A 144,179-nucleotide genomic window follows, 5' to 3' on the forward strand; every position below is an offset into this window, starting at 1 on the left:
AGAGAGTCCAGTGCTGCTGAAGGGGCAAGTGTACTGAAGATTGAAAACTTTCCGTGGGATTTATGGCCAGGAGGAATTTTGTAGTTTGACCAGCATGCTTAAGGAAGAGAGGGGACTGGAGCCAGATCACTCTAGGTTGAGGGATGAGTGGGACAGGAGGGTGGTAGGGAGCTAGAGCTGTACCTGGATGGGCTGTGGTGTTGAGTGGCTTTTTAACATGGTCCAGTTGAAAGTTCCAGGGAGGAATCCAGCAGAGAGAGGCTGTCAGTACAATGGAAGAAAGGTGGGAGTTATCTCCTGGAAGGAGTAACTTGGGACAACCATAGTGGAAATGGAAATGGGAAAGGACTGCTAGGGAATGGTGAGGCTAGGCTAAAGCCAGTGGCAAAAAGTGCTCAGCGAGCTGTCTACACTGCTGTCCACACTAGCTCAACCTTGAGGTGACATCATGGTTGTGGTGGGAAGTGAACCCTCTTGGGTATGGAAGCTGGAACCAACCTAGTGGGCCAAGCTCAGCTTTTATTTTGGGGCTCTGAGGACCAGCAGAGCTGAGTGGGGACAATGGTGACCACGAATCCCTCTGGCAGGCTGAGGAAACCCCACTTGGAGAGCTGGGCTGGGGGATCTACAGATCATGGCTTCAGTACCCCAAATGACTGGCTGTAAGCAACAGTCACTGGGTAGTTGGATCTAACACAGAGCCAAGGAAGGGCACCTGGCCCAATGTCTGCTTCTCCCGAGCTCACTGGAGAGAGGGGACAGGAGAGGTGGGCCCAAGTACCTCAGTGTGGGGAAGCCAGGGCCTGCCTATTACCTGGCACCACTGAGGTACTTGAGGCACAGTGCAGATGGCTCTTGGGAACATCAAGAGGCAGGGGGAACAGAAGTAGAGACCATGACAGGGAGTGGTGACAGAAGCTGAGGGGCAGTCATAGGACACTTGCATTACCCAGACTTACAAAGAACGCTCTGCAGGAAGCAGGAGGGGCCTGTGTTAAGTGGTGGGCTGAAAGTCAGGGCTTTGGAGCAATGACTGTTTCCATGATCCCTCTGGCCCACGGGCTGGGGAGGCCTGCTTCCACCCCTGTTGATCTTTGCCCTCAGTCAGTCATTGAGTGGTGGGTGCAGGCATCTTCCTAGAGCATTTTAGGCTCTGCTGGACAGAACAGGCCTGTCTCAGTCCATGGGCCTTGCCAAGCATGCCATTATGTTGGAACATTTTGTACCTTGAGGATGAGGTATAAAAATCCTCCCAGCCAATTAGGGGAATAAATGGGATGTACTCCTTTGTTACTCCATCTGATCTCAACTGGTGCTTCAGCTGTGTTTTTATAGCACATGGGGAAGTAGTGTCCCAACTAGCTTCTTTGCTACCTTTGGGGAGACGTGAGACATCTTACAACCCATCACCAGCACCTCAGCTCGTGACCACTCCTGGCAGAGGTCCCAGCCATCTTATTAGGGTCCCTGGAAATGAGGCCCAACCATCAGCCAAATTCAGATGAAGCTCTGTGAAAGCCACTTCCTTGCTATTAAGGGGTAGCCCTAGTGTAGGGTGACAGGAGTCCCTGTTGTTTTTGTGTAGTTTAAATAGGAAGCAACCAGCAGCCAATCAACTTGCTGCAAATGTTGGGGGATGTGAGGGGTAGGGCTAAAGGGGACTGGGTGGATCTTGGCAAGTTTTAGACAGTCAGGCAAATTAGAGCAGACTGCCCTTCTGCTGTGGTCCTGGACATGAAGATAAGCCATGGGGAATCCCTGGCATTCCTGAGGCATCCACACCCCAGACTGCTGAGCTCTTTCCGCTTCAGCATTCAGGATGATCAAGGCTTTGGGGAATGGGAGATGGGACATCCTTCCTTACCCCCCGCCCACCCCACACACAGGGTGCTCAGCTGCCCAGTGGCTTCATCAGGGCCTTGTTGGTTGTCTTTGTGAAGTAAAAGAACTTCACTCTCCCACACAGCAGATATGTCACTTGCTTCAAGGTACAGCCTCCATCTCTAGCCGCTCTATATGGGTGTCTCTTACATGGGAGGAGTTGACATTTTATTAAGGTCTGTCACCCTGTCGGCTGAAAGAGGATTGTGGTGCAGAGTTTAGATTCTCAGTGCAACTCTCCCCTGACCCCCAAGTGGAGAGTTACCTTAGTGGCTTCCCGTCCTGTTTCCTCCTCTATAAAACAAGGGCCTGAGACCCCAAATGACAAGCTTCTATGCTATGATGTGAAACAATTGCTGCTTGCCTACATAACTTTTCACTCCTCGCCCCTCCCTGCAGCATCTTTTCCAATTTGCAGGACACAAGTAGGCTCTGAAAGAACCAAAAGCACTGGCTGGTTTCACTGACATGGGTTTGCAGGTACTGAATGCTCCCTTAAAAAAAATGAAAACGAAGGCACTTTTCTCCTGGCTGTTTATTATAGAAGAAAGGAAAAAAACAAACAGGTTTTGTCTTGAAAGAGATGACAATTTTCAAACGAAGAGGCGAAGTACGAGGTGGCAATTAAAATGTGATTACATAGAGTCTGAACACTGAGAAAAGTTTACAGGACAGTGGGCGTTGGTTTTCTGTAACAGACACTGAAATATACATGACGATAATTGCAGATAGAAACCATCAATGACAAACCAAAATCAAGTATTAATGTTTACAGACTCCCCACCTCCCCAACCACAAAGCCTTACATCAAAACAAGTACTGAAAGGCTTTAAACCAGGAACCCCTCACCTTCACCCTACGAGGGTGTCTCTGGAGAGGTGCAAAGCTGAGGTTCTCTCGACTGAATGATAAAGAGAGGACACTATAGATCCTCTAGGTTGACAGCTCAGAGAGTGTTCAACTCACATTCTCTCTCTTTACCTTTCCCAAATCTACATAACACTCTCAGCCTCCTTGCAAACTTCCTCTGTAGGGCACTTACTATAAAAGCAGCTTCTGCTGTAATGTGCTTATCAGGAAAGAGCTAGCAGAGACTGGCAGGTTTGCAAAAAAGAGATCAAGAATTACATCAGGAGATGACATTTTCTGTGAAAATGGCAATAAATGGCCAAGTGGTTTTCTATGTGGCATTTGTTAGCTTGTACAACACCTCTTGGTCACATCCACATCATCTGTTGCATCAAAACCATAAGCGACTCAGACACCTGGCTTATTAGAGATCATTGGAGCGAACAACACAGTCTGCATATTTGCAACAATGTATAATAAACACAAACAATGCATAATCAACACAATTGTACTGAAACAAAAGCCGTCACTTTATTTACAAAGTCACAAAAGGAAGTATAAATACTTCTGTCATTAATGTTTAGGAAAACCATTTACAAAATTTTCAAATATGTACAGGTATTTTGAAAAATCACCAGCTTTCCATTTTGTTATAGGTAGAGAGATGTATGGGCATGGGTTGATGCCACTCAGATTGTAATGAGGAAACACTTGTGTGGCTGTCTGGGGCCAGTTGTGAATTTGCTATGGATTCACACCACTCCCTAAAGTGATGTCAACTTTGGGGATGCCATCCTGGCTATTCTGGGTGACTTGGCCAGCATTTTGGGCTGCGGCATTTTGGGCAGCAGCATGCTGCTCTTCCAAAATGTCATCGATCAGCCTCAGGTTACACACCCAGTCTTCATCTGGGCTCGTGCTGGGGCCTTTCAAGAGAGCTTCAATGAAATCCACCTCATTGCAGTCAGGTGGTGAAATCAGATCATTTAATGGGGGTTGGGGCTGGGGCAAAAAGTCATAGGGTGGCAGCTCAGTAAGGGGACCCATTCTATTGAATGGACCTGGAGACTGGCTAGCAGTGATGGTGGAGGCAGCAGCGGCAGCAGCAGCAGCAGCCACATAGCTTGGTGGTGGCTCGATGGCCTGTATGGGACTCATGGGACCAAAGCTGTCTATGCCCTGCTGGAGGGACTTGGTGTTCAGCACAGGCACAGGACACCGCTGTGGGCTCTGTCTGAGGCTGAGGCTGGAGTTGGCCAGGGAAGCATTGACCTTCTGGCCAGGCCTGTTTCCTGGGGTCCCCTGATTGGGAGGCACAACTGCCTGCTGCGATGGACAGGCTGGGGCTATCGGGGAGAATCTCACAGGTGTCTTTGCGAAGATAGAGTTGCTATTAAATTGCTGCTGGGCGCTATTATCTACTTGGCTGGGGAGTGGTTCCCTTGAGACCTCTGGATTTGCAGTTGCTGCTGCCACCCATGTGGCATTGTTGAACAAGGTGGACATTCTTGGCACACTTGGCTGTCTGAGCTGGTGGGGACTCAGAGGCTGGCTGCCCAGGGGGCTGGGACAGAACCTGGGCAGGAGCACACCTGAGGGGGAGGCCTTGGGCATCTGTGTATATTGGCAGACAGAGCCAAGGCTGCCCAGGGGGTTCTGGCCTGAGCATGAGGATATGGGAAACAGGGGGCTGGAGTTAAAAATTCCTTGCTTTTTGCCTGGGGTTGGTAAGATCATGCCTCCATGGCTCTGGTGCCGGCTGGGTGGGATCATTCCTGGACTCAGGTTGTTCTGAAGGAGCTCAGCTCTGGGTAGCATCATGTGCTGGCTGGAAGGGGGGCTTGCCTTGGTCCGGCTACACTTGGAGGTGACTTGTTCTTGGACGGCTACAGAAAGAGAAAAGGGGGGGGTCAATTCCAAAGTCATCCTCAATTTTGCTGCAGTTGCTGGTGGGGAATACCAGCCTAGCACTGATTTCTCACCTTCCACCCTTGGCTCCTGCTGAGCATCCTCTGTCCTCAACTCTTCTCCCCTTTGGTCCTCCACCCTCAGTCTGTACTGCAGTTCTTCTAGGGAGCCCTCTTAGATTCCTGGGTCTGTGTTCACACACCCCTACCTACCCCCAACAAGTACAGATAATGTTGGATGAAAAATGCCAGCTTATCTGTCTGTCTTTTTAAGTAGATTATAAGCTCTATGAGGTCAGGGTCTTGGTCTGCTTTCATACTCAGTACTCTGTACGCAGGCCTGGCCTTACCCACCCCTTGACAGATGAAATGGCCTTCCTGGAACTTGTTTTCCCTGTCCCTACAGCTGAAGTGTGCTTGACCTTGGCAGGTACAATATTCAGCTGGTGTTTAGGCCCAAAGAACAGGGTTTTCTGCATGAGAATGGAGGAGCAGTGGCATGATGGTGGCATTGGCTAAAATGAAGATGCTGACCACTTGTTGGAGGGCAAACAGCCTTCACTGAGCCCCAGGTGAGAGTGCCCTTGGTCTTGTTCAATGTCACTATCGGCTGGTAAGGATTGCTTACATGTCTCCCTGACTAGTCTGGAAGCTCTGAGAAGTAGGGACAATGCCTGTTTTTTCCCCCTTTCAAACAGCTGTATCTCTGACCAATAAAATTTGATTGCATTAACAGCTGCCATGATAAGGTGGGGACCCTGCTGTCTGTGGAGGCTCTAGCAGCCCCCCACCACAGACTCTTTGAGGCACAACTTCAACCTCTTTTCCATTGCCCACACCTGGGAGATGGTCCAGGATTCTATTAGAATAGAAGGTCACTGGGGTGGGAGCAAGAAGGGCAGGGTCAGAACCCTGGGGTTGTGGCAGCCTCAGTTGATTCTGATAAAACCCTAGGGGGTATGCCCTTCTCCCATTGAGAATAACTGCTTTAAGGTACCTGACTTAGTTTAATCAAACTCTTGAATTACACAGTGATGGCAGAGTCATTAAGACCTGACCTTTAATTGGGATCCTACTCAAGTTCCAGTGTGATAGGTCCCACCTGAACTGACTCCCAGACCTCCACTCTTTCCCAAAATGCTTTCAGAAACACCCACAGTAACTGCTTACTCTGGGGTGAATTCTCATCCCACACTACACCCCCTAGCCCAGCCATGGGCAAACTACGGCCCGCAGGCCAGATCCGGCCCGTTTGAAATGAATAAAACTATTGAAAAAAAAAAGACCGTATCCTTTTATGTAATGATGTTTACTTTAAATTTATATTAGTTCACACAAACACTCCATCCATGCTTTTGTTCCAGCCCTCCGGTCCAGTTTAAGAACCCATTGTGGCCCTCGAGTCAAAAAGTTTGCCCACCCCTGCCCTAGCCTGTCCCTTTGGGAAGATTGATCTTAACTGCTTACCTTGAAATTGATTCATCTGTTGGGCGGTATACGCACTCTGCTGTTCAGGGGTCATTGCCATAAGACCTGATCTCTGTTTCTCTTGCTAAACAGAAGATGAAAAGACGTGTTAGAATAAGCCTATCAAGAAATATTTGCCTTGGGATCACTGTGTGGGGACCCAGGACTTGGCTTTGGTGTAGCAGAAAGCATGAGTGAACACACCAACACACACTTGCATGCATGCCCCACCCTCCCAAGCAAAATTCCACAGGTATAAATAAAGGTAGGATTCTGCAACCTGGGTTAAAAAGCCAACTGCGACAGCATAGGATGGGGCAGGAGACACAGAGCTTAATAGCAAGAGCACGTAGAAAAAGATTTAGGCATTTTGGAGGTCCTTCTGCTCAGGATGGGTCAGCAATGAGATGCAGTCACCAAAAGAGCAAATGTAACATTAAGTCGCATTAATAGAAGCAGAGTATGTAGAAGGAGGGAGGTGACAGTCCTACACTACTCTGTCTTGGCCAGACCATGTCTATAGTGCTGACAAGAGTCTGGGCATGCCAGTATCAGGGAGACCCATACAAACTGGCTGGATTCAGAGGACAGTAAGTGATTGGGGTAGGGCTCAAACTCCAAATCGCACAGACTAGAAATGGTTGAGCAAACCAGGGATGCCGAGGCTGGGGCAGAGCCGACTCTGGGCTATGTCGTGGTGGGTACCCAGATTCTGCTGGGTTGTCATGGGGAAAAGGCAGAGGATTGTTCTGGGTGGTCCAGGCAGGAAGAGCAGGATGATCACATGGTCAGAAGATGCACTGTCTGACACCCAGAGTAGTCACTCACTGTCAACTTCCCTTCTTTCTCCTGACTGGCTGCAGCATGGATAATTGGGATGAGTTTCCTGTCTCCATTTCCAAGGGGAGGAGCCAAGCCTGAGGGCTGTAGTCCCAACACAGAGTGTGGGAGCAGCTCAGGAACAGTCCAGAGAGAACCAGATGAGAGCACGTGGAAGGCATGACTTGCCCCTTGCACAGAGACTCTCAACCATTTGGAGCCAGCTTGTGACTGCGATCCAGTTCTGACTCCCAGTCCAGTGCTTATCCACTGCCATCTCTTCCCCCTTTTCAAGAAGCCTGCTCACAAGTGTGCCAATAACCAAGGCAGCTCCACCAGGGAGCACACCCCTGAGTCCACTTTCTGAGCTGCATCCTCTTGGATGCCAGAAAACTTGACCCTACAACATGGGATGGCTTGCTTTTCTGCACTTAGAGAGCTGACTTTGGGGCGTGGGATGGGGGCAGGCAGAGAACCAGCACTTGGGAAAGTTCCCGGCTCCCAGGCCTGGCGGCAGTTCCTGGCCTCAGTTCCTGCCAAGGCAGAGAGGACAAACACATGGCACCGGGCAGACTACACTAGAAGCGATTTCACCATCCTGGCCTTAGACTGCTTCCTGTCTGCGCTCTTGCCTCCCCTCCCCTGTGGCTGCTGGGATGTGGGTGGTGGGGTTTCTGTTTCTCAGCCAAACCATGGAGCTGTCCTCTTACTGCTAAAGTATGGAGGTGGCATAACTGCCTTACTGCGTGCTTACTGTACTTAACACTTTGCACCCATTATTTCACATTGTGTTGCAACAATCCTTTAAAGTAGGCATGTTATTATCCCAGAGATACTGATTTGGATACTGAGGAGTACAGGGACCATATGACCTCCTAAGGCCATGCCATCAGGAAGGGAGTGGGGGGCTAGGATCTGCTTGAGATGCTCAGGATAGGCAAGCATTTCTAAGGCAGCCCTTTTACTTGTGTTCTTCCCTTTTACCCTTACACCAGCCTTAGGAGATAAGGGCAGAAGATCTATGGACAGCAGCTTACTCACATGACATCTAAGGCTCAGACAGAAAGCTTACATGACTTGCCCAAAGCAACATGGCTAGGCAGTGCTATGTCTGTTAACTGTAGGCCCTGGGTTGCTCTGCCTGTCCAACCCCGCTGCTTCTGGGGACTGGCTTCTGTGGCTGGCTAGGTCTACACTGACCCTAACCTCTTCTCCACTGGCTGCCCCATAGGTTTCATCAAATAACATAGTTGTACAGGGGTAGGGGTTGGGAGCAGGTGGAGGCTACAGAGTGTAACCAAAGAAAAATCAGGGGAAGGGCAGAAGAGCTCAAAAGGAAAGAGGCAGAGAAGAAAGATACCACAAAGGTATGGGAGACCAAAGTCAGAGAGTGGAGGAACTGGGTAGTGTCTGCCAGATAAAAGAGATTGCTTCTAAATAGTCCAAGGTTGCAGGGAGAAGGAGGAGTGTTGTCTAGTGTTCACCCAAGGAAGCACAAAACCCACAGCATCCAGAGTTGACAGGAAAACCTGGCTAGTGGCATGGTTACACATATTCCCAAGTCCAAAGGGTACACTTGACATCCAGCCTGTGGGTCAGGCCCTCTAGGGTCCTGGGGCACTGCTGTCAAGTGGGTCTCTTCATACTACTGGGGCTGCCCAGGGCACTCCCAGTCCTGTGCTCTGGGCCTGGGCCTGTTGTCCCTGGCCCAGCAGCCAGAGCACTCTCCAGGCCTCCCTAGGAGGCTGCTTCCTTTGTTTTGCAGATGGAGGCCCCCATCCTTTGTTCTGAATCAATGTGCTCCAAAGATAAGCCCCAAGAAAATAGTTGTTGCCTTTTGACACTGACAATCAGAATCTTTGGAAAATGGAGAAAACAGGAAATGACAAATGTTTTCAGTGACCAGGAGGAAGGGGTGGCTGAAAATTGCTGCAACCTGTGGAGTTTCATAAGCATGCTTATTGGAGGAGGTCATCAAATGACTCATTTTTCAAAGGCTGTGATTGTCATGGTACTGGATCCTATTGTACCAGGTGACACTGATAGGGCAGTGTTGGTGGGTCCTTTTCAAGCCTAGGTGTGCTTCCCCATGCTGGTCACAGGGATGAGACTGGGCTGGTGCCAGCAGGAAGTCTTCCAGAGAACTAGGGCCCTGGATCTTCTGTCACAGCTCCTCCCAGTCCTGCTGGGCCAAGGGGCCACATTTCCACCAAAATGGTGACCTGGAAAGTCGTAGAGCTGCTTTTTTGGAAGCTTCTTTCTGATGCTCAGGAAGCTGCAAAGCCCTGGTCCATGTATGGGCACTTTGGTAGGGCTAGTGCTTTATCTGTGTGCTAGACAGGAGAGATTTCAAAAGACTGGCCCAAACCCTACTGCTACTCCCTGGAGTAGTTGAGTCCAACACAGCTCCAGCTCTCCTCCCCCCACCCCTCTACCCCCAGCCCCATGCTCCCACAGACCAGGACAGGTACTGTGTTAACTTTGCTTTTCAGTCATCACAGGTGAATGGCTCCTGAAAGTTCCATGGAATCGCCATGGATGCTTCTTAACATCACTGCCAGGGATGTTCTCAGTACTGACTCAACCACTTAATCCAGCAAAGGGGGATGGGGGATGGGGGATGGGATGGGGTAGCTGATAAACAGGACACCCGCACGGATGCCTAAAAAATGTTCCTGTATTTCAGCTGGAATTAGACTGGTTACTGGCCTAGTGATTTCCAGGAGCATTCTGACTGGGAATGAGATTACAATGGGATATCTTCTGGGGGACCTCAGAGAACAGATCCAAAGCCTTATTGTGTAAAGCACATTGATGCAGGAAAGAAGAGAGGGAGGAGGCAAGGGAAAATGAGGGTAGGGAGGGAAGAAAAGGAAGAAAGAGGGAGAGAGGAAGATAATAAGGATAAGCAGAAGGAAGAGGAGAGGAAAGAGGAAGACAAAGGAGATATTTTTTTCTACCACTAGGAAACCCCAGCCTCCGTTCCCAGCAAATGTAGCTCATGAGCACTCCCATGCTGAGCTACCTTGCCCTGCAGCAGAAGACACTCAACTATGTGTTATAAGTTCAAAGGTTAATGAGCTCTTGTGTCTGGGTTTGTTTATTTATTACTCCACTAGGAAAACACCTTTTGCAGTTTTTTTAAAATAGTATTTGGAGACACCTCGCTCTACTGAATTTTCCTTTAAAATGACAGGACGACAGTATTCTGCATGGAGATTATGAAATCAAGACCTAAGCTCTGGGGGCTCCCATACTCAGATGGATGGGGACCCCTCAGACTTGCCATGGCCCATGGATGAAGGTGATGTGGACACTTGCATCAGAAGCCCTGCTTGAGGGGGTGTGGAGGCTTTTAGGCAAAAATTCTCCGTAGATATTCCCCAGAAACTACAGAGACTTTCTATAGTGAATGGCAGGTGAAGTTCTTTTCCTAGTAGTCCCTTTCAACTCTCAGAGACTGTGACTCATTTTTCTCCAGAATGTCTCTAGAGGAGGCCACACCATTGGGAGTGATGTGTGTGTGCCATCAGGCCGCTTCTCCCTGTGAACCTGAGGCCTAGATCTTGTGTGTGTGTGTGTGTGTGTGGGGGGGGGGGGTGTCTTGCTGAGCACCTGCCCTTTTGTGTTGCCTTTGATCAACGACCTTCTCTGCCCAAATGCAGCCTGCAAGGTGTAGGACTCATTGATTCTGGTCCCCCGGAATGAACCTTCCCAAATATCTAATGGGAAGAGAGGGTTTCATTGGAATCCAGCATGTCTGCCTGTCAGTCAGATGGTTTACTTTAGGCCAGGCTCTTTCCCAGGCATGGGGGACAGCCCTGTGCTTCTCTACTTTTATGGAGTTTACACTGGAGGGGAGGCTATAAGTCAACCAAAGGTTATTTCAGATGGTTATATATCCTCTAAAGAAAATATGATGTATGAAGGGATCAGGAGTGGGTGTGGGTGTTGGGGTGGAGGGGTCATACCAGAAATATCAGGTCAGGGCTTGGGGCCCTGAAGGTAAATCAGAACCTGCCACAAAGTTCTCTAAGCTAGGCAAGATTGGGGTCAGCACTGGGGGTCTTTCTTTGCTCCTCTGGGCTCCTGGCACAGGAGCCAGGGACCTTTTCCATGGTTATGGTGCTGCCTTTGGGTTTGAACCAGTCTGAAGCTGTCAACGGGGCCTTGATAAAATTAATGGCATCAAAAGCAAATGGCAGAGCTGTAGGTCAGCTTTTTTACTCTACATTTTCTGTCTTTCCACTTGACCTCCAACAGCATGAACTCTATTCTAACGCCTCTCTGGTCTCCTTGGTTGTTTCAGGACTGCCTAGTCCCGCAAGGGCTTGGTCTAAATGCTGGGACTATCCCAGGGCAGAGGACACAAATGTCTTTTGCAGCTTGCTTTTCTTCTTCTTCTGTGGTGCTTGCCTCCTCTGTATCACACTGAGTCTGGCTTTCCTGAGTCACAGGCTGAGCTGGCAAGCTACTATCCCTCAAAGCACCCCCAGGTGGGCCTAACTACCAAAGCTTCATAAAGAAGATTAGGGTGCCAAACATCTGTCCCACCCTTCACTGCTCGATAGAAGGCATTGACTTGCATAGATATAAATGGGGGTGAGGATAAGAATTCATGAGGCAAGCTAGCTGGGATCCTCTTGTTTTTGACTTCCAAGTACAGAAAAGGGCAGTGACATTCTGAGTGGATGATGTCCCCATCCGTTTTTTCCAATTCTGTTTCCCTGGCAGCTTTGTGCTGGACAAGATTTCTCAGGTTTCAGCTGAAGAGCACTGTGACTCCAAGAGTGCACAGAAAAAAGGGGGGAAAAAGAGTAAGAAAAAAATCAATACCCCTTGAACGAAAAGCACTGCTTGTTCTTCCCAGCCAGGGCAGGCAGATAAAGAGAACAAGGCTGTATGCAACAAAGCAGAATTTCCATTAAAGGCCAGAATCCCAGAGGCCCTTTCAGCCTGATGACCATCTTCTGATCGCTATCACTTAGCAATGCTCATTTCTCCAGTATTCTCTGAAGTTAGGGAAGACATCCTGTGCACATTGATATTTCATGCACCAGAACAACAACTCCACGATCCAAATGAAATACCCTGCCAAGGCCCATTCTGGCTGGCGTCCTCCATCTTGCTTTCATGACCACTAATGTGACTCTTTAGCGCAAGTCAAGCCATTCCTTCTAGACTCTGCAGGATGATCCAAACTCATAGCCATGTTGGACAGGCATGGCTTGGATTCCTTCTGCCTGCCCTTCCCAGGCTGCCAGTACTCCAGTGGGGATATCCAACTTCTCACTTTTAGGGTGTGCAAATCCTGGGTGGGGTTGAGGAGCACCTCTGGGTGCAGAGTCCACAGCAGTTCACTGTCAGGAGAGGCAGTTTCTGAGCATCAACTAGGTATGGAGTAGGCGGGCACTGAGGCCATTCAAGGTGCAGAAGTGCAGCCCCTGTCCCCCTCGGGCTCACAGTCTGGCTGCAGGAACAGACAGGCAGGGAAGGAACTGGGATGCTGGAAGGTGAACAGCAGGGAGGGAGTAACTGTACCAGGGGCAAGCCCCACTTATTTCCCTGGAGGTGATGCTGAGGCACCTGGAGCACTCGGCTTGCTTGGGTGTTCTCTCTGCCAAAGACTGGCCGGGACACAGTAGAGAAAGCATTAGAAATCCCTCCTAGGTGTACAGAGCTTTATGGGCTGTCACCTCCTGTGTTCCTCCCAACAACCCTGTGAGGCAGGCGGGCAGGCTGAGCAGGGAACTGCGCCCCAGTTGACAGATGAGGAAAGCGAGGCTCAGGGGAAGTGACTTACCTACAGCGTCGCAGCTAGGCAGTAGTGGAGCAGGCACCTGCCTCCAGGCCTTCGGATCCCAGCCGCCCCAGGGCGCTGCCTCTGAGGTGCTGTACGAGGAGGTGACTCGGGCCAGCTCATGAGCAAAGGAGCTGCTGGGCAGGAAGGACTCACTCCCCAGGGCCTGGCAGGATGGGGGCTGATGCCCGAGGCTGACCTGGGGGGGCCTGGCTTCCCCAAGCTTGCAGGCTTTTTCTACATGACTCTACAACAACCGATTGAACAATTCATCAGCTGCTTGGCCACAAAATGGTTCTGACCGATCTTGTCACTTCCCTGACCGGCTAGCGGGGTCATTTGGGTGTTGTTATACACACCAACTGGTCTGGGGCAACAAAACCAAACAGCTTTGCAGTTTTAATGGCCTTGGATCACAGACTCCTTTGAGAATCAGTAAAAGCTATAGTTTCTTTCCACAGAAAAAGTACTTACAGTGGTGTCTCCCCATTCCAACCCACCAACATTTTACATATAATTTCAAGGGTTTTCCGGACCACTTAATATCCATCCGTGGATCTCAGTTAAGGATCCTCTGCCTTGACCGGTCACTGTCATGTTGGAAATGGGAGTAAAGCTAGGTCAGTTAAGCTGGTTTATTGGCAATGACCTTCACCAATCCCGATCCCTCCTTACCCACCCTGGCCCCAACAACAGAGAACACAGTTCTAAATTGGTTTGTAGGTATGTGTGTAGACATGTTGAGGAATCTGCAAAACCAAATGGTGAGTGCAAAACCAAACAGTCAAGTGGAAATCTCACAATAGTCCTCACTGCACTTCACCTTGCCAGGGCCCCAAAGTTTCGGGACTTGTGTATGGGTGGGACCTTCCCTTTCCATCATGTTTTAGAAGAAAGGAATTTAATCAGAATTGAACATATGACCTAATTCTTATAGCTAAAGGCAATTAAAAACATGCTTGATATCCATGTCAGAGAAAGCTTCAAGACTCGAATGAGCTACTGATATAGCCCTGACATCCTGATGAACAAACCAAGCACTTGGCAACAGTGGTGTCCAAAAAAAACCAAGAGGAAGCCTGCATTGATGAGTTCTTCTTTCTATGTGAGACAGCCTCTTCACACTTATGCTTTTAACACCCAAGCTGGAACTGATCATCTGCGTCTCTACCAAATATCCCAGTAGAAAGGGCAATATTTATCCCCCAAATCAAAGCTAAACAGTTGGAATCAATTTGATTCACTGCAATAAGCACTAAGCATCATCTAGTGTGCTCAAGTCTCTACAGTGATAATAGACCAGTAGATAGTTGGATGCATTATTTGATCAACAATAAAAATTGCCACCATAAAATTTACTGAGCATTTGCTATGAAACCAAATGCTTTCAGTATTCAGACTCACTCAATCTGTACATGAGGCAGGAACTATTGTTATCTTTATTTTACAGATGAGGACAATGAGGCCCAGAGAAGTTAACTGAGTTACACAAAGTCACACAGGTAGTTAGTAGCAGAGTAGGATGCAAAACCAGGTTTACCTAGTTCCAAAGCCCACATGAAGTTTGCCATGGTGTGTGTGTGTGTTTAATCATTAACTTGCCATATGAAAACAAGTTTTGAGATGTAAACTGTTAAAATATGCCATTGAGAAAATTATAGGCAATGTTTTACAAGGGGGGGGGCACCAAAATGTTTTATTAAAAAACACATTATAACTGCTCAAAGATGGGACTAGAAAGACAATCCCAGTAGAAAGGGAAATATTTGTCCTCCAAACAATACAAAACCAAAAAGCAACAAGCATTATTCTTAGCAATTAAACTCAATGCACTTGGGAAAGAAAACTTCTTTGCATTTGATGGTGTACCAACTGTGCCTTTTCCCATGGGGTGGGGTTCAGTACAGAGCTGAGCTCACTGGCCATCTCCAGCTCCACTGCATCAAGCTCCCATTTGTCCTTGTATCATGGTCATCTGGGACATAAGCAGAAACATTGCTTTCTACAATTAACAACTCTAGGTCTGCTTACCTAGCTCCCTGAACATCTTAAACACGATTTTATAGCCATCTTGACATTTTTACAATCCTAAAATGCAAATATCACTAGAGTTTTGATTATTTGCCCATTCCCTGATGACACATTTTAAAAGCAATGAATGGGGCTTATTTGTAAACTTTTGATCAGGAATCCCTGGTAGCTTCATGTGACTTATAGGATATTAGCGATGGATCAAGGAACAGGACTCTCCCATAAGCATTAACATATGCGTGCAGTGCCTCAGTAGTTCACTAGGTAGAAATAACTGCAGATTGCACATGGGAATTACCAGCAGCAAAAGATGCCCCCACAGTGTGGGCAACTCCATTCAGCAGCCATTGGGAATGGGCCTGGAGCCACTCATTCAGGTAGAGCAGAATGGGAAGAGGCCATTCAAAGACCAGTCCAATCCCAGTTAAAAAGAAACATGAAATAAAATAGATAAGATTCTATCTTGACTCTGACTGACTAAGAGCGTTATAGCTAATGCTCGTGCATATTCTCCATTTAACTTAATTTGGGAAAAAACCTGCTTATCAAACTCCCTTTAAATGCGAAGCCCAAGTTTCAAAGAAAGGGCTAGTAGGGACATTTCTACTCCTACAGATTTTCAAATATAAGATACACCCATCTTTCTCCTTGAAAATCTAAAACAAAAACAAAAACAAAAGAGAACAAGTCCATTGGTAATTGGTGGCCAGGATTTATAGCTCTTGGACTGACTGGTTCCATATGATTCCAAATTTCATAGAATTCAGATCATGGAATGGGTAGTGTTTGACAGTGGTGACCAATTTAAAAAACCTCACACCCACTCAGCACCCTGGCCCCTAGGTTTCCCATGATTACTAAAGAGCTTGAAGAACCTAAGTTGGTCCACAGCATCTCCCTCCTAAAAGTCCTCCAATGGCTTGCAGCTGTCTAGAGCAGGGGTGGGCAAACTTTTTGACTCGAGGGCCACAATGGGTTCTTAAACTGGACCGGAGGGCCGGAACAAAAGCGTGGATGGAGTGTTTGTGTGAACTAATATAAATTCAAAGTAAATATCATTACATAAAAGGGTACGGTCTTTTTTTTTTTTTAGTTTTATTCATTTCAAACAGGCCGGATCCGGCCCGCGGGCCGTAGTTTGCCCACGGCTGGTCTAGAGACACAAGCACATCCTGTTAAGCTCTGCCCCTTGACTTCTCGCCCTTTTGGCAGCCAGGTTTCATGTTCCATAGTGTCATGTTCTCTATCCTCCAGTCATACCAATTTCTTTGGAGCTTTCCAGATAGGCTGCCATGTGTGTTCAGCCCTCTGTGGTTATGCGTCTTGATTCACCCAGCCTGGAATGCCCTTTCTCCAAGTTTCCACTCTGAGAATTTTGCATGTCCTTCAAGATCCAGCTCCTCTACTCTGGGAATTCTGCTCTTTTTGGTCTAGCTCCTGTGGCTGAACACCTCCAGCTGACTGAACACCCTTGCTGGGTCGTCTTAATCATCTTGAAATCTCTCTGATGCCCAGACAATACCTGGCACAGGCGATGGGCTTAGCAAATACAGGTGTGGGGAAAAGTAGGTTTACAGTTGTGAGTACTCAAAACACAGAGTTTATTCTTGTATTATTATTTATTAGCTATTGTATTATTTGTATTACAACTATAAACCTACTTTTGTCCACTCCTGTACTTGGAAAATTCAATCAACTTTACTGTTATGAGTTTAGCATAATGTCCCAGGAACTTGGAATATGATAATCTGGTGAACACTGCATTGGCCTCTTTTTGGGTTGGATGTTAATGATAAACTGAGCCTTGATCCTCATTTAAGCACGTCTACTCATCCCTTTTCAATGTGGTGTTAATAAAACCCAACGATAGAACAGAGAATGAAAATAACATCAGCTAAATATTTTTGAGCACTCACTGTGTGTTGGGTACTGAACTTTGTGCACATATGCATTTGAGACTGTCTCTAGTTTATAAGACAAGTGGAGGTAGGCTTACCCAGGACACGCAGTGGCAAGGTGGGGTACAGACCTAGATCTCATTTATAGAGTGACTAAAACCCAAGCAACTCCTGGATTTGGAAGTGCAAAGGCTCCTTCTCTGCACATGGAGAGGAATGGTGAGGTGTCTTCCTTCAATCACACAGGAGTAGCTCCAACTTGTTGGCTATTCTATGGCATCATCATAGTCAAATGGGCTCTGGTGCAAGAAGCTAAGATTTTGACTAACCCCAATAGATAGTCAGCTACTTTGCAAGAAGTGGATAAAAACTGCTCATATTTTATAAATTATTGACTAGCTTAGATAGTGGCCCAATATTCTCCACCATGGAGATTCAGAAGGAGGTAGATGTGCATTGGCAAGGCTATAGTAATAAACTATGATTCCACTGGCTTCTGGGAGCTTGTAGATTTCTAGACTTAGCATCCAATAGTTCAGACAATGAATCCTGTACTGCTCTCTTTCCTTTCTCTGGTCTTTACTAAATGTGTAATAGAGGTGAGCAGAGAAAACCCAAGAAAGGAAACTGGAGACTTGGCGTGTATGCCAGAGACTATCAGAACCTAAGGTTCTTCAAGGCTGGTCTGACTTCAGAATCCAGTCCCAGCCGTTCAAGTCACTAGTGAGATAAACATGTTAGGTTATTAAAATGTTATCAAGATAGCCCAAAAAGGTCAAGACAGAGCTGTGGAAGAAGCTGGATCTTTGTGCAAGTTGGTAAATGTCCCTACCTGTCAAACAGAGGTAATAGGAGACAATTTTGTAAATCTGAAGTAATGCCTTGGGAAAGCAGAAAAATTTAATGTGAATCAGACTTCTTGGCCTCTTGCTTACCATTACCCTACTTGGGCAAGTGAAAATGGGATTTCAATATATGACAACCATGTGTCTATTAACAACAACACGAGAAAGCTATACAACTCAAGTCTGAGATTTTGTAAGGAACAGAATCCCAGAAATGCTATAAGCAATACTGTCCAACAGAACTTTCTGAGATGATGTTGAATCATCCTACCAGAAAGAACAGAATGTTCTATACCTGCATTGTCCAATATGGTAGTCACTGCCCATATGTGGCAGTTGAGCACTTGAAATGTGGCTATTGCAAATGAAGAACCAAATTCTTACTTTTATTTACTTTAAGTTAATTTAAATGTAAATATCTACATGTGATGGGAGGAGGAGTGAGGGGCTGGGTAAAAAAGGTGAAGGGAGTAAGCAGTACAATTTATAGTTATAAAAGTCACAGGGATATAAAGTATAGACTATGGAATATAGTCAATAATATTGTAATAATTACAGGTAGATCATTATCAGGTGGATACTTGACTTATGGGGGAGATCACTCTGTAAAGTAAATAAATGTTAATCACTATGTTATGCACCTGAAACTAATATAAAATAATATTAAATGTCCACTGTAATTGAAAAAATGCTGTTATATTCTAAAAGTTAAATAAATAAATAAATACATGTGTCTGCTGGCTACATTATTGGAGAGCACAACTCTTTGGGATAATGGCAGGCTCTGAAAAAAAGAAGGCCTGGGTTTGAACCCTGGATTTGCCATTTATTAGCTATGTAATTCTGGGGAAGTTACTTAAACTTTCTATGCCTTAATTTCCTCACCTGTAAAAGGGAGGTAATGGTTGTATCTTATTCATAGAGTGGATATAAGCATTAATTGAATTAACACATATGCAGTGCCTGCATGTTGTATGCTCTCTCAGAAGACCAGTTGGTTGTAGTCTTAATTAATAATACCTCTGCCATATATTGTGCACTTTTACAATGCTCCAGGCACTATCTTATAAATTTTATATGGGTTAACTTGAATTGGACATGTTGCTCTAGGCATGGTCTGGCCAACACAGTTCATCGGGGCTATCACCTCTTTTATCTTTTGGAAAAATAGACTAATAAAAATTATAAATGATCATTTTGATAAAATTAGAAACCTTTATTGAGAAGTACTTAATGCAAGGCACTAACTAGGCTCAGTCCTTTCTTAGGGTCGTTTCAATCAATTAATTCTCAAAACAATCCTATGGGGTAGGTATTTTTATGATCCCATTGTAAAGATAAGGAAACTGAAGCACAAAGAGGTTAAGCAATTTGCCCAAGTCACTCATTAGTGAGTGCCAAAACTTGAACTAAAATCCATATATTGCCCTGTGTTTTGCTTGCTCAAATTGCCCAACAGAAACCTTTGTTATTATTATAAGCAGATCAGCTGCAAGATGATTCTGGAGGGCTGCTGGGGTTCCACAGTTGTGCAATGGCTTCTGGGCTGGCTACGGTGTGACCTGGTTTTCTTTTGTTTTTACAACTATATCCTAAAATGAGAAGAACTCTAAATTGGGAGAGTTCTGTTATGATACATGTGTTACCCGAGGTGGGAGGGAGATAAGGTAGCATCAATCCTACCCATTTCCTGGATTTCTTCTATAGATTTGCATTTTGTTAGTTTCCTTAGAGAAAGGTATTCTCTATGTAAGAACTGGAAGAGTTTGAGTTTTTCTGGATTTTCCTCTATAAATGTACATAATTTAACCTTAATATATCAAAGTTTAAATGTCTAAGGCTGACTACAATTGATGGGGTTCCAAATCAAGTTCACTTAGTCAATCAAGTTCTCAGACATGGAATTTAATTACAGGGTTAAATTGAACTGGTAAGTTGCTATTTTGCCTAGAGAAAAAAATAACCCAAGAATACAAAAAGGTAAAATCAATAATGTATAAATCAATTAAGGAGTGAAGGAATAAATATATTTTTCTGCACCTTTAATTTCAATGAATTATCAAGTATCTTGTTAACTCCTTGGGGTAGAGAATGTGGATACCCTCTATAGCACTGGGCACAGAGCATGTCTGCAGTTCAATCTGTCCTTTAGCCTGGCCATTTTCTGTGGGGGCAATTTGGCAGAGTGGCCAATGCTACACTTGCCATCAGTAATGCAGGGTCATTAGGTAGGAAGACTGTGTGGTTGTTCAGGCTAGGTGGGCCACTGGGAATCTCCTTTGGAGACTTCCAGATTTAGACAGCATATTTAATGCATACAATCTAACTCCAGTCCCTCCCATGATTCCACTAAAAGTACAGTAAGCGTCTGACTTTGTTTGTAAAGACAGGGCCATGCAATAAGGAGAATGTGTCAAGCTCAAAAGTAGCTAGACAAGGGTCAACATAGCCCCAGGGAAGCTAAATCACAAGATGGTAGAGGGGAAAGTGGAAAAGCAGCTTGGTCTGCATGAAAGAATCTTCACAGGCTCAGGACCAGCAGCCCCAGGTTGACTCTGGAACTGGGAAGTGAAGTGGATGGGGTGGCCAACATAATGGGGTAGACCCCTGGATTGCCTCCCTAACTTCATGTCCCTGGGGGACCACCTCTCTCCCAACCTGGAAGGGATCTCACTTGACCATTTGTTCCTGAATTTTCTGCTCTACCATCCAGATCTTGCTGCCTAGATCAGCTGTGGATGCTCACTTTAGCCCACAGAGGTGTTTTTGCCTTGACCTACATCTGGAATCTGGAGTTCCTGGAGGCAGACTGGGAAACTGAAAGCAAACAGAGCAGCCCAATTCCTCTGACCATATCTGTGTATTCAGTGCCATGGCCATAATGGTGGTGGGCTCCATATAGTCCCTTTATGGGAACATGCCTATAGCTGCCGACTCCCTAAGAGGGGAGCTAGGGCAGCTTCTCTTTTTCTGGAAATCTTCAACTAATAGTGGCACTGTGACTGCTGCTTATGGACGCATCTAGGTTATGCTCACCACTTGGTTCTTAAAAGTGAAGTAAATGCTTGTTTAAGAGTTCATTAATAAGTGGTGAAACTATTGAAACTATATAGAAATGCAAGAGAATGACTGTCAGAATCAAGATAGTGGTCACCTCTGAGGGGAGGGAGAGAAGATCTACTCGGGGGGTTGACAATGTTCTACTTCTCAACCTAATTGGTGACACTGCACTTCTTTAAACTGTACATAAAGGTCTTGCACACTACTCTATATCTATTTTATATCTATCTATCTAAAAAAATAGAGAAATATGCTAATTAACTGGGATGCCATAATGGGTCGACCAGACAGGAGGAGGTTGTGCGTGCAGTGTCGGGGGCAGGGCCTCTGCGCACCTGCGCTGGGGGAGGGCCTGATCAGCAGCAGCACCGCACAATTTCGAATCGTGCACTGGGCTCCTAGTTTCATAATAAAAAGGAAAAAGCTATATATACAACTTGAAGTCAATAATGTGAAATATACTCTCTGCCTAGAAAAAATAATAAAATACCATATGTTAACATGTTAATGGTGGTTATCCCTGACATTTATATATTATATACTTGTGTTTTCTGCATTTCCAAGTTTGCTACATACTATTCTTATAATGAGAAATTCTTATAAAAAGTACATACTATTCTTATAATGAGAACATCATAAAACATATTGGAAAAAGACAAGGTGCCCATATAAGATTGAAACTAATGGGGATCAACACAAGATAGATGGAACAAGTAATCTGTTGAAACCTATCAGAAGATAACTACTAAAGAGATAACATTTAACTAGGATGAGCTCAAAGGTCACCAACAAACATAGGGTATATGCCTAGAGCAGGGGTGGGCAAACATTTTGACTCAAGGGCCACAATGGGTTCTTAAACTGGACCGGAGGGCCGGAACAGAAGCATGGATGGAGTGTTTGTGTGAACTAATATAAATTCAAAGTAAACATCATTACATAAAAGGGTACGGTCTTTTTTTTTTAGTTTTATTTGCCCACGGCTGGCCTAGAGTCAGCTCTTGGAAAAAAAAAGGATAGTTACCTCTGGGAAAAGGGAGGGTTTCTAAGATATTTTGAAAGTTCTACCTCTTAATCTGATTTATGGGTACATACATGTTGGTTTTATTGTTACATGTTTTATTCACTCTTCGATGTGTATCATATGAATTTAAAAAAAAACGTGATTAGAAAAAAAGAGGAATCATGTAAGTAGAAAGTATTGTGCTATGTCAAAGAACAACTCAAGTTCATGTAATGTCATCATCATTTAGGTTAAAAAAATCACTTTGGAATTTCTTTTTTTTCTTCCATTCCCAGCTCTTTTTGGAGGTGCTCCAGTCACAGATTAGGGTTGAGATGGGATTTAGGGTTGGACTGATGTTAGTTCTCATCAGGAATGCCAACACTTCCAGAGCTCAGGATTTTGTGCCTCCTTCCCCCAGATTTTGTCCACAGAGATGCACAAGCAAGTATTCTTGTATTCCAACTACAAAAGAAACTATGCTTTTCTGCCACTTCTCTCTCTCATGGCTACATATCTCGTCTCCTTCCTTCCCTACCTATATGGGAGGGGGCATCGTTCTCCACTTTCTTTTCATTGAAAACCTCAGCTTCTGTCTTCTGACCCATTCTGTCTCTCCCTTTCCCAGAGCTGCACTGTAGTTCGAGACCCTTATTACCCAATACTCCTGTGTCTCCCATGGGCCAGACCATCTGCATTATGGTCTGAGGCTCTCCCCACCTTTTCTTGCTCCCTCTCCTTTAACTTTCACAGGCTTTCCCCCAATATGTTGACACATCTGACCCCATAGTTTTTGGTAGACCCAGACACACACAAAGGAGCACTTGGCTATTTGACTTTTCTTTCTGCCAAAAATATAGAAAACTGCTTTTTTTTTCTCACCCCTTTGGCACTCCCACACTGCCTCCATGAATGACCACAGTGAGTGGTGGCACTCTCCTGTCTCTTCCCTTAAGCACTTGGCTCACAGCTTTTAGAGTTCATTTCTCTCTGCGCTTTGTTGTAGATTTTGTAGGCTAGGTTTATTTTACTGTTATCTTCCTTCCTTACCCCAGTCATGAATTGGTTGTTTTAAAAAAGACAATGTAAGTTGTGGAGAGACCCCACAAATCTACTCTCCCAGGATTTCTGGCTAACTTGGGCTTTAATTGAGGCTTCTAAATTAAAGTCCAATCACCCTCAGACAAGACTGAACACTGTGCTCCATAGAGCAAGTTTCTGGTCTTCACCATACAGCTCTGTCTCCTTCATCAGGGCCTTGTAACACAGTAAGTAGTAGATTATGGGTCTATTTTGAAAGAAGGAGGGCCAGCTATGGAAACCAAAAAGGCAAGAATAAGCACAAACACTATGCCTGGCCAAATAGACATCCTTTCTGATGTGTGACCATCTAATGAGATCAGGATTGATCAGTTACATTAAACTTAAGCACAGTCTTCAAAGTCAAAATCTGCAGGAGATACTCTTAGTCAGTTTATGGACTTCTTAATAATCTGTCTTCTCTAAATTATTTTAAGTGTTTGGTTGGGCTTAATTTAATTATATTCTTAATAACAAATAGTTGTAGCAATGGTGATAAACTATACACAGTGCTCATATCCTATTCTTAGGTCTGAAGCTGCCTGCCTGCTTTATGATTCACAATGTGTGGACAAGCCTGGAGTCTGAGCCAGAAGTCAGGAAACTCAAGATGTTGCTCAGTGCCAGTCATTTCATAGCCTTGCTGAACACCCATAGCTCCAGTGGGAAAATGGGGGGTTCACCCATATCTACTGTATAGGCCCTGCTGGCTGGGGCATATGTGCATTGGAAAAGCCTCTATTGCCTTCACTTAGGTGCCTATATACAAACTGTATGGGTGTGGTAGAGGAGCGAGTTGGATGCTCAAGGAGTTACTGTTTGGAGAGAGGCGGCCCCGGGTGCCTGGTAGGTAGGGAGATATCCTGGACCCCTAATGTACCAGGTTCACAGAGAGGAGAGGTATGGGGCTATGAAAGAGTTGGCTGCAGTTGCCAGGGACACTGGGGTGCTCCATTAGTTTGTTTGCTTTTTCTGAGGGCTTGACTGTTTTGTTCTTTTGGAGCACTCAATTTGTACATTGTAGAATATATCATCTGGATTGTTCAATCATTCTTCACTGCAATCAAATATTGTGGCTGGAATCTGCTCACAGGTTGCCTTTGATAGCAGTCACACAACACATATTTAATGAGTATCTATCATGATCCAGGCCCTGTGCTGTGATAACATTGTTGGACAAGGTGGATACTGTCCTTGTCCTTTTAGGGCTGGCACACTTATATAATGGAGACACACTTAAACAAGGATTTATAATACAGGTTGATAAGTGATATATAAGAACATTGCAGAGTGCTAAAGAAAAATAACAGGAGAACCCAACCAAGGCTGGGGAGGGTGGATGGTTAGAAGAAGTTGCTTGTGGGAACTAAGCTTCAGGCTGTGACCTAAAGGATGAATAGATGTTGTCTAGGTGAGGGGTAGTGGGCACAAAATTGCCTAAGTTTCCAAATCACTGTTATATACATCACAGTTTCACCCAGTGCCACTCCTATTCTAAGACCTGATGGATATGCAGATTGTATAGAGAGATTGTTTGCAAAATGAAGCCTAAGTATCTGGGTTCTCTCTGGAAAAAGGCTGCTTTCTGGAGTCATGTAGAGTCATCCCAAAGAGTGCCATGCTATAGTGGATGGGGGCTGGGAGGATGAATGAATAATCTTCACATTTCTGTTCCTAACCTATTAAATTCAAGAAAGTTTTTCTTGAAGCTCTATGACATCTTTCACTTTCAGCTTTGCTTGTTGAAAATTAAATTACAAACCAAAGCAGGAGCTCCAAAATGTTTTTAGTTACTCACATGATAAAGTTGGATGTGTCCTATTTATAAAACAATCTGTTGTAAATAGAGAAGAAAGTGCTGAGAAAAGTCCAAGTCCTAAATGTCAGAATGAGAAGGGCCCATAGGAGTCATCTACACCAGAGGTTCTCAAAGTGGGTGTCCTTGGAGCAGCAGCACTAGCTGGAAATCTGTTAGAAATGTAAACTTCTGGGCCCCACCCAGACTTACTGAATCAGAAACTCTGGGGGTGGAACCCAGTAATCTTCACTTTAACAAGTCCTCCAGAGCATACTCAATCAAGAACTACTGATTTAATCCAAGTTTCTCATCATACAGAATAGGAGACTGAGTCTCAGAGAAGGAAGGAGCACTTGACTTGTGTCAATCAGGATATGATCTGAATGTTGGGCCAGTGACCACTGTGTGTTGCTTTCCAGATTCCTCTTTCCAAAAGGGAATTGTTCTTCCCTGTACTCCTGCTCTTTCTCTGCTGAGGTGAGCACAGTGGGCAGGCGTCCCTGGAATACGAGGAGTAATGTAGTGACCAAGCTGAGAGGATTGCATGTTACCCAGAATTTCTAGATTGGAGCTGAACCACTTTGGGGAGGGGGTATATAGGTTTCTGTGAGTCAAACATTTGGGGAGGCATATACATTAGAAAGAGGGAGCATATTGATGTGGATGGCCAAAGAGGTTCATTGTAGCAAATATAGTTGGTTGCTTAGCCAACATCTAGTCTTCTTTCTCTTGGAACCTTGCCCAGTTTTCAATCAGGGAGCCTCACTTGCCCCATGCTTTGGGGAAACCTGGCTCCACCTGGTTCTAAAGGTGAGGCACTTAGCTCAGCTCACATGCAGCAGCATAGTAGAGAAGTGATTAATTCAGGCTATTACACCAAAAGTTTCTAGGAAGTTTTGAGAAAGAAGTTTCCTTACACTTGTGACAGAGCTTCTAGAAGCAACTATCTCTCCTGCTTCCCTGGCTGAGGGTAGGAGAAAGCTTGTAGCCCCAGGAATTGCTGGCAGCTATCATCTGATCATTAAGGGGAGCCAGCCACGAATGAAGCAGATGCTAGGGAAGGCTGAAGAGAGAGCTGGAAAGAAGCAGCATCTTTGGTCACACTGTTGAGCTGTTGATTCAAACTACCCCTGAAGTCTGCCCAACTGCTGAACTTCCACTGACAGGACTCAGTAAGTTAATTTTATTGTTTAAACCAGTGTGAATTGGTTTTTCTGTTACTTGCAACTCAATGTATCTTAACTGATAAAAAAAATTTAGCCTGGTACCTCAGACCACTGAGTTCACAAGGACTGCACTATACCTTCAGCCTCACATTGAGGACCATCCTACTTCAGATGATGAAGCACAGGCCTGTTGAACCCTGCTCAGCTTTGAGTCATGTTTCTTTACCCACAAACCAGTTAATCTTTTTTAAAAAGAGGTAATAAATTCAGACAATGTCAAATGTTTTTTTTTTTTATCTTTAGAGATAGAGGAAGGGAGAGGGACAGATAGAAACATTGATGAGAGAGAGAAACATCATTGATCAGCTGTCTCCTGCACACCCCTTACTGAGCATCAAGCCCACAACCCAGGCATGTGCCCTGACTGGGAATCAAACCAGTGACCTCTTGGTTCACAGGTTGATGCTCAGCCACTGAGCCACACTGGCCGGACACAGTTCATTTAAAGAGAAATTCAACCAACCTGATCTGTCTGTACGACATGCTCCAGCAAATACATCTAGAGTGGATCAAATACCTCACTCTTAGACTTCTCATTCAGATTACAAGTGTGGTACTCAAGCTCTTAAATACTCTATTTTGCATTAGTTGAATGCAATACACATTTTAGAAGCAATAGCCTAGCTTAACAACATTAAGGATTTCTAGATCATATTCAATTCCAAGGCAAACTCGAATATGTACTTTGTGGGTTTCTGTGAAGAAAATAATTGATGATCCAAACTGGAATTCATCTATAGAAAATAGGCAGCACCAACTCCTAAAAGCAATTATTGGCACCAAGCCCCTGAATTTTTAAATCCCTTGAAAAGTCCAAGAACATACCAGAAACTTGAGATTTGATTTCAGAGGCAATAACTGTAAACAAAAAATTAAAAGCCTGTAAGAGGTGTTTCTGAGTAGCATGTTGATAGCTCTAAAAACAATCATGAGGGTTCATTCTTTTTCTCAATCCCTAGTCCAATATTATATCAAAAACTTCATCTATCAGGAGAGTTGGAAATAGACATGAATCAAGTGTAAGGTTACAGAGAAATACTTTGCTTTCAGGAACCTCTTCTGGGAGGGGAAAGTTATAAGCTGTAGTTTGCCTGGACAATGAGCTCAGGCAGGGCAGATGGGGAATGTGGCTAACACTATTGCAAGTGAGATTTAGGGGTGGGGCAGAAACAAAATGGTATTAATGGGAAGGAGAGTGAACCTCTTGCTTTCCTCTGTGCAGGGTTAATACACCTTCAGCACTTTGGTCAGAGCCTTATCCACCCAGAGGGCCTCACTCTGATATCCTATGCTTATTAGTAGTTCAGAGACAAGCAGCTGGAATTGGGGCAAAGAATTGGGCAGGGGAGGGAAGCCTCAGTTACAGTTGTCTTCAAATTTCTAAAGGGCTATGACGTCTTGTGAAACATATTAGACTAGATTGTTGATCAATATCAAGATTTTGTAGTTTGTCTAAAAAATGGGGCATGGAAAAGAATTCTAAACCCTAAACTGGATATCAATCTAGTTCTGACAAGTCACAAGCAGATATCCTGCTTGCAACAGAGACTTAGTGGAGTCCATTAAGTTCCCAAAGCCATGTCATCATTCCAAAGGCTGACTAACAGTTTTTTATCTAGGGTCTTCTGTTACAATCTTGTCTTTTGCAGTATGGGGTAATGATGCATTGATAGAGCTCAGAACATCTGTCCTGCCCACCAGCTGCTAAGGAAAGAGCCAGATAGAACAGATCTGTGTGATTCTAGATCTATATGAGTTCAGAGGGAATCAACATGGTCAAGGCCATTGCCAGAGGCTGCCCCTTTCCACCAATTCTGCTCCTTTGATCTGTATCGATGTTGAGCTATATCAGTTAATAGAACAATAAGGGAAGACAAGAGAACTTTCTAGGAGGTGGTGGGAAGGAATCGCCTTGTGATGTAACTATTCTACTAAAGAAAACACTTTCAAAGGAAAAGTTAAAAAGCAAATAAGAGAGACTAACAATATAGTTGTCAAAATGATAAAAACAAACCAATAAAAACAATACCCCTGAAAGGTCATTTCTACAAGGGATATAAAAATCTGTGCTCATGAACTAGTAAAATAAACTTCTTAATTTGAAAAAAATTAACCAATGGTGGCAGCTTATTCAAATATAACCGAATATCATTATAAGTTACATTTTAAGCCTGATAGGAGAAACATGCTGAACAACCTTCAAAACATATTCACTTAATGCTTTGTTAGTCAGAGAAGAAAAAGGAGAAGGAGAAGAATAAGAACATGAACATGAACATGAACATGAACATGAACATGAACATGAACATGAACATGAACATGAACAAGAACAAGAACAAGAACAAGAAGAATAAGAAGGAGGAAAAGAAGAAAAATAACTGTGTGAAGACCATTCACTGCTCTTAGGACTGACTGAAATAGATTGATTTATGTTAGAAATATTGGTGCTGCCCCAGAGTGGCATAAATGAATCTTAACTGAGATAAAAGCAATGCAATGAGCAGCCTGACTTTATAAGCCAGCTCTTTTATCTATTTAGCTATCTCTCTATCTATCTATCTATCTATCTATCTATCTATCTATCTATCTATCTATCTATCTATTTTCTTGCTTTTCTTCTATCATGGGCTTTCTCACTGTGGTATATGAAATGGCAACCAGATGTCTTTTTTTTTTTTTTTACTTCTAAAATGCATGAAATTACCATAACCACTACAATAGAATAACCGGTACATATTATCACTGGCGGAATACGACTGTGTATTTGTTGGAGGTTGAAGAAATCACATGTATTCAGATATCACACTTGTAGAACAGTAGGCAAAGGTTTCCCAAGCGCTATAGAAGGTCAAGAGCCAAATTGGACCAGAAAAATGGGTCACGATGAGGAGGTGGGGGCTCTATGTGCTGATGCAGAGTCCTCCCTTTGGCCCAATATGGGAATATGAGTTCATCAGCCTCCAGGACTCGAAGACGAGGAGTTCCTATCAATAATCACTTTAAACCACTCAAAAGAGTCTCAAGAGCTTAATTTTTCAAAGGCTAACAGATGCAATTTATTATCAGTTCATTCCTTTCTGCATTCATTCATTCATTCATTCATTCATTCAAAGGGTCATTCATTCAGCTCACTTTTACAGAGCTAGATAAGACATCTTTCTGTAACTGAGGAGTCTGCTATCAAGTGGGGTGCAAACAAAACACAAATAACTTTGATTAAAAAGTGGACATCACCAAGCCCTGAAGGGCAGAAACCAAAGGTCTTGGGAACTGAGGTATGAGTAGGGACACAATAACCAGGTGTGTCAACTTTCCAAAAGATATTTGGGTATTGGTCAGAGGTTCTTGTTATCTACTTTGAGTGCCAGTGCCAAGGCCTTAGGAGCTGGTTCTGATTGTTGTTCAGATCCTTAACCTTTCCAGAACTCTACACCAGGTCCTAGCAACTACTCCAGAGGGACAGTTTGCATAGAAAGCAAATCACAGACAATGAGTCCCTAACATTATTTTGTTGGCTCTTGTATTAATTAGCAAACCGTGAGTCATCCTAGTGTTTCCAGACTTGCAGATGCACCAGAGAACGAATGAAGCAAGTGGGGTTTCTTATACCATTCAGAAACAGAGATAATGTCCTTTCCTGTGTACAGTCATTTCTTTGTTCCCCCACCCACATGTTGTCATTTCCCCAAAATGCACAGAAAAGGACAGAACTTGTGTTCAATTTACCAGGAAAGTTATTTGTAAGCTTATGCCCAGGGACCCTATCCCTAGCATTTAACATGTATATATTTCACTAAGACATCCAGAAAACCCAGCTGGCTCACACAAATGATGAGTGTACTTGCAGTCAATACTGCTCCTCTCTCCAACAGAAAACAGGCAGCTCAGCTTGCTGCCGCCTTTATATCAGGCGCTAATGTTATTTGAAAATAAAACACTGCTTTTGATTAAGGAGGACTAGCAAATGTTTTAAAATGTCAGTTTTTCATTTTCATTAATTTATTGTTGTAAAATTTTCCATTTTGAGCCATTTTAATTGTACAGCTCCATGATATTAAGTACGCTCTCATTGTTGTGCAGCCATCACCAACCATCCTACATCTCCAGAACTTTTTCATCATCCCAAACTGAAACTCTATCTATTAAACACTAACTCCCCACTCCCAGGCACCCACGTTTCTGCTCTGTTCCTATGAATTTGACTACTCTAGGGACGTCCTAGAAGTAGAGTCACACAGCATTGTCCTTTTTGTGCTTGGTTTATTTTACTGAAAATAATGTCTTCAAAGTTCATCCATGTTGCAGCATGTCAGAATTTCCTTCCTTTTTAAAGCTGAATAATGTTCCATGATATGGACATACTGCATTTTGTTTATCCATTCACCCACTGATGGGAACTTGGGTTGTTTCCACCTTCAGGTTATTGTGAATAATGCTGCTATGAATATGGGTGAACTTGTTCAAATTTGTTGGGTCATATGGTAGTTCTGTGTTTAATTTTTTGAGGAACCACCATACTGTATTCCACAGTAGCTGCACAAGTTTACAATCCCACTAACAATGCACAGCATGGTTTCCAATTTCTTCATATACTTGCCAATACTTATTTTCTCTCTCTCTCTCTCTCTCTCTGTGTGTGTGTGTGTGTGTTTATATAATAGCATCTTAATGGGTGTCAAATTTTTGTATTTTGAGGACATGAAATTAGAAAGCCATATTTAAGCGCTGTGTTCATATTCTTCAGACCTCATCTTTGAAACCATTGCTTGATACAAGGAAAAGGTCAAGGCATTGACCCCACTTATGCCCATTAAGGGTGGTTAGGGTCTCCCAAATTCTAAAGCTTTGTCACATGGAAATAAACGATCATTACTCAAAATTTCAAATGAGGAATCTACCTTCATCTATTGTTCCACAGAATTGGCTGGCTTTGAAAAATTGTCTTCATGTGCCACCCAGACAGGGCCTGCAAAAAGTCCGAGTTGCCACAACTATGCTCACATCCTCTGTTCATAAATGGAGAATGGCCAAACTTGGTAGCAGGCAACAGAGGGCAGGGGAAAGTCAGGTAAGACCTGTGCATTTAGTCTCAAATCCAGAACTCCCAAAAGCAAATCAAGAGTTGGAATAGTTTCTAATGGAGCAGGGTATACATCTTTCAGACCTTCATGGGTACATGACAATTTCCTCAAGTGCCCACTTGCCATTTTCCTGTGCAACTGGCTCTAATAACTGAATCAAGATCTGTAGACTCTGGGATTCCAAGTGCACATTTTCTATTCTAACAAGAAATTTGGTTAATATGAGGAGAAGGACCAAAGTGTGGAAGAAATGGATCAATGCTGAACTTTTATTACACTCTCTGTCATAAAAACTGCAATTGCATTGGTAGTCAGGAGACAGGGCCAGGTCTGTTAGGAGTATCCATGGGCTCTCAGCATGGCCATAGACATGGCCCTGGGGAAGGGGTTTGATTCCTTTGGATCTTTAACATTACTTTTAGTTTTCAACAACCTCACTGCTTTTGATGACAAGAACTAACATGATAAGCTCTCATCTAACAACAACAGAACACAATAAAACAGACAAATTAGCACCAGTCACTGTGCACAAGTTATCAAGATCAAATAAAAAATCCAAACTTTGCCAACTCCTTAGGTAAAAGCAGAAAGTTTTTCTTTGGGGGTGAAGATGGGGTGTTTTAACTATAACCAGTGTTCTACCCTCTAATCTAATGTTCCCTTCAAGCTCACAAGTAGCCAGATCAGAGCATACATGTTTGTTTTACACAGGAGGCCCAAGGGACAGAGGAAGCTAAAAGTACAAATGTACTAAGGAGAGGTTTCCATAAATGTGATATGGGCCATTAATGGATTTGAGAGAGGGAAGTTGGGGAGGGTGCAGGAAGGAGTGGAAGAATGCAGTCGGACCCTTTTCATACGCATCCCTTGCTCGCCTGGATGGGTCATGTCTTGGACCCACATGGCCGTTCTGGTGCTATCCACTCTTGCACTCAGTGGCAATGCTGGCTGTAGGCGTTAGGGCCACAGCTAAGTGAAACAAGTCCACTATGCTATTCCATCCACCTTAGACATTTTTTATATTTTGCTAACTTTTCCCTTGTGTTCATAATCTGAAATGGGACTGCCTCTCCGTGTGCTGTTCTACATCTTGGGCTTGTAAATATTCATGCAGAGTTACAGTTTAAAGGAGCGTGACATAACGATTCATGTCTGCCCTCTTATACTTTCTGAAAATGGAAATGAGATTCCTTTCCTTGCTTTAAAGTGACAAATAAGCAGGATGTTTCAATGAATTTAGTATAAAACAATTTATACACTTTGTTTTTAAGATGTCTCATTTTGGTCACCTCAACTTCAGAAAAGTTAATTGTTTCTCTTCAGGTATGTTAAGACAAAATGAGCAAACAAAAAACTTGATAGCAGGGTTGCCTTTTCAGCTTCCATAAATCAATGACTAAGCAAATATAAAACTATATTGATTGACCTGTATTACGTAGGCATCTGTATTGGGGGGATTTTTCCATCCCAGTAAATTTTGGTGTTGACCTCACTGAGTGATGGGTACTCCAGGGCCAAAAAGTAATGTTGCTACATTGCAATACGTTATCTCACTCATTCTTTAACTACTGACAGAAAAAAGTTTGATTTTTAAAAGGTTAGCATTTGACCAGAGGCTAATTTCAAATTTCTGCTTTGTAAAAAAGGAACATAGCATTGAGGTGGAGGATCATTAATGGTTCTCAGAAAACAAAAAGAAACAACAACAATCTAATTCTTGGTAACATTAGTACCAAGTGCTAAGCCTGTATTTCCCAAATTCAACAGCCGATGGACTTTCATTTCCTGGCAATTCAATGTGATTAAAACAAAACTTGTTCAACACTGAGATATTGGTTCCTAAATTTTCAAAATATATGTTACACTGTGTCTAATTATATTTCTTCCCAAGGCAGTTAAAAAAAGTTTCCCCAAACTAAACAGTTTTTTGAGGCCCAATTTAGAAATAAAGTAAAACATAAGCTTATATGTTTAAGTACAAAATAAAGATGCTTATTCAGTAAAACATCGGCATATCTGGTAGAGAAGATGTGAGCAGGGCAAGATCCCAGTCAGACAGGATTCATGGGCTCTTTGAAACCTGACTTGTCTCTCTCCCCCGCCCCAACCCCTCCCTTTCTCAGTGCAGCACAGAGCTTTCCTCAGAGGTCTTTGCTCTTGTGTTTCAGCAGAATTAACCTTTGTAATGAAATCTGTGACACTCCTTGCCAGAATTAGTAAAAGATAAACGCAAAGAAATGTTTCTTATAACACGGGGAGCAGTATTTCTCTCCCACAACCCTTATCCTCAAAACAAGAGAAGAACTAAGGGGAGCCAGAGAAGGGACTTGCAAGTCCAAGGTCACAGGCATGTCCTTGAAAATATGTGGTGCATCTGATTCTGGGGACAGGGATGGGGAAAGGAGGGGGGGGTGGGGGAGTCAAGTATTTTGGCAAGATAATGGTCATTTACTTTTAAATGTCAGTGAAAAATTTCGAGAATAGGAGAAGGCCCACTGGCTGCCATCACTCCTAACTCTCCAGTAGTAAATGCAACTGATGTAACTTTTACAAGATTAGGGGATTGTCTTGCTCCAAGTAACCTGGTTTTATCATTTTGTTTTCAGAGATCATTGCTCAAATGTAAAGATTTTAATTTGCAGTGCTAATTGAGACAGTAGTAATTAAAGGTTCTGCTCTACTGAGAAGGTGAATCCAGCTTTGGAAATCCAAATAAAAAGGAATCCTGAGTTTCTGCAAAGGTTCTTTTTGGAGGCGCTCTGGGTGCCCTGCATGCTGTAGTATCCATCCGGGGCCCGGTTTGAGCAATGCTTCAACCACAACAACTACAACAAACTAATGCAGGCCAGAATCACCAATTCACCAATGCCAATGACCAAGCAGAATTAACATTCCTAGAGGCATCGATGCTGGGCAGCTGGCAAGGCTAGCCTGCATTTTCCTTCTCATTCATTCTCTTTGCCTACCGGTATCAGTAGAGGGCCCTCTCTCTGGATCTAAAAACCAGGGGCAGCCCTCAGCCCACTGCAAGCTGTAGGGTTAGTACTAAGTTGGCTGCAGGTAGAATTAGGCTTCCACTTACCCTCCTCTCTGCCCACCTAAAATCATCCTGGGGTGTCTATTTGTTACTCAGTATCCATGCAGGATGGGCAGCTCTCATATGACTCCTGGAAGCTCTGCTCCTTTCTGGCATCACCAACTTGTGTCTGCCAATTGGTTTTCTCTCAAGCACTTGACAAATGTTGTCCCTGACACCCCCAGGAGGCACTTTCCTGCTTCTCCTCTCCAAGTCACCACCCATCCCTGGAAGCCAAAGAGGAACCTGGACATGGAGGCAATCTAAACCCATTCCACTGGGTGACTGGTGTTCTGAGTTTCAGGAACTTTCTTGATATAGTAGCAGCTAACATTGATGAGTATTATTGCATGAGAGGCCCTATGCAAGCACTTTTACCTCCTCTCATTTAATCCTCCCAGCAACCCCATTAGATAAGTGTACTAGTATAGGGTGTCCCAAAATTCACGCAAGATTTGCAATTCAATTCAATTGCAAATCTTGTGTGAATTTTGGGACACCCTATATCTCCATTTTATAGATGGGGAGACTCAAGCTTATAAGGTAAACAGCTTGCTAAATGAGAATGAGGCAGAGCTGGAATTGGGACCCAAGTGATCCAAACCCTGGGCTCTCTTGAACCCAGCCTCAAACCAAGCCCCCAGGGCCTGTGCCCTGCCAAGGGCCAAAGACCAAAGCCTTGGTGTCCCCTGCCCTGTGCTAGCTCCCTTTGGCCCTGAGAGTGCTGCACTTTGGAGTGCTCAGTTCATCAGGGACAAGAATAGCCAGTGTGTGAGGGCAGCAAGAGGGATTCCCCAAGGCCCCACCTCAGACCAAGCTTCCCAGATGCCTATCAAAGGCCCCTTGAGGAGGGAAGATGGCAAGGTCTGTAGATTCACCCATCATCTCCACAGTTGCTGAGTTTTCACAGCTGCCTACACTAAGGAGATGGGAGGTTTACGTTAAAGGTAGGAAATAAAGGAAACCTGGGAACGGCCAAGTCCAGCCTTTTCTTGCCTCTCAAAATCTCTCCAAGCAATATCATGCGCCTCTTTGGTCTGTTTCTCTGCAGCTGCCCCTTTCCTCCTGTGCTTTGTCCTGCCTCAAGGATCAGATTTCAAGCCTTTTTTGTTCTTATTCCATCTGGCCACCCTCCCATCTCTCCTCCCCATGATGCTACACTCCCAGCTTTGCAAACGTGCCCTGAAGGCACTCTGGGCACCCAACTCTCCCAGAGCACAAGTCCCATCTCCTTGATGGACCTGTTTCAGCCTTTTGAGGTTAATTTGCCAATGGTAAATTTAGCTGATGGTACAATTGAAGTCCTAACACCCACCGCTTGTTCGACATTTCCAATACCTTAAGATATCTCTAATAGTCTTCACGGTAAAGGGGCATTAAATTAAAATTTATTTTAAATTTAAAAAAGAAAGTATTACAATAAAAAAATAAATTTAAAAAAATGCAAAAAAATAAATTAAAATTCATTTTGCTTCACTTTGGTTAAAAACAGAGAGATGTCATTGAGCCTCAGAAGCAGGGTGGGGAATATAGTGAGGAGATCTGAGGTTATGAAAATCCAATACACCAGAGCTGGGTGTCACAACTCTGAAAGGTGTTCCTCCCTTAGTAATGCCAGGTCCACATTCTGTATCTGTAATTTTATGTCCAAAAAGCTCTGAAAACTTATTTTATTTTTGTAATTTTGGTGACAAAGTTTGACCTGGAGTTAATTAAATATTCATATTTATTTGCAAAAGTAATAAAAGGCTGCCCAGATTCCATTGGAGGGTTGTCTGATTTTTGGTATATGCACTGTGTTACCTTTTTAAAGTCCCAGATGTCCTGAATTTGGATATGCATCTGAACCCATGGGTCTCAGACCCAAGACCAGGAGCTTGCAGCAGTCCTGACTGAGCACGTGTTGTGCACAGGGCAAGGGTTCTACGCAAGTTCAATTTAGTGTCTCCTTTTTCATGTAATGCCCTAAGAGATGGGGATGATTCCTTTCCCCATGTGCAGCTGAGGCTAAAGGGGATAATAGACATTGCTACCGGCACACGGCCCAGTCAGTGTTGGTGCCTGGACTTGAACCCCAGTTCTGTCTGCCTCCAGTGCTCTTTCTTATACCACCACGCTGAACTGCTGCCCAGATGTCAGATGGCACTTGCCTTTCACTTTATCATTCACTTAAATGGTAAAGTGAAATTCCCTAAGATTGGAAATATTAGTCTGCAAATAAGAATGGGCTCCTCTACATAGCTGGATTTGGCACTTCTGTTTATTCATGAGTTGGTTTCTCATCTTACATTTAGAAACTACAACTTTAAAAAATCTAACACCTGGATCAAAATGAATGCCCAGTCCTCCCATAGTGACCACCATTGTCCATGGAAGATCAATGAGCTAGTCAATGCCATGTAGTCAGCAAGGAGTGACTGCTGGGGATCAGTATGGCCATCAGTAAAATGTGACAAGTTTGCATTCTGGAAACAAGAAGCATGTCCTTCCCCACCAGTAGGGCTGCTGTCTTGTCCTTGCATGGGTGACCTAGCTATTGCCTCAAACACTTTCCTTTTCCTTTCTTTTTTTCTCACCCCTGCAAGACTGGCCAGGGCTAAGTTCTTAGGCCTTAAAGTGAATGAGGAAAGACCACAAGAAGGAACAGCAGATCTGTTCATGTGCCCAACTTGGAGGCCTGCTCAGTGCATTTTGGCTAGAAGGATGCCAAAGACAGAACAGGGTGCTATGTAGAGGGTTAGAGTGAGAGTGTGAGAGAGCTCCAGAAAGAACAAAGAGGAAATCCCAGCCAGCTGAACAAAAATGGCTCGTTCTCCTTTTCCACCTGGCCTGGAGTTGTCTAGGTGGTGCAGGGCCTAGAATAGGAAGAGCCCATAAAGCTAGTAGGCTCCACAGCTCCTGTCAATCTCCTGGTGGGCATGAAGTCTGGAGAGAGCACTCTATGTACTCTGTCATGAGACAGCACCAGTTTTGAGAGTCACATCTTAGCCACCAGAAAATAGATCTGGAAGCTCAGGGCTAGGAGTTAAGAGTCATAGTTATAGCAAAGCTTTGTTGGTAGGAACTTTGTGCTAGGCCTTGTTTGAAGTGTTTTAGATGTATTAACATATTTAATCCTCAGACAACCTATCATCATGCCCAGCCTCTGGAGGCAGTGCTCTGTGCATGGGTTTATGAGTGTGGGCTCTGTAGTGAGACTTCTTGCTCTGGTCCTGACTTGCTGTGTGACTGTGGGTAACTGGTGACTTCTTTGCGCCTAAATTTTCTCAGCTTTAAAGGGAGTGATAACAGCCCCTTTCCTCTTAGGATTAAAATTGGAAAAGGCAGGTGAAGTACTGTATTGCATGCTTCGCCTGTGTGCACTGGCTGGTGCTGGCTTGAGAAGGCAGTTTTTGGCAGCAAGAGCATTCCATTCAGTGAGTCCAGCCTTGTGCCTCTCCTGGTAGAGGAAGCCTGAGTCCTTCCTAACTTCAGGGAGGTTGGCTACTCGGTCTTTCTCCTGAACAATTTCTCCAACTCCACCTAGGTAATGGGTTGGGTGTGATTTTTATAACCCCAGTCATTAAGAATTCTCCCTCTGACCCAGCTCTGAGGCAACATAATCAGGCTACAATGTACCCCATTGAAGAAACATAAAAAAACCAAAAGGCGCACAATGTTAGATGGTGACACATCTCTAGGCTGAGGATCTTGCCTGCCAGAGTAAGAGTTCCAGTGCTGATACTGGGGCTCCACTGAGCCAGCTGCAGAAGTCCATGACAACATGACAACACATGGCCTATAACAAAATCAAACTGAAGTACTCCTGAACTGTGGACAAAGGCCCGCAGCTCATCCTGGCCACCCCCACAGGGAGCTCTGCTTGCTGTGTGCATCCACTAAAGGACCGATTCCCTGGGGTGGAGCACTCTGTTTGGTTATGATTCATGAGACCTGGACAAAAAAGACATAGTCTCTATCCTTCAGGGGCTACCAGGGTCACACACATCCAAGGTGTTCAGGAAAGAGAGCAGCCTGACAGGTGTTTCACTTGGGCCAGATCCCTGGCTAAGCACATTATTGCTATCTCTTTCTTTACAGAAGGGGGAGGTAGAGTGGGAGACAGAAGTACCAAGGCAAGTCAGGGAAAAGCTTCCTGGAGAGGTGCCTGAACCTTAGGGATTGTAAGAGTGGGATAGGAAAGGAAAGGTGGTAAGGGAAGGCCAGGTAGAGGGAATAGCGGCAGTAAAGGCCAAGAATACAGAGTGTTCCAGGAGCTGCAAGCACTTCTGGGTTATGGAAATGAAGTGCCAATCAGGGCCCAATGGAGACTGCTAAGGAAGTAGATGGAGCCAGGTTATGGGCCTCTGGAAACTTCTGAACAAGTATGAAACATGATCAGGTCTCTGTTATAGCAATGTAATGCTTAGAGCAATGAATGGATTATTGGGGGAAATTAATGTAAGAGTCAACTGTATGAGTTCAGACAAAGAATCAAGAGGGCCTGGACATAGGCAGGGATAAGAGCAATGGGAAAGAGGGACCATGGCATAGTATTCTGGCAGACATCACTGATCCCTGCCTCCTGGTATTCACACCTTCATGTAATCCCCTTCTGGTATTCACACCTTCACACTTGCATCTAATGAACAGAATATAGCAAAAGTGATGGAATGTCACTTTCAAGACCAGGTTATAAAAGCTGCAACTTCTGCCCTAGCTGGTTTGGCTCAGTGAATAGAGCATTGGCCTGTGAAATGAAGGGTCCCAGATTCAATTCCTGTCAAGGTCACATGCCTAGGTTATGGGCTCAACCCCTAGTAGGGGGCGTGCAGGAGGCAGCCAGTCAATGATTCTCTTTCATCATTGATATTTCTATCTCTCTCTCCCTTTCCCTTCTTCTCTGAAATCAATAAAAAGATATTTAAAAAACAAAACAAAACAAGCAAAAACCTGCAACTTCTGACTTCTTGGCATTCCCTCTGCCTCTCTTGTTGGCATATTTCTATTTTGCTCACATAGATGAAGCCATCTGCCATCTTGTGGCCCTCATGGCAAGGAATCATGGAAGGCCTCTGGTCAATGGTTCATGAGGACTGAGGCTTCAGTCCAGCAACCTGCAAAGATCTGCTTCCTGCCAACAACCATGGGAGTGAGCTTGGATGTAGACCCTTCCCAGCTGAGCCTTGAGATGATTACAGTCTTTAGAAGAGACTTGAAGCCAAAAGACTCAGTTAAGCAATGCTAGGATTCCCACCCATAGAAAGCATGAGGTAATGTATGCATGTTGTTTTAAATAGATGTTTTGAGGTAATTTGGTACATGGCAATAGATAACAATACAGGTAGGGATCAGAACAATGAAAATTGGGAACTGTGATCAACACCACCCAGGCAGCATCAGCTGAATTTAGTAATTGATAAGACTGTAGAAGTTGAGGGAGAGAGAAGTCATGGTAATTTGGAGAAAAGCACAGACTCTGGAGGGTGACTGCCTGGGTTCAAGTTCCTGCTCTGCCCTTTTAACTGTGTGACTCTGGGCTAGTCATTTCAACAATCTGAGCCTCTGTTTCTTTGTGTGTAAAACGGAGATGATAAAAGTAATAACTACATTACATGTATCTGTCCTTTCCATTTATGAACTCCTTCAGCATCCAGCATAGTGGTGAATAATAGCACACTGGAACTGCTCAGCAGAAGTCTGCTGTGGCATTTCTAGAAGGCTCAATGTTTAGCCTTATGCCAGCAAAGGCAAGATTTAAATGCTTCAGTGAAATTTTCTTGCATCCTACAAAGCCTCCACTGGTCCTGTGTGAGGGAACATGTTCCATTACCCAGTATAGGAGAAGGCAGTTCTGTACAATTGTGACTTGTCACTCCTCGATCTTTCCCCTGGCAGCACCTTTGGGTGCAGCTTTCCCCTTGCATAGGAACTGAAACCATAGCCTTGGCCTAATTAATTCTGTGCTTCAACCAGCCAGAGTTAGCTGGCTTCAACAGACTTTTCCAGAGTCAAGCCTAGTCTCAGAGAGGAGTAGAGCTTGGAATTGCCTCCAAAGCCAGGTATCAATAGTACAAGACATGGTTCTTACTTCCAAAACCAAGGAAACCAACCAGATATAAGACTGTCTTACCTGTCTTGGCAGAGGAGGCATGGATTCTGAAGCTGCTGATCGCTGAAAGCGCTGGGGCTGCTGTATCATCTGCTGCAGAAGGAATGAAGAACGGTCAGGCTGCTGCTGCTGCAGCTGCAAAGTGGCCGTGGTGGTGGAGGAGGCAGTGGCAGAAGAGGCCTGTGTCAGCATAGGCTGCTGCAGATAGTGGAGTAGAGAAGGCTGCCTAGAGGTGGCAGGCATGGAGGGCATCTTCTGTGGGCCCGGCTCAGAAACGAAATGTGACAAGGGCTTGGTGTTGCCAAAATTAAATGGCTCCGGGGCTCCTGGTCTGGAGCTGGCCAGCCCCTGCTGCATGATCATGCTCAGGGTCTTGGGTGAGTTGGTGGCCATGGGCTTGAAGATGGCATTTGTTTGCTGGTGCTGTTGCTGCTGGCTTAGTGGATTACTGCTGGGAGTGAGGCTCCGGATCAGGGAGCACTGTGGAGTGAAGGACTGCTGCGGCAAGCCTGGGCTGGAAAGCTTCTCTGGGTGGTAGGGTGGGGAGGGCCCTGGGTTGCTGGTGGGCAGAGCAGACATCAGGTGGCCTTGAGGGCTTTTAATGGTAGAGGACACTAGGTTGGCAAGAATGGAGCTTTGTGGGCTGAATTGTGGCTGCTGATTGAGAGATGGGCTGGGGAGCTTCTCAGGAGCATAGGACATAGTGGGCCCAAGGGCAGCATTGCTGCTGGATGCCATGCTTGAGAGTAAGGCATTAGGAGAGCCTTGGAGAGTGCTCCCAGGCAGGTTGCTGGATGACATGCAGGATACCATGAAGCTCTGTGGGCTGAAAGGTGGTGGTGGGTGTGGTGATGGCACTGGGCGGTAAGGTGGGGACAGGCCTGGAGAGGTCAGGCTAGACCAATTGGATGTGGGCCCTTGCTGCTTCGTAGCAGATCCCTGCTTGCTGGCCGCCAACACCTTCAGCTGGTGGGCATGATGCCACTGAGGCACTGGGAGTGGGGGCAAAGCCACGGGGAGCATCGCCTGGACCTGGCTCTTGGCCTGTGTTGTTGCAGAACTGGGTGTGACCATCTGTTTACTGGTGGAGGGCATAACATAGCTGATCCCTGCAGAGGAGGGCGGGATTTGAAGTGATACACCGGTGACCTGGCTGCAACCAGAAGCAAACTCCTTACTGGAACCAAGGCTCTCCAAGTGTGACATCTGAGCCGAAGGCTTGCGAGTTGTGCCCAGGGTTACCTGGGAGTGATCTAAGACTGGTGGTTCTTCTGGCTTGCTCCCCAGTATCTTCTCAAGATCTAGCGCATTTGAAGAAGGATCTTGAATTTCTGTTAGCTCCTCTAGCAGATCTTGTAGTTCCTGGTCCTGCTCCACAGCCATCATGCTATTGGTTTTGTCATAGTAAGGAACAGTGGGCCCTTTGAGTCCCATTTCTGCATTCGGTGGTACCACAAATGGTGAATCCATCATGCTGCCATTCATGGAATTATTTTCGAGTAGTAATGAATGGCCCGCTGCTCCCATAGCTGAAGAGCTAGGGTTCATTGTCAGTGGAGGAACCTGCAGCTCTGTACAGGGCATGCTGGAATGGGCACCTGGGCCCATAGAAAGGGTGACATCTTCAAGGCAAAGCCTCTTGCTTTTATTAGGGTAACCCCCATCAGCCATGCCTGGAAACTGGAAGTTGTCTTCTTCCTGTCTCCTCTTAATGGTTCCCTGTGGCTGAGAGAGAGGAGGGATGGGTAATTTTTATAAAGGCTTGGCACAATAAGTCGAATGAACAGCAAAACTTGCAAGATAAAACTTATCTCGGTTTCAAGGCTTATAATTGTTAAAATTCTACAATACAGCCTATCTTTTTGGAGCCATAATGCTTATTTCTTTGTTGCCGTGTTTCATTTTAACTGTCTTGTTACATTTTAAACAAGGCATTATGCTATCAGTAATACTAAATACCACAGAAAGTCACTCAGAAAGTCAAGTGATATTCTTTGTCCACTTAAAGGAGAGCAGCAAAACTATTCAGAAGTCACTAAATAAACTGTGCTGTCAAAGGCAGGCATTTGAGAGCAAACTAGAAGTAGCCAAGATATTTTCAATTTGCACCTATCTACAGATACCCAGATTTTTTAAAAAGGAAAAGCATAACATAGACATTGAACTTTTAGGTTGCTTCCTTGTCTTGGTTAAATACATCAGGTTGCAGTGATAAAATGGAACATAACAGAACCTTTCAAGAAATGAAGGAGCTCCTTCACTTTTTAGAGGAAAATACAAGTTGCAGAACAGTCACTGTAGCATGGTTCCATTTATTTTTACACACACACACACACACACACACACACACACACACACACACGCACTAACACATTGGTATGAGCATATAAAAATAAGTTGGGAAAACATATATGCAATCATTTGTTATAATGACCTCTTGGGGAGGACTGGCAATTCCCTTTCTATTCTCCATTTTGTATTGCTTGTTTGTTTTTAATGAGAATGACTTGTAGTGCAAAAAAGTATAAAGCTATCTAAATAAGAAATTCCTCTTGCAGATGCATCCTCAGGTTGTAGAGATATGAAACAACAGGAAAAAAACCCCACTCTGGGATATGCACCTTGGGGGAGCTGCTTACCATTTATAAAAGCATATCTTTGGTAAAAAAGCAATTAGTAATGCAGTATTTCCTACTCTTTCAAGATTTATATAGTCACCTGTAGTTGTCATGTTAATGGCTATGGCCTGCAAGAAAAGGGGAAAGGGAGTGGATTGAAGGAATATGAGTGGGTAGAGAGAGGTTTGAAAATCACCTAAATACCAACAGTCTAACAGATACATTTATCTTCAAGCATTTTTCATGTAAGAAACCCCCTTTTAGCTTTGGCAATCTCACTGAGACATCCAGTACTGTCTCCTTGTATTTGGCTCACAGGGGAGTCAACAGCTGTGTGAGGCCACCTGCTAGTACAACAGTGATCATGACTCTCATGGCAGACTGAATATCATGAGCGATCCCCCAGGTCTGCATTTCTACACCTTGCTGCACATCAGAGACACCCAGATTCCCAGGCTCTCCCACCATAAATGAATTACTTCAATCTCATCTGGGGTGGGTTCCAGGCTTCTGAAATTTTTCAAAGCTCTCTGGCTGATTTTAAGTGGACAGTCAAATTGAGAACCATTGGCCCAGAGCATAGTGGAGCCAATGTGGCATAGAGCCCTTGTCCCGAGGCAGAAACACCTAAGTCTTTGCCTTTGCACTTAATATCTCTGAGCCCCAGTTTCTTCATTTGTAAAATGAGCATAATTTTGGTTCTCATTCATGATGCTGCTCTGACTCTTATGTGGAATGGGACAGATTCTGGGGCACCTAGATCTAGAAGGACCCTGGGAGTCCAACCTTGTCCTATTAAAGACAGGGACCCTGAGACTCAGGGAGGGGGCAGGACTTGCTCAGAGTTGCTCAATTGGAGGGAAGATGCAGGGCCCCTCCATAACCATTCAGCTGCCTCCAGACCCATTGCCTTAATCCACCAAAGGAGCAGGACACTTACTACCTCGTCCTTACAGAAGAGGCTCCACCACTCTGACTGAGGGGACTTGCTTATTTCTTTGCCTTTTCTTTTGAAATGACCAGGCCACATGTTTTCCTGTCCATTCATTCAATCAGCATGGAGCATCCCACAAACAAGTCACTGGGTCCCAAACTGAAATTTGGTCTCTTTTACATTCTGCCAAAAAAAGGTCAAAGAAATCCAATATATTGAATAGAAATATATGAAATGGATCAATGAGGAATGACAGTGTGGGTTTTAGATAAGATTCCCTGTAGAGAGTCTCAGATGGCAGTGGTTGGTCCCAATGTGCTGTTTGTAATATCTTAGACTGCAAGACAGATTTAATGACAGTGAAGGCTATGTAGAGTCACGCAGGGGAGGGATGGGAAGGAAGAGAGGGCAGGGGCTATGAGTAGCAGTATCCTGGAATCCCTGGCAGATTCTGTGTGCTCCTGGAGCTTTCATTTAATGGTAGGTATTCCATTAACTTGTTGGGACTAAGGTTGAAGGAGGTGGAGAAAGCAGGAAGTGACCCCTGGGATGCTAAAAGTAATATTAGGAACCATTTGCAAAGGACAGGGGTCTCCAAATTTCAGGCACCCATCAGTGCATCCAAGCTAATGTTCCCCCCTCAATTCCAATTCCAACCAGGTCCTCAATGACAAAGTAGACCTCAGGATGCCCCTGGGAGATGTTAATGGCAGTCCCAATGCTGGTGGATCCAATTGCTGCAGCAGGTGCCACTCTTGCTGTGCCAAGTCTGCAGCTGGACAGCTGCTCACCTCATTGAATACTTTGGGAGCATGCCTAATCAGAGGACAGGCTGGCCTTGTCCTTTGGGTGCACAGAGTTGCTAGTCGAGGCTGCAGTTTCAGCAGAGGGGCAGATGGGAGCCTCTTCTGAACTCTCCTTTTTCAGTATATGTACTGCCCAAGAGAGCACTGAGTTCTCCTTTTTTCAATGGACTTAAAGGAGACTCGACTTTGTTAGAAGCTATGCAGCTTTGCATTTGGAATTTTATAGTGAGAGTTTTCAAGAGTTGGCCTACAGCACCCTGGCTGACTGGCAAGAACTCCAGCCAAGCTTAAAAAAGGCTCAGGAAGGTGGCTGCATTTACATGGAACCACCCAACCTTGCTCTAAATGCATCTGCTTTCACCAGGCATTGGTGAAGCGTGGAAATCTATTATCCAGTTAATTTTTCCCATAGATACAGGCTTGCCTTAGTGCCTCCTCTTACACAGTTCCATGATTTGTTACTCATCTCAGTTGCAAGAAGATGGCTGGGCTGTCTCCCATGCTTAGTGCACATCTTCACTGAGTCACCTGAACCAGTGGGTAATGAGCTGAGGTCTGCCTTCTTGGGCTGGGTGTTGATTCCTGTGACCAACATTTTAGATCAAATGCAGCAGATAGCTTGCTACTCCTGAATGGCTTCCCCTATCAACTTTGCATTGGGGATGGAAGGTCCCAACCAAGCTTTCAGACCCTTCTAAACAAAACTTCTAGCTTCATGCATGTGCCATTTCCAGGCTCTGTGGACTCCATGACAGCAAGCTATTGGTCCAAGCTACCAGCCAACCCCTACTTCATTCAGGCCATGTATTGCGCATGATCCTGCCCACTCACTATGAAATTTCTAATTTCTCTTTTTACAAGAAAAGTTAATCAGAAGACACTGGCAGGATTTCTAGAGAACATATTTCAACCTCCTCTTTTTACACAAAACAGAATGGAATGCGATTTGCTTGTGGTCATACAACTAGTTAAGATATAATGACAACAGTAAACTTCAGGTTCTCAACTCCCAGCCTGAGAACTCACAAGTCCTGCCTTTGTTGTGTGTGAGGGAGGACACCGGGAGGGGAGGGATGATTCTCTGGTATTTTTAAGAAAGGAATGACTTTATCTCTATCCACAAATGCCTAAAGACTCCCATTTCATAATCAGGCAGACAAAGCCACCAATGTGATCCCCACAACTTTATAAACACTCATTAAAATGCATTTGAAAGCATGTGATGACTTCCCCACCCCCTAAATAGTGAGAAAACAAAGGCAACCCTTCTGATAGGGACCAAGTTCAGCTCTGAAGTCAATATTATTTCTGGTTCTCTGTAAACAATGACATAATGGCAAGTCTTCCTTTTTCTACACTTTTAGTTCAGAATGCCACAAAGGGCAAATATTTCTTGGAAAAGGTCTAGATTATAAAAGTAAAATCCAGACTTATCAAATGGGCATATGGAGATAAAGGATGTAATATACATAAATATATTACTCTTCAAAAAGAAGTTGGGCAGGCTGTTATAATCACTTAATTTTGGATACTCTAGAAGGAGGTTTAACATGGACACCAATGAAAGGCCCGCAAAAATATGCACAGGTCCTACTAGGTAAGAATGTAGGAGGTGGGAGATATCCAGGACAGATGAATTCAGTGAGCCTCATTATCCCTCCAGAATGCACTGAGCATGTAGGTCCTGAGCAAAATAGTCAAAAAAGGGGAAATAGTTTATTACTGTCCCCTTTCTCCTTCTCAAGTGCCTCTTCTAGTTCAGTTCAGGCCAATCTGCTTGCTGGTTTTTCATCTCTCTCTCACAAGTGCATCCATTCTCTATCAACACCCCTATGAGTTTCCTAGAAAATGATCTTCACCAACTAGATTGGATTTCAAGCACTCTGAGACAAAAGTGGTCCCCAGTATACTTGCTCAGAAGAAAGAAATAAAAATATCATGGGACATGGTGCAGTTAGTCCCAGAAGAGATAAGACAATGCTGCATCAATATTAGGTTTGCAGAAAGAGAGAGAGAACAGCAGAGAGAGAAAGAATTTGCCCAGATATATACATGGGATCAAGTTAGTATCTGTGTACATAGTATAAATGACTATATGTGGGCATATGTCACTTGCATGTTTGTTTTTCAGAAGAATGTCCCCACAAACTAAAACCGACTTTTCTGTAGAACAATGAGGATTTTCAGCATTTCCAGAATTGCAGGACATGAGGCTCTGGAGAATCCTAGGGTAGCTGGGAATGGCAGGGAACCCTGAGTTCTGATTGGCTTCAAGAGGAGTCAGTTTGTCTTAAGGACGAATCTCCACTAACGGATGGTTTGGAGCAAGATTCTTGGCCCATAGGAAGGGGATTTCTTGGTGCCTCTGGCTTGCCCTGAGCCCACAGACTGCGTGCTCAGCACCCAATGCAGAAAGAGGCCAGGTGGGATGGAGGAAAAAGCCCTGGAGTAGACACCAGAAGACTTGCATTTAAGCCTTAGCTCTTCAATTTGCTGTGTGATTGTGGGCAAGTCACTCCCACTCTCTGAGCCTCAATTTATTCTTCTGTAAAATATGTGCTCAGGCTGCCATATGTGCCTCACGGCATTGTTGAGACATGCACATTGGGAGCAGTAATTGTTACTGATGTTATTATCCAAACCTTGGGTCCCCAAGCTGCCATATTGCCCTATAGTATGGACCTCGGCTTGCTCTTTGATCAATATGGATCCATCTACTAGGATGGCACATCATGTGGGGGTGGGGGAAGGTCAGTGGCCTAGTCTTGAAGGCACTGACCTGACAATCAGCAGTGCTGCCTTTAAAATTCCACCTCCTGCTGCTCACCACCATCCACTGCTATTGGTTTCCCCACACTGTCTACAGCACTCATCCCAACCTGAGGACTTGTGACTTAGACAAGCTTCAAGGAGAGCTATCTGAGTGGTAGCCCCAACAAATGCACAAACAAGCTGGCCTGGGTGGGGGATTTTCTAGCACTGTGTTCCCTTTCTGTAATGTAAGCACACCAGTTGGAAGTATTGGCAACTCTAACAATGGCCCTAAACCTATAAATGTATATGCATTAATGAATGCATATGAATACTGTACCACCCCCTGAGAAGATTTGAAGTATCAGTCATTAAACAAGCCTTTCTTGAATGCTAACCTTCTGTTCCTGGACTATAAGAATGCCAGGCCCTTGGAGACAGGCTGGTTCCTCCCACTCATGTTAAGGCTGGTGAGGCCCAGAGCTAGGAAGACTTGTGTCCATGGGCCAGTGTTTCTGAGACCCAGTTTGACCTCTGAGAGAAAAACCCTAAATTGGTCTCCAAACACATTCCCATGTAGCATCATTCAAGGGATAAAGATGGTTACTTGAGGGAGAAGAAAAAGATAGAGTTTGTTTCAAATGGCTGAACGAACTTGGCAAGGCTGGCCTATAGATAAAGCAGGTGCTGTCTGGGGGCTGGAATAGAAGCTGAAGGTCAAAGCCAAGGACATAATTTCAGTCCAGAAAACTCTGTCTGTGCAGGACCCAGGTTAAAAAGTGTCATCTGTGTTTCACCCAAATTAAGCTGATGAGGCCAAAATCATGTAGGGAAGGGAAAATGTGGAGGCAGAGCTGAGGTTGGAGGCAGCCAGGGCCACTGGGCAGACCTGGATTTCTATATATGAAGAGGGCAGAAGGGATTGTTTGAGTTGTGTGGAAACTACATGCCATATGGAATAGCACTGGCTTTCCATCCACAAAATCTTTAAGACTTCTGCCTGTGACTGGGTGAACACAGCAGCAATATCTCTCCTTACAGCAAGGCCCCATAGGATTGCAATGGTAGGATCAGGACCAAGATGACAGTCCTGATTTTCTAGGAGGCACTGCTCCCCATCTCTAGGGCATCAACTTGAGTAGTTTAAATGTGGTAAAGAGAAAAACAGTTGCTGATTGCTTAGTACCTTCGTCCCTGTACCCAGGTGAAGATTTATGCTTTGTGGGAACTGAAGTTTATATAATTTTGGGGGGCCTCTTTTTGAAAGAAAATATAAGGTTAAATGAACAAAATTAGATACCAGGCTTGAAGGATAAGTCTCGAAGCTTGGGCACAAGTGACTGCATTTGTGTGTGCCCCAACAATGAGCTAAATAAAATGGCAAAAGGCATTTCACTTTCATGACAGCTGTGCAGGTGGTAAAAGAATCCAAAGACACATAGTTAGTCCAGGGCATTCAGATGGTCATATTTACAGAATAAGTCCATTTTAGCCCCCCAAGCACCAAATTCTGGCTCTGAAATCTAACAGTCCACAGATGAACCCACTCCAGTTACTAGATTTTTGAGCCAGGCTGTTTGAGCTCTAGAATGCCATAGAAGCAGAGGCTTGGAAAGAATATGTCATAGCCCTAACTGGTTTGGTTCATTGGATAAAGTGTCGGCCTGCAGACTGAAGGGTCCCAGGTTCGATTCCGGTCAAGGGCATGTACCTTGGTTGTGGGCACATACCCAGTTAGAGGTATGCAGGAGGCAGCTGATCGATGTTTTTCTCTCATTGATGTTTCTAACTCTCTCTATCCCTCTACCTTCCTCTCTGTAAAAAAAAATCAATAAAATATATATATTTTAAAAAAAGACTATGTCATAAAAAGCATCGGTCAGATCAGTCCAGAGAGGACCTCCCCATGGTCTAGGTCCTCTTTTTTTCACCATAAGTGAGGTATGATTGACAAAATAAAAATTGTATATATTTAGATTGTACAATGTTATTTTTTCTGAAAGTGTACAGTGTGATGATTTAACATATGCATACATTGTGAAATATGTTAGGTCCTCTTTTTTAAACTGAGGTAGAATTCACAGAGCATAAAATTAAACTTTTTTAAAGTGTACAATTCAGTGGCATTTAATACACTCAAAATGCTGTGCAACCTAAATGAGGAGAGTGAGGCCTGCATCACAAATTTGTTATAAAGATCACATGAGCTTATACATGTAAAGTGAGCACAATGCCTGGCATGGCTTACATACCAAATAAATATTCTCTATCTTCCCACTCTTGAAAATGCAAACACATTCTTGGTGATCCTAAAATAGCCTTTAACATGGTTTATTCAGCAGCATTTGCCATTCAAAGCAGATTTGCCTTTACTCATTGGCTGCACTCCTGAATAGCTGTGTGCAAGGCTAACTTTTGTAAACCAAATCATAATAAAATCCAACAAGAATTTGCCACTGAAAGGAAATCTTCAGTAAATTATTTTACAAAGTAAAAGATCTCTTAGCCAAACTTATCTTTTTTGAAATGTGTGCACTTAGTGATATTGTCCTTTCTTGTAATGAATCCTAATTTAATTTTGGCCACACATATATGCTGATGTTCCACATCCCCAAAGCACACAGCAACAGGAGCAGGTTACATATTGAAAATAATGACTGTCTAAAAATATTTCTTTCTTTCTGCGATTGCATCATGGAAGGAGTCACATAACCTGAAAAATACCCCCTACGTGTGTGTGTGTGTGTGTGTGTGTGTGTGTGTGTGTGTGTGTGTGGTGCTGGCATAGATAAAGGTGATAGTAATGGAGGTGAGGGTAGGTGTGGTAGTGATGGAGATAGGTGGTAGAGATTGTGGTGGAAGAGGTGCTGATGATGAGGGAGTGTTCCTACAGGATATGTCTTTCATTACCTCTGTAAGAAGCTCCAGTGACTGGGTCAGAGGAAGAAGACTCACTTTGAATGTGTTATTAACAGAAACCTCAAAACTGTCTCCTTGCAGTTAATCATAATTATCTTTTTCTTACCTGGAAAATTAAAGCTGAATTACTTGTAGAAACATGGGAGATTTTTATTTGTTAAAATGTTGCCAATAAAGTAATTTTATGTCAGACTTAACTACAGGAAAGGGCAAGGCACTTCTAAGTTCCTTAGCTGTCATGTGGCTTAAAAAAAAAGATGGGCAGCAGTTAGCTACTGTACACTTAGCTCTTTGAAGCCATATATTCAGAAAGCAGATGTTGGGTGTTGGTGTTTGGAGGCTGGCTTCCTGGAGGTATTTTATATCGGCCAAGTTCATTGTTCTAAACTCCAAAGGCTTGACTTGAAAAAGGAAAAGAGGCGAGAAAATGTTCAGATTTTCTGACAGTGTCACACAGGCACAGCCCTAATACTAGACAACTTCAGTTCCTAAAGCTTATTCTACAACTAGAGGCAACTAGAGAGAATGGCACTGGACTTCTGTCTACTACAGAGATGAAAGCTTCTAATTGTACAAAACAGGATTTTCTAGGAGGCCCAGAATAGAAATCCCCCCATAATGAGCATACACTAGAAAAGCAAGTGGTGAACCAGACTAAGAAGAGCTGGAACTCTAGTGGGACAAAAAGTAAGTCAACAACAAGAACAAGAACAGAGTGTGAGCAGTATTCTTCAGAGGAATGAAGAAACAGTGATGTGACAGAGTGGCCAGCAGGCTGTTCTGAAGAAGGCACATTTAAGTGGACATCTAATGCAGTCCAGGACATAGGGTGGGAGCATAACGTTCCAGGCAAGTGGGCAGAAGTAAGGAGGTCCTGGGGAGAGCTCTTGTGTGTTCCAAGAAAGGGCAAGTGGCCAGTGGGCTTGGTGCACAGTAAGCCCAGCAAGCAGCTGTGAGCTTGAAGAGGGCTTTGCTGGCCATAGGGAAGGGGGTGAATTGTAAATTGTTGGCAGTGGGAAGCCATTGGTTGATTAAGCAGAGGAATGATTGACTGTAAAATGTCTTTTTGGATGCTGATGGGAGAGGGAGAAATGGATGTTGCAAAAAGGATAAGGACCAGTTACAGAGGCAGGTGTCTGGAAAAAGGACAGGATCTAGAGTGGAGGTTGGACCACCTTTGACAGAGGAGAGGAAACAGAATACTTGGGGAGGTGTGAAGATCTGTGATATTCACTCAAGCAGCACAGAGGGGAGTACCCATTTATTAGGGAAAGCTATGTCCTTGGAAAAAAATGAACCAAAGCCCAGTGACCTAGATCAGGGGAGGTCAAATTTTTTCTGTAAAGGCCCAAATAGTAAATATCTTAGGCTTTGCAGGCCATGTGGCCTCTGGTATAACTGTAGTACACAATATGTTAACAAGTTAGTGTGACTGTGTGCTAATAAAACTTTATTTACAAAAACAGGCTGTGGGCCAGACTTAGCTCATTGGGGCAGAGTTTGCCAGCCTTAACCTAAAGCATGACCTGAGCATCTTTCCCCGGGGAAATAGTTATTTCCAAATTGCCCTACTCTCACTTCAGAGGGCCACATAGGCCTACTGTCACAAGAGAGTGGTAAGCAACATTTTTGGAATTGTAAAGCTTCAAGATTTAGACCATTATACAAGTTAGATGACCAATTCTGAGCTGGACTAGGTATGTGGTACTCCTAAGTGTCATATTTCACCTTCACTAATGACAGTTGTTATTATTGAGCATCTGATGGTGGGTGCTCAGCAAGTTCCAGTGAAAGGAGAAAACACCTTCTCCACAATGCCCATCTCTGCCTTGCTCATCCAGCCTTTCTATACTCTTGAGCAATGCTCATGTCATCCAGCAAATTAAAGTATACACACCTTCCTTAGGCCTTCATGGGTCTCTATGATAATATAGCCTCAGCTTCTACTCCTATTTTCAGCCTGTTCCGTACTCTGGCCACCCTCAAGGCTGCCATGTTATGCTTTGCATTTCCTGTCTGCACAATGCAGATCTCTTAAGGCTAGGACTGTTTCTTCATCATCTCTGTACCTCCAGAGTGCCTAGCCTCATGACAGGGCTCAGCTGGCATCTGCAGATTTGAATTAGCCATTGGAGCAAAAGGTTTCCTGCAAATTATCTTGTTCTTTTCCCATTTCCAGCACAAGGCCAAGAGACAACCACTTTTCCGAAACTGTAATGAATTTACTAACTGGCCCAATGACCCTGGACACGCCCCTTCTCCTTTGTGTGTTCTTGACCTCTTGGTTCAACAAAAGAGTGGCTGGGATGATTTCTGGCCAAGAGAAACAGCAGCCGCTGCTTATTGAGGATTTATTATGTGCCAGGTACCGAGCCATGGAAAGAAGGACGTAAGAGCAGGAGATCTCAGGGTCATGGGAGTGGCTATGCGACCTGACAGCCTTGGGAAGCAACTGAATAGAGAAGCAGCTCTGGATGAGGAGTCAGGAGAGTGACCAAGCCCCACAGCACTGGAGGGAAGCACACAAAGGCAAGTTTGTTTAGAGAAGTTGGGGGGTGGGAGGTAGTGGCAGTGGCAGGTATGCCTGATCCTTGGTCTGGGTTCCCAGCAGATATGTCCAGCAGCCTGTGGCTCCTGCCCACCTTTCTAACTTTGGTACTTTGGGGGTTGGAGATATGGTGAGAGGGGAGGCAGGAAATGAGAAGGAGAAAGGAAAGGCAGGAAGGAAGGGGAGGAGAAGGAAAGGAGGCAAAAGGGGAGGAGGGAGGCCTTGGAAAAATTATTCTATGTCGACTGTAGAAATAAAAATCTGTAACCCAGACCTGAGAAACACATGCTTTCCCTTACCCTGAGTTCTGGAACTTGGCACTCCATGGGCAGCTTACAAACTAAATATTTGTCTGCAAGCAGAGTCACATTGAGCTCTCCAGTTGGGGATTTTCAGCAAAAGCAAGAGGCCTCAGCTGTCACAGGTCAGCCCAGAGTTTGGAGAGTCCCAGACCCACATCCCAGGGATGGCTCCCGGTTTGCGCACATGCTAGAGAAAGATGGTGTCTGAGCCTCAGCTCAGCGAAGTTCTTCTGCAGCCCTGACCTAAGGTCCAACAGTATCTACTTTCCTCCCCTAGGGAGTTCAAGCTCCGGACACCTGTCACCTTGGGCCTAATGTCAAGGAAGCTGGGGGCAGGAGCCAGGCAGAAATGCAGACAAGGCCAGAATAGGCTCCTGGAATTCCAGAAATAGGTAATGCCAAGATCCCAGATGCCAGCAGAAGCCAGCTGCCAAACAGAACTCCCCCTCTCAACATCCTCTCCTTCAAACAGATTGCGATTTCCAGGTCAATGGTTTGGTGGACTGGGCTACTCAGGTAGGACCCAGATGCAGAGCCCAGTGGTGTGGTGCAAGCCGAGCAGTGCTCAGCTGTGGCAGAGGTCTGAACGCAAGACCTCTGACAGGTGGCCTTCCCTGGTTGGGTGTCTAGAGCAGGAAAGGACCCTTACTGCAGGAGGAGGAGGAGGAGGAGGGAGCAAAGGGAGCGAACAGCTGCCTGCTCCATGGGGAGGAGCCCCAAAATAGAAAGGCACATATGCACTGCAAGCCTTGACCTAGAATGCTCAGAGCTACACCATAAATCCAGCTCTCCTCAGTGCAGTGGGGCTGTTGATGAGACTAAGATATCCTCAGGAGTCATGTGTGTTTCTACCTGAGTAACAAAGACAAACATTTCCCATCGCCCTTCTGAGCCAGTGCCAACCTCTCATCATTAAAAAAAAAGTGCTAACAGAAGTTATGCCTTGTTTATACAGCATTCATATCCATATCTTGTTCATCATCATCCAGAAACCCTGAAGTGGACAGAGGGCAGATTATTAATCCTATTTTACTGGTGCAGAGACTGAAACACAGAGATTCATGCAAGATCTGTGTCAGGAACAACAGCTTCTCCCATAACCTGTCTCTGGATCACCTGGTGCCTGGAGGTGGAGCCACATCTGCAACATGCCTACAACCTCTATGGAGCAGGGGACACTGGCTTTCTCTGGGCTCCAAGAAGGCTGTTTAGATAACTCAGCCCAGGACCTAGCTGACTGTTCTGACCTCCTTGTGGGGTGTTTAATCTGCCTGGCTTGCTGTTTTCAGGCTGGGTAGTGGATGGTGGTAGCCAGAATGTTCCAGGGAGCCACTAGGATGAAATAAAGATGCTTCCACTCTTGCTCTGTTTGTTGGATGTCTGCACTGTAATAAAATCTCCAGATAATCTGGGACTCCATTTCACCCCCAAGTGGCATGCCAGTCTACAGAAGGCTTAAAACTATCTGAGCTCCTAAAATGGGAATGGAAAGCTGCAGAGGGGGAAGAGCTTTGGAGTCAAGTTGTCTGGGTTTGTGGTCTGAATTTCCCGCCTACTGACTGTGTAATACTAGAAAAGTCCCTATTGTCTCGGAGCTTCAGTCTCCTCAGTAGTGAAGTGGAAATATTAATCCCTGTCACAGGAGTAGATGAGCTAATTTGTACAAAGTACCTCACATGAGAGTCATCAACCATCTTCTCCTCACCATTGCAGAGTAGGACAAGTAGAATTACAGAACAGGACAGAGTTGTTCCCAATGGAGTCAGCCTAGAAATTGTTTGCTCATTGACTGTGAACTGCTGTCATCCAGAATCTAGCCCAGGGCTGGACACATAGGAGAGACCCTGGAAATGGGGCCTCTACAAGGAAGGGACTTGCTGAAGGTATCACAAAGCACTGGTTACATCCTTGGGATCAGATTCAAGGTCTCCTTACTGACTCTTATGCTCTGTTTAAAATGAAAAGTATGTGGCCCCAAGGACATTGGATACAGAACCTAAACCCAACCACACACTGCGGAAGGACATGAACAGACCTCTTCCGTTAGTACTAAGTTCATCAGTCTAAAAAAGAGGGCCAGTTCAAACAAGGCCAGTATTTTTGTAGCCATCTATCTCTCCACATTCCTTGTTATACTCAGGCCTCCCCTCTCCTCCTTCTTCAGCCTTATTAGAGGTAAGAAGGGGTGAGGAGTTAGTTTTGGTCATACTGTGGGTGGAAAGCAGGCTGCACTAGGGACAACCCAAATGGGGACACTTGATATAGCTCTCCACCTGTTTGATGGGCATCTTTTGGCAGGTCACTGGATTTCTCAGACTTGAGTGTCCTCATCCATCAAGACAGAGAATAGTTGGGAAGCTCAGAAGGAATACCCACTATGCCAATTCACTGTAACCTACAGAGTGAACCATTTATTGTCATTGAATGATGAGACACAGAAAATGAGCAATAAGCAGTATGTCCTTCCTTCTCCAACTGTATGTCTAATGCCCTCAGCTACCCCATTTTGTCTGGCACTGCCTTGTGAACAGAATAAATAGGTGGCTGCTCAGAGCTGGGAAAGATTTGCACTTGCAGTGAGGTATCAACTGAAAGAGAGATGATGTGTGATGTGTATACTGAGTTCCAATTCCATGGAAGCTCTGGAGCACTCCCATCAGAAGCACTAATAATTTAGAGATTCTCCTACTAGTACTCAATCAACCCACTGATCTAGGAAGGAATGGATATCTTAAATTCAAAGGGAAAGACCAAACATTCTCCTTCTGCCTCCTGTTAAAACTGCACATACTAACTAGAGATTGGATGCCTTATTAACCTTGGGTGGATGCCCAAATGTTCAGTGACTTTAGCCAAGTTGTTTAATCTCTCTGAGCCTTAGTTCCTAGAGATATCCTCTTCATCTCAGGGTTATTCTAAGAATTACAGGAGATAATACCCCCCAAATGCTTAGCAAGTTCCTGACACCTAGTCAATGCTCAATTAAAGATGGCTATTCTTTTTTAAAAATATATTTTATTGGTTTTTTACAGAGAGGAAGGGAGAGGGACAGAGAGTCAGAAACATCGATCAGCTGCCTTCTGCACACCTCCCACTGGGGATGTGCCCGCAACCAAGGTACATGCCCTTGACTAGAATTGAACCTGGGACCCTTCAGGCCGACGGTCTATCCACTGAGCCAAACCAGTTAGGGCTAAAGGTGGCTATCCTTATTCCTAGTTCACTTGACCTTTATCAAGGACAAATGATGGGCAAAGCCCCATAGGTAAGTTAGGGGCAGAAGCAAGACTAGAATCCAGGTGTTCTGAGCCCTGGTCTTAGGCCAAGAACAATCATCACATCAGATAGATGTTTTCCTGTAAGTGGTCTGTCAGTTATTCACATGGAAATCCCAGGGCTGTTTACATGAATTGTCCTTTCGGACTGAGAATAACAGACCTAGATTTGAAACAAGGTTGTTTTTGTTGTTGTTAGTTTGGTTTTTGGAAAGGACAAGAAAACCAGGTAAGCTAAGTATCTAAATCAGATTTTCATATTGAGTATGATTATAGGATGAGGGAGAGTGGTGTAAGGGATGTGCTTCTACATACACACAGTTCCCTGGATCTGGGGAGCAGGGTGTTGTCCCTGGACATTAGGGAGCATCAGAGGGAGAGCAAGAAACATAAACAGCTGATATCCAGTTCAGGTCACCCTGGAAGTGCAAGACAAGCTCCTGCAAAGGACCTCTTGCTGCTGATCACTCTGGGACCTGCAATAACTTGTTTGGGCAGCGGTTTCATGGTGAACTGACAGGCCCCTCTGCTTTTTAATCCACCCATTTATGTCCCTCAGTCAGCAAACACCTGGGCTGCTGATTTCCTCAGCACATGTAGCAGAGCTCCATGTTAGCACCAGGTGTCTTCCAGAGGTTGCAGGGATTGACCAGCCATGAACATTCAACTGCATTCAAACCAAGAGCTGCCTTGGTTGCCAGCTGAGGGTACAGCGCAGGTGTCTTCCAGAGGTTGCAGGGATTGACCAGCCACGAACATTCAACTGCGTTCAAACCAAGAGCTGCCTTGGTTGCCAGCTGAGGGTACAGCGGTGCCTGACTTGGCCAGACTCCATGTATATCTCTCAGGCCAAGCCAATAGAATGGGCACCCTCACTGCCATCCTGTCAGAGACCATATGCACCTTCCAAGAAGACAATTGTTGATTTTTTGTTTTTGTTTTTTATTGTGAAGAGGACTCATTTGAGAAAAGTGGCTTTTGTAGTGTGAGACATATTTTTGAATCCCCTCAACTGGGGCAAATCCTGGGTTTTCTAACAGCTTGGACTATAAGAAACAGGTCACTCAGAGCCAAGGGCAGAAAATAAGATATGTCACAAGAAGAGGGAGAAGGGCTGATTTCGATCAAGTACAACATGTGACTCTAAAGCAACACGGTGAATTTTGGGCAAGGCTTACAAAGGGCTCTAAAGGTTATATACAAAGAAAAGTCAAGCCCGGAAATGGCATGAGCAATGGTAACGTCTTTGGAGTGAGGGCACAGATGGCCACTACAAAGACCCATCTAAGTAAAACCCTTCTGACATGGAGGTCTAAACTGATCAAAACCAAAGAAGTTACTTACTAGTCATACTTTTTAAAAGGGTATTGGTGGGGTCCCTGAGGAGAAGGAGAAGAGGACTCCGGAAACTACAATTTATCCACCTTTCCTCCAAGGAGTGGAAACAAATGTGACACAAACTGAAAGTCATGCCGAAATCATGAGCTCTGGATGCATTACCAAGAGTTTGTTGCTTATAAAAGATAAATAACAAAACAGTAAATTGGGATGGAGGTTAGAGATTGCCTTCTAGAAAATCCCTGGCAGAAGGGCTGGCAATTTGGAGGACAGACCACTGGCCAATTAATTGCTCCATCTTTGCCATCTCCTCTGTCTACCATCTCTGGAACTCCAGCAAACATAGTTTTGTAAATGTCCATATACTCAACTTGGTACCACATTCTCAATACCTTGTTTGTGGAAGACAATGAGGAAAAAAAGAGGAGCAAAACTTCAACAATCTGCTCTCACCCCTGTGCACATATGAGAATCCTAGACTAAATAGAAAGCCAATTTACTGAAAGTAGATTGCCCTTGGGATTAGAGAAGCCAGGCCCTCTAGTTATGCGAAATGACATTATCTCAGAACTCTAAGCTCCTAGTTCTCTGAACAGGAAGGAAGCAGACCCACGGCTCTATAAGAGCCATTTCCTCTCTGCTCTATTAATTTCAGAGATTAGGTCTGGAGACCTAATACACTGAGATAACAACCATTGTGTTTGCTGCAACTCCTACTAACTGAGCCAATCTTGGTAGTTTGGCGATGATGCAGGCTTTTATTGTCAAATTCAACTAACCAATGGCTTTCATGGCCCCTTCTGTCATTCTGGATCCTAGACCTACCGCTGGAAACCCTAACCCTGATTTTCCAAAACATGGATGATGTCTGGATTCCAAGCAAGGAAAGTATAAATTTGTCAAATGAGTTTTTAAAAGGATATAAAGGCCAAAGAGTTTAATGGAAATATCTTTCTATACCCTACTTACTTGCTTCCTGTTCTCAGTGGTATTAGGAAGCTAATGCAATACATCTAGTGCCTGTCATTCCCACACTCTTGATTTCTATGAAGAGAAAAAGTAAGCATTTCTTCCCTTTCATCCTTCTTCTCTTTCCATTTCAAGGGGTTCAGTGCAGAGATCACTGGACTGGGAGTCCAGAATGGAGCCTTGGACTGTATGTCCTGTTTTTCCAGAAACTCACAAGGGGTAGGGTCAGCTCATCTCCTAGATCTCTTCTATGTCAGATTCCAGTTCTTAACATTTTAAGTTGGTTCCCTGCCATAAATTTGTAGACAGAATTTCAATAATACATCTTACATTCAAGTTTAAGATTAGAAGCATTCAATACCCCCCGCCCCCCGAATAGCCCATTGTCTGACCGATTCCTGGAGCTTTCTGGGCTCCTGACGATTTCCCACCATGGTGATATGGGGAAGCATGCTCTTGATTACAAGCCGAGTTTTCCAGTCATCCATTGTTTGACCTGCAATTTTATTCTTGACTCTCCAAGGTGCTTTCCCAAACGACCTAGACACAGGGCTTAGGAGACAAAAAGTACACTGTCTTTCAGATATGAAGATGAGACCAACGACCCCGTGAATCACAGTCTTTCACTCTAAAGGACAGGTTTGGGTAAAGTCAGCCACATTCTTTTTCCTGTTTCTCTCCTCACCCCACCAATCTCATTGAGCCCCTCCTTCTCCCACAGATGAGGGGCACTTCTATGAGACAGCTGGTTGGGATGGCCATGGGGCAGAGCAAAGTTCACTGGAGAGCTGAGGGATGGGTGGAGAAGCAGCCTGATTTAACTAAAATAATACTGGGCTTAATAGCAGGAGATGTAGGTCCTAGGTCTGGCTTTACTTTTGCATGGTATGTGGTGAGGTCTGTGGAATGGCTCTTCTGTTCTTGACACAGCTTTCTTATATGGAAACCCTGTTGGTTAAGACCAGGTGATGGTTTACAGCTGGCCCGCTTAGCTCTACTAGAGCAAGCCATATAGCCCATAGAAGTAGCAGTTCTTACTCCTGCTCATGTTAACACTCAGCTAAGTGTGTTAACAATTCAAATCCTGACAGTCAGTGGAAGGAAGTAATGGCTGTTAGAAGGGGCTCATGAAACCCCAGTGCACTGGTTTATAAAAAAAAAAAAAACCTATCTGAGCAGGCTGTGATCATGCTAGCCCAATGTATACCATCCATAACAGATGAACAGACATGTACAAACTCAGGTAAAGCTGTTTTTTGTTTTTTTTTACATTTTATTTTGTTTCACTTGTTTTTCATGATGGAGAAATGAAATAAGAGCCCTACTGAGGATTCATATATGAGAAAAATGCTTCTTCCCATTAATCTCCTTTGTAGTATAGAATAAAGCTCTAAAATTTCAATGTCTAGACTTCTGACTTTGAAAAAATAGAGATGTTCTTTTCCCATTTTCCCACTGAGTACAGCTAAAACCTCTAGACATCTATATATATATAAAAGCCTAATATGCAAATTGTCCCCTCAGGAGTTCCACTGGGAGACCAGGAGGTCAAACACTTGCTATGATGTGCACTGACCACCAGGGGGCATCGTGGAACAAAAGAAGGCCCCAGCCAGCAGCTGGAAGGCCCTGATTGGCCCTGGTCGCCAGCCAGCCTAGGAACCCTATGTGTGCATGAATTTTGTGCACCAGACCTCTAGTTATAAATAAAACAAACTTAAGAAGACACTGGAAGGTGGTGATATAAAGGTAAACTGGATAGGAAACTTGGGACCTGAGGAATGACATAGTGGTGAGCTCCCTGGGTTTTCTTTTTACCTCAAAGATCCCAGACATGGACTTGAAGAAGCCCACAACCCAAAATGCCAGTGGGCACAGACAAAAAGAGACAAAATCCTGTTCTCTTTAGACAAAGTAGCAGGAAAGGGGCAGCATGCCAAGACAGACAACTTTTATATAAGAGCAGCTCTAATTCAGCTAACCACCACAGAAAAAAGTATGGCCCCCAGATCCCATCAGCAAAAGTCAAGGGAGGCCTAGACTGCACCCCCATCTAGCAGTAATGACTCATCTCTCCCTGTCCTTACTACGTTGGTATCAGAGTAGTTGGTATCAGAGAGTCAGGTAATGAGTCCACATCTCATCCCTAACAATGTCAGTGGAAATCACATGAGTAACAGTAATGAGACAGTCCTACCCATTCCAGCCATGTTGGCATCAGTGGAAGCTTAGTGGAGAACTGGAACTGTCACCACTGCTCAGCAGTAATGAGGAGCCCAAACCTACCTGGTGTCAATGAAGACTAAGTTGGAAACACAGACTTCTATACCCACATGGCAGAAATGAGATGGTGCTCCCCTCCCTGCTGGAGCATTATCAGCTAAAATGGAAGATCTAAATAAGTGCTGATGTAACAGAACTGTCAACCCAGAATCCTATACCAAATGAAAATAGGCTTCAGGTATGGAAGGGGAACCAATACATTATCAAATGAATAAAAATAAGAGGATTTGGTAACAACAGGCCTCTCCTAAGAGAATGGCTAAATGAAGTTCTCTAAACAAAAAGGAAATGATTAAAGGAAGAATTTTGGACATCACCAAGGAGGAAAAAAACAATGGAAAAAGAAAAAATATGAGTAAATATAGACTTTTTTTCCCTCCTCTCAAGTTTTCTAAATTATATTTGATGCTTGAAGTACCAACTATAACATTTCATGTTGTGGTTCTAAATGTATGTGGAAAAATATATGTAACACAATCTATATATATAAAAGCCTAAGCAAGCATTAGGACCGAAAAACCAGAATGACCAGTCAACCAGTTGCTATGATACACACTGACCACCAGGGGCAGATGTTCAATGCAGGAGCTTCCCCCTGGTGGTCACTGTGATCCCACAGCCTCCCACAGCCAGTCAATGTCCCCCAGTCCCTCCCTGCAGCCAGCCTCCTGCAGCCCCTCCCCCCAGCTGGCCAGCCCTGATTGGCCCTGATTGCTGGCCAGGCTGAGAGACCCCACCTGTGCACGAATTCGTACACCGGGCCTCCAGTTACATTATAAAAAGAGGAGGGTGAAGGGTAGAAAGATAGGAAAGATTTCTATTCATCACTGGAACTGGTAACATGTTAACACCAGTAGACTGTCATAAAGTTATGTATAGATGTAATACCTATAGCAACGACTAAAAATGGTGTACTAAAACATTAATGAAAAAATACTATACATGAATCCTCAAATGCAATTCTAAAAAATGTTCATGTAACCCATAGGAAGTCAGGAAAAAGAAAATAGAGAAACCAAAAACAGAGAAAATAAAAATAAATGGCAGAGTTAAGCACTAACATGAATATGTACATTAAGTGAAAATCATCTATTAAAACCAATTAAAACAGAGTTTGGCAGAGTGGATAGGAGAAGATGACTCAATTATATGCTCTTTATAAGTTGCTCACCTTGAATATAATGATATAGGCAGTTTGAAAATAAAAGGATGGGAAAAAGATACATCATGAAAATGTAAATTAAAATAGCAGATAAACCTCAGAGCAAAGAAAATTACCAGGGACAGAGAGGGGCATTACATAATGATAAAAAAGATCAATACACCAGAAGGTACAGTAATCCTAAATGTGCATGCACCAACAAAAGAGCCACATGATTTATGAAAAAAGAGAAAAATTGAAATGAGAAAATATAAAAATTCACATTTTTGGTGGAGACATTAATATCCTCTCTCAACAATCAATAGAACAATTAGACAGAAAATTAGCAAATATAGAAAAACTCAACAATGCCATCATCTAATTGGATCTAATTGACTTTTATAGACCAATTTACACCAAAAAGAAACAATAAAAACTACATTGTTTTCAAGTACCCAAGGAATATATGCCGAGATAGATTTATTCAAGACTACAAACAATCCACAACATTTTTAAAGAGTTGAAATAGTATATGGTGTTTTCTCTGACTATAATGGAATCAAATTAGAAAAGAATATCAAAAAGACAACAGGAAAATCTCCAAACAATTGAAAAGTCAACACTTTTAAAAAATTCATGAATTAAAGAGATCTCAAGACAATTTTAAATAATACAATGAACTAGACTTCTTGTAGTGATCACTTCATAAGACATGTAAATGACTACTCACTATGATGTGCACCTGAAACTAACACAATATTGTGTGTCTCCATACTGTTTTCCATAATGCCTGTACAAGTTTGCATTCCCACCAACAGTGTACTAGGGCTCCATTTTTGCCACATCCTCACCAGTTCTTGTTGTCTGTTGATTTATTGGTGGTAGCAATTCTGGCAGCTGTGAGGTGATACCTCATTACAGTTTTAATTTGCATCTCTCTCAGATGATTAGTGATGTTGAGCATTTTTTCATATGTCTATTGGCCATCCATATGTCCTCTTTGGAGAAGTATCTATTCAGGTCATTTGCCCAATATTTTAATTGCTTGTCTTCCTGGTATTGAGTTGTATAAGTTCTTTATATATTTTTGAAATGATCCCTTATCAAATGTATCATTGGCGAATATGTTTTCCCATATAGTGGGTTCCTTATTCATTTTGTTGATGGCTTCTTTTGCTATGCAGAAGTTTGTGTGTTTGATGAAGTCCCATTTGTTTATTTTTTGTTTGTTTGTTTCCCTTGCCCTAGAACCACGGTCAGCAAACTGCGGCTTGCGAGCCACATGCGGCTCTTTGGCCCCTTGAGTGTGGCTCTTCTTAAGCCTTAGGAGTACCCTAATTGAGTTAATAACAATGTACCTACCTATATGGTTTAAGTTTAAAAAATTTGGCTCTCAAAAGAAAGTTCAGTTGTTGTACTGTTGATATTTGGCTCTGTTGACTAGTGAGTTTGCCGATCACTGCCCTAGAAGATGTATCAGCAAAAATACTGCTGCATGAGATGTCTGAAATCTTACTGGCTGTGTTTTCTTCTAGGATTTTTATGGTTTTTGTGACTTTATTTAAGTCTTTTATCTATTTTGAGTTTATTCTTGTGTATGGTGTAAGTTGGTGGTCTAGTTTCATTTTTTTTTCCATGTACGTGTCCAATTTTCCCAACACCATTTATTGAAGAGAGTGTATTTACTCCACTGAATGCTCTTGTCTCCTTTGTAAATATTAATTGACCATAAAGGAGTGGGTTGATTTCTGGGCTCTGTTCTGTTCCACTGATCTATTTGCCTGTTCTTGTGCCAATACCAGGCTTTTTTAATTACAATGGCTTTGTAGCATAGTTTGATATCTGGCATTGTGAGCCCTCCAACTTTATTCTTCTTTCTCAAGGTTACTGAGGCTATTCGGGTTCTTTTATGGTTTCATATACACTTTTGGAATATTTTTTCTAAATCTGTGAAATATGCTATTGGTATTTTAATAGGAATTGGATTGAATCTGTAGATTACTTTGGGTAGTATGGACATTTTAATGATGTTAATCTATGAACATGGTATATGCTTCCACTTGTTTATATCTTTCTTTAGCTCTAATAATACTTGTATGAAATCAAATATACCATCTCAAATAAATGATATTTTAAGGTATATGGAGTAACTGTAATGTGATATGAAAAATATCTGTAATTTCTTTTGGTGACAAAGTCACATACTGGTAAAACTACTATGGTTTGTTATTTACATTCATAATAAAAGGAAATGGTAATTTTAATTAGAGATTGGTCAAAATAAAGGTATACTTCACCCCAAACATGTTTGCTAACTATAGTTAAAAAAAGTTAGAAAAAAACCCAAAAATATATTAAACTAAATAAAAATACAATATATCAAAACTTGTGGGATACATGTAAAGCTATGCTGAGAGAAAAATTTATAGCACTAAATGCTTACAATAGAAATGAGGAAAGGTCTAAAATCAATCATAGAAGCTTCCAGGGAGAAAAAAAAGAACATCTAAATAAAACCAAAGCAAACAGAAGAAAATATTTTAAAAATCATATATTTTCATTAAAATGATATTGAACACAGAAAAAAATAGTGAAACCCAATTGGAAAAAAGAATTCTCTAACAAAAACAAACAAACAAAAAACACACACTGAAAAACCTTTAGCAAAACTAAGAAAGATTAAAAAAAAGGACGGTACAAATTATCAATATTTGAATGAAAAGGGCGATATTACTAATGACCCTGTAGACATGTAAAACATAATAAGGGAATACTACAAACATCTCTACACACACACATTTGTAAATTCGATGAAACGGAACAATTATTCTAAAAGCTTGAACTACCAGACCAGGGACCAAGATGGTGGCATAGGTAAACATGTTACTCGCATCCTCCCACAACCACATCAAAATTACAACTAAAATACAGAACAACCATTTTTCAGAACCAACTGAAATCTGGCTGAATGGAAGCCCTACAACTAGAGAATTAAAGAAGAAACCACATTGAGACTGGTAGGAGGGGAGGATATGCGGAACAGGCTGGTCCGACACCCATGTGTGGCGGTTTAAAATCGGGAGGGTTATTTTGGCTGAGGAGGCCTCCCAGGAGGACAAGGGTTCCCAGCCCCACACCAGAAACATCAGCACAGGGTTCCAATGTCAAGAAGATAAGCCTCTGTAACTTTGGGCTATAAGAATCAGCAGGGATTGTGGCTGAGTGACACAGAGACAGCCAGAGACCCAGGCAGTTCCTCTTAAAGGACCCACGCATGGACTTACTTGAACTCACTCCCTCTGAGCTCCAGTGCTGGGGCAGCAGCTTAAAATGATCCAGGAACATAAATTGTCAGCTTTCTCCCAGACAAAAGTGCTGGCAGAGGTCATTATTCCTCTGCTGAGACACTCCCCCCAACCCCCACCCTGCTCCAGAGATGACTGTCAGGTGCCATATCTGAGTCTCCATCAACATGGCCCACACTGTTCACCCTGCCCTGATGATTCCCTAAGATTCCACCCTACCCAATTTGCAGCCCCACACGAACTGTTTGCAGTAGCTTTTCTATATAAATGACCTGTCCTGTCTCAGGCTTCAGATTTTCCTTAAATCTCTCAAACAAGTAGCAGCTGGACTCATCATGCCCCATAACTCTCAGTAAGTGGCCCCAGGCCTGGCACTAGCAGAAGCTTACAAAGGTTCACAGTTTGGCGTTTCCTGGGCACCTCCAAGCCCAACACAAGTAGCAGCTATCTGCAGATTGTTCTTTAGCTCATGCCTGGTGGCCCTAGGCAGGGCACAGAAAGTGGCTGACTTTGCACCTCCTGGGAGGCTACAGAGCCAGTGCACCAGGTGGACAGCTTCAGACCACACCAGTTTACAACTCTACCACATCCAAGAGCAACACACTCAAGGAGCAGACTCAGCAAGCACCAAAGCCCCACTGAAGTATGTCCTGTTGTATAGGGGTACCTCCTGCACAGCAGCTCTTCCACTGTAGTTGCAGTTGGTCCTCACAGCCAATTGTCCTGGGGGTCAATTCTTCCCCATGATTCCAACAGCAATGAAGGCTCAACTACAACAGGACAGTGCACACAACCCATACAGGAGTCTACGTAGAGTGACCACCTCAGGTGACTGGGGAGGCTGAGCCACTGGACTCCACAGGACATCTACTAAACAAGGCCCTCTACCAATTCCAGGATACACAGCAGCTTTACCTAATACAGAAACAAACAGGGAAGCAGCCAAAATGCAGAGACAAAGAAACATGGCACAAAAGAAAGAACAGAAGAAATTTCCTGAAAGAGAACTAAATGAAATGGAAGCAAACTATTATATACAGAATTCAAAATAATGGTTACAAGGATGCTCAAGGATCTTAATGAGAGCCTCAAGGGACATATAATTTCAAGGATCTTAGTGAAAATTTCAAGGAAATTAGTGAGAATGTCAAAGACATGAAAAAGGACCAGTCAGAAATGAAGGATACACTAATTGAAATGAAGATTAATTTATAGGGAATCCACAGTAGAGAAGGCGGAGAATCAAATCAGTGATTTGGAATATGAGGAAGCAAAAAACACCCAATCAAAGAGCAAAAAGAAAAAAGAATCCAAAAATATGAAGATATGTAAGGAGTCTCTAGTAAAACTTCAAGCATACCAACATTGGCATCATGGGAGTGCTGGAAGGAGAAGAGAGGGAACGAGAAATTGAAAACCTATTTGAAGACACAATGATAGGAAACTTCCTCTACCTGGTGAAAGAATTAGACTTACAAGTCCAGTAAGTGCAGAGAATCCCAAACAAGAGTAGCCCAAACAGGCCCACACTAAGACACATCATAATTATAATGCCAAAGGTTAAAGACAAAGAGAGAAACTGGGTGGAGGAGGCCAATGGGAAAAAGAAAGTGGGGACATCTGTAATACTCTCAACAATATTTTAAAATATATTAAAAAATAAATATGTAAATAAAAGCTCAAACCACCAAAATTCCCCCATTATGAAACAACCTTGCAAGCCTTACTTATAATTATTAAAGCAATTACATTAATAATTTTAAAAAATCTCCAGAAAACGAAAACTCCAAGGAATGATGACTTCATTAGAGAATTATACCAATTGTTTAAAGAAGAATTATCACCAATCCTACATAATCGTTTTAGAAAATAGAAGAGGAACACTTCCCAACTCACTGTGTTACTGTCAGCAAAGACAAAGACTGTACAAAATAAGAAAATTACAGCCTAATATTTTTTATGCATATACTAGTAGACACAAAAATACTTAACATGCCGGAACCGGTTTGGCTCAGTGGATAGAGCATCGGCCTGCGGACTGAAAAGTCCCAGGTTCGATTCCGGTCAAGGGCATGTACCTGGGTTGCGGGCACATCCCCAGTAGGAGATGTGCAGGAGGCAGCTGATCGATGTTTCTAACTCTCTATCTCTCTCCCTTTCTCTCTGTAAAAAAATCAATAAAATATATTTTTTAAAAAAAACTTAAAGTTTTAGGAATTTATGAGACGTATTATACACTATGATCAAGTAGGGTTTATTATAGGGATGCAAGGTTGGTTCAGTATTCAAAAGTCACCCCACATTATCTACCATACCAACACGCAAAAGAATAACAATATGATCACATTAAAAATTTTGAAAAGGAATAACAAGTTGGAAGATTCATACTTTCCAATGTAAAAACAGTATAAAGCTACAGTAATAAAAACAATGTAGTATTGGCATAAGGACAGACATATAAGCCAATGGACTTGAGAATCCAGAAATAAACCCACAAGTCTGTGGCCAATTGACATTCAAAAAGGGTATCAAGACTATTCAGTAAATGAAAGAATAATTTGTTTAACAAATAGTGATGGGACAAATGTATAGTTACAAGCAAAAGAACGAAGTTGGACCCATTACTACATACCATATACAAAAATGGGTAAAAAACCTGAACATAAGAGCTAAAACTATAAAATGCATAGAAGAAAACAAAGTAAAATTTTCATCATATTGATTTTGGCAATGGATTCTTAGATATGACATCAAAAGCATAAGCAATAAAAAATAGATAAATTGGACTTCATTAGAATTAAAACTGTGCATCAAAGGACATTATCTAAAAGTGAAAAGACAATCTACAGAATGATGGCTGGCTGCACATAGACCAGGAGGCTAAGGCTACTGCTAATTTCAGACTTCCAGCCTAGACTGTGGGAGGCAGAGTGGGCTGCTGATAGGCAGAGAACACTGCATAAGGAATAGACCCATCAACTCTCTGCCTTCAGTCATGGCCACTTTGGGCTCTAATCACAGATCTCCTGCTCTAAAAGGTACTGGTTAACTGTTACTAATTACTATCTGCCACTTACAATCTTGGTGTTAAATTGGGCATGAATCTAGTAGAATGCCCTGGTCCAGCAGGAGCCAGACCTGAGAGAGGAAGGTAAGAACCCAGGCTGAAACAGGCAGGTCAGGGTTTAAGAAGGCTTGGCTTCTATGTATCAGAGCTTTGGAGTCCCAAGACAGTCCTGAAGCAGGAAGGCAATCTTCTCAGTTATGAGTTATGGGGCTCTGGGAAAACTGCTTAACCTTAGAAACTCAGTTTCCTCATGTGTAAAATGCAAAGTTCTATAGAGAAATGCAACAGCTGCCATTGGTTGCCCACTCTAAGCCATGCATCTGGTTTGGCAATTTACATAGAGCATTTCACTGGCTCTCTCCAACATTCCTACAAAGTACCTTTGAATAACTCCCTCTGTGTTCCCATCACCTTTGGCAGGAAGCGCTTGTCTAGCCTGTGGCTCCCCCTCTAGACTGTGAGCTCTGTGAGGGAGGGAAGCACACCTTATGTGTGTCTGCAGCTCCACAGTGTTCAGGGCACACAGTAGGGGATCAGGAACAATATACTGAGTGGAACTGCAGAGTAGTGTCAAGCTTGGGTAGAGGGCAGAACTAGAAACCTCTGAAGGAGTCCCTCAGCCTAGTGCCTTTATGATGTGGTGTATTGGAGACCATCTGTCCTTAGGAATGATTAGTGCATTGTTCAATATTTCTGTGCATTTGAAAGGACTGTTTTGGCAGTATGGAAAAGCTGCAAGGCATATAATTATAGCCTGTGCTAATAACTATATCAATATCCTAAAATACCACTTTTAGTTTTTTAAAAGTTGACTTTAAAAAGCCCAACGTAATGTGGAGAAATTGGAACCCTCATATACCGTATTGCTAGTGGGATTGTAAAATGGTACAGGCACTCTGGAAAACAATTTGATGGTTCTTGTATGATCCAGCAATTCCACTATTGGAGATATACAAATTTGAGCACTTGTCTAAACAGAAATTTATACATGAATGTTCATAGCAACACCATTTCTAATACTAGTACTAGGATATGGAAACAACCTAAATGTCCATCAACTGGTGAATCTGGTGAATGGATAAACAAATGTGGTCTTATCCATACAATGGAATATTATTCAGCCATAAAAAAGACTGAAGTGTTGCCATGCTACAACATGGATGACCCCTGAAATCATTACGCTAAGTGAAAAATGCCAGGCCAAAAAGGTCACATATTGTTAAGTTCTATTTATAAGAAATGTCCAGAATAGACAAGTCCATAGAGACAGAAAGCAGATTTGTGGTTGCCTAGGGCTGGGGGAGGGAGAGAATGTGAAGTGACTACTAATGGATACAGGGTTTCTTTTGAGGGTGACGAAAATGTTCTGGGATTAATTGTGGTGATGGATCCATATCTCTGTGAATAACTAAACACAATTAATTGTACACTTTCAAATAACAAATTGTATGATATGTGAATTATATACTAATTAAGATTTTTTAATAAAGCCCAAATTGTTAATACTCCTTAATCTGATTTGGGGTTTTAGAAAGATGTTTCTTTTAGAGAATGGATGAAGCCAAATCTTTTCAGATTTTGGAGGAAATTAAGTTTATATCCTCCTTCTGGTACCTGCCCACCTCTCAGCTTTGGACCTGAAGTCACACACCCAAGCAAGGTTCCCCTCCCTCCTTGAAATGATTTTAAAAACAATGCTGTTTCTATACTTATCATACAAGAATAATGAAATGCTGGGCTAGGGAGGAGGAAAACACTGGAAATGGTTTGGTTTTGTAGTGATTTCAGCAGTTAATAGCTTCAGAGTATAGAAATAGCTTGTAAACATGTGCCACTTGGGCCCAGATGCCAACCATAACAGCAGGCTGAAGAAAGCAAGTAAGGTTTGCAAAGCGCTTTTAGCAGGTGGTTTAGGAGAAACTGGGCGGAACCTGGGAGCCTGGGAAACCTTGGTTCCACTTCCATCTTAAACAAATCACTTGACCTCTCAGAGTGTTGGGTTCCTCACCTGCAAAATGGAGTTGATCCCCTTTGCTCTTTTTGCCTCACTTGTACTTTGTGAGAGTTAGATGAGAATTTGAACCTGAGAGCACCTGGGACAGAAGTGCAGGGGGAGGGCCATCCCTGTTTGCAGTGTAGGAAATGGAACCAAAAACTGAGCTGAATGGTAGCCGTCCTTTTTTGTCCTCCCTGTACTTCTTAATAAAACTTGGTTAGAATCCTGGAATGTTAATATTGGGAAGGAAAACTAGAGAGTATAGGTAACCACCTTCTTGTACAGATAAGGAAATCAAGGCAGAGACTTGTCCAGAATCACAAGGAATGATGGCCAGGGAAAGCTGATACTAAAAGTCAGGTTCACTGAATCCCAAATTGGGGTGCGATTGCAGAGGGCTAGACTGAAGACAGACACTCAATCTAATATTCCTTTAGATCCACACTCTGTAAAGGTCTGGCAGAAGGAGCCTAATAAATCCCTGAGATGGCTTCTCAGGTTGTCTGGTGACCCTGCCTTTCTTTAAAGAAGTGCAACAACATTGAGGTTGCAGCCTTTCCCTGCCAAGGCTGAGAAGTCAGTCACTTCACCTCTCTGGGTTTCACTTTCTTTCAATATATTAAAGAGTTTGGCCTAGAGGACCCTATGTAGCTTGCCAGCTGGCATCACCTCTGCCTCGACTTTACTCTATGGTCATTCACTATTATGACTTGCCAGCAAGAGTAGACAAACAGACTTCCTTTCAGTGGCTGCTAAAGAGATCCTAGACTGACTCCAGATTCCTAGTGGGGTTGGGTGGAGTTTGGGGTGCCCTATTTCCACATTAAATGAAAGACTCATGATCCCCCAGATTCTAAACAAGGTAATGTGGGGAATCAGAGCCCTGGAACATTAATTAGGGCAGCATTCAAGAATTCTTCCTCAGCCTCAGAGCCCACAGTGCTCTAAAAAAGAAAGTGGAAGAAACTAAGGCTGCGGTTAGGAAAGAAATGTGGGCAGTTGTCACTGGCCATTGCAAGAAAGTGTCCCATAGACCTGCATCCACAGCCCAGCCTTGCATCTCCAACTATACTTGTGGTGGGTCCAATGAGAAAACTACCTAAGAAGGTGGGTTGGGGAAGGGAAGGATACTTAGCAAGTGGTCAAAAGGAGCAGCACAGTAAAAAAAGAGAACAGCCAGGGTTTTTGTTGTTGTTGTTGTTGTTGTTGTTGTTTTAATGAAGACTATTATTAGTTAAGAAAAGATTTGTGAAGAGTTCATGTTCTGGTTGTCTTCCTTAATGCATTTCACTCTTTAGATGGATTTCAAATAATAGGAAAAAACCTTAGTGTTGCACTTAGAGACTTCGTGCAGAATCTCATTTGATGGGAGTAAAATGCTTTCAGTACTTATTATGACGAATTAAAACCTCCCCATTCTTGGAAATGTTTTGCAAATACTTTAGATATTATTTTACAAATGAAAGAAAACAGTCAAGGCCACTACCATCAGCTTTGAAGAAAACAATATAACTTTAAAGATATGTATTGCAAGTTGGCAACAATGTTTCTGGTTTCCAAAAACACTGGAAAAAATTGCTGTGCATTTCAGAAATGGTTCCCAGACACTTCCCTTTGAGAACACAGTCAACAAAGTGCAAACAAGCAGGCATTAAAGATGAATGCAATTTAATAGGCAACCATTCCTCTGCATGACATGCTAAATAGGCAAGACCAATGTTGTACAGACAGCCAGCTCAGGCTTCTAAAACAGCTGAAAATGAAAAGTGACATGAATAGTGTTGGTAGGCTACTCTGGTTGATAGCAAGAATGGATTTCCACAGTTCAAACTATAGTCAGTTTCTATTGCAAGCCATTTGCCGAATTTGCCTATTTATCAGGCACAAAGCTCCATTGCTGTGATCCACCACAAGCAAAGAAAACCTGCTGAATCCCAAGTAGATCTTAGATTAAGTCATCTGACCATGGCTACTACTACTCCATCCCATAGCCAAAATGTTAATACTGGAGCAAATAAGACATATTGTATTGATCAAATCTGTCTCCTCTGAATCAGAAAACACACACACACACACACACACACACACACACACACACACACACAAATATGCCATTGGCTGGATCTTAAAACTGTGGGGGCTACATGTGTAGTCCTGCTTCAGGCTTATTTCATCCTGATCATGGGGTCCAGCCAGCTCTGTTCACCTGAGCTTAACTTTATACACTGTATTTATTTCTTCTGAACTGATTTCTTCAAAATCCAAATCAGTACCACCTCCACAACTTCAATAGTCTTTATTGCTCTAATTTCTTCAGGGATAAATATTTAACTGCATTTGGGGGTCAAATACAAATGTATATTTCTGGGGTTTAATGATACAAACAGCTAGTTTGACAGGCATATTACTACAACACATCACAGACCCCCAGAGCTCCAGGCTCATCAATGGAGTGTCATCCGTTATCATTCCTCAACTGTGTACTGAGTTGATTAGGAACACAGAAACACTTCAAAATAAACACTTTGCCAAGACTTTGCAGTTCACTCATCCAACCAGCTATCCATTTATTTATTCAATCAAGCAGCCTGTGCCATATTGATTCATCCTTCCTCTTTTTGCTTACACAAAGCAAGTGTGAGAGAGTTGTAGAAAAGGTATAAGAAAAGAGACAATGTTTTCATTTTGTATTGCATTGAAGTTCAGGTACAGTAAAGTTTTGTAAGCTATATAACCTTTGTGTATCCAAAGGTATTGTTTTAATAATTGTTACCTTTCAAAATGGTTAAGAGGCCTTTGGTGGTTTAGGAAATTCATTTCATATTCATTAAAGAAATTGCTCTATATGAGAAAGTATCTCTGCTGAGTTTCTCCTGGGCATTGGAAGTTGGAGGAGGTAGCCCACACAGAAAGGATCTCTGTTTTTCATAAAAATATCTTCCAACTCTCAAAGCATCTGTCAATATACTGAGAAGTATAAGAATAAAACAAATCCAAGGATTGTTATTCAGTACGCTGCTTACAACATTTTGCACAGGTATTCACTAAAAACCTCTGAAGTTGGAATCAGGAACCCTTGTTTCAAGTTCCAGTTTGGGGAGGTCACTGGCTACATGCATGTTATTTTGAGCTTTCTCATCACACTGTCTTACACTAGCCTGACCACCTTTGCTTATCTGTAACACTTGATATCAACTGAGCACCAGGCTCCAGGATGGACACAGCAGCTCCTTCACCTGCACACCAAACAGGCCATTGCTGGCACCCGAGGATAAGTTTTTATTTATTTTTTTAGAGAGGAAGTGGAAAAGAGAGAGAGATCAATGTGAGAGAGAAACATGGATTAGTTGCCTCCCATATGCGCCCTGACCTGGATCGAACCCACAACCTTTTGGTGTACGGGATGATGCTCCAAACAACTGAGCCCCTGACCAAGGTAGAACATTGTAATATTTCTGGCAAGCCCAGTTCACTGCTGAATCATATTGAGATCATGGTGACTAGAAGTCCCTAGTTTTTCGAAAGCCATGGTTCCCTCATCCTACATGTGGGCAGATGGGGTTCAGGACCAAAATGTAAGATCTTTCATTTGCCCATATTATATTTATCATGTCAATTTCAAGCTCATCAAGATCTCTTTGGATCCTACTTCTATGCTACAGAAAATTCCCACCCTCTGGCACACTGTCAGGGGGCAAATCTGGTAAGAGCGATTCTCTCTCTCATCTAGATCATTGAGAAAAAGCAAAGCAGCCAGGAGGGAGCCCTGGGACTTGCCTCCAGAATTCCATCTCCAAAGGAGGACATTAATCCATTATCCGTGGCCTTTGGATACAGTTCTTTAATTGGTTACACAATCACATAAATGGGCTGTAAATGAGGATTTCACAACAGACGCTGCCAAATGTTTTGATGCAGTCCAAAAGCACTCTCCTGCTTTTCTCTGACCTATCTGCCTAGTGAGCTCTTCCAACAGAAAAGGAAGCTATTCTCACACCATGAGCTATTTCTGATGAACCCATGTGGCTTTGAGGGGTCTCTTCTCCTTCTGATTCTGTTTTAGACCTACTTTTTACAGGCTTCCTTTTCTGAACATTCATTCACTCACTAGTTCTCTCATAGCATGTTCTACAATTTTTCCAGGAAGCCACATAAAAAATTATAGCTAGATAAGATACCCAGTTTAAGGAATTATTTTCTGGAAACTTGGAAGTACATGAAAATCTGGGGGGGGGGGGGCGGGGGGGGTTATGGTTCTTTTTTTTTTTGCAGTTCTGCATTATTCCTTAAAGGTGATGATAAAGTTTCATAGCCTTGTTAGCAACTGCTTTCTCTCCCTTAGTGTCCTGGCCTGTTGTTGACTCTGGCCATCAACCAGAGAGCCCTCTTACAATCCCTTCATCTATCACGGTCTTCAAGTCAAGCAGAACAGCATCACCCTCAGGTTAAAGATCATTCTCTTCTACAAAGAAACTTAAAGCTTTTCTCCAAAGAGCCTTCTTCTGAGGGACAAATTTCTTCCCTAGCCAGTGACTCCAGAGGTGCAGTGTCTTTTAGCCTTCTTCTCTCTTTTGGGGGCACCCACTCCAGCTCTCCATTCCTAAATGATGCATCTTGGCTGCTTCCCTCAGATGCTGCTGCTTCTCCAGGAGGTCTGGAGTTTTTGTCTTGATATGATGAGCCTTAAACTGATTTTTTCTTAGTAATGGAATGGAGTTTCTTCCCATCTGGTCTGTCTCATGCCTCTCTTCATGTTCCTGACTCAATCTTGTCTTCAAAATACTGCTCCTGAGTAAAGTGGGAAGGGGAAGCTACACCTCCATAACAAACTCATAAATGGTCAAGGTGGGCTTATTCTGAATTGCCCTGAGCTCACAGCCTTCCAGTGATGGCTGAGCATCGTTTGCTGCATTTCCTAAACAGGAAGCATACAATGCTTACACAGAAGAGACAAATCTGAGAAATACTGTGCAAGAGAAGTCAACTGGGGACAACTGAGTAATTAGTGAAAAAAAGAGACTTCTCAGATGATTTCTCAAGGTCCCTCAATTGGTAGAACAAGTGATCTGATCACCTACAATAACTGGAAGTATAGGGAACATCTCAAAAATTCTGAAGGTGGGTTTATGACACCTTATGTAGCTATGGAATGTTACGGTAGGAATAAACTTAATAGTATTCAGTTTAATCAAAAATTTGTAAGTCTCATTTTGAGAGAGGAAGAGAGAATGAAATACAGCTGTGAAATAAAATTACTGGGGGAAGTTGTTACAACTCCATGTAGGCTAGAAACAAAGCCCATCTGTTCACCTGGCATCCACTAGGTTGGGCTGGAATGGCCAACATGATGTACAGCTAAACCCAGCCAGCGTGACTCAGTGGCTCACCATCGACCTATGAACCAGGAGGTCATGGTTCAATTCCTTGTCAGGGCACATTCCCAGGTTTCAGGCTCAATCCCCAGTGTGAGGCATGCAGGAGGCACCCAATCAATGAGATTCTCTCTCGTCCATGATGTTTCCATCCCTCTCCCTTCCTCTCTGAAATAAATAAAAATATATATTTTTTAAAAAGTAAAAAAGAAAAAGAAAAAAAAGAGGGGGAGTTTACCTGGAGGGATGCAAGAAACAAAGACCCTCAGGATGGAGCTGGAGAGGTGGATCTGAGGGAGCATTGAGTGGCTCTCTATCTGTGTGGATTGTTGAGAGTTAGTGAAAGCCTGGAAGGGAAGTGCTGGGGCAGGGTACAAAGCAAGGAGGATTGGGGAGAGCTTCACATGTTGCTGCCCAGTTAATGATGAAACTATGGAGATAACTAAAAGCTTTCCCTCTCACACTCATTATTGTTTTGATATGTTCTGGTGTCAGGTCCAGAATTAAAGGGCCCCCATATTATTATCTGCAGCTAAAAGTACCAATTTGGTCTCTGAGTGCTGTTGATTTGCTGACATGTGGACTTTTTTCTTCATAATGAGTGATTGTTTCCCTCTATGAAAATCTGTATCATCACACTAACACTAGTTGAGTTTTAGAACATTGTGTGGGACACTTTTAAAATCTTGGTTTTTAATACAGTTCCTAGATCATATGGTTTTAATCATAAAACTTTGATTCCCTAATTTTGACTAAAAAGAATGTCATTTGAAAAGCCAACAGGCCAGTTAAATAAAGTAGATTCAATTCACTGGCAGTCTGCTTGCTTCTTCTGTTAGTATATGCAGTTTCTGCTCCTGGGGCTCTGACAGCTCCCAACAACTGGCTTACTGGGACATGGGAAAGAAGAAAATGGGCCAGAGAAAGATGCCTTGGCAGCAAAGGGTCTTGTTGGACAGGTTTATAGGGCAATCTTCAGATCAGGGCATTGTGGTATGTGGTGAGAGCATCCCAGACACATTGACAGACAGCTTCTAACCAGCCTCTGGTACAACTTGTACACTTCTCCTCTGCTCGTCACAGTGGCCTTGGCTAGAGCTTGTCTGTCTGGCTGTGTTGAAGGCCAAATCCAACAGGCACTATTCATGCCAAAGGCTGAAATGGCCTTGCAGCTGGCAAGACTGTTCCAAAGCACAGGCATTAGTGGCCACCAGCTCCCCCAACAAGACATCAATCTATCATTCTCTGCAAAACCTTGTGTCCCAGCTAATCACCCAGAAGAAGAGTAAGGGGGTGGTCAGTGCTGATAAACTCTTTTGGGGAGGGGGAACTGGTGTGATCAGAGCTGACCCTTTGGGGTCTCATAATTATTCTAATAAGCAAATAAGGCTGGGATTCTTATCTCAGAGGAGGGTGCTTTAGCTAGGAAGGGAAATGGGGTACTAGCAGTACCAAGATAGCTTTGGCTACCTCAGAGTTCTTTCCAGGGTGAAAATGGTCGCCCTCATTAGGGAGGATATAGGGCTTGATCCTGGCCTGGTTGTTGGGCCTTCCTTGAATTTGGTAGGGTCTAGACTTCAGTTTCTGTGCCATCCTGAGAGGCATGGACTCTGGCACACAATGGTCTGAGTTTGAATCCTAGCTCTGCCACTGATTGGATGTGTGTCCTTGGGGAAGTCAACTTTTTTGTACATCTATTTCCTGATCTATAAAGATAAATGATAATAATAGCATCCACTCCATAGGGTTGTGATGAAGATCAAAGGCATGATATCTGTAATGTGCTTAAAACAGTCGCTGACACATGGTAAGCCCCACCAAATGTTACCTAGTGGTACTGTCTTCCTCTAGGCCTCCATATGGGTCCTGGTAGAGGAGCACTTGGTACAAAATGGCTACTGAGTGCAGTGAAATATTGCCATGGTGCACAAAATAAAATTTACTGTTTTTCTGTCCAGTCTCTCCCCTCTAGAATGAGCCCCATGCTGAATACCATTCTCTAGAAGAGAACCTGGCACCTGGCAGGTGCATCAACAACAAGTGAATGAGTGGGTACAGGACTCCCTCCCTTATAGCATATGACTTTGGAAAGGTCCCAACATTAAAAAATTACTAACATGGGTGACAGAGAGGACAGAGTGAAGAGCTGGCCTAGGAGCCAAGGGGCTGGGCTTTGAGAGGCTCTGCTTCTCCCTTACTGTGGGACCTTGGGCAGTCTCTCCCCTCTCTGGATGACAAACAATGTAAAGTAGACCCTGTTCTGCACCCTCCAGGAACTTCCTTTCCCATCAGGGCCCAGCATGCCTGTGCATGTACACACATATAGCATTGGCAAAACAAGAGGGGAAGGGACACACCCAGTTCCAAGGCTATCAAGTACAAGGTCAGACTCCATTTCTGACAGCAATATTCACACATCATTTGTATGTCAATGATAGGAGCTGATTTCTATGGCTTACTTTATAGAATGTTCATTTTCCCTCCTTCCCATTCCTAATTGTGAAATAGATATTTTAAAAAGACAGTTTAGAAAACAGGTACATTTTAACAGGAAGAATTTGAAATTGCCACAGGCATAAACACGCAAATTGAGATTGATGTTTTGTGTGCTTCTGAGGGGACATATTCTGTGAAGAGGCAGCTCAGCTGGCCACTTTATCTGAAGTGCAGACCAGGCCGTGAAGCAGAGAAAAGGATGAACCCAGACTAGTCGAGTGCCTCACGTCATTTTAGGTCATTCATTTTATCACTTTTGTTTCCAGAAACCAGATCCCATCTTGTCAGCCACGGTCTTCATCCCTAACTCCTTGTCATCTTTGGTTATTCACAATAGTAATAGCTAGTCCAGATGATGAGGCTGGCATATTTACCTGCTGCCAAGCAGCCAGCCAAAGGTACCAGTATTATCCAATCAAATGGGATTTTAACAAGAGGCAAGATCAGAGACATGAACTGGTGTGTGGACCACAATGATGCTAATGACCCAGCAAGGGGACTACCAAACTGATTGTGCCCATATTTCATAAAAACCAATACCATCCAAGAGAAACAACATTGGGAGGGGAAAATATCAAGCCACTAGCTGAGCAGGCCCCTGACATCTTAGTAGAGCTAGTCAAGGCCAGAGGAAATTTTGCAGCACACCTGCCCTTTTGGTGCACACAATAGCATTCCCATAAGAGGTTGTCCAGTCCCTGCCAGGAAAAATGGAGCTCTCTTCTCTGTCACATTCCACTTCTCCATAGTTGTAAGTTTTCTTGCTTACCATCCCATTGTATTTCCTTTCTCCATCATGTGTCAGCATATTTAATCAGTGGAGAGCAGCATACATAAGTGGCTTATAGATGATAGCAAGCTAGCAGAGAAGCATTTGAAAAGAGCTCATGCAACCAAATGCCAGTGTGTGAGTAAACCACCACCCAGAACTGACTCCCCCACATACGCCCTACAAGTCTAGCTACTCAGCACTTCCATTTGCAGATATAAACATCCACTTAGGAGTTCTTTCTGAAAATACCATCGAAGCCAACATTTGGACTCAAGTAATATTAATAGGGCTGCATAATCACTAAATTCACTTTTCTGCCATGTGCCTTTGCAATACTTGCCCAGAAGAATGTATAGGAATCTTATAGGTAAAATTTGAAGTGGAAGTTACCAGTACATAGAAATATTTGATTTTAAGTTTGAAATATTGTACTCTTCAGATAAAGAGAAGAGGGATTTCCCCTCTTATTGAAAATAGATCCTTTTGCAAAATTGCTTAAATTGAGTTATCAGGAAGGGAGAACATTAATCAAGAAAAACCTGTTCTTTTCATGACGCAAAACTATGTAGACGGAAGAATATGATTGAAAATGACATTAACCTGGACCACAAAAATCATTTTGTTTTATCCCGTGAACCCCATTTGATGTTTCACATTTTCCCCAGATACAGTATAGGTTGCCACACCACCATTATGGCAAGAGCAGACCGCTACCCCCTCTCCCAGTGCGATGCTAGTAAATGTTTAACAAGCAACTCTTTGGGTGAGTGGAGCTCTGATTCAAAGCTCTGTTGTAGCACTTGATGATTTCTGTTATAAGTACTCTCACTGTGGCTGATTTCAAGCGACCATAATGATGTCAAACAACTCACAAAATCCCTGAAAATGTAATAATTGGCTTTTGGGAGCTGGCGTGAGCCAGCTCCAGCACTCTACTGCCCCCTCCCCTTTCTGTGTGTATCCTATGATAATTACTAAAGCTAATCTTTATTAAGGGCTAATACAGTAACAGGATGTTTTGCAAGGATTTTCTCATTTAATCCTTTTGTCAACACTAGGAGGTAGATACTATTATTATCCCCATTTGACAGAGGAGAAAACTGATGTACAGAGAGGTTCAGCAACTCATCCAAAGTCACAGAGCTCATAAGTGGGAGAGCTAGTACTGGAATCTAAGCTCTCAATTTGTGCTTTGTCAGTAATAAGAAAGTACAGTGTAAGAAAAAGCTGGTATGGTCAACAGTTTGACTTAGTTGAGAAATCGGGGGGGGGGGGGGCGGATCCCAACCAATTACATATGTTTCAGTTATGGCCTTAGCAGGGGGCTCTTAACCTAAGGTTCATGGATAAAATTCAGAGAAACTGTAAACTCAAATGGGGGAAAATCACATCTATATTTTTACTAATCTGAAATTCAGCATTTCCTTCAATTATGAATGTTGGTAACAAACCACAGTAATACTTACAGAACATGTGAATTGGTTGCCAAGAGAAATCAAAGCTATTTTTATTTCACATTACTGTCATAGCCAGAATCTCCAGATATCACTACCTTGAAATTGCAGTAGTTCTGAGACCTACTGCTACCAGTAGGTCTTATTTAATATGTTAAGCACTTAAATAAACATATCACAAGTTTGTTTTGTTAATATAACTATTGTGATCTAATTGGTATCTTTTGTGATCCCATTATTTCACTTTGTGCATTTAAAACTTTTTTTTAAAAAAAAAAGGTCCCTAAGCTTCACCAGAAAGCCAAGGGCACTCATAACACAGAAAGGGTTAAGAATCCTGGCCTTCATTTCACAAGCACCCAGTACTGATCCTCTTCCCTTCCAGAAGGTTTAAGAACCATCTGGCCCCAGAGAGGTCAGAAAAGACCCATCACAAATACTATAAGGACCCTATCCTGCCTGTGTCCAGGTATAATGAGCCTTCTGATGACTGGTTAAAGAGGTTCTCCTGAGATCTCCATGTCTGGTTTCCAGACACAGGCATGCTTGTTTTTTTGGGATAGCTGGGCCCATTTGGACAGAGGCCATGACCATGGTTCATAATTGTCGCTGGCACTCCAACATTTTTCCCTGGTGAGACAGCTTGGGATCATGAGTCAAACCCTCCTGGGAAATGGCTGAGAAGCAGCTTTCAGAGATGAAAATGAAAACGAAGTGGAGAAGGCAACTGATGGAGGGGAGGGGAGAGGCTGAGTCAGACCCCCAATTCCTGTTCTAGGCTATCCTAGAAGCCCTGCTTTATGAAAAAGAAGTTCTGTCCTGCCCTCTCAGCCTGAATCACTACAGAAAGGCTCTGCTACTATGCCTGTGTCCCCCTTTGTGGGGCCTCAAAGCTAGCCAATGTCTGCCACACAGAAATTCTAAAAAAATGTGTGTTACTATATCGACGGAAAAAAACTAACAGGGTAGGTCTTCCGGGGAACATGGGACTCACCTTCTCTTGGCTTGAGCATCAAGGGATGCCATAGGCACCCAGAGGATCCCAGGGCATGAGGGAAGTAATGCTGCAGTTTGGAATTTGGTGTAGTTCAGTATGGGTGGCACTTGTTTTTGCTCATTTCTAGCCAGGTTCTGAGAGATGATGGAGGTCCGAGGGCAGCAGGCCTCCCTTTTCTGACTTGCATGTTTGGATTGCATCTTGCTGGGAAAGGAGATCCTTGCACAAATTCTTTTTCTTCTAAACAGTGCTGCCACTCCCTGGCTATGTGACAAGGAACAAGGACTTTACGCTTTCTGTGCCTAAGTGTCTTCTTCATTTGTATAATGGAAGCAATAAAAATACAATCTACCCATCAGGTGCTGCAAGGGTTAAAAAGAGCCACCAAGTGTAAAGTCCTGAGGAGTATGTCTGATCCAGAGGGGGCACTGGTAAGGATCAACTGTTGTCACTGCTCTTCCTAACATGAGGAAAAAAGCACCTAGCACACATTTTTGGCTAAGAGGGCAGACCTTTCTATTCCTCCTCATCTCATCCAAGGATGTCCTGAGGGAGACTGTATGTCACCAAGGCAGGGAAGACTCCATTAAGTGGAGCTAGCATAAATTTCTGATATGCAGGGAAGAGGTATGATATAAGATGTCTGCAACAAACTCCCTTTTGCAACTCAAGGACTAGAATGACGCCCTGGAGCTGGGCTCAAGTTCTCATCCTTGGACCACTTAGTCTTAGATACATCCTGTACTTGGGAAAACTAAGGCCTAAGGAGGGGAGCAGCCCAACAGCTCTGGGAGAGTCGGTCCTTAGTACAGAAGTCTCCTACCTCCAGTCTCCTGAGAGCCACAGAGGCACAAAGGCCTCTGTCTGGCAGGAGACTTCTCTGAGAAGGCATGGTATCACCCAAGCCTCCTCCCCACCTTGATTCTCTCCAATCAGCATTTAAAGAAATAGTAGGAAAGAGAATAAGGGCTGTACAATACAACAAGCATTTGAAAGTGGAAAACAGGTAACATCACAACTGCCCTCCTTTTCTGATATTTTCCAAGGTGTAGGCTACATGTATGCTGCCCCATTGCAATGGGTTCCCAGACCCAGGCGATAACATGGTTGCACAGGACCACTCCAGGGCCTAGAAAGTGGGTGCCCAGAAAATCTGCTCATTCATTCTTCAGAGAGTTTCAGTTTCTCTAGCAGGCAACCAGGAGAAAGGCTCTGAACATTTGGCTATCCTCTCCCTTCTTCAGCCACCTGCAGTTCCCAGTCTTCCCTTCAAGGGACTCCTGCTTATGTTTTCTTATTTCCAAAACTCTGTCCCTCACGTCCAGTTTCTCCTTCACCACTGGCCCCACCTCCCAATCTTATTTCATAATATAGAACAAAGGTTATTTTTGGATTCAGCCCAAAGTCTAATTTGCTGCAGAACATGTGTGAAAAACCATGAATGTCTGCCATCCCCATAGAAAGCTATGGCTTTTTAAAAAATCCCACCAGAATGGAATGCAATATTGTACAACTACTTAAAAAAGCAGTTTAAGAATTTCTTAAAAAGCTAAACATACATTTTATGACCCAAGTATTCTACTGCTGGGCATTAATTAAACTAAAAGAGTATGTCCACAAAACACTTGTCACTTATGTTGACAGCAGCTGTATTTATATTCACCAAAAACTGGAAATAACTCAAATACCCATCAACAGGTGAATGGATAAACAAATTGTGGAATAATCCATAGAATAGTTCTCAGCAACAAAAAGAAATGAACAATTGGTACACACACATGACTGAATCTCAGTCATTATGCTAAATGAAAGAAGCCAGATCAAAAAGAGAGAGATGCTATTCTATGATTCCATTTATACAAAACTCTAGAAAATGTGAAGTACTCAGGATTGGGAGAAGACAGATTACTGGTTGCCTGGGGTAGTGGAGAGGGGCAAGAGGGAAGGATTACCAAAAGGCAGAAGAAAACTTTGGGGGGTGATGGGTATATTCATTACCTTGACTGTGGTGATAGTGTAGACATGTGTCAAAACTGATCAAATTATACTTGAAATGTGTGCAGTTCATTCTATGTCAATTATTCATCAACTAGAGGCCCAGTGCATGGATTCATGCACTGGGAGGTGTGGCGTGTGAGGATCGGCCCGCTGTGGGAACAGCCATTCATCCCAGTTAGCCAAGTGGTGCTCCCACTGTGGGAGTGCACTGACCACCAGGAGGCAGCTCCTGCATTGAGTGTCTGCCCCTGGTGGTCAGTGCACATCATAGCGACTGGTCAACTGGTCATTCTGGTCATTCCGCCATTCAGTTGCTGGGCTTTTATATATATAGATAAGGCAGTGAAACAATACCCCACCAAGAACCTTTCCAGTTTTTTTTTTTTAATATATTTTATTGAGTTTTTACAGAGAGGAAGGGAGAGAGATAGAGAGTTAGAAACATCAATGAGAGAGAAACATCGATCAGCTGCCTCTTGCACATCTCCCACTGGGGATGTGCCCGCAACCCAGGTACATGCCCTTGACCGGAATCGAACCCGGGACCCTTCAGCCTGCAGGCCGACACTCTATCCACTGAGCCAAACCGGTTTCAGCACCTTTCCAGTTTTTGATGATATCTCTGAGCCTCAGAGTATGGGAATATGGGCATTTTAGACATTTCATAGGATGTATCAATCACTTTGCTCATCATTTGGATGGGCCTGTGTTTTCTCAGCTTTCTGGATGAGACTCTCTAGTATATTTTCACTGGAATTTTCTGGAGGGTACCCAGGAAGCCACAGCCTGGAGGAAAGATGCTTGTGAAGAAAATTGCTCTTGAAATTTACAACCATTTGGAGAAATCCTTTCACAGCAATCAAGGCAATGCAGTGGGCCTTTCCTCCTTACAATTCAATTTCACCTTTTTCTATCATAGGGTGCAGTTGATTCACCCAGAAGTCAGATGGGAACATGTAATGTCCTGCCACATGGGCAGCCCGAGGTGGCTCTCAGGAGGGCCGGGCTACCCTGTTCTTCATTCCATGTGACAAATGGAAATAAATGTCTACTTGCTTGGGCCCTCTATGCTGCCTGCTATTTAGCTGAAGGTGGTGAGACTGCCCTGCCCTCCTCAGGACCACAGATAGAATTATTGATCTTGAAATGCTCAGAAACCATGTAAGAAAATATGGTTTGTAGCTTCCAAAGACTTTGTTTATTGAGGTAAAAGTCTCATAACATAAAGTTAGCTATTTTAAGGGTACAATTTAGTGATATTTAGTACATTCACAATGCTGCACAACCATAGGCTCTATCTAGTTCCAAAATATTTTCATCACCCCAAAAGGAAACTTTGGACCCATTAGCAGTCACTCCCCATCTCCCAATCCCCACTCCAGACCCTGGCAACCATGAAGCTATTTCCTATTGCTCTGAATTTATCTTTTTGGGGCATTTCATATAAATGGGATTACACAATATATGATCATTTGTGCCTGGCTTCTTTTCCTTAGTATGGTCTGGAAGTTCACCCATGTTGTAGCATATACCAGGACTTTGTTCCTTTTTGTGGCTGAATAATATTCCAGTGTATGGGCAGCAATGACTTTTAATATTTTTTCCCTTTCTATACTTTTGAAATCAAAATCTGATAGAACACATACTAGTCAATATCTATATAACTGTCACAAATAAGGAATGAGATGAGGGGTGCTGAGGTAGAGCAGGAAGAACACCCCCTGGAACGTCTGGGTTTTACCCTCCCCAGGGATATTCCCGTTTATTACCAGGAGGTAACCACCTAAGCCACAGGGCAGAATGAATTTGTATATCTCTTAGGAGACAATATTTCTCTGGCAATAACATCTGACAACGTCTGAGAAACACCCAGTTTTTTGTTTTTTAATATGTCTCCCTTTAAAAAAACAATGGGGCAAGCTGGGTCCAAAATACAAAATGTTATTTTCCCAACCCACCAACACAGCCACTGCCAGATTTTTACACCATGAATGTCCCCTTATTACCTCCTCAATAGTCCCCGAGGCCCTGTTCAATTGTTCTTTCAGTTTTCTGTGGCTGCCATAAAAAATTAGCACAAACTGGCTGCCTTAAAACAAAAGAAATTTATTGTCTAACAATTTTGGAAGGCGGAAGTCTGAAATCCAGGTATTGGCAGGGTTGGTTTCTTCTGGAGGCTCTGATGGAGATCTTTTTCCACGCCTCTCTAATTCTGATGCTATAGGCGATCATTAGCATTCCTTGGCTTGTAGATACATCATTCCATCTCTGTCTCTCTGTTCACATAGCCCTCCCCTCCTTGTGTGTCTCTATTCCAACTTTCCCTCTTCTTATAAGGACATCAGTCATATTAGATTAGAGCCCACCTTAATATCCTACTTCCCAGTGCGGTCACATTAATAGGTTCTGGGGTTAGGATTTCAACATATTTTTTGGGGGTGGGGGACACAGTTCAACTTAAAATACCATTCAAGTCTCAGAGTTGAACATCTTATACAGTTGTTAATAACAGTATTTCTATCACAGATTCTAACCCACATCTCCGTATGGGTAAAACATCAGTCAAACCTGTCTTTGGAGTAATAGCCATCTGTTGATTCTCCCTCTCAACCATCTGTCAAGTCTATGTCCTTCCACTGCCCTAGTTCATCATCATCTTTCCCCTGGACTCCTGCCACAGCCTCCTCCCAGGGGACCACCCCTGTCTCTAGTCTCTGCTTTCCAATTTATCCTCTATACTGCAGTCAGAGTGATCTTTCCAAAACACTGATCTTACCATCTTCCCTGCTCAAAAATATTGGTGCCCCACGCCCTACAGGGAAAGTTCCAGAGCATGGCCTCTGGTGTCCTCCACATTTGGCAACTCTTCTCTGTCCTGCTTTTAACCATCTGGACTCCCTACTGCTCTCAATCTCACCATCTCAGGGTCTAGGCCAAGGTGTATCTTCTTAGGTGATGGCTTCTGCCCTGCATGGCCTTTTCTTCACTGTAAGTGGCCTCTGAGCCATAAGTCCTTTTCTTTCCCTGAACCTGAAGATCACTTGGTTTGGAACCATCTACCCCAATGAGAGCTTACTCTGGGCTAGGCATTGAGTGTGGAGCTGAGTGATAGAAGTTGTTCTATGACACATCAGATAGCCCTGGATACCACTTAGAAGGACTTTGAGGGTCATGAAGCCTAACCTGATGGCAAGCTCCTACAGGGAAGAAAGCACAACTCACCAGAATTTCATACTAAGTATTTAGCAGAGCACCTGGCACAGAGCAGGTGCTCAGGAAATGTTTGTGGAATGAACTATGACTTAGGAGACTGAAGAAAACTTTCCAGGAGAAGTGACATCTGAGTGAGACCCAAATGAGTGAATGGGACTCTGATAGGGAAAGAAGACTAAGTGGGAGATGCAGAGATAGGTCAAAGACAGTCCCTGACCTAAAGAAAGTAACCTTCTAAAATAATTATACTACAAGGCTATAAGCAACCAATACCTCAAGAAAACAGAAATGCCCTATGGGGGTTCATGGAGGAGACAGCATTCTAGAGTGCTTGTATTCATGTTCACTGATATTATATTTATTCATCAGCCTGATGTAATGACCACTGACTTTAAGATGCTGCCAGTTCTCTTTACTTTCTCTGATAGAGCAGGAAAGAAGGATTATCCACAACTAATGTTGATACAGGCCTTTGGAAAGCTAGTGAATTCTTGTTCTTTCTTCTTCTTCATCATTCTCCTCCTCTCTCTTTCTACTTCTTTTCCTCTCCCTACTCCTATCCAGAGTAGCTGGAGATGATGTGGAAGAGGAAGACTAAAGTCAGCTCAGAAAATGCCCTGGATGTTAGACAAAGAAGTTTGGCCTTCAGTCTGTGTGTACTGAAACCTGGTAGAGCCATAGTCAGAACTGTGCTGTAGCAGAAATCCATTAGAATTCCAAAGACACATGGGAAAGAACCATTGTAATCTGAAGAAGCAGCCCAGGCAAGCATCATGAGCTCACTGTTCAAGGTGGATTCTGAACAAGCACAGGGTGATGATTTTAGAAAGGAGATAATAAAATTATATATCCAGAATTAAAATCGATTGTCACATAAGAAACTAAGTTTCCTTTCTCCTGGAAATATATGTTCAAGCACATGCCAGGAAACCACATAATGGAAGCATTAAATAGAGAATTTAGGCATCAGACGTGTTGTTAGGCTAGATGACTCTATAACTCCATCTAACATGGAGATTTCATGATCATGGCTTCTAAAATGCTAGAGAATCAAGACTGAATGACCAATTAGCTGGTGAATGAATGTAAACTAGTGGTTCTCAACCTTCTGGCCCTTTAAATACAGTTCCTCATGTTGTGACTCAACCATAAAATTATTTTCGTTGCTACTTCATAACTGTAATGTTGCTACTGTTATGAATTGTAATGTAAATATCTGATATGCAGGATGTTCTTAGGCGACCCCTGTGAAAGGGTCGTTCAACCGCCAAAGGAGTTGTGACCCACAGGTTGAGAACCGCTGGTGTAAACGAATGTGTTAGAAGTAACTCCACAGTTTCTGGTAAGTGTTGCTATTATTGGAGTGAGAGTTGAGATGAGCATGGAAGAGAAATTGATTCTTCCATACACTGAACTGAAGGTGTGATAGGGCTACCTAGGTAAGTAAGTAGGATAAATTGTTACAAATCTGGGTCTGGAGCTCAAGTAACAGGCTGGAGATACAGATATGAGAGTCATTAGTTTATTTTATGTACTCAAACAACCAGAGAAGGGACACACACACACAATAGAAAAAACTCCTACTTACAAAAACAAGAAATAAAATAACATCCTTAGGAAGAAACAGAATAAGCATGTATAAAACTTCTATGAAGGAGATGCTGAAACATTGTGGAAAGACATGAATGTAGACCTGAACAAATAAAAAGACACTCTTTGCTCTTGAACAGAATGACTCAGCATGATAAAGATGTCAGTCTTTCTAACTTAGTTTATAAATATCAAATGCAATCCTAATTTAACATGCCAACAAGCTTTTTAATGCTTCTAGACAAGTTGATATTAAATTTTATATTGAAATATAAGCACACAAGAATAGCCAGAAAACATAGAACACTTCTGGTTCTGATTAAAATGGATAACAGTCTCATTCCTCCAAAGTCCTTCCTCTTACAAATAAAAACACCTACATACTGCCCAACAATGTGAATACATTTAGCAATACTAAGTGTATACTTACAAATGGTTAAGATGATAAATTCCAGATTATATGCATTTTACCACAATTAGAAACTTTTTAAAAAGCAAACTGCAGAAACAAACAAAACCTGGACATAATATAACAAACAAGCATAGAAAGACTCTAGAAGGCATAAAGAAAAAGCAGTCAACCTAGGGACCTACTGACTTGATGAAAAGCATAGCATTGAGTTCCCTGGGTTTCCTTTTCAACTCCTATATATTCTAGAGAGCATGCTTCAGAAGCCTCCAACCTGGATCTGCCAACAGGTACAATAAATAATAATAATAATAATAATAATAATAATAATAATAGTAACGCTTCAATGAAAGCCTTTTCCCACTTGTCAAAAGTAGACTGAATGAAAGAAAACTTTCTTGAAAATCTCCACCAACAGAAAAGCCATCCTCATTTTGTGGTTTCAGCCAGAGAAAGTGGAAAGCTGATATTCCAACTCCCCTCCCCCACCCCCAGGCCCATGTAAGCAGATGGCTATGCTCTGATTCCTCTGCCCAGAGGTGTCAAAGGTCTAAGCATGTTCCCACTCTCCTACCAGGATAATGTCAGCTCAACAAGCAATCACAGATATTCTTGAAACAAATTAACAAAATAGAAAATCTCCGCAAAGAAAAAGAAGCTGGAAAAAAACAACAACCACAAATGGAAATTATAGAACTGAAGAATACAATAACAAAAGTAAAATACCTCACTGGATAGCTAATTAGTAGAGTGGAGATGAGAAAAGATAGAATTAATGAGCTTGAGGGAATATAAATATAATTCAAGCAATCTGAACAACGCAGAGAAAATAAACTAAAAAAGAATGAGGAGGGGAGAAGATTAAGGTGCAGGCACCCGTGGGACAACAACAAAAGAGCCAACATTTATATCATTAGAGGCCCAAAAGAAGAGGAAAGAGTGAGGTTGAAAAATTAGTCAAAGAAATAATGACTGAAAATTTTCAAAATTTGGCAACATCATAAACCTACAGACTGAAGAATCTAAGATAATACCAAACATGAAAAATCCAAAGAAATCTATGCCAAGACATTTCATAATTAAACTTCTAATAATTAAAAGGCCAAAAAAATCTTGAGAACAATCAGATAATAATGACACATTACTTATAAAGGACTATCACTTCAAATGACAGATTTCTTTTCAGGAACCATGGAGTTTTTCCTGCAGAATGAAGTGGCATAACATTTTTTAAGTGCTGAAAGAAAGAACTGTCAACTCCAAATTATATATCTGGCAAAAAAAATATTCTTCAAAAGTGAAGGGGAAATCAAATCTTCACATTCTCATATGAAGAAAAACTAAGAGATGTTATTGCTAATAATCCCAACATAAAATAACTGGCTACAGGAAATTCTCTAAGCAGAAAGGAAATAACAAAAAAGACTAGAAACTTCTTAAAGGAATGAAGAAATTCAGATTGGGAAAAATAGTGATAAGTATAATAAACATTTCTCTTCAGGAGTTTCTTTTTTTTTTTAAATATATTTTATTGATTTTTTACAGAGAGGAAGGGAGAGAGATAGAGAGTTAGAAACATTGATGAGAGAGAAACATCGATCAGCTGCCTCCTGCACATCCTCCGCTGGGGATGTGCCCGCAACCCAGGTACACGCCCTTGACCAGAATCGAACCTGGGACCCTTCAGTCCGCAGGCCGACGCTCCATCCACTGAGCCAAACCGGTTTTGGCAGGAGTTTCTTAAATCATATTTGATGAGTGATGTAAAAATTATAAAACCATCTCCTCTGATACTCAATATGTATAGAAGAATGGTTAAGACAATTATATTTTTTAAATGGGAAGGGTAAAGAAATCTAAACAGAAGTAAGATTTCTATACAGTGGGGCCTTGACTTACGAGTTTAATTCGTTCTGTGACAGAGCTTTTAACTCAAATTACTCGTATGTCAAATCTTAAAGTGAACGAGTGAGACACGTGATGCTGGGCTGATGTTGTGGCGTTCACTGTGACGTTCGCTGCGCCAACTAGCGGTGGGGTATCTGAAGCTGGCTCGTAACGCGAATTTTAGCTCGCAACTTAAAGCAAAAAATCGGCTGAGAGATGGCTCATATCTCAAAAAACTCATTAGTCAGGACACTCCTAAGTCAAGGCCCCACTGTACTTCACTCAAAGTGATAAAATGTAGCCGAGACCGGTTTGGCTCAGTGGATAGAGCGTCGGCCTGCGGACTGAAAGGTCCCAGGTTCGATTCCGGTCAAGGGCATGTACCTGGGTTGCGCGCACATCCCCAGTAGGAGATGTGCAGGAGGCAGCTGATCGATGTTTCTCTCTCATCGATGTTTCTAACTCTCTATCTCTCTCCCTTCCTCTCTGTAAAAAATCAATAAAATATATTTAAAAAAGTGATAAAATGTAGATTGTAGACTATGATAAATTACTTGTAGATAAATTACTTACAGGTAGAAAACTATACAATGTGAATGCCTGATTGGCATGGCTCAGTGGTTGAGCATCAACCTATGAACCAGGAGGTCACAGTTCTATTCCTGGTTGGAGCACATGCCTGGGTTGTGGGCTTGATCCCTGGTGCAAGGTGTGCAGGAGGCAGCTGATCAATGATTCTCTATCATCATTGATGCTTCTCTCTCTCTCCCTCTCCCTTCCTCTCTGAAATAAATATGTATTTTTTTTAAAAAAAGGAAAACTATACAAGAGATCAACCAAAGAACTTGTATGCATATATGCATAACCCATGGATACAAACAATAGGGTGGTGAAGGCCTGGGATGGTGGGGGTGGGGTGGCTAGACGAGGGAAGAGGTCAATGGGGGGAAAAAGGGGATATATGTAATACTTTGAACAAATAAAGATTTTAAAAAATAACCCAGAAATTGACCAAAGAATAAAAAGCACTATGTATAAATCAAAATAAAATTCTAAACTATGTCTATGTAATCCACAGGAATGCAAGGAAAGAGAAACATAGGGACAAAAAGCAGAGGAAGCAAACAGAAAACAAATAATAAAATAGCACACTTAAGCTGGAACATATCAACAATTACCTTACATTTATATGGAATAAACATGCCAATTAAAAGATAGAGGTGGGCAGAGTAGATATTTTTTTTAAATTACTCAACTATATTCTATCTATTACGATACTTTAAATACAACAGCAGAGGTAGGCTGAAAGTAAAGGATGGAAAGATATACAATGAAAACATAAATTTTTAAAAAGCAATAATGCTATATTAATATCAGAAATAGACTTCAAAACAAAGCAAATTATTGAAAACAGAAAGACATTACATAATGATAAAATAATCCACTAGTGAGGCATAACGATCCTGAGTATGTATTCACTAAACAATAGGATCTCAAGACACATGAAGCAAAATCTGAGATAGCTAAAAGAAGACACGGACGAATGCACACTATAGTTGGAGACTTCAACACCCCACTCTCAGCAATAGATACAACCACTAGTCAGAATCAACAAAGATTAAGAACTCAACAATATTTTATCAACTAACAGAATTTAGATAACACTCCACTCAATAATAATAGGTTACACATTCATTTCAATGGCCCATAGAACATATTCTAAGATAGACTATATCCTGAGCCCTAAAACACACCTCAACAAAATTAAAAGAATTGAAATCACAGAGTATGCTCTTTAATCACAATGGAATCAAACTAGAAATCAATAACAAAAAGAAATCAGGAAACTCTCCAAACACTTAGAAATTAACGCAAATAATCCTCGGGTCAAAGAGAAAGTCTCAAAGGAAATTAAAAAATTTACTGAACGTAATGAAAATGAAAACACAACTTATAAAAATATGTACAACACAGCTAAAGCAGTGCAGAGAAGGAAATGTATAACACTAAATGCATACATTTGAAAAGAGGAAAGGTCTCAAATTAGTATCTAAACTAAATCAATAATCTAAGCTTATACTTCAAAAACCTAGGGAAAGAAGTACAAAATAAACCCAGAGCAGCAGAAGGTAAACAATAATAATGACAAGATATGAAATTGAAAACAGAAAAATACAGAACAATCAGTGAAACAAAAATCTGGTTCTTTGAAAAGATCAGTAAAATTGACCTCTAGCAAGATTAAAAAGTAATAAAGACACAAATTACCAATATCAGAAATGAACCAGGGGTTATTATTTACACTTCTGACAGACATCAAAAGGTTAATAAGGGAATATTATGACTACTCTGGCCAGTGTTGCTCAATTGGTTGAGCATTGTCACCGCTTTGATTCCTGGCCTGGATACATGCCCAGGTTGCAAGTTTGATCCCCACTGGGGTGCATGTGGGAGGCAACCTCTCTCTCTCTCTCTCTCTCTCTCTCTCTCTCTCTCTCTCTCTCTCTCATCTCTCTCTAAAAATCAATAAAAACATATTTTAAAAAAACCCTATATGCATACATTTGACAAGTTAGATGAAATGAAACAATTCCTTGTAAAGTACAAACTACCAAAATAGATTTTTAATAGCCCTATCACTATTAAGAAATTTGAACTCATAATATTGAAACCCAGATGGTTTCATTGGCAAATTTTGCCCAACATTAAAGATGAATTAATACAAATTCTACACATTCGCTTTCAGAAAATAAAGAGGAGGAAACATTTCCTTATTTATTTTATGAGGTTAGTTTTTTCCTGATATAAAAACCAGACAAAGACGGTACAAAAAGAAAACTAAAGAGCAAAACCAGTCATGAATAAAGATGGGAAAATCCTCACCAAACTACTAGCAAACTACCAAGTGTGCTAAGACAAAAGAATGGTCTTTTCTACAAATGGTGCTGTGGCAACTGGATATTCACATGCAAAAAAAAAAAAAAAATGATGTTTGAACCCTTTTTCACTATACACAAAAATGGAAGATAGACCTAAATGTAAGAATTAAAATGACCAAACTCTTGGAAGCAACATAGCAGTAAAGCTTTGTGACTTTGCATTAAGTGATAATTTCTTGGATATAGCATAAAAAATAACTAATAAAAGAAAAACGAGATAAAATTGACTATCAAAGTTAAAACTTGTGTGCTACAAATGATACCACCAAGAAAGTAGAAAAATTACCCAGAGAATGAGAGAAAATATTTGCAATTCATATCTGATAAGGGTTTAGTGTCCAGAATACATAAAGAACCTTCACAACTTAACAATAGGACAAATAACCCAATTTAAAAATGGGCAAAGGATATCAGTAAACATTTCACCAAAGAAAATATATGAATGGCCAATAATCACATGAAAAGATGCTCAACTTCAGTGGCTATCATAAAAAAAGACAGAATATTACAAGTGTTGGCCTGGAAGTGGAAAAATTGGAACCATTATATATTGTTAGTGAGACTCTAAAATGGTACAGCTATTTTGTAAAACATTTTAGTAGTTCTTCAAAATGTTAAAAATTGAGTTACTAAATGACCCAGAAATTCCTCTCCTAGATATATTCCTGAGAGAAATAAAAGCTATGTCTAAAAAATATATTGTACATAAATGTTCATAGCAGTATTATTCATAATAGTAAAAAAGTAGTTACAACCACCTGGCTGGGCATAGTCCAGTGGTTGAGCATCCACCTGTGAACCAAGAAGTCATGGGTCGATTCCAGTCAGGGCAATATTGTACTCCAGGTTGTGGGCTTGATCCCCAGTGGGAGTCATGCAGGGGCAGCTGATAGATGATGATTCTCTCTTATCATTGATGTTTCTATCTCTCTCTCCCTCTCCCTTCCTCTCTGAAATCAATGAAAAAGTATTTTTTTAAAAAGTAGTTACAACCCAAATTTCTACCAGTTGGCAAATGAATAAACAGAATGTGGTATATCTACAATGGAATACTATTTGGCAATAAAAAGTAATGAAGTACTAATACATGATAAAACGTGGATAAAACTTGATAATAATTGTGCTAAGGGAAAGACTATGTATATGATTATTTTTGACACACCAATTCTACTTTTAGGAGTCTACCCTGAAGATATACCTCCAACAAAATGAAAATACATATGCACCAGGTTACTGATTGCAACATTTTTATAATTGCAAAATATTGGGAATAACCTACATGCTAATGCACGATGCCATATTGTGCAGCTATAATAAAAGAATGAGAAAGATCTCTATGATCTGATATGAAGTGATAGTTAAGATGTACTGTAAAAAAAAAAAAAAAGCCGAAACCGGTTTGGCTCAGTGGATAGAGCGTCAGCCTGTGGACTGAGAGGTCCCAGGTTCGATTCCGGTCAAGGGCATGTACCTGGGTTGCAGGCACATCCCCGGTGGGGGATGTGCAAGAGGCAGCTGATCAATGTTTCTCTCTCATCGATGTTTCTAACTCTCTCTATCTCTCTCCCTTCCTCTCTGTGAAAAATCAATAAAATATATTTTAAAAAAAAAGATGTACTGTCATGTAAAAAACCAAAGCCCAAAAGAGTGTCCATAGTATGCTACCCTTCATATGAAAAAGGAAAATGCACAGAAACTGCCTATTTGTGCAAAAAGAAACACAGGAGAACAAATGAGGTTGGTTACTAAGAGGAGATGAATGGAATGAGGTGGAAAGAATAGAAGTAATGGCAGGTGTCACTTTTGTGCAGTTCTAACTTTTGGAATTATGTTATTTCACAGGCTCAAAAAAAGAATTTAAAAAAAACTAACAAAACCAACAAAAACAAGCTCATAGATACTGACAACAGAATGGTGGTTACCAGAGCTGACGGAGGTGGGGAGAGGTTGAATTGAGTAAAAAGGGTCAGTATATGGTAACAGAAGGAAACTAGATTTTGGGTGGTGAGCATGCATTAGAGTATATAAATATTGAATTGTCATGTTGTATACCTAAAATTTATATAACAATATTAACCAATGTTTACCTCAATAAATTTAATACAAATAAATAGATAAATAAATATATAAAATATTAACAAGTATGAGAAAACAAAACCAAAAGGAATCTAAACAGGAACAAGTGAACTGAACCATATTCAAATGACCACACTGGGGGGAAAGGGACAGAGACCTAGCCCAGGTAATTTTTAAGTCTTTGGACAATATACCCTTAAGCTAAAGACAAAATGAATTCTAAACAAATATTGTACTCTAGTTAATAAGCTTCTTTTCGTAGAGTTATGGGTTAGCAATTCTAATACTACTTTCTGTGTATTCTAGGATTTAGTGAGTGGACAAATATATATGGGTAATAGAGATTTCTCATTGTCATAAAAGGAAGTTACAAAGATAGAATGAAGTTTGCTGTTGGATTGGAATTTAGACGAAACAATGCAAACTCATGATGGATAAAGAAGTTACCACAGTAACAAAAAAATAAAATAATGAAATATATATGTGAGTTAATTAACTGATTTCTTAGCTTTGGGGACTGAGAGGGTCTACTAGCAATAACACTTCTATAGAAATGAGCATACACCTAGTGCCCAGATCTTGGTTTCTAAATACCATTCTCCACTAAAGAAACTAGGGCTCCTTGGGAAAATGGCTGATTTTTAGGGCTGAGGCAGAAAATATACAAGATGAGCCTGGAGTATCTTGTTATGCCAGAGACCATGCTTAGAAAATGATTAGGAATGTGTCAAAAAGGCATGAGGCAACATAAAGGGGCTCCCACGGGGCAATTTGAGCATCAAAATAAATAATGATAGTAAAGAATTATAACTCATTGAACAAAATAACAATCCACGAGTTCATTTCATATAAATAAATACATAAGGAAGAAAAACTCTCTTACAGTAGAAAGTCAAATAATAAATATAGAAGGGATGATAGAATTAGAAATTCATTATTTGGCAACCAGCATAATAAATTTGCCTCAGGCAAGGATCATCAATGGATGCTAAACTAGTGACTGAAAGTTTGCAGAGTAATAGTACATTAACATATCTTCAAAATATATTCCCATAAGATCATTACAAAGGAGAGAATAGTAAGTTTACAGTGTAGAAACCTGGAAGTCACCACATTAACCAAGTGATTGAGGTTAACATCACCAGAAATAAGACATATCGACATCATGAACTTCATGATATGATGTGCTAAGAAGGACACAGCATCGCATCAATGGTATTCTTTCCAGAAGTGTAGAACCTGAATCTAATCATGTGGAAACATCAGACAAACCCCAAATGAGAGACATTCTGAAAAAGAACTGGCCTATACTCTTCACAAATATAAATGTTATAAAACACAAAGACAGATTGAAGAATTGTTCCAGATTAAAAGAGACTAATGGGCCATAACCAAATGCACCATATGATCCTGAGTTTTCTCTTTCTAGAAAGGACATTTTTGGAGCAATCAGCAAAATCTGAATATGGTTTTTAGATTAAGTTCTTTAGATCTGATTGGTATCAATGTTAGTTTCCTGATGTTTATCAGCATCCTATACTTATACAAGAGAATGTCTTTGTTTTTAGGAAATATACATTCAACTATTAAGGATAGAGGAGCATTATGTCTACAATTTATTTTCACACAATTCAGAAAAAGAAATTGCGTGTGTGTGTGTGTAGAAGGAAAAGTGGAGAAAACATAAAGAAAATGTAAAATATTAACATTTGGGAAATTGAGTGAAAGATATTCAGAAATTATTTGTACTAGTATTATTCTCCCAATTTTTCTTGAAGACTGAACTTATGTCAAGCTAAAAATCTAAATTACAGAAGCCTAGAAGCCAGGGAGAAGGTACAGTGATGGCGAACCTTTTGAGCTCGGCGTGTCAGCATTTTGAAAAACCCTAACTTAACTCTGGTGCCATGCCACATATAGAAATTTTTTGATATTTGCAACCATAGTAAAACAAAGATTTATATTTTTGATATTTATTTTATATATTTAAATGCCATTTAACAAAGAAAAATCAACCAAAAAAAATGAGTTCGCATGTCACCTCTGACACGCGTGTCATAGGTTCGCCACCACTGGTCTAGGAGCAACGAGTACAGGCTAAAGGCCAAGCCTTAGAAAATGCTCAGTTGTTGGGTAGGTTTCCAAGAAGCACTAAGACAGGAATCTCCAGGCACATGCAGGTATTCAGAAAACTTGTTTTGATCAATTTCAAGTCAAAGCTGGAGCCTTCATTCTGACAAAAGACCCATTGCCAATGCTCCTCAAAGCCCTGCTCATGGGGCAGACACCAGTTGGTCCACTGAACTCCCTCCAGGTCTGCATTCAGATCCCAGCCCACAAGGCAGAAAAACTGAATTGGAAGACTCCTTTTAGGTAGAGCCATTTTGGAGAATGGATGAATGGGTGCACGGACAGGTAGGTGCATGTAGGTACACGAATAGTTGAGATGTAAAAGGCTAAATATCCATAGTGAAAGAACTTAATGCAAATTAATGATGCTTACCAATATTTGTTATTTTAAATAACTACAGCTCAGTTAGCAAAGAAAGCATCCTATAAAGTAGTTTATCAGGGACCTGCTAAAATGAGAACGTTTAACTTTGAGTCTAGTTATGTGCTGTCCAATATGGTAGCTATGAGGCATATGTGGCCATGGAGTACTTGCAATGTGCTAGTATGAATTGAGATATGCTATGAGTGTAAATACACTGGAATGTGAAGACTTAGCATGATAAAAAGAAGGTATACCATTTCAGTAATTTTTAAGTAGATTACATGTTGAAATATTAATATTATAGATATAGTTTTAGATTGGGTTAAATAAAATATATTTAACTAATTTTATTTACTTCTTTTTAAATGTGGATACTAAAAATTTTAAAATTTTATGTGTGGCTTGCATTATATTTCTATTGGACAACACTGGCCTGGTTGATAAATGGTTTTGCAAGTTTTTGCTCAAGTCTCACCTTCTCAGCAAGGTCCTTGTTGTCCACTCTATCTAAAAGTGCACTCTTCCCTAGCACTCTCCAACTCCCTTCCTTGATTTATTTTGCTTCAAGGCACTTTTCACCTCAGACATACTATATTTTTTACTTATTAATATTTTCTTTGTTCTCCTCCACAAGGCTACCTTTCATGAAAGTTTTTTTGTCCGTTTTGTTCATTATTGTATCATCACCTTGACACATTATTAATATGCATACCTTCTTTACTTTGGGAAGTCTTTTACATATTAACGCTCATGTATCTGCTTGTTATTCCTTCCATCCACCCATCCATCCATCTATCCTTCAACAGTATCTGGCACATAGTAGACATACAAAATATCTTTGTGAAATTAATTTTTCAAATTGACTTTTGACCAGTTTCTTAATTAACCAGCACCCAAGTTCTAGTTTGGGATTATTTTGGGTCTGCTTCATAGTGACCCCTGAATTGTCCAAATGGGAAAGAAGAGGTACCCAATGGGCACCATCACTTGCAAGCATCCACAGTACAGAGAAAGGTCTTGGGAACTGCCCTCATTCCCACCTCCCTTTTTGCCTTGAATTCAAGGCTATAGTTCTTAACAAATCTGAATGAGGGGGAGGGAATAGATGCAGTTTTCCAAAAGGCAGCCAGACATCAGGAACTATGTGGATAGAGAAGCACATATTCTTAAAAGTGCTAGTATGTTTCATTTTTCGTAGACAATCACTGAATTATACCTCTAAGAAGAATTTAAAGGTCATATACTCCACTGGTCAAATCTTAGTCTTCAAATGTAAGAATACAACCCAATCGTAAGAAGAAAATCTCAGAGAGCCCTAGGCCAGCCCCTTCATTCTTGTGATAGAAACCTTGGGGCCCACAAAGGAAAAGGGGCTTACTCAAGGTCATGTAGTGATAGGAGAGCTAGACCTGGCACCCAAACTGCCTCCCTCCCAGACATTGGTTCAGTTCCAGGCCTGAGGAGGGGGTGGCTGAGCACAGATAAGAGGTGGTTGGGTTGGAACAGCAAAAAACAATCCCAAATCTGGTGGCTGTTTGGGGATGAGCCAGACAGATTTTGTAAGCACCCCTTGAAATAGGTGTACAACACATGTCTGTGATTTAAAAACAAACAAACAAATAAGCAACATGTCAAGCACTGTGGGTACAAACAGTTGAGAAACTAAAAGCGTCTTTTAGACAAGACAAACTATTACTCATTGCAAAAATAAGGGTGGGGTAGCTTAGGTTTGTGTTTTGTTTTTTTTAATGTAATGAAAATAAAGCATATATGAAGTCAAACCTAAAACAGCCTACATGGTTAAATTAAAATGATTCCAAATAAAAAATCCCCAAGGACTACCTCTCCCCCGATTATTTAAGAAATCTGCTTTATTTTAAATTAGGCATTGGTACAAGACCAACAAAATTAAATATTTACTTTAGCTGAGAACAACTCTTAGTTGTTGTGGGCAGTGATGGGGAAAAATTCCTTTTTGATAAGCTACAATTTGGTAGATAGAAACCAAAATCTCTCAGCCTGATACTCTGCTAACTGCAGGCCCAAAAGCTGGAAGTCTGCGTGCTTCCTCTGTAAGAGTATGTGAACTACGGGTGGCAAAACAGCCCACAGTGGACTGAGAGTGGGAACGCCTGAGTCCTGGAATAGCTCAGCTTCTAGCAGCTTGCATTGGAATCCAGCCCCAGTATACATATCTGTAAAAACTGGATCTGTAAGGGAATGTCCCCTTTCCCATTTTTTGGTCCTACAAAAAATACATACAAAATCTTTTTGTCTTTACCTGTACTTCTAGAACTGTCCTCGACTACATAACAATCACAGCCGCCACCTACCAAACTAAAATGAAAATCTCATTGCTTCATGTCTCTAATAATTTCAAAAAGAACAAATTATGATTTAAAGTAACTTAGAGTTTAATTTGCACCTCCGAGAAGCATGACATGTCAAAGCTGGAGGCACCCTCAGATTCTCTAGTCAACTTCTTCACTGTATACATGGGGAAACTGAGGCTCACAGCTGGACCCAGAGCATATGTCAGCTGACCCCCTAAATGGATATTCTTCCCACTATTGCACTTGGGATCCTTCCTAGACTCAGAAAGTTGGTCCCATAACAGTGACTCTTCCAAAGGGCAAGTGCCAACTGCCACACTTCCCAATTTATAGACCACTATCGTTTCAGATGATTACATGGGGATGCCTAAAATTGCTGTGTGGCATCTACTTTCAAGTGAATTGCAGGACTCCTCCCCCTCCAGAAAAATAATGAAGCTTAAGGCCAGACACTCTGGCAAAGGATGGGAATAGGCACCATTCTGCATAATGACCCAGGACTGAACGCTCATTTTCAACACGATCTCCACTTAATCAAGCCTGGTAAATCTGTCTGATTTAACTAAATAAAAAAAAGAGGGGACCCCCTCAATTTGCTTGCAAGCTAGTTCAAAGCAAAACAGTACTCCTCTCTTTATAAAGAGAGGAAACGCCCAAACTCCTAGTAACACACTCTTTCCCAAAAGGTTGTTAACTTGAGGTGGGGGGAGAGAGGGGCTCTACAAATGCATGGCTGCCTTGATTCTTTAACTAATAGAAACAGGCTCAGCATGGCCAGAATCATCTTCTGAGGATTCAAAGAGCTTTCCAAATCTACTATTTATTCTCTCAAGTTGACTTTGAAAACTTGAACATTCATTAGGGCCAGGTTAATCTGAAGACAGGTTGTGTTTTTAGGAGGTGAAAAGATACTACTGTCAGGAGCCAGAGAGCCTGGAGGGAGCACAGGCCCAACAAAGGCCAAAGACATGTCTTCATGTTCATTTGTGTTCTTGCAGGAGACTGGCCTTGACTTGTCATGTGACCTTAAACAAGCACAGCCCCCTCTCAGGGCCTCAGTTTTCTCATCTATGATTTGCCAGCCCTCCTGGCTTGACAATGAAAAGTCTTTCTACATTACCAGGTTTAGATGTGGGCAGTGGAGAAGGACTATTTGAATAGCCCAACGGGCCTCTTCCCTTCAGGCCAACCCCTCACCAAAGTGCCTACAGTGCGCTTCTGAGGCTTTTCTCCAAAGAGAACTGCTTCCCTCCTCCCTCAGGGCAGGACTCTGGCCAGATCCCCAGACAAGTCCACCACTCAGTTTTCCTAAAGAGCTGGCTAGACCTTTTCACTAATTTAGGGAAGATTTAAGGATCCACTTGTACCTTCTGATGCCAGGTGTGACACTACTGGAATGTGGAAAACTAATCCATTTGCCTTCTCAGATCCCATTTGCTAACTTCATGGCAGGCCAGCATGGAACCCCTTCCAGGGTACTGGGCCAGAAACACACATCCTGGCCCCACTCGGGAGTTGCTGAAGTTTGGGCAAGCAAGACCCCTACCCAGTCTTGACCTTTGGAACTGCATGGATTCCAAATACTCTGCATGCCTGAGGAGGTACCGCCCAAACTAGATAATCTTTTTTTAAAATTTTTTTTAATTGCTTAAAGTATTACAAAGCGTATTACATATGTCTCCTTTTTTCCCCCTTGACAATCCCCCAGCCTCCCCTACCCCCCAGTGTCTTATGTCCATTGGTTATGCTTATATGCATGCATCCAAACTAGATAATCTTTTAATGGTAATTTGCCTAGGTATAACTTACAAAATGTCAAAAGAAGGGACAAAAGGACTTTTCAAGTTAAAAGAGACCTGCTTTCCTTTGGTTAAATTTCTCAGGCCAAATAGGAAGGCAAAATGAAGAGGGACCAGTGACACCACAGAGAGAAACCCTAGAGCAGCGGTTCTCAACCTGTGGGTCGCGACCCCTTTGGGGGTCGAACAACCCTTTCACAGGGGTTGCCTAAAACCATCGGAAAACACATATATAATTACATATTGTTTTTGTAATTAATCACTATGCTTTAATTATGTTCAACTTGTAACAATGAAATTGGGGGTCACCACAACATGAGGAACTGTATTAAAGGGTGGCGGCATTAGGAAGGTTGAGAACCACTGCCCTAGAGGGTGCCCAAGTCTGATGTGTGCAAGACTGTTGCACCAACGCTGGTTCATTTAAACACTGGTTCATTTGAATTTCCTCCCATGCCCTTAAGCTGGGTAGGGCTAGCATTCTCATATTTCCATCTGACAACTGAGGACACTGCAGCTTGGGTAGGTTCACAGACTTACCTAAAATCCCACAACTGGTTAATGTCCTGTGCTAAAGGCAAAGATCATGTTCTTTCACCACATTATGGTGTTTCTATGCCCGTGTAGTGACCAGGGATAACCACACAGTCTGGCACAGACTAAGGCACCATATTGAGGCATTCTTAATCTGCCTCAAAGGATCCCCGAGGGAACCATGAATGGACTTCCAGGAGGATCTGTTAACCCGCTGAAATTAGATGAAACATTACATATACTTGTTCGGTAGTATAAGAACATGACCCATAGCTTTTATCAGATTTTCAAATAGGTCTGTGACCCACAAAAGGCAAAGAGCTTCCCCTGCTTCAGAGAGACAGGTCTCTCTCTCTCTCTCTCTCTCTCTCTCTCTCTCTCTCTCTCTCTCTCTCTAGATATATATATATATATATATATATATATATATATATATATATATATATATGATTCGGGGCTCAGGAGATCAGCTAGGGTCAGCTTCCCTGGAGTGAGCTCAGGAGAGCCTTGGCAGCCAGGTGCTACTGGCCATTCTCCAATTTCATGAACAAAACCAGCTTTATACCAGGCATGGTATCAGTTGGTGGGGTCTAAGAGAGCCTTGAACACCTCCTACCTGTGCCCTAAAGAGTTGATGCTCTCCACGGCATGTAACATTTGCATCCCATAATTCAAGTTAGAGGTTCCAGATTCTCCTGAGGTAGCAAACCACACTAAGTCATAGAGGATTGAGGATGGTGCCTTTCCAGGGAAGGGGGAGGGACAGGTGTAGGATCCAGAAAGGGCAAGGTGGGGGGACTGAACCAGAACTTTTGCAAAGGGCCAACACAAAGGCATGACTGCAAAGGCCAGACAGCCTATTCCCAACCATGTGGGGAACGAGGGCTTAGGACTTAGCCATTTCTATCAGAAAGGGTGTGCTCAGGATAAGAGAGATAACATCAGCTTCCAGTTCTCAAATCCGGAGGCAAAATGTGCTCTAAAAGGTGAAGTGCCTCTCCTTCCCGGGAGGAAATGAAGAGCAATTATGCTTCTCTGGCACTGAGGTAGGGATGTGTGCGTGTAAAGTCTGGGTCTCCACAACTACCCAGCCAAAGATATGAAGCCCATGACTGGCTAAGCTGGTTGTCACCATTATCCCACAAGTTTATGTCTATGGACTTTGAAATAGGAAGGAAATCATGCTGTGAAGGACTCCTGTCCAGAGTCTGAGTAACCAGACTTCTCAGCCACCCCAGAGTGGGGAGTGAGCCTTTGGCTCTCATATCCACTGCTGCTGTTTGGGGGAAGTGAAGATAAAAAAAAATATGTGTAGGCCTGTCAAGGGACCATCCCTCTGGAGTGGGGGAACAGAGAGAGGAGGAGGGAGAGAAGCCTACTTGGAGAATCCCCGGCAGTCTAATCTTGTGATTTCACTGTAGCCATGCTCTGAAGTGGTTCTGTCTTGGGAGCAGGCCCTCGGGAGGCTACAATCTGTAATGGCCTCACCTCTGCTATGTTAGGAAACCTTACCACCTGCCCTGTTAGCAGGTAGAAAGGGCTCCAAGACAGCCTCATTATGCAAGTCACGCTCTGAAGGCAACACATGGGACACGGGCCATGTGTTGGGAGCACTGGCTGCCTGGTGGGATCAGTGCAACAACACTCCTCTGCATTGTCAGGGCTTGTTTTGACGGTTGTGGCTGTGACTAACTCAATAATGCTCTTCACCCCATCACTGGGGTATCACTAGAAACAACCAGATTGTTCATTTTAATTTGACTGTCAGCACAATTATTTTAACACCAAGTGTGTCAGATTTGACTCCACATCCCCCAAATTAATTTTAGAGCAGTGAAATGAAATGGCATACTTCTTTGAGCTTTTGTTACAACATGTTCGTGCAGCAAACTGCGAAGAAAATGTAGTAATTAGAGGTTAAATTAATCCTTGACAGACAAGCAGCTTAAAAACGCTGTGCCCTCCTCCCCAAACCTAGCATAATTCATGCCAGTCTTTCAGAATTAGACACACAAAGCACGTGACATTGCCAACTGCATCAAAACTACTGTCCCACTTAAAATTCCCAGGTCGGTGCTGAAACTACCCGAGGCAGATATTAACATAGATCTCTTTAAGAACAAAACCCAAACAATCTGCAACTGCCAAGGGTACCCACCTAGCCCAGCCCTCCAAGAGGCTGGCAGCCCAACTCTCCATCAGCAACTTGAAAACAAAACAAGACAAAACACTCTTTTCTGTGACACCCATGCCTGAGCCCCAGACTGATCCTTAACTTACAGCTTTTGATGATCTTCAGCTAGTGCTAGACTTGGAGTTCTGATTATAATGCGTCCCTCTGCAGTCCTAGCAATGGTAAGCACAGCACACACTGACACAGGGTGGCTTAGGTTATACTAGTTAATAATGATGGTCCTCCTTTGTGCGCTGTACTCCTCTCACCATGTTTGCTTTTCCTCAGCGTAAGTACAAAGTGAACATTCAAGACTCAAGTACTTGACTGAGAGCTAGAAACAAACATTCTATCTATTTTGGGATCCCTCCACTGTGTCACCTCAGGGAAGTTAGGTCCCCTCTCTGGGCCTCACTTTCCTCTTTTGTAAAATCATAGGGCTTTACTCTTTCAACTCCAAAAGTCTCCATGTTTCCACATCTGAGTTTTGTATGTGAGTTGGGGCAACTATGTGCAGGACTGTGGTCAACTGGTTAACAGGACCCCCCAAAAGAAGGAAGAGCTAGAGCCTGCCCTCCTTCTCCCTTTCCCTTTTTGTGTCACTGAGCCCTTAAAGAAGCTGGGGGTGTGGGTTTCAGGCTCAAAGACTGTGCAAAATATAAACATATTATTCATGGGGCAAGGGTGGCACTCTGGACAATTGGACTGAGGACTTGACATTGCCCAAAGCATTTAGGGCAACTTGGTTTTTGTCCTGCCTTTAGTACCCTGAGGCCCACAGTTCCCTCTCCCAAAGGAGCTGGGGCCACCAGGCCCTTCTGAGCCAGATGCTACTCAATAGTTCAGATCCTGTGGCTTCCAGTGGCCTCTTCTAGAATCAGCAGAATGTGTCCTGATGGCCTAATGTCCAAATGCTCCCACAGGTGGAGAAAAGGGGAAAAATACAATGGCCAGTTGGCCAGGGCCCCTTCTAGCATGATGGAACCACAGTGGGCCCCATCCTCTTCCAGGCCTTGTGGAACAATTCTCAGTCATAAGAAAACATCATTTCCCAAAGCCCATTTAATGATTATTTGTTGTATAGAAGAAGCAGCAGGGTACTCTGGAAGGGGAAGGTAAGGTAGCTGGATCCCTTCCCCTCCAGGAAATGGGGGGACTTCAAGGCTACACCCTAAACTCTCCAGAAAGGGGTGATGACTGCTCCAGGCCAGAAGACAACTAGGGAAGGACTGGTTTTCCATTGGTGACCTCCTTCTTCAGGGTCCAGAAGAGCCCATTATCATGTAGGCCAGGGAGGATGGAGAAGTCTGAAGCTGGGGTTCCAGGAAGGTCTAGGGGAAACCTCTGGGCAAGGACAATTCTCACAGACTTTGCAAAGGGCTTTTTTTTAATGCTGCTTTTAGACTTATCTCTGGAAAGCTTTATTCCTGGAGCTTGGTACCTACAGCCAGTGAGACTGAGGCACTTTGCTATGTTTTACCAGGGATAGAAACATCAATGATGAGAGAGAATCATTGATCAGCTGCCTCTTGCACGCCCCCTACTGGGGATCGAGCCCGCAACCAGGCCATGTGCCCTTGACCAGAATCTAACCCTGGGACCCTTCAGTCCACAGGCTGACGCTCTATCCACTGAGCAAAACTGGCTAGAGCAGGAGGTATCATATTAGATTTTGACATAGCTGATTGCTTTGGAAATTATGAAGAAGTCAGATCTTAGGAGGGGACTTGAGACACAAAGGGAATTAATTGGGGAGGCTCTGTGAACAGAAAGAAAAAAAATAAAGCAATGAGTTGTGGAAGGGAGGGAACCAAATTAATTTGTTTCCATCCCCTTCCCAGCAGAAAATGCTCCTGGGGCTTCAGAAGCCCCTGGTTGGTCATTTGGGAGCAGAACTCCATGAGACTCTGCTGTTCTGCCCACCTCTCCTTGGGACCCCTGACTTACCGCCTCTGGCTCTGTGGGCCCACTCTTCTTTTCTAAATGACAACAGTGATGACAAAACCAGTAGTATTCACTGCAACTAAACACATCGGGTTCATGCAGACTTATAAAGTTTCCCTCTTCAAAGTTTGGAAGATGTTTAAGGACTCAATGTCTGAAAAATCAGACTGTTCCAGCTAAGCTTCGCAAGGCTTCAATCCTGCCATACAGTTGACTGGTGCTGCCTAGGTTACCCCTCAGTGGCGTTGTGAGAGGTGTATGATGGGAATTGGTTTATTGTGCTGATCCATAGTAACCGACTCCTGTTCCTCCATCATTTATCTCCCACCCCAGCCACATCTGGGTTGGTCTATTCACACTCTCAGCATTCTATCTGCTCCAACAAACACTCAGCCTTTTCTGCTTGGATAAGGAGATTTTTAGTTACATCCATTATATGTGTATCAACATTTATGGCAGCAAGATAATTGCCAAAGAGCTCAGAGGATAAAAGGTCCTTCTTCATAATGTCTACTCCTCCCCCAACACGTTTAAAAAAATCAATATTATCAAGCAGGACAGTGGCAGATTCTTTCATGGCTGCTGCATCCTCAAAGTTGAAAATGTGATTTCAAAAAAACAAAGAAAACACCCAGCTGGACTAGGAACAAAAGAAAAGGTTCAACATTGAATTCAGAGCCCATATTCCAGTGGGGCACGTGTGGGCAGAGGGGAAGGCTTTTTGTCCTTGAAACCTTTGCTAAATAACTGCAAATCAGCAAATCTGCTCTATATTAGATGAGTCCTTTGCAATAATGCCAATCTAATTTCAAATAGTTTAGATTGTGTTATCTGTAAACCAACCCAATGATAAGAAGGCCTGCCATCAATAGGCCCTCAGATCACCAGATTAGGGGTACTGGACAAGAAGCCCTTTGGGTTGCCTCTCAGACTCCCCCATCCATGATTCTGGGTTAGAATTTCACACCAACTACATTTGTACATTGTTTTGCTTAGCCTTCTGCCAGTTTTTATACCACTCTCTTCTTGCTGCCCCTCAAAAGCTCAGGTTCATGGCCGGCTGGCATGGCTCAGTGGTTGAGCGTCGATCTATGAACCAGGAGGTCATGGTTCGATTCCCAGTCAAGGTATATGCCCAGGTTGCAGGCTCATCCCCAGTGTAGGGCATGCAGGAGGCAGCTGATCAATGATTCTCTCTCATCATTGATGTTTCTATCTCTCTCTCTCCCTCTCCTTTCCTCTCTGAAATCAATAAAAATATATTTTAAAAAACCTCAGACCCATTTCTTTATATCTAGCTGTTTTCCCCAATGGTGTTTTACTTTTCCAGAAAAATGACTATTTCATTCACACATCACAGTGTGTTAAAGCTGGAAGAAACTCAGACTTCCAGGTTATGAAGGGAAGAGGGAGAAACAAGTGGGTAGGATGGATTTGCCCCAAATCATTCTGCTAGTTAGTGGGGAGAGTGTTCCAGAACACAAGTGTCTCAGTTCCTCTACTAATTATCTCTCCAATGCATCACTACGGAAAAAAAAAACAACTCAGAATCTAAAAAAAAAAAAAAAAAAAAAGCTTTACCACATATAGGAAGCCCCTTTAAAGGAGAGTAGTCAAAGTACTGTCTGTAAAAACCACTTGTCTAAGATCAGTTTCTGCCCATTTCATAAGCCTAAGCAGTGTTTGAGTTTCCTAAGGGTGAGCTACTAAACAGGTGCACTTAAGCCATTAGGTGACCAGCTTAAAATATATTTTTTAATGGTATTAAACTTGCTGGCCAAGCTTGAAAATTTCCCTTTATCTAATGAATATAAATGACAATCGTAAATCCCTTACCTTAAGATGCAGTGAATGTATAGCCCCCACACCCACCCCAGCAATAAGCTATTTCCTGGTTGAATTTAAACATTCAGTGACATTCCTATTTCAACCCACACGTCTGTGTCACTATCAGCCACTATCAGCGTCAGTGACAGGAAAACAGGCAAAGTCACCCTTTGCTAATGATTTCCTAACATGGAATTTCCTTGTATCTCCTCAAGCCTTCTTCTTCCAATGCCAAACTGTTTTTCCCCCTCTCAAACACATTGTATTAAAGGAAAACTGAAAATGGTCACAGCTAGAAGAGGATGATTTTTAAGGAGCTTTTACAAGGAAGAGCTGCAGCTCTCTGTGATATATTTAAGTGTGTGTGTGAGGGGGGGGGGGCTGCTAGCTTTTCTAAAGCCAATAGGAACAAAACAGAAATACTTCCTCCCTGGAATCTGAGAATCTGTCAGCCTCTCTCTTTCCTTTTTCCTGCCTCCCTCTTCCCAAGTTCCACTTTGAGCAACATTCTTACATCAGTGTTGAAGGAAACACTCACACATAGGAGGCACACGTGGGGAGAGGACAAGGCAGCCCCCAGAGCAGGAGACAGGCATTGGAGAACCACCAAGGCACAAAGCAATATAGGAGCCCATCACATTTCTCCTCTGGAGAATATTCCATTTAATATGCAAACCAGTCATCAAGAGAAAAGAAGGCTGTTACTTTAAGGGGAAGAAGCTGATTAGCTGCTCTGGCTGGCAGCAAACAGCTGGTCTGTCCGGCAGGTTCAAGGCCATTTCAGCTTCTCTCTTATGGAGGCACCATATGTTCCATCTCGCACATCAGCAGCTTTATTTTCCAATGATCTTGCTCCAGAAGGGAAGCAGAAAGGGGGGAGGAGAAGGTAGAGCTCGTGGTTTACCCCTTGAGCACTTTCTTGTGGTTTTAGATGCAGTTGGGATGTGTATATTGGAGGGGGTTGGGGGAGTTAACGCTTCACCTCTATTCCAAAGAGTGGAGAACAAATGTTCGACTAACACTTACGAATAATCTCCAGGGAGGGGAGGGGAGTGGTGTAGGGGAAGGATATTCGAAAAGGCAAAAATAATATGTCGCCATGAGATTAAATGGGAAGAGGGGGTGGAGGCAGTGGCGACAGAGGACCCCGGGAGGAATCTGAATTTCACTAAGCTCTGAGACCTAACAGTAGAGTTTGGGCTCCGCCCACTTCTCCTTATTTGTCAGTTTTTCTTATTGTCAGTATCCCCTTTCGAACAAATGAACAAACTTTGCTAGGAGAGAAGCGGGCTGGCCGCTTTGGGGAATGGGGACTGAGCAGGCCAACAGGCTGACAATAGGTTACTTCTCACATTATGTTTAAGATTCCTCAGTGATAGTCAGGAGTCCCGCAAGTTTGTGAGTTAAAGCAGGTGTAAGGGATAGGGGCCAGCTAAATCCTGGACACCCCCAAGGGCCAAGCTCTGGGTCCCTACTGAGGTGCATCTTCTTCCCCACTGCCTGCCCTGGCTGCAAGAAATCGGAAGTGGCGGTTCTGATTCCCTCCCTGACTAAAAACAAAGGGGTCCCAGAGAGCATTGGAACTTTGTGTGTCTCGTGGGTGTGGGGGTGGGGTGGGGAGAAGGTGGCAGAAAGGCGAGGGAAAGAGTAATGCGTGTAGCCGCGTGGTGGCGAAAGCCTCAGAGTAGCTACAGTCGTTTCAGCCATCATCTTACGACCGACGCCTGGCGGGACAGATGCCATGAGCCTGGGCGGTGAGGGACGAGAACTGAAAAGCGAAACAGAGGAGAAAGCGCCCCCTCTGCCCGCGCCCAGGGAGCGCAGTGGCAAGCCGCGTCTGCACAGCCCACGGAGCGCGCGCCCCCCCTGGCCTCTGAGCCTGTCTGCTGGCTGTCCACCCTCCGGGCCATCCGGACCGCTGGGGCCCAGGTTGTCCACCGCCAGCAGGTTGTGCTCGCGTTGGACACCAGGAGCCGGGGTCTCCCTACGCCTTTTGAAACACAGCCCCCTCCCCCACTGCCTACAAATGCCCTCCTGTCCCCAGCCACTGTAAACCACTGGGAGGCAGCCGCCCCCGCCCTCTGCCTCTGCGTCCCTTTCCCTTCCCTTTCCCTCTCTCCAGCCTCCTGGGAAACAAAGGGGCTTTTTAGAAAGCGGATGGTTGGCTGAAGCAGCGGCGGGGGGTGGGAGAGAGGGGGATATATAAAGACAAGAAGAGGTGGTGTGGGAAAAAAGTGCACTTCCTCAGGGAGCTCAGAGCGGTGGCAATGGCTGGGAAGCCCCCTCGAGTGTGCGGCCGACCCCGCCCGACCCGTGGGCACCCAAGTGGCGGCCTGAGCCTGCCAAGAACTGGGCTGCACCGAGGCGGTACTGCCCACTGGCTCACTAAAACCTGGGAACAGGATCGCCCGGACGTCGGGGCTGGGGCCGTGGGGGCGGTGCGATTCCCGCGGGGATCTTCCCCGGGAGAGCCAGGCTCTTTTCCCATCCAACACTTTGGAAATTCCTTCTGCTGCCAAACAATATCATCAAGCCACCCCGACAAGTGGAGTCCCTTCTTCCTACGTCCCCCAGCCATACTGTGCTCCTGCCTGCGCACACACTCACACTCGCAATCCGGGTGCCCCATTCGGCTGTGCCCAGCTGCAGGAGCCCGGGGTGGGGGGTGGAGGGAGAAACCGCTGCTCGAGGTGCATCTGTGTGTTCAGGTTCCGAAGACTTCAGGGCAGTTTTTTTGGCAGGCTAATCCTATTAGTGTCTGCTCAGCCCGCATTTAATCACGGATAAAAATCAGACGGTATGGCCAGCTTTCCAAGCGGCTTCGGACTCATTGCATGGGGATGGAGACTGGCCGAGCCAACTGGCGGAGAAAAGTATTTGGCGGCTCTCCGGGGGGCTTCCCGCCCGCCCTAGCAGGCGCCCGGCGACCGGCTCTGCCGCGGCTCCGAGGCCTGGGAGCTCAGAACTCAAGGGCGCCGTTAGCTCGGGCAGGAGCCCAGTCGGGGCTGCCTTGAGCCCTCTAGCTCTGCTCTGGGCTGCTCTCCAGGGGAGGATTTGGCAGGAGAGCCAGCGCGAGGCAGCGGGTTCGGCGCGCTCACACTCCACACTCCCTGTTGGCGGCGGCAAACTGGGTTGGGGTGGGGTGGAGGAATCCTGCGCCCTGCGCCCACTGCCGACTGGCCCAGGCTCAGGGAGCTGGCAGGCGAAGGCAGCGTCGCCGGGGTATGTGGGCTACAAGCGGCCCAGGGAGCGCCGGGACAGAATGGGAGCCTCCCAGTCACCCAGCTCGGACAGGGGAGCCCTCGTGGCTCGCGCCCCTCTGCCTTCCCTCCTTGGTACTTGGCTGCCCTCGGCGGATTCCGGACGCCCGGTGGGCGCGGGGGAGCAGGAAGAGGCCTCAGTCCAGGGCTATGTGAGCTGAGCTCAGCCCTGCCGGCTTATCTGAGAGGGGGGCGGCAGTGCGGTGCGCCAGGTGGGTCGTGCGCTTGGAGCAAACTTTGGGGTCCCCCGGTTCTCAGCATCCCTGGGTCCCGGCTCCTCCAAGAGGGGATCACAAGTGGAGCTACCAGTGTACCTCGGAGCACCCCCCCACCCCAGCAGTCGGACTTCCCGGGCCCGCCTCAGCCTTACCGTGCTGCAGAGCTCCCGCGGCGGCGGCGAGGGCAGTGCCCCAGGGGCGAACGTCCACCGGCACGGGCAGCCTGGCCTCGGGAGCCCGCTGAGTGGCCCGGCCCGGTTGCAGATCACCACCTGGCTAGCGGCCGGTGCCCCTAAGCCCGCCCGCCGCCGGCTGCTTCAGCTAGTGGCCAAGTTCATGCCGGCGGCGCTGCAGTGGCGGCCTCAATCTGCTCGCTCCATTCCCACCGCCCGGCTCCGCGCCGTGCGCCCGGAAGGTGGAGTTTCGGGGGTTTAAGTTACTGATAGGCATTTCTCACTGCTGTGTCACTCGGGGAGGAGGAGACACGCACGCCGCACACTCACACACCCTCACACTCGCGGCGACAAGCGGCTTTGGCCTTAAAGGGGAAGCCGTGCTGCCCCGCCCGCGACCCCTCTGATTCTGAGCCCCGAAATGCTGAGTTTTTAGGCCCGAATGGGGCCCGGGCAGCGGAAGCACGGCGGACGCCCAAAGGGCCTCCCGGGTCCTTCTGTCACTTTTTAAAGGGGAAAGCGGCGGCAGGCTGGCTTCGCTGCAGTCACCTTATTTCTCCAGTCCACCTGGAGCCAAGGCAGCTGGGGAGAGACGGGAGGGGAGGAAGGGGCACCGGGGCACTTACCCTGGAGGCTCCAAACGTTGACGGAGGCGGTCGGTGCCCTCGGTAGCAGGTGGACTGCCTAGACGGTGCGCTGTTTGGAAGAGACAACGGAGTGACCTGGCGCCTCAGGGCACGAGCGGATGGGGCTTGCCAGAGGGCCACAGGCGGAGCCCCGCGCACTTGAGAAACCCGCAGGCGTCAGGTAGCCTTCCCCAGAGTGGGCAGAGGGATCTCGTGAGCCGTGCGCGCCCCTGACGGACCGAGGGCGAGCCGGGAGCGCGGGAGATCCAGCACTCACCAGCGACAGGGTGAGAGTGCCCGCGAGTGACGGAGACCAAGAGAGGCAGACCGAGAGAGGCACCGACAGAGACCGAGGGAAAATGACGGAAATAGGGTGGAAGAGAAACACGGGGGGGGGGGGGGAATGGCGGACCCCTGGAGGACTCCGGAGCATCACAGGGACAGGAGTCTGGTTGTAAAGTAGCTTATTGAATTCCCCTACCTCGTCCCATTCTCAGTTGAAACTGACTCCAAGAGCTAGCTAACCGGAGGTTGCTCACCTTCAATTGGGAGGCCCTGGGTAGGTAGCGCCTATCCCACTGCCCACGACGTTTTCGCTGGCTGGCTCCTGCTGGACAGCCCAGTCGACCTGCTGTGACAGCAGTGGGGACCAAGGCGCTCTCGGGTGGCTGCTACTGAACTGCATCCACCCCCTGCTCGCCTAGCTCCCTTCCCTGCTACTCCCCTAGTTCCCCCTCCTCCTCCCCGCCTTTTCTCCACCCCCTCCTCCTACGCCCGCCACGCCCACTTCTCCCGGGACCCCGCCACCTTCGCCAGGACGCTGTCTGTGTCCCTCCTCCCCCCACCCCCGGGTGTGCTCACCCGATAGCCCAAGCACGCCAGCCAGTGTCCCGCCCTCCTGGCTTGAGGCGGCGAAGCCCCTGCTCTAGCTGAGCTACACGGGCCCTCTCTCAGCACGAGGTATTCCCGGGTGGACACCTGCGGCTTCTGCTGGAACGTGGTTTCCCTGTGAAGTGCCCGGCAGGCCAGAGCGCTCCGCCCTCTGTCCTGCAAGGCTCCAGGGCCCTCGGCTCCCATCCCCCACCCTGCGGCTGGCCTATGCCCCTGCTCTGGGGTCCCCGCCCCCGGGCTGTGTTTCCTAACCTGGACTTCCCTGAGTTCTGCCTACACCGCGTCCGACAGCAGCAGCACTCCATGGGCGAAGCCCCAGAGCACAGGGCTCCTGCCAGCACCTCTGAGGAGCAACCTGTCACCATCACATCTGGTTGCACTTGGCAGAACCGCAGGCCAAGAATAAAGGGGTGTACCCGCCATCCACTGGGCCCCTCCTTCCCTCCAGACCGGCCCCGGGGGCGTGGAGAACTGGAGGCCCTCTGAGAACCTAGCAGGATCCGACCTTCCTAGCTGGGTGCTAGCCTGTAAAGTTCCCCTGGGGGCACGGTGGGCCTGCACAGTTCAGTTAGGAAGGAATTCACCTTGGTGGGTCCCAGCCCAGGCTGCTCTGCTGAGGGCCATGGGAGGTTTTTGCCCTCTGACTATTGAACTGATCCAAATCTTCACCTTCACTCCAGACAAGGACTCCATTGGAATCCTGGGTAGAGTTCTGGTCTCTGGCCATCTGTTGGGGGTCCTGCAGGGAGGGGGAGTCATCCTAGAGCTAGAGCTAGAGATAGCTCTGGAGTGTCTTGAAGGGTATTCGATCAAACAAAGCAGTTGGAAGATGGAATAACTGTGTCTATCAGAGCATTATAGAGTGTTTTTAAATTTAATCTCCCTCACCACCACATTGGTCAAGGAGGTGGAACATGAAGTTCTATTCCCAGACAACTCCACTCTACCCTCATGTCACTTCCCCTCTGCTTCCCCAGTATGGTGGGTGATGCTCATTCCCCCCAATGTCCTGGAAGCCTGTGATATCACAGCTGCATCTGTACCATATGGCCAATTGTCTGCATGGCATCACCACCTGGACACTAGACATCTCAAACTCCACATGGCCTGAGAAGAGTTCCTGGACACCCCAAACCCACTTCTCCCATAGTCTGCCACCTCCGATTATAGTAGCTCTGTCCTTCATATTGCCCAGGCCAAATGCCCTGGACTTTTCCCTTTTTAGAGATACAGACAATTATGTTGTTTCCATCTTCAAAATATATCCACCCTCTCAGCTTTCTCTCCTTCAGTGCTACACACTGGGACCAATCACCAACGTCTCCCACCTGGATTACTCCAATAGCCACCTAACCTATTCCTCTGTTTCCTACCATCACCAAAACCTCTCTCCCCAATCTCAGTCTAGTCCCAATCTCTGTTCACCTACAGTGGCTCCCCATTTCACTCAGACTAAAACTGTAGTGCTCCTGGTAGCCTAACAGGTCCTGCACAAGATACCCCTCCCATCTGGATGGCATCATCTACCTTCTTGCCCTCCCTCCCTCTGCTCCAGGACTCTTGACTCTTCCTCAGCACACCAGACATCCCTCTTTAGGGCCTTTATACTGCTGTTCCCTCTGCTGGAATGCACTTCCCCAGATATCCATAGAGCTGGCTCCCTCATTTCCTTTAATTTTGATACACATGTCACCTGGCCACCCTATATAACATTTTAAAGCCCCACACCCATCCCTGGCACTCCCTCTCCCTTTTCTCAGTTCATTTTCTCTCTTGTACTTACTACTAGCTGTCCTCCAGTATATGTTAGGCCCCAGAAAGCCCGCAATCTGTGCCCACAGCTGTATTCCCAGTTCCTAGCACAGTGCCTGGCAGGGAGTGTCTGCTCAGTGAATGTTATAGGATTCTGTTTTCCTGGAATTTTCTGGAAACTCTGTGGGTCACGGGATTGTAGACACACGATGGGAAAGGGTCCCATGGCTTTCATTCATTTCATTGCATTTTAAGGAGTTTTATGATGTGAACAAAGTTTAAGCAGGATGGAGGTCAGGCAAGCATCTATTTGTACCTTGAAACCAGCCTAAAATAATGTCACTCAGTGGAACTGTGGCCCAGGTGTGTTGTGGTTCCTTTAGTTACTGTTGGAAACAGAGGTTCCCTTGTGGATGTCACCTTGGGTACCCTCAAGATTTATGGAGAAATGGGAGAGGAGGCCAGAGACAGAGGTGGGGTGAGGGCTTTCTCCACACTGAGTGGACAGCTATGAGACTCCTTTGTCACCCAATATGTGGACCAAGTATTGAGCTAACAGCATATCTCTCTCCATTTTCTGAGGCCTCCGTGTGCTTTATCTGCATGAGCCCAAGTACCTGATGAGATGTAGGACACCATTATTTCCATGTTCTAGATGAGGAAATGGGGGGCTCAGAGAGGTGAAAGGACATGTCCAGTGTTGCAAACTTTGAGAGTTGCAGAGCTGTAAGCATTGGGCCTTGAAGCTTGGCCTTCCTATATCTTCCATGTGTCCATTCATGCTTAGCATGTGCTGTCCTGGTAAGGAAAGGAATCCTGCAGAGGTCTCATGGGGTTGCCCTTCTCCTGGGAGAATCTTCTGGCCCTGTTGCTGAGAGGCTGCCAAGCAAAGGGTTGGACTTGATCTATGGGGGGCAGAGGCACCACATAAGGCCAGTGTGGGCCTGCCATTGGTCTGACCCCAACCTGGAGATTGAAAACAATCAGTAGTCATCTGTCATTAATAGTCAGTCACATTCCTGTGAATGTATAATAAGTTTTCCCAAATTCATGTAATGAGTGCTGAGGGCTTATCTGTAGCAGCTGGAATTCTGTGTGTGGCCTGCACAAGTCAGGTTCCATGGAGAACAGGCATGCTGACTGCAGGTAAGAAGCACACATCCAATTGCTCTGTTCATGGTTACTCCCTTGCTCTAGAACCACCTGTGGCTCCCTATTGCTGACAGTACTCAATCCCAATTCCTCAGCCTGGTATTCAAGACCCTCTATCAGCTGGCCCCAGCCTCTATCAGCTTTATCTCCTGGTGCTTTCACACATGACTCCTGGTTTCCTGCCTGGCTGGACTACTAATTAGACACCAAACAATTATTGTTTCTTCCCATCTCCCTATTTTTGCTCATGCATTTCCCCTGCCTTGAATGCCAGCTGAGGGGTTAATCTCAAAAGCCCCTGCTCTGTGAAGCCTGACCTGAGTCCCATTGCAGCACAGATTCCCTCTGTCCTTGGCTATTCTTGGCCCTGTCTATATCTCTGACTCCACAGACCTTCACCCTCAACGCTTCCTGTTCCACAATATTTTAAATTTATATTTTAATTGCAGTTTTAGGTTCACAGCAAAATTGAGTGGAAAGTACAGAGAGTCCTCATATCCCCTGTTCCCACACATGCACGACCTTCCCCACTATTAGCATCCACAGTGGTACATTTATTACAATTAATGAACATACACTGATACATTATTGTCACCCAAGTCCATAGTTTACATCATGGTTCACTTTAGGCTGTTCCACCATTTTACCAGAGACTTTTGGGGTTCCCCTGAAGCCTCCCTGATGAACTTATGGCTGACTTGTGACTAAGGTGAAGGAGGTTCAGAGTGCCCTCTGGATGGCAAAATTTGAATCCAGTGGGAGGAAATGGGGTGATGAATATGGCAGACTCAGCATGAGGCAGTTGACTGAAGGTCATCCCTTTTACCTGCTCTCCCTGACTCTCCCCTAGCTCCCAGCCTCCAGCAGTCATGCACCAGCCATTCAGAGGCCACCCACTCCCAACCGAGGCTCTGAGCTCTTGGTTACTGGAGCGTTTATTCATGGCTTATTGGCTCCTCCTCTGCATACAGTCCTGACCCCAGAGGTGACCTGTGTTCTCTGACCACAGCAGACTGGAGGCCATAACCAATAGGAATCAGGACAGACAAATGCCAGTGGGAGGCCAAGGGTGGTGACTTCCCCATGTAGATAAAGTACAACTTGATCGGGGAGATTAGAGGCTTGGGTATACATCCAAGTTCTGCCAAACTTCAGATATCTCACTTGTCAAATGGGAATCATAGTGGTCTTGCCTTACTAGGGTGTAATCGGGGTTGTAGTCCCCTATGAATGGGACCACTCTTGGCAGTGCGCCTGGCTCATAAGTCATTAGTCCTCAGAGAAGAGGCTACTGTATGGATTATTATGACAAACACCCCCAAAGACAGGAAGCAGGTGTGTAATCTAACAAGATGAAACATATTAGAATGAAAGCTCAGTCCCCCCCACCCCTACAGGCCCAAACATATGAGATATTGCTCAAGCTGTGAGTGTTTTTGATATGTTTGGCAAAAGGTGAGTCTGCCGGGTGAGTCTGTCCAAGATCAGGGCACTTGTGGGGGAACACATGGCATTTTCCCTGGTGGGATGGAAGAGTGCCACTGGGAAATGAGTCCAATTATTTCTCTTCATTGTATTCCTAATTTTAATTTTCTTGGGGACATTGAGGGTGGTAAGCATTTTTTGAGAATCACAGTGGAAACAAATGGGAAATTGTTAAAATATTGATTGTAATTTCCTGGAGACTTCACTGATTTAAAAAATAGGAACTTTTAAGAAAAAAGCCCTCATTAGCAAGCAAGCAGTTAATTAAGGGGCTGAGAACAGCTGCATTGATTTCACCATGAAACCAGAAAACTGTGGCAACAAGTCAGTCTTCCCCTAAAGCTCCTAGCTTACCACGAATGCCACTTCTAGAATGCATAGGCAATACTATCAAAGCATAGATAAGGATGAGAAATGGTTATCTAAACAGAGATGGAAAAATAATTTAGGGAATGAATGTAAATCCAGATGTCTACCAGTTTTCCTCTTTCACCATACGTACAACTGAAAGACATTGTTAAAGCTTTTATATAGAAAAAATTACATAGATGGCTTGCTGATTATTACTCTTCATGCAATGACATTTTTTTCCCAACAGCACAGGAATGACTTTGGCCCCACATAGGAAGTAACTCCAGCCACTGTTCTAGGACCCTTCAGACCATTTGCAATTTTGTGATTAAAAAAACAACATACATATGCAGCAAAACCCTGGCCCATGACTGTCCTAGCAACCAGCTAGACTACTGCTGTACTGTCACCACAACCATTCAGAAGATTAATATGACCTAACACCAAGGGCCCAGCATCGGGCAGGCACACTGTCCAGGCAGACATTTGGAGAAAAACAAGACAGTGTGCTCTAGCCATTTGGGGTTTAGAAAACACAATCACAGTAACAATAAAAGCAGCTAAAGTTTGGGGCACACCTACTATGTGCCAGGCCCTATGCTTTACATCCATGAGCTCAATGAAGCCTCATAAAAACTAATTTCATAGCTGAGCAAACCGAGGCTCTGAGAGGTTCAGCAGCTTGTCTGAGATCACATAGTTACTCACTGGTGGAACCAAGATTTGAATATTCTACGTGGTCTGGGGCTCAGCAGCCTGGACCTGGACAGAATCTCATTAAGACAAGCTCACCAGGGAAGAAGGAAGTAACATGCACTTCACATGCTGTTACCTCTGTGCCTGGAACTTTGCTAGTTTGGCTGGCTTGGGTTTCACCAGCTCATAAGAGAGGAAAGCTACATTTTCAGCCATTTTCTGAAACTGTTGATGACTTGTTGATAGCTTGGAAATGACCATGGTGGGAATATCTACACCACAGAAATAGGCAAATGCTGCAATTCAAGGCTGGTTGTTAAACATGTACCAATATACCATTGCATGTGGTGTTGCAGCCACACTGCTTGGTTCAAATCCTGGCCCCTCCACTTACTGTGTGGCCTGGGGCAAGTTTCCTAATCTGCAAAATGAAAATTGCAATAGCACCTGTCTCATCAGGGTATTGTGAATATTAAATATAATAATCCATGTAAATCACCTAGCACAGTATAAGTGATCAGCTAGTATTGTTGTAAAAATAAGTATACTGCAACTACTAATAATTACTTTTGCTATTATTATATTAGGCAACCATCTATTTTTATCAAGAGTACAAGCATGTCCTAACTAGTCTCCTTGCCTCCAGTCTTGCCCCTTCCAGTGCATCTTCTTCACAGCTGCTAGGGTAAATTTCTAGAATATAGATCTTACTTCATTTCTCCCTTGCTTAAAATATGTCCATAGCTTCTTATTATCCTCAGGGAAAAGTCCTTGCTCCAGAATTCCCAAATCTCTTAGTCTGCTTTGGCTGCTGTAACAAAGTACCAAAGACTGGGGAGCTTAAACAACAGAAATGTATTATCCCCCAGTTCTGGAGGCTGGAAGTCTGAGATTAAAGAGTAGGTAAGGTTGGTTCCTTCTGAGAGCAGTGAGGGAAGGATCTGTTCCAGGTCTCTTTCCTTAGCTGATAGATGGCTATCTCTTCTTTTGTCTTTTTACATTGTCTTCCTTCAATGCACACCTCAGTGGCCAAATTTCCTCCTTCTTATGAGGACATCAGTGAATATTAGAGTAGGGTCCACCCAAAACCAGTATCACCACACCTTAATTCAATTAATTACTTTTGCAATTACCCTATTTCCAAATAAAGCTACATTCTGAGGCACTGGTGGCTAGAATTTCAACATACAAATTTTTGTGGGACACAATTCAACCCATCACAGTCTGCCCTCTGGCCCCCAAAAGTTCGTGTGTTTTTGTCACATGCAAAACATATTCAAAATCCCATCCCACCATCCCCAAAGTCTTAACCCATTTCAGTAGCAACTCTCAGTCCAAAATCTCATCCAAATGTCATCTAAATTAGGTATGGGTGAGACTTGGGATAAAATTCACCCTGGGCCCAAATTCATCTCTACTGTGAACCTGTGAAACTAAGCAACAAGTTATCTGCTTCCAAAATGTAATGATAGGTATGGTATTATTTTTATGTGTCACTCCACTGGGCTAAGGGATGCTAAGAGAGCTGATAAATCTTATTTCTGGGTGTGTTTGTGAGGGTGTTTGTGGGAGAGATTAGCATTTGAATCAGTAAACTGAGTAAAGAGATCTACTCTCAACCAATTTAGTGAGGCCCCAAATGTAACAGAAAGGTAAAGAAAGACCACATTCCCTCTCTCCTACTGAACTGTGATGTCCTTGGACTTTGGAGCTCCTAGTTCTAGGACCTCCAGAGTCTGGGACTTACACCCGTGGCCCCCTAGTTATCCGGCCTTTGGACTCAGACTGAATTACACCACTGGCTTTTCTGTTTCCCCAGCTTACAGATAACAGATTGTTGGACATCTTGGCTTTCATAACCATGTGAGACAAACCTATCATAAATCTCCTTATCTATCTATCTATCTATCTATCTATCTATCTATCTATCTATCTTTCTATCTATCTCTTATTGGCCCTGTTTTTCTGCAGAACCCTGACTAATACAGGCATTGGATAGACATTTTCATTCCAGAAGAGAGAAATCAGAAAAAAAGATGGATCATGGGTCCTGAGGAAGTCTGAAACCTAGCAGGGAAATATCCATTCATTTTTAAGGCTTGAGAATGATTCTCTGGCTCAATGACCTGTCTTACCAAACCTTCACAAAGATAACTCCTGTGGTGAACACAACAAACAACTGGTTGTTCTGAACTGTTGTTCTTTCACACCTCCTTGCTGTGCACACTGTGTTCCCTCTGGGCAATAGAGGGCCAGGCTTTCCCAGTTCACTTGGGGCTCTCCTATGCAGCCTGAAAGCTTCAGCTTAAGTGTTACTTCCCAGTTGTGTGGCCTTTGGTGATTCCCTTCCTCCCCGAGGTCAAGAGAAAAAGTTGCCCCTTTACAAAAAAAAAAAAAAAAAATTTAAAATGCCTCTGACATCTGAGCTGACTCCAGTGCATCTTCGCCACTCTGGCCTGTAACTGCAGATCCAGTGTCTCCCACTAGACTAGGTGCTGCTTGATTCCAGGCACGAACTCTCCTTTATCCTGTCTTTTTCCGCACAGGCTCAGGCCCAGAACTACTGTGCAGTGTATAAAAGCCTGTGTGTCTGAGTTATTGGCTGCACAAAGAAGCCTTTTCTGAATACCTCATGTACACAGAGCACTGGACTTGGGCTGTACACTGTTGGCAGGACAAGAACAAATCATCCCATAGTCATTACAGACAACAGATGTACCACACTTGAGAGCCGCCCTTAGCAGCAGGTGCTGACACCTGACACATAGTAACTCATCGGACCCTCACACTGCCCCTATGAGAAATTTCACACCATAGCGGAAAAGCAAGTAACCAGGAGCCGACCTGATTTCAATCCAGGCTTTGCCACTTACCAGCTGTGTGACATTGGGCAGCATGCTTACCCACTCTGTGCCTCTGTAAAATGGCCTAAGCAGGGTACCTACCTCATGGAGTTGGAGTGAGGATTCAGTGAGTTAATATCTGTCAGATGTTAGCTGTATATGCTTGCTGAGCACAAAGCCTGCTCATCTTCCAATAACAAGGCCTCTGCAACTCTCAAGTGCTGTACATCTGTCCTGTACATTAAATAACTTTAGCTTACCAACAGGCAACATGGACAAATAAATGTGTATGGAGAGGGGGAAGCTCCTAAAGAGCCAGTGTTGCAGGGTGTCTGATGGTAGCAGTGTCATCAGATGATTAGAGGACTGGCCTGGGAGGCAAGATCACGGGTTTTTGGCTCAGTCCTGCAGCTAGTCCAGTGTGGAACCTAGGACCAGCTCCTGTCCCTCTCTTTGCTTCAGTTTCTAGCTCTCCCTCAGGTTTGAATCTCCCATCTGCAACATTTTCCAGAAAGGCCTCCATCCTGCCCTGGTGGCTGAGAGACCAGTCCTGGGCTGTAGGTGGCTGCCAGTTGTGTTGAAGCTGTAGTTATGCCACCCCCATCCTGCCTTCTGCATAGCATGTTTGCAGCAAGGAAGCCCTGGTGCCTTGAGGAATGAGTACAGATGCCACCTGGTGCAATTTGAGTAACCAAATGAAAGGGCAGGGAAATGGCTTGCTGCTCTTCCCTGTGAGGTGGGACTTTTGTCTCCTAAGCCCCTTTTCCTTAGTGCAGAGACAAGTGTGGCCAGAAGATGCTTTACTACCCAAGTGCATTCTCCCTGGGCACTTCACCACTCCCCCCAGCACCTCAGGACCTAGGATACAGAGCAGTCTTCTTGCCCCTGAGATGCTGCCCAAGGCACTGCCAAGGCAACAATATAAGGGCATTTACGGTACTGGGCATTTGCCAGGAGGAAAAAGAGTGTGTGCTTTACATGGGACTGAAATGTCCCTGCTGTTCAGAGAAAGGAGATTCAGAGAAGACAAAATCGGTGCCTTTTATAGTGGCCAAATTTCCCTCTCATTGCTGTGTGCGGGCAAGAAGATGCCCAGAGTCAGATCACACAGGCTGGTGTTCTGTTGCATCAGTGGCAAAACAAATGGCTTTAGTCATCAAATCCCCTGGACCTAGTGACAGATGCTTGGCTGGCTATGAGGGCCATGGTGCCCTGCTTTAGAGCTGTGGCGTTCTAAACAAGATAGACATGGTGCCATGCTGACCCTTACAGCAGGTATCTAGAAGCTTCCCATAGGTGGCCATGCAGGGCTCAGTCTCCTCTCTGTTATGCCCCTGACTCTAGCCCTATCCCACTGAAGTCTTCCTTCCCAGGATATGTCATTGTTCATTCCTGCATCTTGGCCCTGTCTGTGAAGCCACTGCCACACACTAGCTTCTTATTCCTGAAGAGCAAGCATGGCAGTGTGCCACCTCATAGGCACCTCCCCACCATGCCATTCAATAGGCTCAGTGAGGCTGGGGGAATTAGAGCAGAAGCCTTGAGAAGCTTCTGTAGCCCGAGAAAGCTACAGCCATGAGAAACCACATTTTTCTATAGTAGAATGAACAGCATGCAGAACATTTCTTAACTGAGACATAGGCCAGGACTAGATAGCTGTCCCCTGATAAACTCCATGCCAACTCCTTCTGGTCTCTGCTCAGGGCTTGTTCCTGCTAATGAAATGGCCATTTTGCCAGTGTAACATTACTTAGCGATTTATTAGTGATTATTGATTTTCAATTGTGGTTTCCTGGGACTGTGGGATGGAGCAAATCGAAGGCATCCTGCCTGTGGATCTCCATTCATTTGCTTGAGACCATAGGCTCAGATGCAAGCAGCTCATCCACTGCTGAAAGCACTGAGAGACACAGTTCTTGCTGCTTCTGGCAGCTCATTTTCCACTCACTGTCTCCTGAAGAACCCTCCATCTCACTTTCTCTAAAGCCCCAGCAACAGATGAGGGCAGACATGGGTAGATTTAAGTGGATGATCTGATGTTTTTCATGGTCCTTACTAGATCCTGTTCCCACCTCCCAGGACCCACTCTGCCCTCTTGTTTCCCAGAGGCCTCACTCCTTTACTCCCTAGTAAAGGATTCCTACTTCTTCTGAATAGTCCATTGTCCTTCAGTTTGAAAAGTGGTGATCTCCATTCCCTGGCAGGAAGGAAGCAGAATCCTCTGGGCCAGTAGTCTGTATTGCCTGTGGCCTTAGTCCTTCCCTCCACCAGACCCCTTACGTCTGGAATCTTAAACCAGATGGTCCAACTCCTTCCCAAAGCTCTCCATGACTCCCAGCTCCATTCTCCTGCCTGAGAAGGTGAAAGCACTCTCACATTCTCTCCCAACGGTCTTCTGAGCACTTTTGCTCCAGCACCACAATAGTCATGGAAGAATGTCTGTAAAACAAACAAAAAATAAATAAATAAAAGGGAGGTCTACTGACACCTCTTATATACCATATCCAATCCACTTAACCTCACCTATCTATTATTTCAGCCACCTCTGAAGCAACCAGTTTTTTTCTGCTTGGGGTCCAACAAAATCGATGCATGTATAGCTTAACAGCAGCTCACCTCAGGCTTATATCTCATGCCTCTATCCCAGGGAGAGAGAGAGTCTTCGCTTTTGACAATGCCAGGGGAACTTTTCTGGTATGTGGATATGCATGGGGAGCTAAGTTCCAATGGAAGGAAAGTTCTGCATATGGGGAAAGGAGACAAAGTTTTCATTGTTTCCCGTATCTCCCCAACCCCCGCCACCCACTAGTTCTGACACATACTTCATTTGGCTTCTTCGAGGGTTATATGGACTCAAGCAGCCAATCACACGTTAAAATGCATAATTATATACCATGGCTCTTCTTCCTTTCATATTTTGCCCAACCCCATCTCTGACTCCTGCTCTTTGGGATAATATTTCCAATAAAGATATTATAAAGTAGAGGCCCAGTGCACAGATTCATGCACCAGCCTGGCCTCTGGGGATCGGACCAAAACCGGCTCTCTGACATCCCCCTGAAGGGTCCCGGATTATGAGAGGGTGGTTCTTGGGTGATGCACCTCGGAATGGGGCACCCTTCTCTCTGGTTCCAGGTGCGTCACCCGAGAACCACAGCTGCCAAGTCACCGCAGCTTGGCAGCTCCTGCATGGAAAGTCTGTCCCCTGGTGGTCAGTGCACATCATAGCTACCGGTCGGCCAGTCAGCCAGTCGCTTAGGCTTTTATATATATAGATAGCTCTGGCTATGTGTCTTAGTTGGTTGGAGCATTGTACTGTACATCAAAAAGGTTGCGAATTTGATTCCTGGTCAGGGCACATAGTTAGGTTGTGGGTTCAACTCCTGGTTAGGGCGCGTATGGGAAGCAACTGATTGATGTTTCTCTCTCACATTGATGCTTCTATCTTCTCTCCCTCTCCCTTTTTCTTTCTCTCCCTCTCCCTCCCTTTCTGAAATCAATAAAAACATATCCTTGAGTGAATATTAGAAAAAAAGAGATATTACATATAAGTTTCTGTGTTGTGCTTTGCTTTCTGGGGAACCAGAGACTTTGTACTACAAAGAGCCTTAGGAATACTGAGGATGGGATTCTGGAGCTGGATCTCCTATTAGCTACATGGTAATACAGACCCCATTTCTAGTGGGAAAGGGCTAGTGATAACCCCTGACATGCAGTAGCATCACAGTTATCTAGAGTAGACTGTCACCTGTGAAACATGCAGTTATGTGGTAGTTGTAGCATTCAAATAGCATGGGGACAATGGTAATCATAAAGATTTGGAGGTTGTCTGGCTTTTTTTAATTTGAGAAACTTGCAATAAAAAATGACAAGCTTGGGTCAACCAACCATCAATTAAAACACCCTGTGAATCTAGAGGGCCTCTATGGAAACTTTTAAAAGGATCCTCATCTCCTGCAGCAGTAGGACAGACCTTGATGAAAATCAGATCCAGCATCAAATTGTAAGAATTGAGTGTTATAGAGAAGATTGAATATAGACTCAGTAGTTTCCTATATCAAGGTCTAGATGGGGAAATAGTGGGAACTTGAGACCTGGGTTGAGAATATTTTGGTGGATAAGCCTGAGAATCTTGAAGCCATATTCTCCAGGACCCTCCATGCTGGCAGCCTCTTTCCTTTTGCCAGAGGAAAACAGATTGTCCCTGTGTGGAAATTCTACAATGACCTCACCTGATGCAGGTGAATTGCAAGATGATGCTATTCTTCCTCAAGACCCAACTCTGCCATCTCTCATTGCCTTCAGGCTGATAACCAGGGTCATATATCAGTATAGTCAAACTTTGGAAGTACAGTACTTGTTCTTAAAGAAAACAGCTTGCATGCTAAAGGAATTACAGAAATGGACTAATATGTACAAGCAGGAATTGTGAGAACACTTATGGGAGTTGAATGTTGAAGGTGTTGGACCCAGGGAGTAGACAGGGGAGAATTTATTGACATTCACTTGTGCCCAGGGATTCAATGTTCAAAAACATTAGGAATGGGTCCTAATGCTCTGCTGAGGTGACTCCTTGATACTTGGATATGACAAAAATATATAATAAATGAGATGGGGCTGCTATTACTTTCTTGGTATAGTATTAAAAAATAATTATAATGTTCAGAGAGTGTCAGAATAGATTTATTATTTCATACCAAAGAACTTACCATTTGACTGTGTTTCTTGGGCCAAAGAACATTCACTTCACCAAGTCAGTAGGTGAGAGGGGCACTAGCATATTTAAGAAGTTTAGTAGATAGCTGTCCTCTCTAGGTTGAGTTGATAGTATGAGATACCACTATGAAACTGGGTTCTATGATATCAGTAAAGATTATGTGATTCTAGAGTGGGAGAGGCCAGGTGGCAATATTTAACCATTATCTTAATGGGAAGCAAAGTCAGAGTAGCAACTGAGGTGCTATACCTAAAGGGATCTGCATGATGGCCAACAGATCATTGTGTTCCTAGGACAGATAAATGGGGAGATGACTAGGGTGTCACTTAATTAGTATAATTTTTAAAAACAAAATGAGCAGAAGGCAGATATCAGCCACCACAATGAAAAACTCAGTTTCTTACCCAGTTTCCATATCTACATCACTTCCCAAAACCAGAGCCCAGATTGAAAAGACTAGTCTCCTCATGGAAAAATGCTACTGTGCCACCCCAATGACATGTGACAAATATTTTCCCAATCTTATCATAAAGGGACCTGAGGACATTTGTGAGGAAACTACTTATACTTTTCAAGAACTGTTGGATACAGGGCCTGAGCTTATCAGGAAACCCAAAATGCCATCATGGTTTTCTTGTTAAGGTTGGGACTTTTTGAAATATGTGATAAATGGAGTTCTGGCCCAATGGTCTAATGGGTCTATGGATCCACCCCATAGTCATTTTCCTGGCTTCCAAGTATATGAGTGAGGTAGATACTTTTAGTAAGTAGAAGAATCCTCATATTGGTGTCTGGACTTGTGGAGTAAGAACATTTTGATAGGAAGAATCAAGTGGAAAACACTGAAACTGTCTTTCCCCACAGCCAAGTTAGTAAACCAGGAGCAAAACTAAGAGAAATTGCAAAAATTAGTTCCATTATCAGACTTAAAGGATGCAAGAGTATTGGTCTTGATCATATCCTTGTTCAATTTATGGTTCCAGCAAAAACCAGATGGATTAAGGCAGATGATGGTGAATTGCTTACTGTAAACTTAACTAGGTGGTTACTCCCGCTGTGGCTGCACTGTTGGATGTGCTATCTTTTTTTAAAATATATTTTATTGATTTTTTACAGAGAGGAAGGGAGAAGGATAGAGAGTTAGAAACATCGATGAGAGAGAAACATCGATCAGCTGCCTTTTGCACACCTCCTACTGGGGATGTGCCCGCAACCAAGGTACATGCCCTTGACTGGAATCAAACCTGGGACCTTTCAGTTCACGGGCTGACGCTCCATCCACTGAGCCAAACTGGTTAGGGCAGATGTGCTATATTTACCATCCTTTGGCATTTGATGTGTGGCTATTGGTTTGGACAATGCATTATTTTAATTCCCATCAGTAAGTGGGATTAAAAGCAATTTGCCTTTACATGAGAAGGCCAGCAGTACATATTCATTGTTTTACCCCAGGGCTAAGTAAAATCTCTATTCTCTGTTGTCACAATGTAGTCTGTAGGGGCCTAATCTGCTTGATTTTTCATAGACCATCACACTGGTCCATCATATTGATGCTAATTGGACCTGGTGAACATCAAGTAACAAGTATCTCAGATGTTCTTGTAAAACGCATGCATGTAAGAAAATGGCAGACAGACCCCAAAAAGATACATGGGTCTGCCATGTCAATGAGATTTGTAGGAATCTAATGATCTAAATCATGCTGTGACATCTTTAAGAAAAAAGACAAATTAGTTTACCTTGAATCACCTACCATGAAGAAAGAAACACAGCACTTAGTGGGTCTTTTTGGATTTTGGAGGCAGCATAGAATGCAATTGGGTGTTTTGCTCCAAGATATTTATTGGCTTGTTGAGAAGTTGTTAGTTTTGAGTGGGATTTAGAGCAAGAAAGGTCTGTGCTATAGTCCCAGGCTGAAGTATAAGCTACTTTATGTCTTAAACCTAATGACTCATCAGGTCCAATGGTGCTAGAGGTATCTGTGGTAGACAAGCACACTGTGTGGAGTCTTTGGCAAGGTCTTATAGCAGAGTCACAGTATAAACTCCTAAGGTTTGGGAGCAAGATTATGCCTTCTGTGCCAGAGAGTTCTTCTCCTTTTATAAAACAGCTTTCAGTCAGCACCCACACATGTGCACCTGGTGCTTGGGGGAGTTAACTCCTTATTAAATAACTACTTCTCTTTTTTTCTTCCACCACACATTTCATATGACTTCTTAGATGGTCCCATAAATTCAAGCAGCCAGTTGCCTTTCACAACAGCCAGCTTCATAAATATATTCATGTATTGACTTTCCTTCCTTTTTTGCATTGCTCCCCTGCCCCTCACTCTTGCTGCCTGGGGTCACTCTCTCCCCCAAAATATTCACACGTAAGCCTTTGCCTCTGATTTGACTTTTAGGGAAATGTAGGCTAAGGGAATAGGCACACACCTGCCCTCACTGAGTTTCCAGACAGGTTGGGCAGACAAACATAGAGCATTTATATACCTGGTGCAATGTGCCCCATACAGAGGCTGCACACAGTGCAGCAGGTGTGTAGGAGATGGTGGAAGTCTTGTGTTATCTGTGGGGAGGGGCTTAGGACAGCTTCCCTAAATTGTGAAGGTTCAGTTGATATATGAAGGATGAGCAGAAGGTTTGTCAGGAGAAAGAAGTGTGGGCCAGTATTTTTGTGGGGGGAAGTGTTTTTATAGGGTGATGGGAGGAGGGGATATTTCAGCCTTCAAAGCAGAGGTGGTTGTGGGGATGGGGGCGATGTGGAGGTAATCACAGCAGAACACTCTTTCTAGAAGAAGCGAGGTCCCAGAGGAGATAGGACAAGATGGGATCCAGGACCCAGGGAGTGGGTCACATTGCACAGGGGAAGAAGCAGCCTCTTTTTCCCTCTGAGATTGAATAGAAAGAAGGGAGAGAGGGAAGAGAGGCTTGCAGTGATTTTGAAGTGGTGAGGATGATGGAAGCATCAAGTTGGATGACCTTGGTCTTCTCTGAAAAGCCTGAGCTGAGCATACTGCTGGCAGAGGCAGGTGGATCCAGGACTGGAAGAGGCTGGCGGTGAAGGCATTGGACAGCTGCTTTGGGGAATTCCAGAGGGATTGAGTTGAGGAGAGCGTGTGCATGCTCTACCTGCCTGTCAGGCTGGAGAGGACTTTGCATAGAGGAAGGCCCTGGGATGTTTGTTGAATGTAGGGTGGGTTTGCCATTTGTAGCCTGAGTTGCTGTGAGTTCATACTACCTTCCACTTGACCTATGCTTGGTTCTCTTTCTTACTGCCACATCCACTGTCTCAAATGCACCCCCTTTTCCCACCACGGAGCCTTTGCATGAGTTGTCCCTGTGCAAGCAACAACTGGTCTTAGATCCCCCCAAGCCACAACCCACATTCTTTAAATCGCAGCTCAGAGCCCCACCCCTAAGAAGCTATCTTTGTGATTAATACCAACCATTCTCAAACCTCTCACTAGAAACCCCAGACCGACCTTCTTGTCCAATGCACTCCTATAATTCCTCTTACTTTCCGAATTTAGCCACTGCCAGGAGATGACAAATGCCTTTTTCAGGGCCCTTGTTAGAAGGTCAGCTCTGAAAGCAAGGGCTGAGTCTCCTGGCCCCTGCACCTCACACCTAGGCAAATAAGTGTCCAGACTTCCAGGTACCCTTGGGAATGTGTGTCAAAGATTCTCAGAAGTGAGCCCCATCCAGAAATCCAAGGCCATTCTATGGATTAAGCCAACTCTAAACACCCTTAGTAAGTCCAGGGAGAGCTTTTCAGCTCCTCCACAGACCCTTGGATTTGGATACAGATATTGTGTACATATATGTGTGCATGTGTGTGGCTTCTGTGTGTTTTTCTGGGAAGAAGTTTCAAAATTTTTCTTCAAAAATATTTCTAACCCCCCCAACAGCCCAGAACCACTGCTGCAAACTTTCTTGCTGGGCACAATCTGCAGGGGGCTGCACCCACTGCACAACTCATCTGTGGTCAGAGTGTCAAATCTAGATAATCAAAGGGTTTCTGCTTTCAAGTCCTTGGGCCACTGCCAAGGGTGTGTGGCCACAGATATTTATTTGCACTCAGCCAGAATCCCGTCTGTGAGTCATAACATCCCAATGAGTGAATGACAATTATCAGGTAGCTGACTAGGTTTATGAATCTTGAGTAAATAAAAATAAAACAAAACAAAAAACACCTAACCTGTTGGAGTTAGAAGGCCATTTAAAGACCACTAAGTCCAAAATTTCCAGAAATGTGTTCCGTGGAGCATGAGTTTTACCAGATGTGAATAGAATAGCTGTACTAAGAAAAGATGATTCTGAGATAAAAAACAAACAAACAGCCCTAACTGGTTTGGCTCAGTGGATAGAGCGTCGGCCTGCGGACTGAAAGGTCCCAGGTTCGATTCCGGTCAAGGGCATGTACCTGGGTTGCGGGCACATCCCCAGTAGGAGATGTGCAGGAGGCAGCTGATCGATGTTTCTCTCTCATCGATGTTTCTAACTCTCTATCCCTCTCCCTTCCTCTCTTTAAAAAACCAATAAAATATATTTAAAAAAAACAAACAAACAAACAAAAAAACCTTTAGGAAATTCTGGGTTAAACAACATAAAATATTTCTTATTCCAGGAGGACTAATCAGAGTCTTCATTAGATCATGAAGGCTTTGAATTTTTCAGGAGGGAGATAAAGTGTTTCCCAACTATATTTAAAGTACTATGACATTCCTTTGCAGAGGATCTGGCAGAACAGTTTTTTGTTGACCAGGTTTGCATCAGAAACCATTTCCTGAGATTTGGGAAGTTTCACTCACCCTCTTCTTAATTAGAGAACTCTGCTGAGCAGAAGCTTCCTTGGTGATGAATGGAGGGTGGGGGCAAACGTGAGTGCTCAGGCACTCCATGCACTGTCACTCCCAAACCCCACCCTTAGCCCAAGCTGCAAGATGTTTATTCTAGGATCCCATGTGTGGTGCTTACTTGTGTCCCAGATGCCACCCCAAGCACTTTACAGTTACTCATTGTATCAGGCGGTGTTCTCCAGAGAAACTGAGGCAGTAAGATATAAATAAATAAGGACTATATTGAATAACTGGCTCATAGGACTGTGGGGACTGGCAATTGCAATGTTTCCAGGACAGGCCAGGAGTTGATGCTGCAGTCTTGAGGCAGAATTTCTTCTTCCTCAGGGAAACTACAGTTTTGCTCTCAAGGCTTTTCCACTAATTAGGGCAGGTGGCTAGCTAGTAACAAAGGCAGGATCTTAACACAGGTAGCTTAAATTCAGATGGTGCTCTTAACACTATGGCAGACCACCTCTCAGAGAAGCCTGCTGACAAAAAGTCACATGTCTCAGGGCAAGCAGCCCCCTGGTTCTCAGGTCAGGCTTTGGGGGTTGAGGCTCAAGGCCAGCCACAGTCTCAGACTGAGGGGGACTGTAACCCACCCCCTAGATTTTCCACTAACAGGAGATGCTCCTACAAAGGCTGCATAAGTTTGGCACCTGTCTGTGCCAGGCATGTAGGGCTTTATTTGCCTGTGTGTTTGTTGGAAAGTGTCTCCAGGTTCTGCATCCTGGGCATATGTGTTTAGATCCAGGGGGTAAAGGGGACACAGACTTGCTGCCTGGTTGACTATGGAGCCTCATTGTCCCTGTGCTTCCAGCACTACTTAGGAGCCATTCCAAAGTCCAAAACACTAGGCTCTTGTCCCAATGCATGCCCCACTAAGACCTCAAACCAGGACCATGAGCTATAAATTTCCCAAATGGGTGTGCTTCAATGAAATGTCCAAAAGTGTTTTTCATGCTGGCCATTGGGCTATTGACCAATGAATAACCATACTGGTTATTCCACTGCAGGTATAGTACCCTGATGAAGACCTGAGCTCAGATGAGGCTGGAGCTTGGTTCCTTGGTTTGGGCCTGACATGGAACCTCAAAAGAGGCTTGCCCTCTCTCTGGCCTTAGTGATCCTATCTGTATGGTGAGAGGGGAAGATTAGAATGATTCTTAGTAGCTCTCCATCTTAAAACTGGTCTTCAACAGCAGAGTTTGAAGCCACTTCTTGTTCTTTCCCAGGAACTGATAGAGGCATTCCAGAAGGTGCTATTGAGAACTCTTTTTCTGAAGGTGGGTGTCAGGAGCTGGCTATAGACAGTTCATGGCTAGGCATTGCTTATATACACTCTCACATAAAACAACCCCAAACCAAAAAGATCTAATTGGGCTAGGAGCAAGGGAGGCAGTGTTGAGATAAATACAACTTGGGAGGAATTGGGAACTTTAAGAGACGCACCCTCTAAGATTTCTCTCTTTATCCTTTCCTACCTCTCTCCTTTCTTCCTTTCTCCCTTATACTTTGTTCTCTCCATCTCTCCTTTTCTCCCTCCCTTTATTGCTGTCTGTCATCTGACCCCAGGCACAGGTCAGCTCAAACAGCTGAACAAGGACAGCAGGCATGCTCTCTTAGCTCATTTGGGGAGGGTCTGAACAGCAACATTCTTCCCCTGCCTCCCCCTCACATTTAACACACACACTCCCTCATTATTATGCAAGAAAAAATGCCAGGATTCCAAGGTAAAGTACAAATGTGTGTTGACCTTGGGGCCCCAGATCCATAGTAGCAGCTTGTCCTCAAAGCAGATGACTACACATGGGTGTGCTGCAGGCTTCAGTCTCTCTTTCTGGGCCCCAAGGTGGCTCACTCTTGGACCTCAACTTGTAGGGAATGCAGGTAATACCCTGGAAGACGGCCCTGGCTAACACCAAGTTTAGAAGGGACAGCTATCCCAGCCAACACATTCTTGGAACCACCCTTGGTTGGGCTATCTCAGGAAGAAGAGTCTAGAAGACTTAATTTTTTTCCTCCCTTTGGCCCACTGGGCTTCCATAAGAGGACTCTCTGGGATATGCATAGTTCCTTACAGATTACCAAACATATTCTTGTCTGTTCCATTCATCTATTCATCCTCACACCTACTACATATTTACCAAGTGCTGGTTGCCTGCCAGCATGGGAGATGAAGTGGTGAAGAAGATCCACCTTATCACTCCCCTCCTGGTGCTTGCCATTTTATAAGGAAGATAGAGAAGAAACAAATAATTCCAAGAGGGGCACGTTTCAAAGTCTATGAGTCTACTGCAGATCCTAAAGGGGGCAGGGAGTGACATGCTCAAGGCTGTGTTGTTAGAACAAGGCAGGGTGAAGGCATTTGACCCCAGGTGTCCTACTTCTCAGCTCTGGGCTTTCCCTATCTCTACTCACTGGCTTCCCCTTATTTCTTCCACCCACCTCCAGCTGCTGCCAATTAGATTGTCATTCATCCAATGACCTTGGCCAATGACAAGGTCTCACACTAGCTTCCTTTTGCCAAACCAGGTGGCAAAACTGAGACCCTTGGCAAAGTGGAAAGAAGGCCAGGCCATAGCAACCAGGACAGCTTATTGATCTTTCTTGGCATTCTATCCTCAATGGCATGGCCAGGCTCAGCCCTGGGCTCCTGACACCTGGGAGTGGGACAGGTTTAGAGGGACCTGAAGGGGGCGCCCATTGGACTGTGGCTGGGAGATGAGACAGTGGCCTGCCATGGCGAGAGTATGGCTGTATTTAGAATACAGAGGGAACCAACCAATTTTGGGGCCCTCCTGTGTGCAATAAGCCTGCATTTTACAGGTAAGAAAACTAAGGCTTAGAATGAGTAGGAATGTGGCTTGCCCAATGTCTCTTGGCTAGTAAGTGGTGGAACTGGGAGCAGACCCCACTTCATTGGACTCTAGGATCTATTTTACTTGCCCCATGCCATATTGCTTCAGAGAGTTTTGAAGGGAAGAGGACCTGGTACTGACTGTCCTCAGCATAAGGGAGTCTGGAGGGCATCAAAGAGTGTCAGAAAGGAGCAAAGGGCAAGGCTGGCTGGGTGGCTGGGTGGTTTTCCTGTTCTGGCTTAGGTTGCTTCATACTGAGGGACTGCTTGCAGGGTCGTCTAGAGTGGATGCCCTCTTGCTCACCCTTGCTGACATTCACCTTAGATATTTTAGGATGGCATTCAAATCTCCTCGCTTCCTTGGTGGCCCAGCTCTGTGCTCAGCACTTGCCCAATTTTCCAAGGCCATTTCTATGACTACCCTGTATGGGAAGTCTAATTCATAGTCCCACTTGACAAGGGAAAATCCTGAGGCGCAGAGTGGAAGAAACATGCCTGAGGCCACCTGGCACCCCAGCCATTCTCTTGTGCCTCTGTGCCCCACATTGAGGTGCCTTCCTGCAGAGTGGGGGCTTGACTCACACCAGCTGAGAATCTAAAATTTCACAGAAGAATCTGGAACTGTGACAGCCCCCTCACACTGAAGCACCAGTTCCCTTTGCTGCCACACAGATTCCATTCTCCTGGCAACTCACGCTGCTGTCCCCTCTGCACTAGGAGCAGGAAGTCCCCTGCGATTAGAACCATCAGCCTCCTTCCCTCCTTGGGACAGGTTAACAAGCAGTCCCTAGACCCCTGGCACTCAGGCCCACCTTTTCTGTGATAAATCTGATGCTTTCAGATCAGGAGGCCAGCCCTCCCAGAAATGACAGCCCACAGTCATTACCCAGAAAATCTCAGCAGCTCCATCATGAGGTGTCTGGCCCATTCCAGGGCTAAATTTGGCAGGGGAAGAATCTGAGGAATTATTTAGACTCTTGGCTTCCCCCTTTTTATTTGGGGGTGTAGGAAAGTAGGGGCAGAAACTGTGAAGCTGTATCCCCAACACCAAATCCAGTATTGAGGGGAGGAGAGCTGGTGAGCCTGTATTGGGATCCCAAGGAGTGATGACCCCCTCATCTACCCTCAGACTTTCCTTTGTCATTGTGACCACCAGGCTTATGGTTCAATCAAACCCCTCTGGATCGCTGGAGCCCTGTGCCTGGGGTTAGGGTCCTTTTGGGGGCTCCGGCTGCCTGCCCCCCTGCCTGGCTGGCCTCTTCCAGTCCTAGTGACTTCATCCTTTGGCTCGTTCCATGGCTGTCTCACTCTTCCAGGCTTGTCCTCTGCCCGGTGGCTCCTGCTTCCCACTGACCCTCCAGGGATGGCCAGGTGCTAGCTCAGTGGGGAGGAGAGACCTGGATGGCAAGCTGTATCTCTGCAGTGTATTTTTGCTATGTTGGGGGCACAAGCTGAGCTTGCACTCTGCTGTGGCAGGGTGGGATTCTGCTACTCGAGTCACTGCTTTGTGCACGCCTTCCACCAGGTGGGAACCTGCCTGTGGGCCAGTGACCAGTGTAGCTTGCTCTCTTTTACAGAGATGCCCAGCACCAGGGGAGGCTGAGAAAACTACTGGCCTGCAAGTGGCAGTGCCCTCCCACGTGGGGGGAGCAAGCCCTCTGACAGCCTGGGAAGGAAAGAGAGAAGAAGCAAGGGAGGGAGGAAGGGAGGAGGTCACCCATGGCTTCCCTGGGCACCTATTATAAATTCCCCATCAGCCAGCACCAGGGCCAACTCAGGGCCACAGTAGCTGCTTCTGTGATGCATCTTGTATTGTTGGGGACCAAGTTCTCAGCAGCTGCCACCTTCAGAAGATGACCAGTCCCTAAGGAGAAAAATCTCATGGCAGCTCAAGAATTAGACCTATTAATCCTAGTGATCTTGGATGTGGCTGATGGGTCCTCCAGAACCCACAGACATCTGGGAAGGCCCTGCTGAGAGTTCTGGCTGAGTACACAGGGATTCAGGGCTTCCAGGACTTGTATGTGACCTTGAACATAGCCCTGTCTCCTATGGATCTAGTCTCTTCATCTGTCAGCAACTTGAGCCTGGGGTCTGGCTATCCTGAAGGGCCCTGCCTGTCCCTCCCACAGGCTCCTGAGACTAACCTGTTCATGGCTCCAGGTATCTCAGAACAGGAGGCCATGCCAGCCTTGAGCCCCTGTTCCTACCCCTCCAGTCCCATCACAGCTCCAGGGACAGTATGCTCCCTTACTCTGCAGAGCCACCCTCCCCATTATGAACAATGCTGGTCCTGGTGGTCCTCATGGAACAACCAGAGTTCTGATGAGGATGATAACTGGAAGCCACAGATGCAAATGGAATAGCACAGACTGAAGCTTGTTGATATCACTCCAGCTTAGGCTGAGGTTCACATGGGTCATTCCCCCTGGAATCCTCACAGCAGCCCTGAGGAGCCATTTCTTGCTGACCCTATTGTACAGATGAGGAAACAGTGACCCAAGGCTACACAGGGCCCAGCAGTGGTGGCACCAGGAGCCAGTATTCCAACCCAGGCTTGACTGACCCCAGAGCTTGAAATCATTGCTTCTGGCTGTGCTCTAAGATCCCTGGGAGCTGAGACCATGTTTGGACCCCTACACCACTCAATGCCTGGCTCTATGACAGGCACAAAGAAACATCCAGTTGTCACTTCTTGAATGATAGTCTGACTAATGGAGCCACCCCGCCAACTAGATCAGGCCTGTCCTGACCCCAAGAGCCTGAGGTGAGGGAGACTTATTTCAGGCAATGGGTTGTGCCTTGTCATCCTAGGACACAACCCAAAGCCTTGTGCCCCAGAAGCAGGGACTGGTTTGAGGGAGCACTTGGTACCCTGTGTTGTTGAAGGGTGAGGAAAACTCCAGCTCTCTGAGTGAAGAAAGAAGCCCAAGTGCATATCAGATCCCAAAGGAACCCCAGAACCACTGGACCCCATGTGAGATCTGGGCACTGCTGACTAAATTATGGTGGCAGGGGCAGGACAGGATGGGTGAGGAGGATGGGGAGGGGTGATTTCAAAATCTTCCAAGGAATTACACTTCTAGAAATGAGCATAAGTTACAATCAATTTACAGATAATACAAGTCTTGAAAGACAGATTGGTAGCTTGCATGTTCATTGTACCCAAACTTTAATTAAACCATTTAAAAACGAAAACCTGTCTGGCATTCTTCTGCTAATTGACCCAGACTGGTGAAAGAAGGCCCTGTCTGTGACTGCAGTGATTGTATGCTAATAAAATTTATTTCTACCGTCTTGCTCAGCTCCCTATTCGGTATTCAAGAAATGTGTGGGCTCAGAGCCAGATATCACAAAGCACAAAGTAATCAAACCTCCTTATACACAGCCCCCACTTTACCATTTCTGGTCAGTTGTGGCTTGGCTGGGCTCCCTGTGCTGCCAGTTCAGATGGGACCATTTGGGGTTCTTCTCCTGTCCTGCAGTGGGGATTTGAAAGTCCCTGTGTCTGCTGAAATTGAGAGTTTGAAGGCTCACTGCATTCCCAGGGATGCAGCTGATAATGGGTAGGGATATAATTGCTCAACACAGGCAGTATGGTACATGGTTCATTCTTCAAGATCCCATTCAGAGGAGTCAGGGGTTGTGGCAAGCAGAATTCCTTAGCTTCATCTCCTTGGTGGCTATAGTGTCCCGAGCTGCCTCAGCACTTCCAGAGCCTCAGATCTGGCTGCCCTAATCATTTGATGTCCGTGTGCCTGGCAGGAAAGGAGGTGACTGGAACCTTGGATCCCTGGCAGCACAACAGGGCTTGTGGCATGGCCTTTCTTGTCTCACATGGGGCAGGGCTTAACCCTGATTTTGAGGCCTAGCTCTGTCAGTGCCCTGCTGAGAGACTGGTCAGTTTCTGTCCCTCTGGGACTTGGTGTCCCTATCAATCAAGAGAGGGGCATTCATCTTTGGGCCTGTGATCACTCCAATGTTTATGGAGCTGCATGCCTCCTGGTCATGGTGGGAGGGCACAGAGGGTTCCCACCCTCAACCTAGCATTGATTGCCTCCATGTCCTGTGCTGCCAGTGGAGTAAGATGGCTTTGATGGAGAGAGATGCCACAGCACAATGTTTCATGACCAGCCCTGACTCTTATGGCTCAGCCTTACCAGGGGTTGTAACCAGTGGCCAGAGAACTGTGTCCCCTTGGGCATGGCCCCTGGGTCTTCATGGAACAATAGTAGGCACTCTGTCAGTCACTCAACAAACAGATACTGAACATGACAAAATGAACCAGCGCCAGATCCTGCCTTGGTAGCTGTGGAGACAGAAATGTCTAAATTACCACTTGGCAAGTGCTGTAAGAATGGTGCACTCAAAGTACTGTGGGAACTCAGGCAAGGGAGTGACTCAGCCTTCTGGGGTATAAGCTGCCAGACAAGCAAGGCTTCCTGGGAAGGGGGCATGAAACTGGGCTTTAAAGGAAATATAGGCATTTAGTAGAAGGAGAAACAGATAGAACGATGAGCATGAAAACTGAAAGAGCATAAAAACCCTCAGTGGGCTCTGGGATGTCTTTGGCCTTGTCTGTGTTTGCCATCTCAAGATCACACAAGGGGGATGATTGTAGGGTTGTGATTGGGTCTGCAGAGCTCCAGATACCTATTTGGAGAAGGCAGGAGGCAATCTCAATAAGGAAGTATGGAGGGGGCAGCAGTGGCAACAGCCTGGCAGAGCTGTTGCCAACTCTCTGGCACACACACACTACACACACACACACTACACACATGGGGACACACTAACACAGGCACACATAGATACACATGGGTACACATGAAGGCACACACAGGCACCCATGCACACATGGGCACTGTTATGCATCAAATTTTTGTGTCCCCTCCCCAAATTCATATGTTGATGCCTTTAACCCCAAGGTGATAGCATTAGGAGATGGGGCTTTTGGGAGGTGATTAAACTTAGATGAGGTGGTGATAGTGGGGTCATGATGGAATTAGTGTCCTTATAAACAGAGCAAGAGATCAGAGTGCTCTCTCTTCACCATGTAAGGACACTGTGGAAAGGCATCAGTGAGATCCAGCAACCAAATCTGCGGGCACCTTGATCTTGGACTTACGACCTCCAGAACTGTGAGAAATAAATGTCTGTTGTTTAAGTTCTCAGTCTGTGGTATTTTGTTATAGCATCCCCAGCTGCCTAACACAGGCACACATACAGACACATATACACGTATAAACAGGTATACACATGATCATACAGACACACACTTGCATATGACCTACAGACAGGCATGCACATATGTGCACCTGTACACCTAGAGAAGCATTCATGTATCCACCCACAGACAGGTGTGCCCAAATCCAGAAGTGTGCTTAAGGACATGCCAACACAAAAATGCATGTGTGTGCACACAACATATGCACATTGACTGCCCTTTTCCATGGTATCCCAGAATGCTCTACTATGGGGCATATAATAAAAAGTCCCCACTCTATAAATGGAAGCCAAGTCTGGAATAAACCCATTCATTCTACAGGTTGAGACTCTGAGTGGCCCAATGGGATGGATGGAAATCCATTTTTTTTTTTAAATCTCAGCTTGTACTTCCCTATCACCACCCACTGCCACCAGCCCTGGAGTACCAGAAAAGGGGCACAACGTGGGGAGAGAGGAGGCAGTGACTGCAATTCTGAGGTAAGGGGAGAAAAGGCAGCCTGGATTCCAGCCTGTAGGAGAGGCATGAAGCCTCTGTATGTATGTGTAAGTATATATGAGTGTGTATGTGTGCATATATATGATTATGTGTGTGCATGTATGCATGTGTGTGTGTGTGTGTGTGTGTGTGTGTGTGTGATACCTGTAGGTAGAAGCTCTTACTTGGCCCCTTGGAAATGCTGAGCCACTGCCACCTGCCACCTGCCACCTGTGCCTGTGCTAATGTGGGCATGACAAAATGGTTGTGAGCAGTTAAGGGGAGTAATGAAGTTGTCCTGGGGCCACAGACACCATAAGAGGGGCTGGAGGTTGGGACAGGGTCAGACAAGGTATTCTCTACCATCTCTGAGGAGCAGGTCTGGCAATTGCCCAAGGGCACTTGGGGACTGCCCTTGAGAACGCCTTGCCCCTTGGAAAAGGGGCCAAGGGCAGACTGCCAGGGAGCCTCTTCCATCTCTTAGCACTCCTAATCCTCCATTCCTGGAAAAAAGGGTAATAAAAGAGAAGTAGCAGAGCCACTCACCTGCCTGATGTTGTCCTGGCTTTAGCCCTGTGGCACCCAATTCAGATTTCTGACCTCCAGAAGAGTAAGAACATAAAGGCATGTTGTTTTAAGCCACCAAGTTGGTGGTAATTACCGCACCCAAAGCAAATGGATACAGAAAGGAGTTGGCTCTTATGCCCTCATCATGTGTTAGGCAGGCACTGTGCTTCAGGATTCTTGCAGACTGCCCCATTTGATGCACAGACCAGCCCCTATGTGTGTGGGAATCTCCTACTATAATGCCCATTTTACAGATGGTTCTCATGGGGGAATAGCTTGTCCATGTGCACCCAAGTGGAGATGTGGTAGCACAAAAACTGGTCCCAGGCCTGCTGGACTCTGTGCCCTCTGCTCTCCAACTGTCACTGAGGTGAAGGAAGCACCAATAATGGAGGCTAGATTCACAAGCAGTCATTCCAGCGCTGGGGAAAGAAGGGGCTGTTCTAGATCAGATTGGGCTTGCTTTCTATCACTGACCTCCCCGCCAGAGGTCAGGTCTGGGCACCAGGGTCCTCCAGTAGACTTTGGCCCCATCAGTGATGCCCTTTCCAGCACCCAGGCCTAGGTGTTGACCCCAAGCTTTTGCCAAAATACCTCCTGGATCAGTGAACTAAGGAATTGTGAGGTGGCCACTGCTATGGCTGAGCAGCCTCTTTCTGCCCCATCATATCCCTTGAAACCAAGGGAGTCTTAAACATCTATGCTCTGAGTCCCTGACAGACAGGACAGTGAGTCTTAGAGAGGAACAGGGTCACACAGTTGGGACAATGTCAGATCGTGATAGAGCCTGAGGCTCCTGATTGCTAGCAGCTCACTCTTTCTGGTGGCTAAGACCAATGGCCCTGATTTATGGACCAAAGAGACCCGATTCAATAGCAGGTGCAGGCAATGCCCAATTAGCCTGCTGGCATGGTGGCTGGCATGGCAAAGTGAATTTCTTCACCGGCCCTTGCAAATCTTGTTTGAATAACACAAAAAAAATGTTAATATTTATCCAGGAGGCCTTGCTTCACAGCTGCTTGGATTAGCACTAATAATTGTTCAGCCGCCGAAACTGGTTTGGCTCGGTGGATAGAGCATTGGACTGCGGGCTGAAGGGTCCCAGGTTCGATTCCGGTCAAGGGCATGTACCTGGGTTGCGGGCACATCCCCAGTAGGAGATGTGCAGGAGGCGGCTGATCGATGTTTCTCTCTCATCGATGTTTCTAACTCTCTATCTCTCTCCCTTCCTCTCTGTAAAAAATCAATAAAATATATTAAAAAAAATTGTTCAGCCTTTGACAAGGGCAGTGGCTAGGAGGCAATCCAGCTCACATGTCTGCCCATGTCATCTTCACCAGTGCCTGCTACCACATGGGGAAAACAGCCAGAGTTGAGGAGGGATGCACATGTTTCAATCTCAACAGACTTGAGTCTGGAGGGGAACAGATCTTCTCACATCTGTGTTCTGCTCTTTTCTCTTGCTGCCAGGATACCCTTTTGGGCAAGGTGAGAGAAGACTTATAGCACCATTTGAGATAGCAGTGCAAGAAGATGGGAGACCTTTTCGAGATTCTCACTTATTGGATACCCCATAGGCTTTCAAGCAGATTCTAATTGCACAAGAGCCTTGGTATTGGAGAAAGTAGTTTGGTCCCCATCTTCCCTCCAAGGTCCTAGCTCCATCCTCAGAAACCTTTGAGCAACATCAGGCCAGAGGATCTCAGAAGGTCATATTGGGGAGTCATGCTCCCAGGGAGAACTCATTGTCTAATAGACTACAGGAGAGCTAAAATCCCTCAAAACCTTAAGCCTTCTACCATCACCCAAAACTCTGGGAGGCAGATCTCATTATCCCATTTCACAAATGAAGAAAGTTAGAGTGAGACATGTTAAGCAGCTTGCCCACTGTTGCCAGTTGCAAAGGAACTGACAAGAGATGGGAATCCAATGGGAGTGTATCAAGACTAGTGCTAAGCCACATGCTGGACAGTTCATGAGTTTCCAGGGTCCCACTGACTTTGAACCACATGTTGGGGTTTCTCATTGACTTGCATGATCATTGGGTATCTTCATTTCTGATTGATCATCAATGTATTAGTGGTTTGTAAACACAGACTTAAATGTACCTGGGAGTTATTTAGTATGTGTAATTTTTTCTATTATTCTAATACAGTGGTCCTCAAAGTGTGGTTCAAAAACCAGCACTATTAGTATCACCTAGAGTTTCTTAGAAATACAAAATCTTGGTTCTTCCACCTCTCCCCAAACCCACTGAAGTAGAGATTCTGAGAGTAGGGTCTAGTCAAGACTGGCTGCATGACTTATGGGGTTCAGTGCTAAATGAAAAGAAGGGGTTCTTTCTTAAAATATTTTTAAGAATTTTAGGACATCAACAGAAAAGCATTAATTTAAGTGTGGGGCCATTTTGAACATGGGGTCCTGTGCAAACTGCACATTCATGAAGCTGGCCTTGGCTAGTAGAAGCATCTCCCCAAACTCTGCCCTCACGTTCAGATTGCATTTTCCCATATGCATGTCTGTCTCCAAATGTCCACTTTACATAAGGATACCAGTCATATTGGATTAGGGGCTCATCTCACTGTAGCATGACCTCATCTTTATAATTATATCTGCAACAACCCTATTTCTAAGTAAGGTCACATTCCCAGGTACTGGGGGTTAAAACTTTAATGTGTATTTTGAGGGAATAAAATTAAATATCTAACAATAGGGTGATAGCCCACACAGGAAATCCTCCCTGAGGCTGTGTTCCTCCAAGGGATTAGTGGGAAACAGGAGAGAGCCCTCCTTCAAACCACAGCCCCAAAAGCACTTGAGAAGGTATAGGGAGAAGGAGCTATGGTCCTGTCTGGAAGTGGATGTACAGTGGAGCTTGTCTCAAACCACAGTGCCCTAAGCCAGGATTTTAAGGTCAGTATAAGTCCCCTCCAATACATGACCCCCAGAAAACCAGAGGAACCAAAGATTTAAGCCCATTCAGCTCAACCCCTAATCTTTCAGAGAGAAAGCTGAAACCCATAGATGGTAAAGGGTTGTCCAAAGTCACAAAACAAATAAGTGAGAGTCATAGAACCAAGTAATCTGTACACTCATGCCTGTTTCATGACTATCTCCTTCCTTTTATTCTTTAGCAGAGACTCTCAGAGCTGTGAGGTCCAACAGAGGCCCAGACAGAAGAAAACCTCACCTAAGAACACCCAGAAAATCAGTGTTGGGGCCAGGACTAGAATCAAGGTCTATTGACTCCTAGCTCAATGCTCTTTCCAAACCCCCCAGACCCCACAGATGGTGTCCACCCCTGTTTCCCATGTCACATTCCATGGACACTATGTTAATAGGGGTATCACACCAAAATGTCCTGATAGAAATGTGTTTGAGAAATTCTAATTTTCTCAAAGTTAAACTGCCGGACTTTTCAGGGCCTTTTCTGTGCATTGGGATTCCCTAAGATGTGAACAGCATATGCAGAGTTTTTCAGCTTCCTTGACCTCAGAAGTCCTTTATTTATAAACCCATGTTGACTTTTATTTAGACCCTTGGGATGGGCCTCTTCCATCGTTCCTTAGTCTGTAG

General features: G+C 44.1%; 1 protein-coding gene across 1 annotated transcript; it reads right to left on the reverse strand.

The window, feature by feature from the left end:
* Window positions 1-2,407: 2,407 nt before the first annotated feature.
* MAMLD1 (mastermind like domain containing 1) lies at window positions 2,408-112,364 on the reverse strand. Its single transcript, XM_036305777.1, has 5 exons — window positions 112,102-112,364; window positions 58,765-58,924; window positions 39,934-41,637; window positions 6,105-6,189; window positions 2,408-4,616 (listed from the first exon to the last, which is right to left on the reverse strand). Exons 2-5 carry the CDS (start codon window positions 58,858-58,860, stop codon window positions 3,475-3,477), a joined length of 3,027 nt encoding a protein of 1,008 aa, XP_036161670.1. The 5' UTR covers window positions 58,861-58,924; window positions 112,102-112,364; the 3' UTR covers window positions 2,408-3,474.
* Between the last annotated feature and the right edge of the window lie 31,815 nt (window positions 112,365-144,179).

Source organism: Myotis myotis, unplaced genomic scaffold (assembly GCF_014108235.1).
Source record: "Myotis myotis isolate mMyoMyo1 unplaced genomic scaffold, mMyoMyo1.p scaffold_m19_p_4, whole genome shotgun sequence".
Classification (NCBI taxonomy): Eukaryota; Metazoa; Chordata; class Mammalia; order Chiroptera; family Vespertilionidae; genus Myotis; species Myotis myotis.

What these genes read in the sequence shown, in the direction of transcription:
- MAMLD1 (XM_036305777.1), bottom strand. Translation starts at nt 58,860, where the DNA reads ATGGATGACTGGAAAACTCGGCTTGTAATCAAGAGCATGCTTCCCCAT. An exon ending in CCAGAAAGCTCCAGGAATCG is followed by an intron (nt 41,638 to 58,764) that starts GTCAGACAATGG and finishes CCTCTCTCTCAG; the next exon opens with CCACAGGGAACCATTAAGAG. An exon ending in TGCCTCCTCTGCCAAGACAG is followed by an intron (nt 6,190 to 39,933) that starts GTAAGACAGTCT and finishes TCTTCTGTTTAG; the next exon opens with CAAGAGAAACAGAGATCAGG.